The sequence below is a fragment of the Mesoplodon densirostris genome, chromosome 11 (genome assembly GCF_025265405.1).
Source record: "Mesoplodon densirostris isolate mMesDen1 chromosome 11, mMesDen1 primary haplotype, whole genome shotgun sequence".
Taxonomy (NCBI): Eukaryota; Metazoa; Chordata; class Mammalia; order Artiodactyla; family Ziphiidae; genus Mesoplodon; species Mesoplodon densirostris.
This window is the reverse complement of record NC_082671.1, coordinates 38,421,716-38,565,894: the sequence shown is the minus strand read 5'-3', so window position 1 is coordinate 38,565,894 and position 144,179 is coordinate 38,421,716. Positions and strand designations below refer to the sequence as shown.

The following is a 144,179-nucleotide window of genomic DNA, read 5'->3' as shown; positions in this document are numbered from 1 at the left end:
ATGGGTCTTGTTCTTGTATCCATTCAGTGAGCCTGTGTCTTTTGGTTGGAGCATTTAATCCATTCACTTTTAAGGTAATTATCGATATGTATGTTCCTGTTACCATTTTCTTAATTGTTATGGGTTTGTTTTTGTAGGTCCTTTTCTTCTCTTGTGTTTCCCAGTTAGAGAGGTTCCTTTAGCATTTGTTGTAGAGCTGGTTTGGTGGTGCTGAATTCTCTTAGCTTTTGCTTGTCTTAAAGTTTTTGATTTCTCTGTTGAATCTGAATGAGATCCTTGCTGCGTAGAGTAATATTGGTTGTAGCTTCTTCCCTTTCATCACTTTAAATATATCATGCCACTCCCTTCTGGCTCATAGAGTTTCTGCTGAGAAATCAGCTGTTAACCTTAAGGGAGTTCCTTGTATGTTATTTGTCATTTTTCCCTTGCTGCTTTCAATAATTTTTCTTTGTCTTTAATTTTTGCCAACTTGATTACTATGTGTCTTGGCGTGTTTCTCCTTGGGTTTATCCTGCCTGGGACTCTCTGCACTTCTGGGACTTGGACGGCTATTTCCTTTCCCATGTTAGGGAAGTTTTTGGCTATAATCTCTTCAAATATTTTCTCACGTCCTTTCTCTCTTCTCCTTCTGGAACCCCTATAATGGGAATATTGTTGCGTTTAATGTTGTCCCAGAGGTCTCTTGGGCTGTCTTCATTTCTTTTCATTCTTTTTTCTTTATTTAGTTCCGTGGCAGTGAATTCCACCATTCTGTCTTCCAGGTCACTTATCTGTTCTTCTGCCTCAGTTATTCTGCTATTGATTCCTTCTAGTGTATTCTTCATTTCAGTTATTGTATTGTTCATCTCTGTTTGTTTGTTCTTTAATTCTTCTAGGTGTTTGTTGTTTAATTCTTCTGGGTGTTTGTTAAACATTTCTTACATCTTCTCAATCTTTGCCTTCATTCTTTTTCCGAGGTCCTAGATCATCTTCACTATCATTATTCTGAATTCTTTTTCTGGAAGGTTGCCTATCTCCACTTCATTTAGTTGTTTTTCTGGGGTTTTATCTTGTTCCTTCATCTGGTACAAAGTCCTTTGCCTTTTCATTTTGTCTATCTTTCTGTGAATGTGGTTTTCCTTCAACAGGCTGCAGAATTGTAGTTCTTCTTGCTTCTGCTGTCTGCCCTCTGGTGGATGAGGCTATCTAAGAGGCTTGTGCAAGTTCCCTTATGGGAGGGACTGGTGGTGGGTAGAGCTGGGTGTTGCTCTGGTGGGCAGAGCTCAGTAAAACTTTAATCTGCTTGTCTGCTGATGGGTGGGGCTGGGTTCCCTCCCTGTTGGTTGTTTGGCCTGAGGAGACCCAGCACTGGAACCTACCCAGCTTTTTGGTGGGGCTAATGGCGGACTGTGGGAGGGCTCACACCAAGGAGCAGTTCCCAGAACTTCTGCTGCCAGTGTCCTTGTCCTCACGGTGAGACACAGCCACCCCCGCCTCTGCAGGAGACCCTCCAACACTAACAGGTAGGTCTGGTTCAGTCTCCTATGGGGTCACTGCTCCTTCCCCTGGGTCCCGATGCGCACACTACTTTGTGTGTGCCCTCCAAGAGTGGAGTCTCTGTTTCCCACAGTCCTGTCGATGTCCTGCAATCAAATCCCGCTAGCCTTCAAAGTCTGATTCTCTAGGAATTCCTCCTCCCATTGCCGGACCTCCGTGTTTGGAATCCCGATGTGGGGCTCACAACCTTCACTCCAATGGGTGGTGTAAGTGTTCTCCAGTTTGTGAGTCACCCACCCAGCAGTTATGTTATTTGATTTTATTGTGATTGCGCCCCTCCCACTATCTCATTGCAGCTTCTCCTTTGTCTTTGGATGTGGGGTATCTTTTCTGGTGAGTTCCAGTGTCTTCTTGTCAATGATTGTTCAGCAGTTAGTTGTGATTCCGGTGCTCTTGCAAGAGGGAATGAAGGCATGTCCTTCTACTCCACCATCTTGAGCCAATCTCTTGGAGTTGCTTTTGATGTTAATCATTTGACCAACAAGACAAATTCAGGATTTAGTCCAGAGTGTAGTTATCACTGAGACACCTGCTCCTCGCAGATGCCAGAAGCTTGTGGGGGCCCTCCAGGGGCTACTCTTTGTTGCGGTGTGTGGGCTTCTCATTGCAGTGGCTTCTCTTGTTGTGCAGCATGGGCTCCAAGTGCACAGGCTTCAGTAGTTGTGGCTTGTGGGATCTTCCCGGACCAGGGCTCGAACCCTGGTCCACTGCATTGGCAGGTGGATTCTTAACCACTGAGTCACCAGGGAAGCCCATACTATATGGCCTTTTGCAGAAATGTTTGACCATCCCTGCTATAATGCACAGTATGCCCATAGTCCCTGGCACATAGCAAGTTGCTTAAGGTATGTTGATGAGTATTATCATTAAAATTTATTTGTAAAGGTCTCTACTAAATAGCCTGGACAAATATTACCAAAAGTTCTTATTCTTCCCTCTGGTTTAAATGTTTCAGAGTCCATGGCTCTCATCCTTCTTCCACCTTCTAGTACAAGAAATGTAGATAAACAATTGATATGGGTAGAAAAAAATTAAGATTTTAGTCAGACCATTGCCCAAGGGTGTAATTCATAGCCTATAAATCTCATAAAAAGGTCAAGCAGATAATATGCAAAACATGCAAACACATACTTTCTGTGGCAAAGAATACTGTTGTCCCTCACTATACATTCTTCCATTCTTCCTTTAAATTACATATGTCCCATTGCCATCTATAGTTTAGCTAGGCACACAGCTGTCCAACTACAGACGCATTTTGCAGCCTCTTTTGCAGCTAGAAACACCATATGCCTAAAGTTCTCACCAATAGAAGGTAAGCAAAAGCCTTATGCGCCTTGCTTGAAAAGGAAATTTGCTTGCCCTTTACTTCTCTTCCTGATTCCCACAGGGAGTTATGAAAGCAAGCAATTTAGCCAGCTAACCATGAGGACAAAGATAGCATGATAGAAGATAGCAGAGCAACAAAAAGGAAGGAACCTAAGTCTCTGGCTGATCTTGTAGAGGAAAAGCATGGCTATTAACTCGGGACTGTTATGTAAGAATGATGTAAATTTCTATCTTCTTTGGGCCACATATCTTGGAGTATCTTACAACAGCTTTCCCTCCAATGTCATTCACTCCAAGGTCACACAATTATATACTAAAGGGAGCTACTATAGTTCCTGCCTTTGCAATGTGGATAAAAGAGTACTCTAGAAAATTCTAATAGAGAACCCCTCGTTTTTAATGTATGATGGTTCATTTGGTCTTTTTCAGACAATGACAAAAGATAAACTTATGCTAACAAAATCTTTGTGCCCCCAATAATCAGAGAGAACTCAGTATGTTAATTAATCTATTCATCACAGAAGGAAGTGAGACAAAAGAGTTTAATATATTTACAAGGGGATTGAACAGAGAAGTCAAGAGAGTTGAGTTCTGGAAGACACTCAGTAGAATAGTTAATGGGTTGTAACTACAAGGTCTCAATTTTTAAAAGGCCTTACTTCTTAGCTGCCAACGTGTTCAGGAGTGATGCCTCAGTTTCTGTTTCTCTGAACATCATTCCCAGAGTCTGTATAATTTCAATGCATGCCCTAGAAAACAAAGAGAAAAAAAATCACGGAAATGGCATGATTTCATTGTAAGTTCAGAATTCCACAAAATCAGTAATGCTCAATAGAACTGCATTCAGGTAGCCATGTAGAAAAAGTATAGGAAGGAAATTCTGTATATTAAATTGCCAACATTGGTTGAGTGCCTACTCTGTGACTGCTACATAGTAAGCACTCAAAAATATTTGTTGAATGACTGAATTAATAGGTGCATGTCAGGATTAAAAGTCATTTACATATTGATTTTTGCACTTATTTTTTGCAAAGTTTTAATGATAATCACGCTGTTTTTAAACTACATTTAATAATTTTAACTGTTTCAAGTAGTAATTTCTGGCTCAAAATTTCAAGGGTAAAAAAGGGAATACAGTAAAGGTGTCTTTTATTCATACACTCATTTTTTTCCCTTTTGGGACAGCCAGTATTACTAGCTTCTTGTGTAGTTTTTCTTTAACTGTACAATTAGAACAAAATAAATACTATTTTAAAGAAATCTATGTGAAGCAAAACTTGCTGCACTATTAATCATTAATACAGTGTATATTTTGCCCAGTGCCTTTCATTTATCTTGAACATCCTAGGGAAAAAATATCTGTGATTATCCAGTTAGTACTTACACCAGCTCATCAACACTTTGGCTTTTATTTTGATGTGCATTCTTATCCCTAGTCTCTGGCAAGTACTCATGAAGTTTGTTCACTAGGAAATAAAAAAGGTCACTGGTCTGTGAAAGCAAGCAGGAAAGAAGACGGTAATTAAGGTATCTGTTGGCAAAACTCTCAATTCTTACATAATAAAAATAATAAGAAATGATTTGTTCTTCAATTAGGGAGAAAGTGATTTACATTCTCTCTCATTAACACTAGCATAACCCAAATTGAAAATATACTTTTACTTACAACCAGGAGACCATTGTCCTGGTGAACAGAGCCAGAGCTAAAACCTAGCGGGTGATGCTGAGAGATGCCTTCTAGGCCCAGCTTCACCATTAATAGTGAAGATCATCCAGAAGTAGGTATATAACCTTAGGCCAGTCATTCAGTCACCTTGGAATAATAATATTAAATGGGGGCCACTATATTTCCTGCCTTTCCAAAGTAATTTGGCCTTTGTGAGGACATAATGAAATAATGGCTAGAAAAGCACTCATTTAAAACTGTTTACTAATTCAGAAACAAATGTACAGCACTGATATAGCCTATGAAGATGGTGCAGAATGATTTTAATACTTCTGTTAATACAGTGGAAATGTAGATTGCCATGTCTGCCAAAATAAACACTGACTTAAGAGTGTGGGAACCAGTTTTTTTCTGTTCCTATCCAGTCTCATGAGATAATTGAGCATGAAAATAAGCACAGGCCCATGAAATCAGGCAAGCTGGTACTAATGAGAACTGGATATAATTGCTTCTCTTTTCTATTCCTCTACTGTTCATTTTTTTCCCAGCACTTTTGTTTACTAGTGGCAACTTAGAGTCTTCATTTAGACAGTTATATGTGTGCTCAGAAGAGGCTGAGGATGGCAGGTGGAGAGAGGGAAGGACAAAAGGAGCAGGACGTACACCTTGGCCCTCTCAGAAGTGCTGGGATTGCAGAGTGTGGTAACTTTACACATTGACTCTGGAGCCAGGTTCTTTGAGTTCAGATACCAGCTCTGCCACTGGGTAGCTGTAGGACATTTGGCAGATTACTTATACATTCTGTGACTTTTCATGTCTAAAATGGGATTAATAGAATCACCTCATGAGGTTGATGTGAGGATTAAGTAAGATATTATTTGTAAAGCCTGAACAGTACTCAACATATTGTATGTGCTTAATAAATATCAGTTATTATTGTGATCTCCCACCACTCAGTGGTTCAGGAATTTTCACTTATAAAATATCTTCCGCCTACCAGCAACAACATGAAAGAGTCTCAAAAATATTATGTCAAAAGAAGCCAAACACAAAAGTGTACATAGTGTACAATTCAATGTAAGTGGAATTCTAGGACAGGCAAAACTAATCTATGATGACAGAAAGTACAATAGTTGCCTGAGGCCAGGGGTCAGAGGAAACTGACTGCCAGAGGGCACGAGGTAGCCCTAAGGGGTGATAGAAATGTTCTCAGTCTTGAGTGGGGTGGTGTATACAGATATATACATTTGTTAAAACTCTTTACAATGCACTCAAAAATATGTGCACTTTATAATATGTAAATTGGACGCCAATGTTTCTCCAGAGAAGATATACAAATTGCCAATAAGCATGGGAAAAAATGCTCAACATCACTAATCATTAGGGAAATGCAAATCAAAACTATTAGGTACTCCCAACATCCATTAGAATGGCTACTATCAAAAAATCAGTAAAGGGCTTCCCTGGTGGTGCAGTGGTTGAGAGTCCGCCTGCCGATGCAGAGAACGCGGGTTCGTGCCCCGGTCCAGGAAGACCCCACATGCCGTGGAGCGGCTGGGCCCGTGAGCCATGGCCACTGAGCCTGCACGTCCGGAGCCTGTGCTCCACAACGGGAGAGGCCACAACAGTGAGAGACCCGCGTACCGCAAAAAAAAAAAAAAAAAAAAAAAAATCAGTAAATAACAAGGATGTGGAAAAACTGGAGCCCTTATGCACTGTTGGTGGGAATGTAAAATGGTATCGCTGCTGTGAAAAGCAGTATGGCAGTGCCTCAAAAAATTAAAAATAGAATTACCATGATTTAGCAATTCTGCTTCCAACTATACTCCCAAAAGAATTGAAAGCAGGGTCTCAAAGAGATACTTACACACCCATGTTCATAACAGCATTATTCACAGTAGCTAAAATGTGGGAGCAACCCAAGTGCTAATCAATAGATGAATGGATAAATAAAATGTGGTATTACATACCTGGAATATTATTCAACCTTAAAATGAAGGAAATTTTGACGTATACTATAACATCAGTGAATCTGGAAGACATCATGCCAAGTGAGATGAGCCAGTCACAAAATGACAAATGCTGTATAATTCCTCTTACATGAGATATTTAGAATAGTCAGACTCATAGAAGCGCAAAGAAGAATGGTGGTTGCCAGGGGCTGGGGGGAAGGGGAAATGGGGTGTTGTTGTTTAATGAATATAGTTTCTGTTTTGTAAGATGGAAAGAGTTCTGGAGAAGGATGGTGGTGATAGATATACAACATGAGTGCCTAACACTGAACTAGACACTTAAAAATGGTTAAGATGGTAAATTTTATGTTATATGTATTTTACCATAGTTTTTAAAAACTGAAGGAAAAAAAAACTTCATGAAGAAAAAAAGAAGGGTTGGGAAATAACATGTCTAGAGAAGTCTTTCATTCATCATTGAACATGTAACTATTGATTGCCCCCATGTGGCAGTTACTATGCTAAGTAATGAGAATAACATCTTAAGCAAAACTGGCAAACTGGACATGGTGTCTGTACTCCTAAAGCTTGCAGTTTAGTCAACCTGTACAAAAGTGTTCTCGTAATTTAAATTTTTTCTTGTAATAAAATTGAAGAATAAAAATTACCTAACAGAGGAAAATTATATCCCAATGAAGTTGATTTTTAAAAGGGAAAATGATATACATTTGACCCTTGAACAATATGGGATCTGAGTATAATGCAGTTCCACACCTGTGGATTTAACTAACCGTGATCATGTAGTACTTTAGTATTTACTATTGAAAAAATCAACATATAAGTGGACCCAAGCAGTTCAAACTAATGTTGTTCAAGGATCAACTGTATATATTATGATTATATAATATATTGTTTATTATATGATTATAATAATTGTATTATTAATTATAAGAATATGCCTATAGTTATTCATTATATTAATTTTATTATAATTTTTAAATATATATGTATAATTTCCCATCCTCTTACCCAAGAACCAAAAATTAAAGCTACCTCTAATCTCCCCACCCCAGTGTGGGTTCTTAAAGGAGCTTCACATAAACTTACATTCTGCAGGGAGCCCAGCACAAAGTTGGAAAAAAACACTGCTTTAGCTTAAGGCTATGATAACCATTTAAATAAAAGAGCTCCTAAAAGAAGATTAAAATGTTGAGTTTTACTAGTCATATTTGTTAACTCTGTGTAAATGAATATGAGACTAGATTTTGGTTGCAGATTAGAGAGAGAACATAAGGCTACCAGTGCTGAGGGACACAACGTACTCCACTGAAGTAGGGAAAGACCCCAAACAGGGAGACTACCTATGTGCCTTTTATTTCCCTCTCTATTCACTTTGGCCTTTCATTTTTGAAATCTTCTAACTAAATTAGAAGATCTTCTATTGTAGTCCATCTAAGGACATTACATTAAAGTACGGCTGCAGAATTTTCAAGTAAGAAGCAGAACATGAATGCTTTACTCCTAGACTTCCAATCAGGTTAATTTTTCACAAGAGAATAAAATTTCAATTTATTATGAATTGGTGTGACCTGATATATGCAGGCATTATGTTAGGCCTTAGGGAGAATACAAAGATGAGTATGACACATGCCTGTCCTGAAGAAGCTTATAGAATACTATGGTAAATAAAAAATATATACCAAGCAAAAAGGAGAATGTCTGTGCTAATTCTTGAGGGTAGGGAGTATGTCTTAGTCATGGTTGCATTTCTAGTGCCTAATTACTACGCCTAGCACAGAACAGGCATGCGATAGATGTTTATTGAATCGTTAAAGAGAAAGTGCTATGGGAGATGCTGTAGAACTGCATTGTCCAATACAGAAGCTGCTAGCCACATGTGGCTATTTACATTTAAATTGACTAAAACTGAATAAAATTGATGTTTCACTTCCTTGGTCACTAGCCACGTTCAAGTGCTTAATAGCCACATGTGGCTAGGTGGCTACTTTATTGCACGGTGCAGATTATAAAATATCAAGGAGAGTTCTAAGGCACAGAACTGCCATAACAGATCAAAAAGAGGAAGGTACCAAAGTTCTCCACTGAGGAAAGGCAGAAGAACAGCATTTGAGATGAGCCTTGGAGAATGAATGGGTAGGATTTTAACAGGAAAAAATGGAAAGAGTATCCTAGAGAAAGCAGTGGTAGGGGAAAACGTGGAGGGGCTGGGAAGGGCAGGGTGTTCAAATCATTTCACATGGTTCAAGCTTTTACAGAAAAGAGGTGAGAGTGGTGAAGTGGTGGGTTGAGTGGGCTAGACCTGGTTTTATTCCCTTTCTCTGCATCCCTCTTTTCTTCCACAGCCGAGGCCACCTGTTTCAGGCCTGTTTTAAGATTGCAGACACTTAAGACCAACATTCTGGCATTCAGCATCAACACCCCTCTTCCGAGTCTAACCCTTAGGTGGTAGCTCGGTTCTCCTCCCTAGACATCTGCTTTAAATCAATCCCCTGATTGTGTCCAGGTTGTCTAGGTGGACCTCTTCTTTGGGCCCTGAGCTAAGTCCTTTGCCAGTCCTTTCCCAGCTACTGACTTTACTCTTGACTTTGTATCGTTGCTACTGCCCCCAACCCCACATTCCATGAAGGCCCTGTTCCCAAATCCTAAACGTGCAGATCTTGCTGGTGCCAAATGTTTATGCAGACATCTGGGTGTAATCCACCCACATACTATAATGCCCTGATATTTCTCATTTTGCACATTCTCTTTGTAGAGATCACTCTCGTCCTTGGGCACTGTGCCTTCTCCCTTAGCATCTACAGCTGGATTCGTTTTCCCAGTGGCTGCCCTCTGTAGATGTTGGCCCCTTCCTGATAACCCACCCTGCAAAATAAAGGCCATGCCTGTCCAAATTTGGAATCTGTGACAAGAGGTCAGTAGTGGAGAGCCTTAAATGCCAAAGCCAAAGTGCTTGTACTTAATAAGGAGAGCCTCAAGAAGTTTTTGAGGAAGCAAAGTCCTCACAATCAGTGTTATAGATGAGTAAACACTATGTAGGTTGGACTGGAGAGGTTTATTTGGGTGGGAGGTAATACCAATTTCTTTAGCCTCTCCATGTGGACTCTTCATAACCATATGTAAGTCATTTTGGTGCCTGTCCCTGTATTTTCCATAATTCTCTGAAGTTTTTTAGTTAAAACTTGGATGGTGTATTCCTAACAGGGTCTATCTAGCTCAAGCATTTTTGATTATACAGCACTACATCATCCTTACCTGCCTCAATGTTGGGGACACTTGATACTCTATTCTCTGTAGCTACTCTGCCCTCTAATTAGGGTGATCAACCATCCCAATTTGCTTGGGACTGGTCTACCTTTTGCACTAAAAGTCCCAAGTGCCATGAACCTCCTCAGTCCCAGGCAAACTGGGACAGTTTGTTATCCTAGTCTAGGTAAACCAGGATGGTTGGTCATCAGATGTGTCAAGCACTTAGAATCTAAGAAATGGCCAAGACTGTCCGGTATGGCTGGGGAAGCTGTGCACTTCCCAACTGTGCAATAAAATGGTGGCAACTGTGTATAAGACCACTAACCAGAATGAGTCTCATTAGCACAGCACCAGTACTCACCTGGGCTTCTCAATACCTTCACCTAAACCTCAGACTACAAGTCAGTCTTAAGAGTAAGTGTGTAACTTGCCAAGTAGGAGCTAGACTGCTTTGACTTCCCAGGAGTCACCTTTTAAAAAATAACAATCCTACATTCAAAAGTAACTTTTTTTTTTTTGCGGTACGCGGGCCTCTCACTGCTGTGGCCTCTCCCATTGCGGAGCACAGGCTCTGAACGCACAGGCTCAGCGGCCATGGCTCACGGGCCCAGCTGCTCCGCGGCATGTGGGATCCTCCCAGACCGGGGCACGAACCTGTGTCCCCTGCATCGGCAGGCGGACTCTCAACCACTGCTCCACCAGGGAAGCCCCAAAAGTAACTTTTTAATTATATTTTTATTGTAGGGGAACATACACGTAAGACTTCTTGAAATGTACTTTCTCATTTCACTGTCTATACTGAGACTTCTTGCATGCCAGGAGCTTCCCCTCGATCTCTCTTTTTTTGTGTCTGCTAACCCAACCCATGTGAGCTATTATCTTTTCCCTACTGCTCTCCCCTCTTCTGTCTCCCTGGCCCCAACACGCCATATACAATGATTCCATCACAACATTTCAGGCATCAAGATGATTGCATTAAATTTAATCAACATTTTAAAATGCAGCATCAGTATACAACATTTATTTATATTTTACTTTAAGCTTGAATATGCTGCATTTGATAAACAGGTAAAACAAGCTTTAAAGATTAAAAATAAGACAAAACAACTACTTTCCAGAAAAGCCTTTGCAGAATGAAGTTTTTCGGGGCTGCTACTTTAAGTTCTGTAATTAAACAAAGTATCTTCCTCAAAGTGTTGTCTTTTTAAGAAAAAGTTCAGATTTGTTGACTGAAGTGCTTAATTTTCTCCTCAGATCTACAGAAAGAAAAGAAAATTTTCCATGGAAAAAATGATAAACAGCAGTTGAGGAATATCAACAATTATTGCTAGGTTTGTAAAACTTCGTTACTAACTGAATTTTAATATAGTTTTGTACTTCTAGCTTTGTTACTTATCAGTAATGAAACTTGCTCCTCCCAAATTGAACTATTTATTAATCTCCAAACATACTTTTTTGCCATGCCCCTTTACTCAAGTTGTACATATCATGAATACTCTCATTGTTCCTGGAAAACTTCTGTCTCTCTTTCATAGTCCAGCACAGAGTTTGTTCACATACCATTTACCATAACCCACGAATCATATGTAATATTATTTGCTTAGTATTTTTTCGTGAAATCAACTCATTTTTTCTTAGAGAAATTTTTTATACAGAAAATTTTGTATCACTACTTCACATGGGAAAACCAGTACCATGTGCTATAAATAGCAGGTAACTGTAAAAATAGCAACAAAATTCTAAGTAGATGCTCCCTATTTTGAGCCTGAAGTCTGCTCTCCCTTTGACAAAAAGGCATATGAGCATGTGTTTGAGAGCTGCCACTACTAGCACCAGGCCAAGAGGTTCTCCCTAATGAGGTCAGACGAACTGAAAAAGGGAATCATTTTTTACCATGGACTTCAAAGTTATTTCATGCCATGTCAGAATACCACGTGAAGTCATCTTCCATTACTGCCCCGTGTGCGTTCCACACTTCAGGAAAAGCTGGCTTAGCTGAAATGAGTTAACACCTTCTTCTCAGAGCTTTCCCTAATTCCACCAATGATGGGGAACCCTCTCCCATAGCACTTTTTCCATACTTCTTACACCACACTAATCCTACTTCACTCCATTGCAGTTATTTGTGTACTTGTCCTGGCCCCTCGGCTTTACAGCAACTTGAAAACACATTATCAGGTTAGATATTGTTTCCATCTCCCACTGTGCTCAATAATAACAACCTGTACTTAATTGAGCACTGACTCTATGGCGGGGTCTGGCCTGGGTTCTCTTCATGGACTAGCTCATTCAGCGTCACTAGGAGGGCTGAGCTGGGAATCACTATCGCATTTATAGAATGTTAGGTTAAGTAGCCTGTCCAAGCTAACACAACCAGTGATTCAGAGAAGCAGGGTGCAAGGTAACAGTAACAGAACATGTGTAGGTTGATGGAAATGTCTTAGAATTTCTGACTTGAAGTAAAAATATTTTTACCACTTATTCCACAAATCTTGATACCAGCCATTTATTCCAGTAATGCTACGTGGAATCTTGGTTCTTGCCTACTCCTTCCCCCTTTATTTAAAAAAAATCTAAGATGCTCTCCTCTATGCAATCAATGAACCTCTCTTATTAACGCAAAAATTAAAACTTCATGAAAAACAGTCTCTTTTCTAGTGGAGATACTGGAGGAGATGATCGTTAAGAATTCAGTCTTAGCCATCAAAAAGACCACAAATAACAAATGTTGGCAAGGATGTGGAAAAAAAAGGAACCTCTGTACACTGTTAGTGGGACTGTAAATTGGGAGAGCCACTATGGAAAACAGTATAGAGGTTTCTCAAAAAACTAAAAATAGAACTACCATATGACCCAGCAATTCCATTCCTGGGTACTTATCTGAAAAAAATGAAAACACTAATTCGAAAAGAGACATGCACCCCAATGTTCATAGCAGCATTATTTACAATGGCCAACGTATGTAAGCAACCTAAGTACCCATCAGCAGATGAATGGATAAAGAAGGTGTGGTATATATACACAATGGAATACTACTCAGCCATAAAAAAGAATGAAATTTTGCCATTTGCAACAACATGGATGGACTTGGAGGGCATTATGCTAATTGAAATAAGTCAGATAGAAAAAGGCAAATACTGTATGATGTCACATATATGTGGAATCTAAAAAGTAAAACAAACTAGTGAATATAACAAAAAAGAAACAGACTCACAGATCTAAAAAACAAACTAGTGGTTACCAGTGAAGAGAGGGAAGGGGAGAGGGGCAAGCTGGAGGTAGGGCATTAAGAGGTACAAACTACTATATATAAAATAAATAGGGGGACTTCCCTGGTGGTGCAGTGGTTAAGAATCCACCTGCCAATGCAGAGGACATGGGTTCAAGCACTGGCCTGGGAAGATCCCACATGCCACAGAGCAACTAAGCCCATGTGCCACAACTACTGAGCCTGCGCTCTAGAGCCTGCAAGCCACAACTGCTGAGCCCAAGTGCCACAGCTACTGAAGCCTGCGTGCCTGGAGCCCGTGCTCCGCAACAAGAGAAGCCACCACAATGAGAAGCCCGCACACCGCAACGAAGAGTAGTCCCCGCTCGCCGCAACTAGAGAAAGCCCACAGCCACCACCATGAGAAGCCCACACACCGCAACGAAGAGTAGCCCCCACTCGCCGCAACTAGAGAAAGCCCGCACACAGCAAGAAAGACCCAATGCAGCCAAAAATCAATCAATAAATAAATTTATAAAACATAAAATAAAATAAATAGGGACTTCCCTTGTGGTCCAGTGGGTAAGACTCCACGCTCCCAATGCAGGGGGCCTGGGCTCGATACCTGGTCGGGGAACTAGATCCCGCATGCATGCCACAACTAAGAGTTCTCATGCCACAACTAAGAGTCTGCATGCCATGACTAAGAAGTCTGCATGCTGCAACTAAAAGATCCCACGTGCCTCAACTAAGACCCAGTGCAACCTAAATAAATAAATATTAAAAATAAAAATAAATAAGCTACAAGGATATATTGTACAGCACAGGGAATATAGCCAATTTTTATAATAACTATAAATGGAATATATCATTAAAAGTTATGAATCACTATGTTGTACACCTGAAACATATAATATTGTAAATCAGCTGTACTTGAGTTAAAATAATGAAAGAATTCAGTGATAACAGTCATGGAGGCAGAAGAACATGATTATGAGCATAGAGGCAGTGTCAGACAGGCTGATCAATATCCTAGGTCTGCCCCTGTTCCTCTAAGTAACTACCATGGGCAAGTTTCTTAGTCTTTCTGTGCCTCAATTTCCTCATGTGTAAAATAGGGATGATGATAGTACCTATCCCATTGTGCTCTTTTGATACTTTAGTTACTTCACGTGCTTAGCATACAGTAAGTGTTTAATAAATGTTATCTAAATAACAGAGGAGTAAGCTTTGAGATCTTGCTTCCCTTATACATCCATTTCTAACTACTGCCACATGTCATTTGAAAAATAACCATAGGGGAGTGGGAAGGGTAAGCTGGGACGAAGTGAGAGAGTGGCATGGACATATATACACTACCAAATGTAAAATAGATAGCTAGTGGGAAGCAGCCGCATAGCACAGGGAGATCAGCTCGGTGCTTTGTGACCACCTAGAGGCGTGGGATAGGGAGGGTGGGAGGGAGACGCAAGAGGGAAGAGATATGGGAACATATGTATATGTATAACTGATTCACTTTGTTGTACAGCAGAAACTAACATGCCATTGTAAAGCAATTATACTCCAATAAAGATGTTAAAAAAAACCCATAAAATCCCTCTATTCTCTGAGAATGCCAAAAAACAGCAGAAATGTAGTTTTCACAAAGAAATGAGCTTAGAAAAGCAAAAGCCCAGAAAAAATACAATATCAGCACAATTATTTTGAAATTGATTTTCCAGTTTTTTCCGTTAGGAGTCAGCAATTTGCTAAGATCCATGTAGAAAGGAACTGTTTTTATCTTTTGGCACCTATGATATCATAGGTGCCAAAAGATTATAATATCAAACTATATTTTTTTCAAAAAGGTCAAAACAAATTTCATAAGAAAAAGCACACTAATCTCTTCATACTAAAAATCAATTAATATATAAATTGAGGTCTCATATACCTCATAAATTCAAGTTAGATTCAGTAGCCTATATTTCTACAGAGAAGTTATGGATAATCACAGTTTCTCTGAACATTCGGAGAATATTTGCTTTTACACAGATGACAAACTTTCTTTGACTAATTTAAATAAGAAAAAGTCTAGGCCAGAAGACTCCATTATTCAACTTAGGAATAAGAGGAAATTTTACCTTAATGTTAACAGATATTCTGTATTTTCATGAGCTAGAAAACATAAATGCACCCAAATAATGTAGCAGAAGGATTACTGATTTAATGATAAGCTCTATTTTTCCTATTTTTTTCGTTTTTCCAGACATTTAATATCAGTAATACCTTACATTTGAATAATGCTTTACAGCTGGTATGGTTTTTCATACATTATCTCAGAAGCTCTGTGTATGTGTTCGCAATGGTCAGATTACAGAACTCAAAACTGTGACAAAATCCTAATTTGAAAACCCAAAGAATATTTACTTCTTTTAAACTTCTTTAAACTTTTAAAGGTGCCTTGTAGGCACAGACTATTTCCTATGTATCTTGTGCATATATTTGCATCCTTCATGGTGCATTAAATTACTACACTTTAAATATGTTGCCTTCAGAAATTAACTTTACAAGAAATATGCTTTTCCTGAGTCAAGATAGTGGCAGAACTCTCCTTGCCTTCAGGGATAAATTTCAAGCCACACAAAGTAAGAGCCTGTTTTTATTATACAATTAGCTTTAAAATCACTTTACATAATATAGTACCAAAATTAAAACTGATACTTTTTTTTTAGAATAAACATAAGAAAACATGTAGAGGGCCTCCCTGGTGGCGCAGTGGTTAAGAGTCCGCCTGCCGATGCAGGGGATACGAGTTCGTGCCCCGGTCTGGGAGGATCCCATATGCCGCGGAGCGGCTGGGCCCGTGAGCCATGGCCGCTGGGCCTGCGCGTCCGGAGCCTGTGCTCCGCAACGGGAGAGGCCACAACAGTGAGAGGCCCGCATACAGCAAAAAGAAAAAAAAAAAAAAAAAAAACATGTAGAAATTCTAAGCTATCTGTATAATCATCTTTTAAAAAGAGAAACCCGGGACTGGGCTTCCCTGGTGGTGCAGTGGTTAAGAATCCTCCTGCCGATGCAGGGGACACAGGTTCGAGCTCTGGTCTGGGAAGGTCCCACATGCTGCGGAGCAACTAAGCCTGTGCACCACAACTACTGAGCCTGCGCTCTAGAACCCACGAGCCACAACTACTAAAGCCTGTGCACCTAGAGCCTGTGCTCCGCAACAAGAGAAGCCACTGTAATGAGAAGCTCGTGCATCACAACAAAGAGTAGCCCCGGCTCACCGCATCTAGAGAAAGCCCACACGTGGCAACGAAGACCCAATGCAGCCAAAAATAAAATAAATTTTTAAAAAAGAAAGAAAAAAAAAGAAATCCCAGGACTTCCCTGGTGGTCCAGTGGTTAAGACTCCATACTCCCGGGCTTCCCTGGTGGCGCAGTGGTTGAGAGTCTGCCTGCCAATGCAGGGGACACGGGTTCGAGCCCTGGTCTGGGAGGATCCCACATAACACGGAGCAGCTGGGCCTGTGAGCCACAGCTACTGAGCCTGTGCGTCTGGAGCCTGTGCTCCACAACAAGAGAGGCCACGACAGTGAGAAGCCCGCACACCGCGATGTAGAGTGGCCCCCGCTCTCCACGACTGGAGAAGGCCCTCGCGCAGAAATGAAGACCCAACACAGCCAAATTAATTAATTAATTAATTAAAAAAAAAACAAAAAAGACTCCACACTCCCAATGCAGGGGGCCCGGGTTCCATCCCTGGTTGGGGAACTAGAGCCTGCATGCTGCAAAGAAGATCCCGAGTGCCGCAACTAAGACCCGTCGCAGCCAAATTAATTAATTAATTAATTAATTTAAAAAAAGGAAATCCCAAACATTATGTTATTTAACTCCTACATAACTCAGAACATATCTCGAAATAACTGGAACATTTCCTTGCAAAATCATCATTAGCACACCAACAAACCTATCAATAATTCTATGGTATTGTCTAATACCCAGTCCATATTCAAATGTTCTCTCTTGTCTTAATAATGTCTTTTTATATTTGGTTCATTAAAACCAAGATCTAAATAAAATAATTGTTATATTTGCTTGCTATGTTTCTTAGGTCTTTTAAAAACTTCTACTACGGAAAATTTCAAACATACGCAAAAATGGAGAAAGTCTTATAAGAAACCCTCACATACCCATCACTTAGCTTCAGTAATTTTCAACATTTTGCCATTCTTGTTTTATCTGTTCCCTTACACACACACACACACACACACACAACACACACACCTTTTAAAATTTTGAGATAAAATATACATAACCTAAAATTTACCATTTTAACCATTTTCAGGTGTACAATTCAACGGCATTAAGTGCATTCACAATGTTGTGCAATCATCACTACTATCCATTTCCAGAACTTTTTCATCTTCCCAAACAGAAACTCTGCATCCATTAAACAGTAAGTCTCCATTTCCTGTCTCTCCGTGGCTCCTGGTAACCTATATTCTGCTTTCTGTTTCTGTGAATTTGCCTATTCTAGGTGCCTCATATAAGTGGAACCATATATTTGTCCTTTTACTACTGGCTTATTTAACTTAGCATAATTTCTTCAAGCCTCATCCATGTTGTCACATGTATCAGAATTTCATTCCTTCTCAAGGCTGACACTCGCACACTTTTAAGTCAGATTCCAGTTTAACTGTTTGAACAAAGATATGTCATAGGTGGTGCTATGTGTTTCATGTTACATCAAATAATGAGGCACATTATAATTTTTAAGTGCTTCATTATAGCATCCCACTTAAGTGATTCTAAGACTGATCAGTGTTTAGTTATTTACATGATCCCTCCATTTTGAAATTCCACTTCACCTTTCTGTCTGATGGTTCCATCCACTGAGGATCTTTGCATAAATCTATTATTTCATCAGAGGTTAAAAAATGGTAACTTTCTAATTCTGTTAAACCTTCCACATTCATTAGCTGGAACTCTGTAAAATGGAATTTGCTCTCATCAACTTGGGCTACTTGGTTACCCTGAACTAATTACAGTTTATGCAGGAAAGGCAGGATAAATGCTTAATTCTTTCCATTTGTTTGCTGATTTGCAGAAAAATGAATTAGTGCCCTATTTACTTCTAATGGAGTTCAGTACATTTTTATTTCTTAACCGGGTTGGGGAGGGTAGGAGGGAGGACTTTCTGTCTATGATGCATCATTATACACTTTGGAATTTTTATATATTCATTATGTTTTAACCATCTCATTCATTATTTTTTCTGATTCTTGATTTGTTCCATCTTTGGCTATCAGGAGGCCCTTCATGTGGGCTCCTGTGTCCTTTAGTTTGAGCGCTGTTACTCTTTGCATTCTGCCACAAGCTGTTTCAGACTCATTTGTATATTTCCTACCCTAGACCTAGAATCAGTCATTCTTCCAAGGAACTTTGGTTCCCTTTAATGGGGAATGAATTGTATCTTTTAAAATTAAACTTTCCCTTAGTTCACTTACATCACCCCCAATATACGTCACTATTATAAACCTCTCAAAAGTCACTCATGACTTACTTAATATCAAAATTATTGGTACCATCAATTGACAGAGCGCTCTCTAAGTACAAAGCACTGTTTTAAGTAAGAAAAACACGATAATTAATAAGACATACTCCTTGCCTTCCAGGGGCTCACAATCTATTGGAAGTAGTAGTCACATCACAAGTAACTACTTCAATGGAAGGCCGACTGTGATAAGAACATAATAGAACTATGAAGTCTGGATAAAATCCAAACTCCTTTGCTTTGCATATAAGGTCCCAGCCTCTATCTTATTTCATTCATTCATTCATTCATTGTATAAAGGCTTATTGGCAGCCTACTATGTGCCAGTGACCAAGGAATAGTCCCTGCCCTTAAGGAGCATATTGCATAATAGGGCAGCACATAAACAAGCAATCCATAATACAGAGTGGACAGTGCTGAGGACGTTATGGAGGGGCCCTCTTAACTTAGACTTGAGAAATGATTTTTAGACAAAGGAATAGTAGAAGAGAGTAAGGTTCTAGAATAGAGGCCATCATGTTAGGGCCCAGATTAACAGGGAGCTTTTTGAGAGCTATGAGTTCATTTGGATCAGGAGCTTAGGGCAGGAGTGTGGAGGACACAATAGAAAAATAAAGAGACATCAGGAAGATTTGTAAAAAGCTGTTATAGAGTGTAGACCTTCTAAGGGCAATGGGGAGCTATGGAAAGGCTTTAAGGGAGGAGTTACACGATCACATTTGTGCTTCTGAAAGATTCCTCTGTTGTATTGAAGAATGGTCTAGAGAGGGGCAAGAGTGAAGGCAGAGGCCAGCCAGGAAAATACTGTCAGAGCCCAGAACAGATAATTGGATCTGAGCATGTGGCAGTAGAAAGAAGTGGGTGTTATCCAGATATATTCAATAAGTACAGTGAATCATGTGGTGACGACTGGATTAGGGGATGGGGATCTCGGGATCCAGGACTCTGGCTTAGGCTGTCTAGAGATAATGACATCATGCCCTGTTTAGGAAGCACAGATGGAAGATCAGGTCACAGAAGGAAGAGGCTGAGTTCTGTTTTGAATATGCTGACGTTATGGCTCCTGTGAAACATACAAGAAGTGATATCCAGTGGGTAATTGTCTTTGCAATTCAGGGCGAGAAGAGATGTAGGTATAAATGTGATGGTCAGCATCACATAGAGTTAGGAGAGGCAAAGAGGGCGAACACCCCCCGGTGCAACTCTGTCCTGTCATCACTCCTTACCTATATGGCTTTTGACTTCCAGTAGCAGGACTGAGCTCACTAACATATAGGGGATCTTGTAAAAGAGTAGCTTTCTGAAAGAGGAAACAAAGTGGGAATAGTTAGAATTTTTGTTTACTGAAAATCAATTCCCACTACTTTTAGTCAATATCATATATCCTTTAATCCCTTCTACAGTACATGATTTGTAACTCATTCCAGTATTTGCTAATACTACAGGGAATTTTTCCTTATATAGTTTTTTTAAAGTTTTAAACATAGCATTTGTTCATTATAAAATAGAATAATCTATCAAAATCAAACAGTACAGAAATGAAAAGTAAATGATAAAAGTTCCCTATCTCTCCCTACCCTTTCTGTCTCAATATTCAAAACACCTTACTATTGTTGGTTTGGTTTATATTCTTTCAGGCATATAAAAACATGTTAATTATAGCATATACATTTATAATATTTACATGTTAGATGATATATTTTTATAATATGTATTTAATACTAGCTACATCATATCACATATTAATCTGGATTCTTTTTTTTTTTTTTTTGCGGTACACGGGCCTCTCACTGTTGTGGCCTCTCCCGTTGCGGAGCACAGGCTCCGGACACGCAGGCTCAGTGGCCATGGCTCACGGGCCCAGCCGCTCCGCAGCATGTGGGATCTTCCCGGACTGGGGCACGAACCCGTGTTCCCTGCATCGGCAAGCGGACTCTCAACCACTGCGCCACCAGGGAAGCCCATTAATCTGGATTTTCTTTCACTTAATATATGGTGGACATTTTTTCATGTCTATGTATATAGATTTACTTCAGCCTTTTTAATAATGATTACCCAGTATTACATAGCCGAGATATACAATAATTTTGTTAACTATTCCCCCATTAATGGGGTTATTTTTCCTTAAATCTTTAGTGCTGCCACTTCCCACTCATACTGGGTCTTGAAACAAATTGGCATGTAGTGTTCAGCAAGTTCTCTAAATAATTTTCTATTTATGTTGAGGCTTAACAGACAGGTCAGAAGGAATTTATGAAATGTTGCTGATTTACAACTCCAAACAACTCCTGTCTTATTCCTTAATAAGAGTAGGGTGGTGGGTGGGTGTGTAGGGGGGAATTATGTACTTTTTCTTACTATTTTTGTCATTGCTCTATGTTTAAAAAAAAAAGATGCCTTTTTTTTCTCTCCAAGTGTTTGCCTTAAATCTAGAATTTTAATTTGAGGATATTCATTATTTAGCTTTCTAGCTGTTATTCCACAATGTATGAAGGGCAAAGAATTGCCATATTTTGTCTTTGTAGAATTTGAGATGCTAAGCAATGCAGATGTAATTACTTTTGGTGAAAGTTACAGATAAAATGGGTTACTGACAAGGACAACTCTTTGGAAACCTTTAAAATCAGAATGAGTGCTAATTTCTAACTGGATGGTTTAGGTTAATTTTACCTGAAAGTATACAGAGAGTTAAAATGTCTAATTCCTTTTCCCAGGAGCATCTATCCATACCTCAAGATGAAAGAAATCTCAAGGCACAAGAGAGCAATTACCCAAGATAATTCTGACAGATTTAGGAGATATTTTTGTCCATTTCCTAAAACTTATGAAGATAGCCAAGACTAACCAAAGGTAACCAACCTAATGAAAGACTTCAACAATGTCACAAAAAAGTCACAACTTTTAAAATGTTTATATTGTTAATATCTTATTCTCACTAGAATGAATGCTAACCTGATAGATTCATCATTTATATATGAAATATTTGCTTACTCAGTTTTCATCCTTCAAGGGATAGAACATTGTTTTTCTTTTGGCTGCACCGCGAGGCATGCGGTATCTTAGTTCCCGGACCAGGGATAGAACCCACACCCCCTGCAGTGCAAGCGCAGAGTCTTAACTGCTGGACCGCCAGGGAATTCCCAGAACATTGTTTTCAATGATAATATCTGACAACTCATAAAGATAACCCCCCTCCATCCACATTATTTCAGTGGTCATAGAAAAAAAAATCAGACTGTCTGGCTTCAAATCCCAGCTCTATATTAGTTGTACAACCTTGAATATATCATTTAATTTCCCTGTGCCTCAATTTCCTCATCTATGAGATGAGAATAACAGTCCTACCTCGTAGGACTGTTGTACAGATTAAATGAGTTAATATGCAGAAAGCATCAGAACAGTTCCTACCAATAATAACACTACATGTTAGTTGTTTGTTATTGCTTATAGTATCAGAAGGGCTATGAGTTGGCCTGACTTACCCCAACCATGCCTTTGCTGCAGAATTTAAAAGTGGTACTTAAAACTGGGAGTTAGTTAAACAGTTATTTTGAAATATTTAGGTAGATTTTTACAAGTCAATTAAATTGTGGTTTTTCTATTAGAACATATGAAGCCTTCTTTTAATAGATCAGGATTTTCCCTCTATTTATGATTCACTTACATTCTTAATTTGGAGAAAGCGGTTTAAAATTTTAGAGAGGAATTTTAAACATTTAACATTTAATTTAAACAATAACATTCTGAACTGTGCTATGAGAAAAAAATGAGAGTTGTCTTGCAACCTTTCACAATTTTTGGCCACTTATAAAACCCCCTCCTTCCTAGCTTCTTCTGAGTGAAAAGAGTCTTTCATACTTCTTAACATTATTATGTTGGAACATCAATAATAAAAATTATGTATCACTGAAGATAAGTAAAAAGGGTCATACTATTCTTTTAATAAATTACTTATTTTAAAACTGATCCTGATGTTATAAGAAGATCCCTAAATGCGAGTTCTGACTCTGCCCCTACACATATTATATAATGTTGAGTAAGTCACTTAGAATTTTTGTGCTTCAGTCTCCTCATTTATAAAATAAGGGACATAGACCAGGTGATCTCTATAAAATTATCTGATCTTATGACAATGAGTCTGTCAACTACAAATTGGCACTTGCCATTGGCACTTGCCATCTGCCTCTACAAGGATTAAATCATGTGCTGCTGCAGCTGCTAACTTTCAACACCCCCTGAAAGGAGTTCAGGGTGGAGAGCAGAAATGAGGCGCTCTGTGCTCTGGGAAAAACTGGCAGAACAGGTCTTCAGATAGTTAGATATTTTCAGGAGCCGATGTTATGAGCCCAGTTCTTGTATCTTCTCTTATCTAGAAAAGCACTACTAAAATCCTTCATGACGTCTGTTCCTCGTGACTAGCAGTAACCTTCACAAGACTAGCAGAAACCTTCTGCAAAAAATATGTGCTTGATTGCACGTACTCCCCTTTCACCAAAATCCCATATATACCGACCTTCCCCCCTACCTGTTCGGAGCAGTTTCTCAGAGCTATTTGAGATGCTGTCTCCCGGGCTATAGTCATCATTTTGCCCAAATAAAACTTAACTCACAAATCTCATGTTGTGCATTTTTTTTTAAGTCAAAAACTCCCACTAACCTACTTTCAATAGCACGGCTAAGAAATACAGAACCATATTGATACTGTTGAACTTTATCTGAGCTCCCTGGTCTCTGAAAGCAGAATGGTTGAGAAATCACCCCAGCTAACTGCAAAAGACCACCCTGCTCACAAATATCCCAAGATAAGACCTGTCTCCAACCGTCCTCATTGATTCCCATGAGACTCACTGCTGACTCCCTTATTACCTGCCTCTATAAAACCTCAGGTCCATCGCCTTTTCTTGAAGACATGTCTCATTAATGAGCATTTTCCCTATTGCAATAGCCTGGTAAAATCATACCGTTAATTGTCCAGTGCCTTATGTCTTGCACAATATTACTAAATTCGAAGGTTAAACTTCCAAAATGGGGAGGAAGAGCAGGGAAGCCTACCCTAAAAACCAATACTCAAGGGCTTCCCTGGTGGTGCAGTGGTTGAGAGTCTGCCTGCTGATGCAGGGGACACGGGTTCGTGCCCTGGTCCGGGAAGATCCCACATGCTGCGGAGCGGCTGGGCCCGTGAGCCATGGCCGTTGAGCCTGCGCGTCTGGAGCCTGTGCTCCGCAACGTGAGAGGCCCGCGTACTGCAAAAAGAAAAACAAACAAAAAACAATACTCAAGTCAAGGTTAATTTAGGAGGATACTTACTATAACATAATTGTTCCATGAACTTTTTAAGTGCAGAAATATTGATGAAGTTGTGGAAATAACGTACAAATGAAGTTTTGACTCCTTTTTTCTCTAGGTTTGGGTTACTCTGTAAAGGGGAGGCCAGGGAGGAATTTCCTAAGTAAAACTCATTTCCGTTCCCATTGCACTTGAAAGGGATTTCACTTAGAGAGTCTTTGTGATCTGAAAGTCTCTGGGGTTCTTTTGTGTTTGTGGTGCAAAATGGCACACCGACAGCCTTGCTAGTGGCTGATGTGGGCTGACAGCTCCTCCTGGAGGGGGTAGGTAAGGGTTGACAGGCACTTTGGCCATGAAGGGACAGCTTCTTGAGGTCTGAAGGAGGGCCAAGGGTTGAGTCCTTGGATGGTGGTGTGCTGCTTTCTTGGTGGTACCTGTCAGGTAGAATTTAGAGTTAAACATAATATTCAGAATTTAACAGTAAGGAACAAAGAGAACCCAATGGCCCCATTGCAGCAGTTTAAGAGTCTGAAAGTAAAAGTCTTCACATAAAAGAAATGCTTGTAAGAGAAAGGAGTGATTTACTCTCACCTGCTGTTGACCATTGACCTAGAGGAGGTATGGCACAATTCTTCAGTATACACTCCTGCTTTCAGAAATAAAACTCTATGCTATGTCATTTAAAGAAGCATTTTTTATATCTAAAGCATTATGCCTGTCCTTCACAGAGCCCAACATTCCCAGTGAAAGGACTTTTCATTCTAGTTTTGAAACTTGATTGTTCTTTCATCTTGCTTTTCTAACGGATCCTATAAAGAAAAAAGAACTATTCATATGGAGAGATGAAGAGATATTTTTTTTATTTTTTGGGGGGGAGAGAGTTTTTTTTAAATGGTGTTTTCTTTGATTCATATTTTGCTAACACTCTGATTTTTCCAATATCATCCCAATAGCATCAGCACTTTTTTCAGAACCAATTCTGGGTCCCATCTTTTACCTTCTCTGCTCTCTCCAGCTCACCATGACTCATTTCTTTTCTCTGCAACACAAGGAAGCAAGTGGTGGAGGCTAAGAAGTTGCAGAGTATGAGATCTAAATTCTAATCCAGGTTCTGCCACTCAGTGGTTATGTGACTTTGATTGACCTAAGCCTCAATTTCCTAATTTTAAAATAGGAGCAATAATAGAACCAATCTCATTGAGTTTGTGTGAGGATTAAGTAAGAAAATACATGCAGTGTTTTTTAACACTGGAAACACTCAGTAGGTGCTAGGTATTAATATTATCCTTTATTGCCTTGAATTGCTGGTTTATCATTTTACATTAAGATATCTTATCTTCCTTATGAGACTGGCACCTCCATGAAAGTGGAAAACCACTTTGTTTTTATTAGTTCTTAACTTTAAACAGGTATAAAATTCATTCATCATCTGTACAATGCTATGAACTGTGCTGAGTTCCAGCCCTCAGCTCCCTCTTCCACTGACCTTACATACGTGTACACGCATGCATGCACACACACACGCATACACAAATGCTCACCTCAGTTCACTTATCCAAGTTCCATCCCCCTTAAACAGCCATCCTTGCCAAACCCTCAGGCTTAAGGATGTGCACACTGGCATTGTGGTCCCAGAGCATGATCAGGAAAGAGAGTGTACGAGCACCTCCTCCTTCCTGCACTCTTCTTGCCCTGGGGAGTGGCACATGACATGGCCAGATTTTAAACACACAACTAAACAAATTAATGTATATGACCCATAATCTCTGGATGCCACTTACTGATTATCTTACTTTGCCCTATTTCTTTATAGGATTCTAGTATTATGTAACAGTGATAGTATCTAAGAATATAAGATGCTCATATAGGATTTTCAGGTCAATGAATATGTGTAGCCCAGAAATGGATGATACGTACTCCAATCCTCTTGAAAGTGATAGCTTTTCTTTATTCTTGTAGATGATATTTTCTAAAATTTTCTCTATGGAAATTAAGAGAGTTAAATAACCAGTGCACAGATTATGTTAGGTAATGTTATGAAATTATGTTAAAATGTTCATTTTAGGCACAACATATGTTTCATGTGAAAGGTCAGCAAAATGATTTCAGGTAGTTACAGAAAGGCACACTTGGGGCTTCCCTGGTGGCGCAGTGGTTGAGAGTCTGCCTGCCGATGCAGGGGACACAGGTTCGTGCCCCGGTCTGGGAAGATCCCACATGCCGCGGAGCAGCTGGGCCCGTGAGCCATGGCCGCTGAGCCTGTGCATCCGGAGCCTGTGCTCCGCAACGGGAGAGGCCACAGCAGTGAGAGGCCCGCGTACAGAAAAAAAAAAAAAAAAAAGGCGCACTTGAAGTGACTGTTATTTACTCAGTTGTATGAAAAAAATATTATTTTAAAGAGCTCAGAGTTTCTAAAAAGGATTACCTTTTAGACAGCATAAATTAAAATGTCATGGACATTATAGCTTCACCAGTGAAGCAAGCCAACTCATAAAGTTGAACTGTATTTTTCACATTTAATTCAATAATACCCACTTTTAGTAGTCTGATTAAAGAGTAGTTCATTACTAAGCAAGAGTTCTAGAACCGTGAGTTTCAACATGTGTCAACTTCATATTTACACAACTAACTTGCTAAAAGTCAAGTGTTTTTCTGATGAGCTGATTATGTATCTCTAGGGAGAGCCACCGCAAAGGAGAAAGCAATGGGAGAACTGGGAAAGAGAATGCCAGAATCAAAAGTATGCACAAATCGTTTTTCTCCTTTCTCCCTCTGCATCAAACACAGATAAACTCCTTGAGGCTGAAACTGTCAGGTTAAAAGCCAGAGTCCAAAAAGCAGCAGGCAACATTAAACAGCTTCAGAAAAATCTGTTAGATGCAAAGTCAGCTAAGAATGCCAAGTACATATATACTAGCATATTGACTCTATCAAGAAATGAAGAAAAATGGTAAATAGAATTTACTTAACTTCTTTCTCATCCTTTTTAAGAGTTTTAAAATGGAATAGAAAAAATCATTGATTTTTAAAACTCTTTAAAAGGATGAGAAAGAAGTTAAGTAAATATGAAAACGGGGAGTTTAGTTTTCGTGGAAAGCAAAACACTATCAGACCGATATTGTCAGATTAATGTGCTAAAATATAAGAAACAAGCAGAACAATAAGGAACGATGACTCTTCCATTAAAAAAAAAGATATAGACCTAGATCTCAAGATGTAGAATTTGAGCTCTCCTGAATAAAAAATTCCCCATGAAGACTCTACTAAAGCAGAATTGGTGAAATATAAGTAATTCTATGTAAAATAATTCAAAGCTAGAAAATAATTCTCAGATATTTAAGTGTAATCAAGAGGCTGGCAGAGACCAGTACCAAACTCTTCATGTGACCCAAAGTCACATAATACTCAAAATGTCCCAGACGAAATCCAAAATTACTTGACATTTGAAAAGCCAGGAAAACCTCAATACCTTATGAGGAAAAAGAAAATGAACAGATATCAATCTTGAGATGACAAAGATGTTGGAATTATCAGACAAAAGCTTTAAGGTAACCATCATAATAACCATGCTCCAATAAATGAGAGTGAACCCCTTTGAAACAAATGGAAAGAAAGTCTCAGCAGAGAAATAGCAAATATAAAAAGGAACCAAATGGAAATTTTAGGAGGAAAAAATACACTATAATAACTAAAAATTTTTAAATTCTGTGAATGGACTCAATGAGCAGACTAGAGATGACAAAGAAAAGAGTCATTGAATTTTGAAGATAGAGGAATAGAAATTATCCAATTTGAACAATCCAGAGAGAATAGAGATTGAAGAAAAAAATGAACACATTCTCAAGGGACTGTGTGACAATATGAAAAAGACCTAATATTCATGTCTTCAGAGTCCCAGAAGGAGAGGAAAAAGAGTGGTACAGAAAAAATATTTGAAGGAGTAATGGTTGAAAACTCTCCAAATTAGGCAAAAGACATGAACTTATAGATTCAAGAAACTGAGTGAATCCCAAATAAGATAAACTCAAAGAATTCCACAGCAGACATATCATAATCTAACTGCTATAAGTGATACAGGAAATTAAGAGATATTTAGAACTGAATGGCAATATACATCAAATACATGTGACTCAGCTAAAACAGATTTTAGTTTATAGCTGTTGTTGACTCTGGGTCTTATTTAAATTCTATGTAGAATGTTGTGTTTTTTTTTTAATCAGGCAATCAACTGCTGTGTGCATTCTGTTCAGGATTTTTACTTCCATTCAGAGGGAGAGGTAGGGCAAAGTGTGCTCACTCCACCTTGACCAGAATTAAAAACTTAATTAATTTTATTACTTCAAAATTAAAATTCTACTCAGTAGAAGACACCACATAGAATAAGCTAATAGGTAGTTGACAATATGGGATGAGGTATTTTTAATCTCTAAAACCAATAAGCAGATTAGTATAATGTATATTAGTAGAATGTACAAAGCAATTCTGCTCCTGATTATATGTCCCACGAAATTTTTCAAACAGGAAGAGAGTAAGGGGGAGAAAAATGAATATTGATTCTACTCCAACCCTCAATATTTTTTGTATTTTTATAAATCTGTAACTGATCAATGAATATTTGTTAATAATTATAAACTATGATCTAACTGTGTACAAGTGAATATATCTATTTAATAATTGCAGTGTCAATTTTGAGAAATATCAAGAAATAAGGACTTACTAAAAGAACAGCTAGGGCTTCCCTGGTGGCGCAGTGGTTGAGAATCCGCCTGACGATGCAGGGGACGCGGGTTCATGCCCTGGTCCGGGAAGATCCCACATGCCATGGAGCGGCTGGGCCCGTGAGCCATGGCCGCTGAGCCTGCGCGTCCAGAGCCTGTGCTCTGCAACCGGAGAGGCCACGGCAGTGAAAGGCCCGCGCACCGCAAAAAAAAAAAAAAAAAAAAAAAAGAACAGCTATTGGAGGCCTTGAATTCTTCTCTTGAGTTTCTAAACATTCTGAATTCATATACTTACACATATAGTATATTTACATAAACACAGGACTTGGTCCTCTAATAGAAGTACAGCAACCTACTGCATAAGAAATCCTTAGGAAATTAATATAGATGGTGCCTCGTGCCAAATTATTGCACAATAGCATTTTTATTTTTTACATACCGTAGTATTTATTAGTGAGAAGAGAAAAGAGGAAATTTATTCTGTTTCAAGGCTTGATCAAGGATTCTGAGGATGCTAAATAGATTATTGCTCAGTGACTGACTTTGCAAAAACGAAAGAGCTAAGCTTAATAGGGACTCACTAAGTGCCACACACAGTTTAAGCACTTTACATGTACAGTTGACCCTTGAACAATGTGGGGTTTGGGGTACTGATCCTCTGCACAGTTAAAAATCAGCATATAACACTTTACAGTTCACCCCTCTGTATCCAAGTTTCCATATCCAAGGATTTTGTAGGACTGTAGTATGTATCTATTGAAGAAAATCTGCATATAAGTGGACCCTCAAAGTCCAAACCTGTGTTGTTCAAGGGTCAACTGTACATGACTTAGCCCTTTATGTATCATCCCTGTGGGATATGTACCATTGTGAGCCCCATCCTACCCATGAGGAGTGAAGCCTGGGAAGGTTAAATAGTCCAAGGTAGAGTCCAGATTTGAAGTCAGCCAGTGTGGCTACAGAGCCTTTATATTTTTATCTACTATGCAGAGAAGAATAAAACAGCTCCCTTTTTCTACTTTCTGCCAAGAAGTGCTTCTTCTTAGAGAAAAATATAATGTTCACCTTCTTGGTTGTTTTTTTCCCTTCTATTTTGCTAATGATATACAATTAAATGCAATACATTCTCATTTCATAAGGATGCCAAGGTGGTCAGCTCTAATTCTGTTTATTAAACAGATCGGTTTCTCCAAAAGTTCATCCCACTACTTGCCATGCACTATGGTTAGAAAATCTGCTTTTAAGTTTTCATTAGCTAAATATCAGTAGAGGCTATAAATAGATGTAAACTCAGATTGAAATCCACCCTGGTGGGTATGAGCTTAGCAGATCTGGACTGAGGGCTAAGCATTTTCACTCTTTTCCTTTGGATTATTCAAGGTGAATGCAATTAAATTTACATAAATCTTACTCTATGCCAGCACTGTAAAAATGTTCTATTGATCTGTATGTTTTTTTTATACGTGCAAGCAATAGGCAGTCTTTTTCCCCCCAGCTTTAGGGGATTCTTAAGTAGGTCACAATAAACTTTTCCTTAGAGAACATTTTGGTTAGATATCTGCTTGGGTTTTCTCCTGTAAAATGCATGACTACATGGAACTATCCACTAATGAAGAGCTATACTAAAGCTAGAGAAACCAAAGTACTGAATCTCATTATCAGAGATCATCACCAGTCTGTTTTCTATCCCTCAGGTGTTAAAAGGCCTGTTGTTTACTATTACCTTGAAAAGTAATCATATTTATGTAAGTGTGATGTCCCAAGATAACTGCATCCTTCTTATGACCTGCAGCTTCTCATAACTAGGCCTAAAACTTTACACCTCAGAGGTGTCACAAAGCTCTGTACATGATAACATTCTTTTTTTTTTTTTTTTTTTTTTGCTGTACGCGGGCCTCTCACTGCTGTGGCCTCTCCCGTTGTGGAGCACAGGCTCCGGACACACAGGCCCCGCGGCCATGGCTCGCGGGCCCAGCCGCTCTGCGGCATGTGGGATCCTCCGGGATCGGGGCACGAACCCGTGTCCCCTGCATCGGCAGGCGGACTCTCAACCACTGCGCCACCAGGGAGGCCCCATGATAACATTCTTTAGCCCTCTAATTAGTGTTTATCGTAGCCTGCCTTTTGTTTACACTTTTGACTCAGATGTTTAATTATGAAGATGACAGTACTAGAAAACTATGGGATAGCAGACCTAACTCCACCACCCCCACTTTATTTGGAAATCACTCCTCCTCTCCACACATGGAGCACACAGAAGCTGCCATGTTTTTAAACCTTTTGGCTATGGTGGATATTTTTTAGCAGTCAATCGTTTATTCAAGTTAGGCATCAGAGACCTTCCCAGGATTTTTTAATTTGGTACAAGAAAGTGTGTGAGTTAGCCTTTGTGTGGTGGTGGGAGAAGTAAAAATTGAATTTAAGACAGTTGGTGACTTTGCTGTCCCACAGAAGACATGGTATTCAGTGAGAGAAAATGAAGCTGATCCACAAACATCAGAGGAGACAAAGTTCTATGGCACTCAAGTCCCAAGTTCCAGCTATGCCTAAGTCCAACTTCATTCTTAGCATTCCTACTTTCCTAAGTTGTGGTTTCTAACTTTTGCTGATTTTGCTCACCATTGTACATCTAAAATTGAAGAGCCCAGCAAATAGAATATGCCAGATTTAACAGGTAAAATAGATAGATCTACATTTGTATCTATATTTATGTCTGTATCTATACATATCTGCTGACTGAATGTTGAATAACATGAGTTGCCCTCTAATTCCAATATTGCCCTGTAATTCCAATAAATTCCCCTTTTAACCTAAGTTGGACTTCTGCCACTTTTAACAGAGTTCTGACCTCCACAATAACCTAAAATAGCTACTGCATACATTACTTAGAAATCTCTTTTATTTTTCTAAACTGGAAGAAAACAATGAGGCTATCAGAGTGGTCTAGAAAAATTGGGGCATTATAGGCCAAAGGTGAAATGAATGTTGAATCTCAGAGCATGTGGATGGCTATCCACTGGCAGTGCCTCTCCCTCAGTACTTCCAGTTACAAGGGCCACGTTAGGAACTTCACTTAGTGCCCTGAGACAAGAAGGCAGAGACCCTCCTCCCAGAAGCTAGTAATTTATGGCGCTCAGGGTAACAATGGAAGTGTATCAACCCCTTAAAACATAGCTTGCTATTACATGGATTTAGAACAAATCATGATCCTCTAAGCCTATATGATATAAGCCAGGCTTCCTAAAACAATTTTTTTTCTTTTGGTGACAAAAAAAGTTAATCAAATTTAGTTTAAAAGACCTTTGTATGTCATTGTTCAGTGAGAGAAGGTATGAGAGTAAGTACAGTGGGAAAAGGCCCCTCCCCAGTAACCCATTGCACAGCATGGTACACCACAGGTCTTGGGGGTGAATACCCTCCAAGTAGGTGTTCACTTTTTCTTTGCACATTTTGCAATGTTTTCCTGGGGGCTGTTTTCCCCATGTCATGACCTGACTTTCAGGGCCCCAATGCACCTTAATTTTCCCCATGCCTATAATCCCCTGACTCAGAGCTCTTAGAATCCTATGCTCCCTTCCTCCTTCTAATGTCTAGATACTTAAAGTGTGTAATAGAATCATACTTTGAGTTATGCAGCTTAGGAAACTCCTTTTTCAATTTATACATGTTCCATTTTTTCCTGCCTCTACCGTAGCTTCTACTGTTCCCTCCAACTGCAATATCTCTATCACCATGTGCACTATTCCTTCACCGACTGTCATCTGGCATCTTGACTTCTCCCCACAACCGAATAAAACCTTTCCCCTCATTAAATCTCTTTGACAATTTGCTCAAACTCAGCTATGACACTTAGCATGCATACTTTGCAGTATCTTTATTTACACAAATGTCATATGTCCTGATGAGAATCAGTCTCTCAAGGATAAGAACTATGCCTTACTCATCTTTGTATCTCTTACAGGGCCCAACATACCACTACACAGAACCAGAGTTCAATAAATGATTTGAATTTGATTTTAATCATTTATTTATAATGAGACATCTGTATATTCAATTGAAATGAGAAAAATTATAGTTTATAACTAACTGGATTTGAATTTAGAAGAAAATCTCACAAAATACCTTCTTCATTATTACGTACATGAGATAAACAGAACTCAGTTCAAAGACATGAGTAGAGAAAAAGCATTTTAAAAAGCCAGTTGAGGGCCTCCTTGGTGGCGCAGTGGTTAAGATCCTTCTGCCAACTCAGAGGACATGAGTTCGAGCCCTGGTCCAGGAAGATCCCACATGCTGTGGAGCAACTAGGCCCACGCGCCACAACTACTGAGCCCACGTGCCACAACTACTGAAGCCCCCATGCTCAGAGCCCGTGTTCCGCAACAAGAGAAGGCACCGCAATGAGAAGTTATGCACTGCAATGAAGAGTAGTCCCTGTTCACCGCAACTAGAGAAAGCCACGCACAGCAACAAAGAACCAAAGCAGCCAAAAATAAATAAATAAAACATTTTAAAGTCAATTGAAACGTAAAATAAGTTTTGGACAGCAAATTAAAAACACAAAACAACAATCTCACCTGAAAAGGGATTCATTCAGACTTTTAGGCTTTTTGCCTCTCCAAAAGGCAGGGCCATTATTCTCTTCTTTGACTTAAAAAAAAAGAAGTTAGTTGGTCATTAATTACATGATTTGATTGAGTTTATAAAGAAGATAGAGTTACTGTACTGAATTGATGACTCTATAAATCCCCACAAAAACTTGCAAATTCAAAATTATAAACTGGGCAACATGATGGGCAAAAAGAAATTTGGGTCTGATGTTAAAACATATGCTCAGGCAGTAAGATCCAGCGGGGAGCCGAAGAGCGAGCGCGCAGCCCGAGAGCTCGAGCCGCCTCCGCCGCCAGCGCCTCGAGATCCGCACCGGCCTCCCGGAGAGCGAGCCCCGGCCGCCGCGACCTCCAGCCGCGCTAACCGCCGACCAACAGCCACCGAGGCGCCAGAGGGAGAACGGAGGAGGCGGCATGAGCGAGGCGGGCGAGGCCACCACCACCACTACCACCCTCCCACAGGCTCCGGCGGAGGCTGCCGCCGCGGCCCCCCAGGACCCCGCTACCAAGAGCCCGGCGGGCGGCGGCGGCGCCCCCCAGGCCCCGGCCCCGGCGCCCGCCGCCCTGGTCGCGGGCAACCCCGGCGGGGACGCGGCCCCGGGCACCGCGGCCCCCGCCTCTTCGGCCGCCGCGGACAGTAAAGACGCGGAGAAGAAAGTTCTCGCCACCAAAGTCCTTGGCACTGTCAAATGGTTCAACGTCAAAAATGGATATGGATTTATAAATCGAAATGATACCAAAGAAGATGTATTCGTACATCAGACTGCCATCAAGAAGAATAACCCACGGAAATATCTGCGCAGTGTAGGAGATGGAGAAACTGTGGAGTTTGATGTGGTTGAAGGAGAGAAGGGTGCAGAAGCAGCCAACGTGACTGGCCCGGACGGCGTTCCTGTGAAAGGGAGCCGATATGCTGCAGATCGGCGCCGCTACAGACGCGGCTACTACGGCAGACGCCGTGGACCGCCCCGTAATACGGGTGAGATTGGAGAGATGAAGGATGGAGTCCCAGAGGGAGCACAACCTCAGGGACCAGTTCATCGAAATCCGACTTACCGCGCAAGGTACCCTAGGGGCCCTCCTCGCCCACGACCTGCCCCAGCGGTTGGAGAGGCTGAAGATAAAGAGAATCAACAAGCGGCCAATGGTCCAAACCAGTCACCTGCTCGCCGTGGATACCGGCGCCCCTATAACTATCGGCGTCGCCCCCGTCCTCCTAATGCTCCTGCACAAGATGGCAAAGAGACCAAGGCAGGTGAAGCACCATCTGAGAACCCTGCTCCAGCCCCCGAGCAGAGCAGTGTCGAGTAACATCCGGCTCCCCAGGCACCTTCACCATCAGCAGGTGACCTAAAGAATTAATGACCATTCAAAAAATAAAGCAAAAAGCAGACCGCAACCTTACCAACACCAAAGAAACGTCCAAGACTAATAACCAAGACGTGTACATTAGAATGCTCACTACTATTCTTTACGAAGCAAACAGCTACACAAGGAAAGTGTCAGCCAGTTTTTCCAGCAGCTGAGATCCTGGGAATGCCTGTACGGAACAAGAGAGCAAACTCGCCGGTTTCAGCAGCCACTAGGTTTATATTTTTTTCCTGGTTTTTACTGTTTTGGTAATATGAATTGAAAGAAGAAATATTAATACCACATGGGGAAACCCCCCCCAACCAAAGAAATCTAAAATATGTAGTAAATGGTTTTTTTCCCTTTTTTGTTCATTTTGGATGCTGGTGCTAAAGTTCCAAGTGTCATGAGTTAAAAAGAAATTTTATGCCCTTCTTATTTATTTTGAGGATGAGGGGAGGATAACATTTTGCTTTCTTATGTGACTCTCTTTGAAAATGTGCAGTATGAAATTCCTCAAAAATAAAATTTTTACCCTTGAAAGGAAAAAACAAAAAAAACAAAAAAAAACTTATGCTCAAATTCAGGATTTTCTTTTTTTTTTTAATAAATGACTTTATTTTGATTTTTTAAAAATAAATTTATTTATTATTTATGTTTGGCTGCATTGGGTCTTCGTTGCTGTGCGCGAGCTTTCTCTAGTTGCAGCGAGCAGGGGCTACTCCTCATTGCGGTGCGCAGGCTTCTCAATGCAGTTGAGAAGAGCAGAGCATGGGCTCTAGGTGCATGGGCTTCAGAAGTTGTGGCATGTGGGCTCAGTAGTTGTGGTTCGTGGGCTCTAGAACGCAGGCTCAGTAGTTGTGGCGCATGGGCTTAGTTGCTCTGCGGCATGTGGGATCTTCCCAGACCGGGGATCGAACCCATCCATGTCCCTTGCATTGGCAGGTGGATTCTTTTTTTTTGTTGTTGTTGTTGTTGTTGTTGTACGCGGGCCTCTCACTGCTGTGGCCTCTCCCGTTGCGGAGCACAGGCTCCGGACACACAGGCTCCGCGGCCATGGCTCGCGGGCCCAGCCGCTCCGCGGCATGTGGGATCTTCCGGGATCGGGGCACGAACCCGTGTCCCCTGCATCGGCAGGCGGACTCTCAACCACTGCGCCACCAGGGAAGCCTTGGCAGGTGGATTCTTAACCACTGCGCCACCAGGGAAGTCCAGGACTTCTTTATTAAGAAGCTGATATTACCAACGATCAGCCTGTACCTAGGTTCAAGTCATCTCTTAAACCTGATTTCATCCAGGTTCAACAACCAAACTTGAACTTTCTCTTTTTCTGTGTGAGGTCACTAAAATGTTGTAACAAAACAACTTTAGTGTCAAAGTCCCTGCCTCTCTTTCTGTTAGCTTTAAATTATTTGTAACAATGGGGTGGAGAAACTTAGGATCATCTGTGCTCCACTGAGAAATGAAGTATGGCTAGATTTCTGTTTCAACACTTTGTGGGATGTCTGGTCTCCTGGATGCCAATGACCAGAACCTGGAAGGGCTATAATGGCAATAATGACAAGAGAGCCTGAATACAGATAATAGAGTGACCTGCCCCTGTGTTCTCATGTGCATGCAGCAGTCTTCACTCCTCTTCAGTAGCTTAGATAGGAAGTCCTTCAGCTGTTCAGCACAATGTGTGTCTGATGGCATGCTCAGTGGTGCTGGTCAGCTAAGGAACACTTTTAGAAGCAACACTCCAAATAGAAGGCGCCTGATATCTCAACTGTAGGAGGTCTGATTATGTTTGTGAAATCCTATTCCTGTGAGGAAGACCAAGCTTCGGTATTGATAAAAGTTATCCACTAAACCTGACTCATCAGTGCCTTGTTGTTTTAGTTTTACCCCACATCATTGGTTTCTGAAAATGTCTAGGTTTTAGGTTTAAAATAAAAGTTATATATATACACACACACATACATATACATACACATATATAAAACTTTGATTCAGTTTATGTTTCATTAAATTATTATGTCTCATTCTTATTTGGGGATTAGTCTACTTCATTTTATGCCAATGTTTCAAAATATGCCACTAAAGCCTTTAAGGTCTTTTCCATGATTCTAGAGCTGCAGTGATCAAGTTGGTAGCCATGAGCCACCTGTGGCTATTAACATTAAAAATTAAATTAAAATTCAGTTAGTAGCACTAGTAATCTCAAGTGCTCAGTGGCCACATGGCTACTGTTTAGACATAATTAGACCAGATATAGAGCAATCCCATCATTGCAGAAAGTTCTATTGAATAGTCCTGTTCTAGAATGTACCTGAAACTAAGGGCTAATAACCCAATTCATTCCAGAGCTTTTATTGCTGATACAGTTCACCACTGTCACTCAGGTCCCATCAACACTGTTCATTTAGAGTTTACTAACCATTACCTTCATCTAAACATAAAAAGTACAATTCAGGGCTTCCCAGGTGGCGCAGTGGTTGAGAGTCCGCCTGCCAGTGCAGGGGACACGGGTTCGTGCCCCGGTCCAGGAAGATCCCACATGCTGCGGAGCGGCTGGGCCCGTGAGCCATGGCCGCTGGGCCTGTGCGTCCGGAGCCTGTGCTCCGCAACGGGAGAGGCCACAACAGTGAGGGGCCCGCGTACCGCAAAAAAATAATAATAATAAATTTTTTTTAATTAAAAAAAAAGAAACAGTCACAATGACTGATAAAGAGTTTACCACTTCTTTCTTCCTCCCACAGTGAGATCTTTGAAATGCAACAAGTGAGTCAAAATAGAGGGAAAAATAGCTCAAGATAAAAAGAAGTATGCATAACATGGTCTCATATAACTCTATCTCTCAAAATGCATGACACAGATAAACAACACAGGGATCATCCCATACAAACACAAAAGAAGCATTAAGAGAGCTGAACCTGAGCAGCAGGAGACCCGTGGGAATTTACTCTTGACTCTGCCACTAACTGGCTATGTAACTCTGGCCAGTGTGATGAGTTGTCAGTCTCCCAAGTCCCTCAATATTTGGAAGTAAGGAAATATATCCCTTTCTAAGAGGTAAATTGTATGATGGATCTGAGCATCCATTTATTCACTTATTCATTCTTCCAATTTTACAAGTAGTTATTGACTATCTGCTATGTGTCAGGGAATATAACGCACAGTGATACAGGGATGAAAAGACAAACAGGGTCCTGCTCTCATGGAGCTTACATTTACTATGGGACATAGACAATAATAAATCACTAAACATGTTAATCTTATACTGCAAATAGTGGTGTTTTGAAACAAAGAGATGTGCTAAGTGTGTTGGGGGAATGGTACTTTAGATTGGGTGAACACAGAAGGCATCCCTGTGGAGGTGATGCTGAATTCAGAAACATGACTGACAAGAAGGAATCAACCCTCTGAAGATCTGAGGAAAAGTGTTCCAGGTAGGATGGCAGGTGCAAAGGCCCTGAGGCAGGAAGAAGAGCAGAAAGAGCTCTGGGAAGAGTGGTAGGAGGTAAGTCAGAGATGGAGGGGTCAAATCATGGAAGCTCCTATAGGCAATAAGGAGTTTGCAAGTTCATGCAGACTTTGAAACAGAAGTGATATAATTTAATTTATAATTATTATTTAAAAGGATCATCCCAACTGCTAAGTGGAGAGGAATCAATTTGGAGGCAATTTCAGTAGTCTAGATAAGGGACTGGACAAGTGGTGCTAGAAAAAGGAATAAGAAAAATGGGAAAGGTCATAGTTAGATATATTTTGGAAGACAAGTGACGGGATTCAGAACACACTACCCCAAAATATGGTGCCTTGGCATACTGAATACTTTGAGCTGAAGGAATTCAAGAAAGCACAGATGCAGCAAAGTCCTTCTTACCTTCCCCAGCCCTCCTCTCCTGAATCAGGTCTTAAGGCCCTCATGGGAGAGGTGCCCTCCCTATACCCAGAGGAAAGGAACATCCTTATCTCCAAGACAGTGATGTTAAGACAAATCCAAACAAGCAGGCCTTTCTAAAATTTCCCCAGTCTATTACCCTTAGCTTTTTTGAACTTTTTTGAACTATCACATTTTTCTATGACTCTCCATTCTTCATTAAACCTAGTACTAAACACACATAGGTTTAACTGTTTCTTCTTTGAGATTTCATTTCCTTATAAAGGCTCCCATGTCATATAAAATTTTCAGACCTAGCCAGGGTCCCTAAGAGGGCTGAGAAAAACGTTCTCCTCTTCTACACAAGTCGAGATGACATACTGATGTGTAGGATGAGGAGAGTGAAAGAAAGATAGAATTAAAGATAATGGAAGATGATGTTACTTCCTAAAATAGGAAAAGCTAAGAGAGGAACACGTTTGGGGGTGGAGAGCAGGAATTCTGTTTTTGAACATATAAAACTTGACAAACCCAGTGCACAAATTTTCAAAAAGAATAAGTGAGATTTAAAAACACCTAATAGGGCCTCCCTGGTGGCGCAGTGGTTGAGAGTCCGCCTGCCGATGCAGGGGATACGGGTTCGTGCCCCGGTCTGGGAAGATCCCACATGCCGCGGAGCGGCTGGGCCCGTGAGCCATGGCCGCTGAGCCTGCGCGTCCGGAGCCTGTGCTCCGCAATGGGAGAGGCCACAACAGGGAGAGGCCCGCATACCGCAAAAAATAAATAAATAAATAAAATAAAATAAAATAAAATAAAATAAAAACACCTAATATATAGGGACTTCCCTGGTGGCCCAGTGGGTAAGACTCTGTGCTGCCAGTGCAGGGGGCCTGGGTTCAGTCCCTGGTGGGGCAACTAGATCCCGCATGTATGCCACAACTAAGAGTCCTCATGCCACAAATAAGATGTGGCGCAGCCTAAATAAATAAAACACCTAATACATAATCAATGCTCAAAAACCAGTTATTTTTTTCCCAAATTTACTAAATCTCCTAAAGAGATAATATCAATCTTACAGATTCACAAACCTTAGTTGACTTAATATATGTGAATAAAGGTTATTGATAATAATGAAACATGTATGTAGCTCTTCCCATGTGCCAAGTACTATTTTCAGTGTGTTTCATCTATTAATGAAGTTAATCCTCCCAACAGCTCTATAAGGAAGGTGCTGTTACCTCCATTTCACAGATGAAGAAATGGAGGCACAAAGTAGAGGTTGAATAACTTGACCAAATCCACACAGGTAGAAAGCAAAAGCTGAATAAAAATGTATTACTAAATGCCCCGACGTATATTGCAGATAATAAACTGAGAAACAAAGAGACAGATTGTGTTGAATATTTAACAAATATTTATTGGCCATCTCACCTGTATCAGGCAATGTTCTAGGAACCAGATAGAGCAATGAACAAAACAGACCAAAAGACCTGCTCTCATGGGCTCAGTCAAGGAAAAGTGATTTGGAGAAAGAACAACTTGGGCTTAGCCTGGAAACTGTGTAGGATCTGAACACGGAAAGGGGAAAGCAGGAATCCGTTAGCAAACTACAGTGGCCCCCTTCGGCACAGCCTGTGACCTGTTTCTGTCTGAGCCAAGAATATTTTTTACATTTTTAAAAGGAGAAAGAGGAGGAAGGTTATAGATATGACGTTCTGAACATCCTTGAAGGAGGAGGAAGCAAACACTGCAAGCAAACAGGCCCGGCTATGAAGGTGCATTTGCTGCCTGTTCAAGAAGCCACATGGACCCCAGGATGGCTGGAGAGGAGATATTCACTGAGGAAAGTGGTGAAAGGACAAGGACAAAGAAAGGCAAAAAGTAGAAACAAGGGCTGCTGAAGTTGACAGGCTTTTTTTTCTTTGTAGGTGATGAGATGGCCTTGAAGGAGAGTGAATCCATAGGGAATCACTGTTCAGGAGAGTTGGTTCTCACACTTGAAAAATGTGTCTAATCTTAGAAGGGCTTAAAGAATAGTATTGTGATGCACACAAGGGCAGAACTCTAGAGCTTTCAAAAGCAACTTCGAAAGAAAACATCTGCCTTTCACAAAAGCTCTGCCCAGACAACCTTGGAAACCCTTTCTTTTAGGATATGAACCATATCAAACACCTACTGAGTGGTGATCATTTTGTTATGTATAGAAATATCAAACCCTATGTTGTACGCCGGAAACTAACATAGTGTTAAGAGTCAATTATATATCAACTTCTAAAATAATTAAATTTTAAATATAAGTGATTAAAAAACTTACACAGAATTATTTAAATAAAACTGACATTAATTTGTTTTGAAAAAACAAAAACAAATCACCTACTGAGACCTCCAAGTGCACGTGGAGCTTGTCTTTGCTAGAACAGAAATCTCACTTCTATACTCTGGGTCTAACGTTTTGTTGCTGTTCTTTCAATTTTTTTTCCTTAGGGGAGAGAACAGAATTTTATCTGTATATTTGCAAATTTTATCCTAAGTGTAACTGGAATATGAGACATGAACTATGTGGAGAAATCTGGCCAAATGTGGAACAAGAAGGGTAGGGGCCCAGAGGCATAAAGGACTGGTTTGCTTAGGGGCTTTATTGACAGGACAGTCAAAACAAAGGCCAAGTGGGAACCTGAGCCAACTGAAAGTTAAATAACAAGAGACAAACTTGCACAGTAAAATGAGAAGACCTTTGAGAACGGAAAAGTATGTCTAAAGAGGTAGGCTTAGAAAGAGGACAGCACCCTAGTAGAAAAGGAGATTAAACAGTTTATCTTTCAAGAAAGGAGGAACCAGTTCTAAAAAACAAAGCTGCCTGGCACTGAGATAATATAATCCAATGCAATAGATAGCAGGACAACTATATATGACATAACATAGAAATCAGCAAAGTTCTCTATGTGGTACCAAGGACAGATATAGTGTTATTAATTGGTTATCAACTGACACTAGATAAAGCAATATGGGGACACCCATTTTTCACACACCCTATGGAGCTTAGTACAAGCCACTGAAATGTAATAATAACTGTAATAAAAACCCAGAAAAAGAGATTAAGGCATTTGTGCTTGGCGTGATTATACTTATTTCTCACTGAAACAATACATTTTTAAAACAATTACCCATTTTAAAACAACACAAGAGAAAACACTTCCGTATTGAATTCCTATTGCTCTTGTAACACATTACCATAAACTTGGTGGTATTAAACAACGCAAACTTATTTTCTTACAGTTCTGGGGTCAGAAGTCTGAAATGGGTCTCACTGGTCTAAAACCAAGGTATCAGCAAGACTGCATTCTTTCTGGAGGCTCTAGGGAAAAACCTGTTTCTGTGCCTTTTCCAGCTTTTAGAGGCTGCGCACATTCCTTGGTTCATGGCCCCCTTCCAACTTCAAAACCAGTAGTCTTTCTTATGCTGCATCACTCTGCTGCTGACTCTTCTTCTGCCTCCCTTTTCCACCCTTAAGGATTTTGTGATTACATTCGCCTTATGCAGATAATCCAAGATAATCTCCCTATTTTAAGGTCAGCTGATTAGCTAGCAACCTTAATTTTATCTGCAACTTTAATTCCCCTTTGCCATGTAACGTAAAATATGGACAGGTTCTGGAGATATGTTTTGGGAGCCATTATTCTGCCTACCACAACTTTAACCAAAGTTAAACTATATTGTGTAAAATGGACATTCAATCTATCAACAATGCTGAAATCTTAGATTTGTTCAGCACCTTTATAGACATTACACATTCTTCTGTATGCCTGAAAGGTAAACTCTGTACATCGAGTACAGAGTTTACCTTGTAAACTAAATAAATTGGTATGCCTTTTTGTAATATTCTTGGCTTGGGAGGCCTAGGGAGCTTTACTGTACTTTGCAGATTCTGACAGCTTAAAAAGAAATATATATAGCAACTACTGAAATATGTATACTGTCTCTTTTTGGGGAGAGTAACAGTATCCTAAAATCACTATTTTCTGTTACAAGAATACATGTTTACACTGCAGACACCAGAAAAAGTTGAGTGTTTAATGTTTTCTAAAACATTTGGTCAGAAATTTAATTTTTAAAAAATTTTAGTTCAAGAGAATGCAAACAGTAGCAGTGAGGAAAAGGCAGTTTTACTTCCAGCTTTGGCTCAAATAAAGCAAAGAAATTAGCATAGTGATATCAGCCCACGGCGGTATTTTAAGTAGAAAAAGAAAGCATTTACTTTTTTCATTTATTTATTTTTTTAAAATTTATTTATCATTTTTTTAATTTTTGGCTGCATTGGGTCTTCATTGCTGCGTGCATGCTTTCTCTAGTTGAGGTGAGCGGGAGCTACTCTTGGTTGCGGTGCGCGGGCTTCTCATTGCAGTGGCTTGTTGCGGAGCATGGGCTCTAGGCGCACGAGTTTCAGTAGTTGTGGCATGCGGGCTCAGTAGTTGTGGCTCGCAGGTTCTAGAGCACAGGCTCAGTAGTTGTGGTGCACGGGCTTAGCTGCTCCGCGGCATGTGGGATCTTCCCAGACCAGGGCTCAAACCCATGTCCCCTGCATTAGTAGGCGGATTCTTAACCACTGTGCCACCAGGGAAGCCCTACTTTTTTCATTTAACTTTATTATTTTCTTACAGACATGTTCCAAACAAGCTATGACTCTCTTGGCAAAACAGCTCTATCAAGAGTCTCGCCAACCTCTCCCTTGAGGGACACAGAGACTAGGACAAAGGAAAGAAAAACAAGGCTAGACACCTGTCCCCAATGGAAAAAGGAAGAACACACCTGAAGAGCAGCTCAGACAAAGGGAGCCAAGGGGGAAAAACAGTAATTGGAGAGAGACTGCTTCAAGCTGTTGCTGGTTTATAAGGTAAATCTATTCCTGGACGAAAGGAATACAGTAGCAGCACACTAAAAACTGGGACAGATTGTATCTCCTTCAAGGCTCCGCTCTTATGACACTCCTTCCAGGAAGTTTTCCCAGCATGGCCTGAGCCCAGTTTGGATGAATGACCCGCCTGAGATTGCCAGGCGTCCCATGCGCATCTCATTAATTCATGCATGCATTCATTCATTCATTTATTCACTCAACTCATATTGAGCACCTAACACGCTCTAAGCCCTAAAAATAAAAAAATAAACAAGGCATAATAGCATTTATCACATGGCATTTATTTGTCCTGGTGTTGACTTTCTGTCTCTCCCACAGCAGCTTCTGGGAAGGCGCCCTATTTCATTTTTGCATCCTCAGTGTCTAGACAGTGCTTGGCAAGGCTAGGTGCTTCATGAACTTAGGAATGACCTCAAAGCGTACTTCTGATAGGGGGCTATGTTCTCCAAATCTGTATTTGAGGGGACAGGGGATGACCGGTACACAGGATGAGAACGGTAAAAGCATCTTTATTCGGAGTGCATACAGCAATCCAGTTTTCCTATGTGGCTGCTAGTAGGGGAGTGTAAGTTAAAGAGAGTCCTGGAGTCCAGGGCGGGGTGAGGAAGGTCCTCCTTCCCGCGTGCAGGAGGGATTGGGGGCCCCAAGAAGGGGCGTTCTCGCGAACCCGCCCGCGCGCCTCACCAGGTCAATGGCCGCGATGTTCCGGAGCGCCACGACTCTCCGGATGGACTGGAGCGGGTTCTCGGTCAGGTAGATGAGCTGGTCACTGAGCAGCACGTACTTTAAGGTGTGTTTCCCCGTGTCGGACACCACGATGCACAGCTCGTAGGCGCGGATGGCGTCGTAGACCTCGGGCCGGCAGATGCCTCCGCAGGAACGCGTCCAGGCGGCTGTTCTTGCGCGCGGGGAAACACGCCCGCGCGGGGCTGGCCATGCGGGGCGCCCGCGGCAGGGCCGAGGGCTGAGGGTGGCGGACGCCTCCGCGCAGCCCCGCGTCCGCGCCGCCCGCGGTAGAACCCAAGCGCACCACAAAGCCGCCGCCACTCCCGGGCGCTGGGGGCCGGGCCCCGGGCCCCGGGATTCGGAGCCCAACTCCTGGGTCCGGCTCCTTGGAGCATCACCCCCCCTCCCGGCCCCGCCCCCGCCCCCGCTCCCCCCCAATCCTGGTCTCAACCCCAGACAACAGGTTCCTTGCTGGCAAGCATCCTGGGCCCTCCTCTTACCCCGGCCCCCTACCCTCGCCTACTCCAGCTGTTGCAGACCAAGCCATTTCTTACGAACTGTGTGGAAGCCTCGGTTTTATTCAGATTTTCTATTAGAAACTTGAATGACATGGAATTTACCGATTTATTTTTAAATAGAACAATCCTAGAGCCCTATTAAGATCAATTACACAGGTTTAGCATTTGATTATAACACTGCCTGGCATAGCTTTCTAATTTTTATGAGTAGAAACGTAGCTTTTCTTAATCCAACTACATAAAATCTCTCTGACAGAAGAAAATCTTATAAATTGTTTTGAGCACACCCAAGCCTACCTAATGGATATGCTTCTGTTCCCAGTGCCCAGGACAACGCCCTGTAGGCAGTCGGAGCTCAATCTGTGTAGGATGAATGAATGAGTGAAGCCTGCATCTTGAAAAAACTGAAGCTTAGAGGTTGAGAAATGCTGATCATGCAGCCTTGAGACTGCAGGGTAGTAAAAGTACTGCTTAGTTTTTACAGACCATGAATAACTTACTATAAATTAGGTTAGAGAGATGAGAAGGACACAGCAACAGAAACTTGCTTCCAATAACTCTAGGTGAGAACTTTCATTTTAATTTCAAATCCTAGAAAAGTCATTCTCTCTCCCTGCCCACTCATCCAGAGACCTGGTAATGCAAACCATATATTTATATTTTGTTTGATTTGCTCCAGCTACCTGCAACCCAGAATCGAATTATATATTCTTTATTGCATTTTATATTCTCCTTTTCCTCATATTTTACTATGGCATACTGTATGTTGTAAGCAATTTCAAATCCTTTGTGGAGAGTATAAATAAATTAAAATGCATAAAAGTATTGTAAACTAAATCGCTGCAAAAGGGAAATGAGGAGAAATGTTTGGATGTGACTAAAGAAGTCTGAGGAACTCAATAGCAGCCAAGAAATAGAAACGATATTTCTTTTTTTGGCGAGAATGTATTTGGTGAATAAGGAGAGAAGAGCCACCTGCTGACAAAATTGTAAGTGACCTAGCATTTAAAGTTTCCTTAGAAACTGATCATACATCTGACTCTTCATAACTTCATACCTGGAGCCCCAGATGCATGGCTATTTCCTCTGAAATAAAGACTATTCGCTATGTAACCCATTCTAGAATTTGTTGCCTCAAACCAACAGAAGGCAAAGGCCCTTCAGCTTTGCCAAATAGCCACACCTCACAAGAGAGGTTGAGAAGTAAATGGCTACTGCAGAGGTGGAATGTGAGGAAAGTGGGGAAAGGCATCAGTCCAGACTATTTCGTGTCTCTCGGGCTCCCTGTTCCATACCCACTTCCTGGGACTAAGAAACAGAATTACTGGATCAGGATCGGAAAAGACAGCATATCTGCTCTGTCAGGAATCCCATCATAAATGAGCTTTTGGTGATAAGGGTACTAGGCTTAACAAATGTTGCACATGAAGAAGGGAATTTAACAAAGGGTCTGGTGGTTAAGGTGACCTCAGTTAAATGTTTAACTTTGTGGCACACAGAGAAGGCAGTATCTTGGTTTCCAGGCACTTGTTCTATACTGTTGCCAGTGTAACAGCAAAGTTCGGATCACAGGAAAGGGGTTTAATATAGGAGAAAGATCCCTGGATTTGGAGTCAGGAGAACTGGATTAGAGCACTAATCCTTTTGCTCAGTATCTGAGATTTTTGGAAAGTCACTTCACCTTTTTGAGCCTCATTTGACCATTCGTAAAATGAAACTAGTACTGATTTATGCCCTGCTAACCAAAGAGCTGATGTGAGGAGTAAAGGCAATGACTTATGAGTTCTAAAAGCACTACAGACATGAAAAGTATCCATATTCCCTTATCTTTTGGTAAGCTTTATGAGGATAGTTAACATAAATACACCCTACATAAGCATTTACTCCTTATCTTCTAAGTCCATCCAAACTCAGGAAGCATTTGGTACAGATCCTGTGCAATCAAGCACTTAAGAGATGTTTCTTGATAAAACTATCAAAAGGAATGGAACATTACTTACCTGGAACTAATCCCCAAAGGCACCCTCCTTAACCAGAAGAACAGAATAGCCTTAGGTCCAAGGATGAAAGGACAGTAGTGTTGAGCATAGGTATGCAGAGCCAGATGACCTGGTTCAAGTTCCAGGTCTCACTCAGTAGTTTAAAAAATTACCTTGTACAACTTTATTTATTTATTTGGCCACACTGCACGGCATGCAGGATCCTAGTTCCCAAACCAGGGATCAAACCTGGGCCCTTGGCAGGGAGAGTATGGAGTCTTAACCACTGGACTGCCAGGGAGTTCCTGGATAACTTACCTTAATTGCTCAGTGCCCCAGTTTCCTGATCTGTGAAATGGGATAATAGTACCAACCCCATAGAGTTATTATGAGGATTAGCAATGTTTCTAAGTACTTAGAACAGGTACCTAGAACAGAGCAAACAATGTGTAAGTGTTTTAAAAATAAATTGAACAAGTATGTGATTTCCTGGTACATATATGGTCATTTAGTTCCCCATATACAAAGTAGTAATATTAAACTCTTCCTTGTTGGGTGCTAGCCTAACTTTTTTTTTTTTTTTTGCGGTATGCGGGCCTCTCACTGTTGTGGCCTCTCCCGTTGCGGAGCACAGGCTCCGGATGCGCAGGCTCAGCGGCCGCGGCTCACGGGCCCAGCCGCTCCGCGGCGTATGGGATCCTCCCAGACCAGGGCACGAACCCGTATCCCCTGCATCGGCAGGCGGACTCTCAACCACTGCGCCACCCCGGAGGCCCTAGCCTAACTTTTTAAACTTTAGATTAAGGCTCAAGACAAAATCTAATCTACATGCACAAATATACAAACAAAAGAATGGCATTTTTACCTTTTTTTTTTTAGTTGCATTTTTGGTGGAGAAATGAGCACTGGGCCATAGTTCATAAGAATCCTGTAAGGATTTCAAACTAGAAGTACCCTTCAGTGGGTCTAGGGATCCCAAGTGTTCCCATCTCCTAGCGTGAAACTAAAGACAGTATGTATAGAGAGATACTTGAAGCCTGTAGTAGGTAAATAGAACCTGCACTTTTAAAGGTGTCTGAATTAGGAATCCCTTGGTATTTCTACTTAGTATTAATGGATACTGACCATTTAAATATCTACAACATTAGCAGTCAACTGACATATAGAGAAGAGGTATCATTATGATAAAGTCTAAGGAAACATGCAAATGCTTTGGATTAAAACAACTTTTTCTTTTACTAAATAATGCCCCAGTGTGCTCTGTTCTGCCTCAGGCTTCCTGCTTCACACCCACTTACTCTAAAAGAAACCAATGATTGGACTAGAACCCAATAAAGAGAGCTCACCTGACCTATTTTCCAACTTCTCTCTTGGCCAGGAAGCCCATCATGAATGAACTTTTGGTGACAATGACACTAGCCTTAATAAGCTTTGAGACAAATAAGAGAATCTGACACAGAACTCAGTGGTTATCAGCTCATATTATATTATTTGGGTTCAATTCAATACATTTCACAGGTATTTACAGAGAAATTATTACCCACATTCAGAATCAGGATAAAACTTATTTTCAGTCTTCAAGAATTGACTAATAGGGCCTCCCTGGTGGCGCAAGTGGTTGAGAGTCCGCCTGCTGATGCAGGGGATACGGGTTCGTGCCCCGGTCTGGGAGGATCCCATATGCCGTGGAGCGGCTGGGCCCGTGAGCCATGGCCGCTGAGCCTGCGCGTCCGGAGCCTGCGCTCCGCGACGGGGGAGGCCACAACAGTGAGAGGCCCGCATACCGAAAAAAAAAAAAAAAAAAAAAAAAAAAAAAAAAAAAAAAAGAATTGACTAATAGGTAAGACAACCACACAAATTTAATACAAAACAAAAACATATTAAAATATATTAATGACATGAGAGGTATGAAAAAAAAAGCACAACATCAAAGAAATGATCAAACAAGCCTGGTTGTGGAAATGTGGAAACACTTCATGAGGGAGGTAGCATTCAATAAATTTTCAAAGAGTGAATGAAACTGTTTCTTTGTTTCCTTTTATTATAGTCAGTTTTTTTTTTTTTGTGGTACGCGGGCCTCTCACTGTTGTGGCCTCTCCCGTTGTGGAGCACAGGCTCTGGACGCGGAGACCCAGCGGCCATGGCTCACGGGCCCAGCCGCTCCGCAGCATGTGGGATCTTCCTGGGCCGGGGCACGAACCCGTGTCCCCTGCATCGACAGGCGGACTCTCAACCACTGCGCCACCAGGGAAGCCCTATAGTCAGTTTTTTAAAGTTTTTTTTTTAATGAATGGACTACATGTTCACTGGGGAGCATTTTTTTTTTAAATCCAAAAAGGTACAAGGAAGATAACAAAAATCACCTGCAGTCTCACAACCTAAAGATAACTTTCAAGTAATGGATAAGTTTCCTTCAGTAAGTCCATAAGAGAAGCTTTGAAAGCCTAGTGTAAAGTAGAGGAAATAAGGAAAGGAACAGAAAAGATAGATGTGACAGCACTATGCTGAAACTGAACTGGATCACTGAACATGAAAGCAACAAACTGACCCTAAGAGCACAGAGTTACGTTGACGAGTTGAATGCATTGGCAGAAATAGCCATATCAGGAGGGAGATGTATTTTGTGGGTAAGATCACGACTTTGGTTCTGGACATGTTAAGAGTTGACATGCTGGTGAGATGTGTAGGTGTCTTGTAACACAAGTTAGGAGTACAGAAGCTTAGAACCAGAAGTAGAGAATGGGAGATCATCTTCATAGAAATGAGTGTTGAAGCCATGGAAATAATTACTGAGAGCAAGTGCAGAAAACAGAAAGCCAGATGGCTAAGAAGGCAGCCTTTGGGAAGACATGGTAAAGAGAACAAAAGTAGGAGTGCAGTGAAGACAGAGTAGTCATCAAAAAAAATAAAAGGATTTTGAGGATAACACAGGGTCAGAGTCAAGAGAGGAGAGAATTTCAAGGAGGAAGGAAATAGTCAACAGAAAAGTTGAAATAAATTAATAAAAATGGTCACAGGGTTGGATCATTTGTAAGAGTTTTAGTAGAGTGATTTGGGAACAGAAAACAGATTACAATAAGTGAGAGACTGGAAGATTAAGTGTAGGCAACATATGGTGTCCTGAAGACAGGAAATCTAGAATCAAGAATCTAGGGTTCTGGGGCCTCCCTGGTGGCGCAAGTGGTTGAGAGTCCGCCTGCCGATGCAGGGGATACGGGTTCGTGCCCCGGTCTGGGAGGATCCCATATGCCGCGGAGCGGCTGGGGCTGGGCCCGTGAGCCATGGCCGCTGAGCCTGCGCGTCCGGAGCCTGCGCGTCCGGAGCCTGTGCTCCGCAACGGGGGAGGCCACAACAGTGAGAGGCCCGCATACCGCAAAAAAAAAAAAGAATCTAGGGTTCTAGCCCACGATTTACTAGCTATGTGGCTTAGGATAAGCTACTTAAAATAGCTCCACCTATTTTCTTTTTTAATTTATTTATTTATTTATTTATTTTTGGCTGCATTGGGTCTTTGTTGCTGCGTGTGGGCTTCCTCTAGTTGCAGCGAGTGGGGGCTACTCTGTTGTGGTGCGCGGGCTTCTCATTGCAGTGGCTTCTCTTGTTGCAGAGCACGGGCTCTAGGTGCACAGGCTTCAGTAGTTGTGGCGCATGGGCTTAGTTGTTTCGCAGCATGTGGGATCTTCCGAGACCAGGGCTCAAACCCATGTCCCCTGCATTGGCAGGCGGATTCTTAACCACTGTGCCACGAAGGAAGCTCCTGTTTCCTTTTCTGTAAATTAAAAATGATGATGATCATGATGATCATGATCATGATCATGATATCTGCTCCATCCCTACAAGGTTAAGAGGAACAAATTAGAAAAGTTGTACGGAGACATATTGTAAACCATAATGAAATATAAAAATGTTATCTATCCTAATTCTTTCAAGTACTCTGGCAATTGAAAAAAATGGGAAATATGGGACAGGAACAATGTTTTATTGTTATAAGAGAGGTGCCTCACCATATTTATAGGAAGAAAAACTGACTTAGTACAATAGTTCTACAGTGTCATCACCGTTTAGTGGAACTTCATTTGAGAGACAGGGGTTAGAAGCACAGACTCTAGGGTCAGACTCTGTGCGTTTGAATCCCAGTTCTGCTACTTAACTTTTATGCACTGCCGTTTCCTCATCTATAAAATGGGCGTAACGATAGTACCTTGTTGTGAGGATTAACATCTGAACATTCAGGACTGTTTCTAACACATAATAAATGCTCCAAAATGTTGCCAATTAGTACATAAAAGCATTGCCGTGTGCAAACACACATGCTTTAAGTTAAAATAATCACAGCTCTTTGTCAACATTTTGATAACTGGCATTTTATATTAGTCTGAGATGGGAAACTGTCCATCCCTTTATGGATGGGGGAACCAGAATATGGAATGGTCAAATTTTTTTTTTTTTTTTTTTTTTTTTTTTTTTTGCTGTACGCGGGCCTCTCACTGTTGTGGCCTCTCCCGTTGCGAAGCACAGGCTCCGGACACACAGGCTCCGCGGCCATGGCTCGCGGGCCCAGCCGCTCCGCGGCATGTGGGATCCTCCGGGATCGGGGCACGAACCCGTGTCCCCTGCATCGGCAGGCGGACTCTCAACCACTGCGCCACCAGGGAAGCCCTGGAATGGTCAAATTTAATATCCCTCTCAGATCCTCTTCAGGTAGATTCCAAGTAGTTTCCTTATTTGTTACGAAATAACATGAATTTACAAAATTCAGAGATTTTTACAATCCTAGGTATTTGAACTACCATAAAGGGCCAGTGTTATGAGATAAACTGTAGATAAGCTATAGATACTAGATAAGCTGTAGATAAACTTCCCCACATGAAGTATCCACAAAATGAATTTACAAATAAAAAAGGCAAATATAGATGGTAACAATACAATAGACTGTATTTTGAGATTCTTTAGGATGATACAGTGGGATACACTGAACATATTACAGACTTTGGAGCCACTTAGACCACGATTAGCATTAGGCCTCCATATTGTTCACTTATTGAGTTGTAACTACAGGCTGGCATGGTACTAGACGCTGGGGATACACTGTAATAGGACAGGAATCCTAGCCTGACATTTTAAACGAGTAAATTACAAGCGTGATGCAAAAGTGATTCGAGATACTTTATATGTGATATGCCTGGTGCAGTGTCTCGCACATGGCCGGTCACTAAATAAATGTAGCTGTTAAATGGTTACATTAATTTTATTCTACTTTTCCTCCCATTCCCCTCTCCCAAGTTTTGTTTTTCACTGTAGTTCCAGTGAGGGCAACCTAGTCTGTATTCAGTACATACTTAACAATCAACAATAAAACCTAAATAACGAGCACTTACTGTATGCCAAACACATGTATTAATTTAATCCTGCCAACAACACTTTGAGGTCAATACGATTATCATCCACCGTTTCACTGATGAGTAAACTTAAGTACAGATAGATTATGTAACGCGCCTGAAACTGAGGTTAACAACTAGTGAGCGGGGTGGCAGGTGACGGAAGTGGGGCGAGCTGGATCCAAATCTACGCAGCTTGTGCCTACACTTCCTACTCAGTATTAATAAACTAATCGGTGAATGAATAAACGAAGTAACAGCATCATAGAAGGAACCTACGAGTAGGACTTCCTAAGAAAGCGCTCCTTCTTTTCACGAATGACAAAAATACTGGTACGTTTAAAGTGAAAATAAAAAATTTTCAGCGCTCCTCGGGAAGATCCTCACACGGGGGAACACGTGGGACCACAAAAGAATAATTAAACAACTGACTCACACGTGGTTTCGACCACGTCGTGAGGCTCTCCGGGGCTCCATACTCTAACCTGCCAACTACCTACCTAAGCCTTTATGGAACGTGCTAAGCAAATCCAACCCTGGATCTCTGTGCCGGCGCAGAAACAGCGAGGGACTCTACAGCCGGGAGAGATTCCTACGAACCCCCCATCCCAGCATGCACCAGAGACCTCGGCGACCACGCCTCCTGGCGAGCACCCGGCGAGCGCGTGCGCCCCATCGCCCGGAAGTGTCGCCTGCACATTTCATGCTGGGAGTTGTAGGCTCTCGGTCCGGGTTCGCGGGCCGTAGTCCGCACTCTCCATGAGGCTGCTGGCTTTGGTCCGCGCGGCGCCGACGCGGGGAGCGCGCTTCGCGCTGACTCAGCGGCGACGGTGGCGGCAGCGTTAGCTGGCCCTCGCGCTCTTTCCTTTCCTGGGGCGCCGACCCCGCCCGCCAGCCTGCTAGCTTGCCTGCCCGGCGCCACGCAATAGAAGGCGCCAGGGGACGCGGAGCGGCGAGAGGCGCGCGGCCCCGGCCAGCTCTGTCTCCGGGGTTAGCGCTGCGGCCGTGGCGGAGGACGACGGTGACAAGGGCGAGGGCCGCTCTCCCCGCTCCCTGCTTGCGGCGCCGCTCCGCTCTGCTGACCGGCCCTCGGGAGTGCAGGCGGGGAGGCGGGATGGAGTGATAGGGAAGGTGACTTGGGGCTCGGGGCGGGACTCGGACCCGACTCGGTCCACGCGAGGCTGCGGGGAAGTTGGCCGGGAGGACTGGCCCGGGGATCCCCCATGTCGGGGAGTGGTGCGGGTCGGGCCCTCCATGGCGATGCTCCCAGAGGCTGGGCGGACTGGGTGGGGGTGGGTACAAGCTGCGGCCGCCGAGGCTGAGCGCGTCCCCAGTGCGTGGCCGCTCGTTGCCGGGTGTTTCATCACCCGAGTTGCCACGAGGCTCCCTTTAGGGGAGGGATCCGGGGGAAGGAAGGGGGTAAGGCCGGCCGAGGAGGGCCCCCATTGCCTGTGGCCCCCGATATAGTAAAAGTGGCTGAGCCCGTTTGTAATACTTGTAGCGTGTCCCACCAGTTTCAACTGCAGAGACCTCAAACTTGATTCCTACCCCCCCGACCCCCGTCCCAGGACAAAAAAGAAAAAAGTATTATTTCTGTGTAGTAATTTGCCAGCACGGCACGCCATTTTTGCTTTTCCCTTCCTCACAATTCTGCAGGAGTAGAGAAGCGTGATGTTTCCCTGTAACCCGAAAAATGGAGTACCTTTTGAAAGTGCTAATTGTAACAACTAGCACTGTTTGAGAGTGCTAGTTGTTACTGAGGGAAGTTACGTTTTATTAAAGCGACTTGTCATAGTGGTGTTAAAAGGCTGGAAAGATTCAGTCCTGGTCTTTGAACAGTCTTCAGTAGGTATAGAGGAATTTTTCCAGATTGTTTTGATTCTTGATTTAATGGCTATACATGGGAGAGTTAGGGCTTGATATTTCAAGTATGTTGCTCGCCTTCCCCCGGAACATTTGCTAGATGCGTAATTGAAATGTTTATCACATTGTAACAAATGTTTAAGCCTGCACCGCTATGCGGTGTTAGAACATTATGCACAACCTTTTACTGGTAAAATTGTCACCTTTTTGCACAGGTTGTAACTTTTCAGTTTTTTGCATACATGTGAGTAATTTACCATTGCATGTTGATTATTATCCAAGTGCCTTCTCCGTGGGGGATTCTTTCTGTGCTGACAACTGTAACAAGTTTTGTTTCCTTAAGTTGTTTTGTTTGCGATGTTTTTTCTTAGGACCACTTGCTGTTTCCATTGATAAAATCAAAGTGACCAAGCTTATGCAATTTTCAACTGTAACAAGCTTTGTTTCCTTAAGTTGTTTTGTTTGCGATGTTTTTTCTTAGGACCACTTGCTGTTTCCCTTGGTAGAATCAGAGTGACCAAGTTTACGCAATTTTCCCTAAAGCCAGGCCAAATTCAAGGAATCTTTTATAGGACTTAATCTGGGATTCATAGAAATTCAGATTGTCTTTTCTTTCTGTGTGTGCATTTTTCAGGGGAATTGTCATCAGATTTTCAACAGTACCTTTTTTGGTTTTCCATCTGCTCAAAATGCCAGTTTACTAGTATAAGAAACCCAGGGCTTCCCTGGTGGCGCAGTGGTTGGGAGTCCTCCTGACGATGCAGGGGACACGGGTTCGTGCCTCGGTCCGGGAAGATCCCACATGCCGCGGAGCGGCTGGGCCCATGAGCCATGGCCGCTGAGCCTGCGCTTCCGGAGCCTGTGCTTCCCAACGGGAGAGGCCACAACAGTGAGAGGCCCGCGTACCGCAAAAAAAAAAAAAAAAAAAAAAAATCTAGATTACTCCAAGTAGTTCACATTCCCCCGTGTGCCTAGCTCTGAATGATAGATAAGCTATTGAGGACCCACTAGGTGCCAGGCATGCTTTACATACCTTATCTCATTGAAGTCTTTGCAACTTTATGAGTCAGATGCTCTTTTTCCCATTTCATAGAAAGGGCTCTCTCTCTCAGGTTTGGTAGTTGTGTATGTGGCCCTAGTTTGAAAATGACAAGATCAGAGTACCAATACAGGTCTTTCCAAATCCAAAATGTATGTTATATTATGTCCTAGGGACACAGTGACAAATACTCAGACAGTCCCTCCTTCCCTTTAAGGTTAATGAGAGAAAAGTAGTAAGCAGACAGTGACAGTGTATATCAGCATTTAGGTGGGGCATCTAATCCAGTTTGGGAGAGTTGAACAATAGGGGTCAAAGAAGCGTTTTTGAAAGAGGTGACCTCTAGGCTGAATTCTGAAGAACAAGCAGAGGTTAACTAAGTAACAAGGAAAGAGCAATGTGTCCAAAGAAGATGAAAGGCAGAATACCACTGGCCTTGCTGGGTTAGGGTGCAGAATGGTGAGGAGTCGTTGAAAAGTGTTTGGATCTTAATCCTGAGGGCAGTGGGGAGTTACACTGCCTCTCTGTAGTCTGTAAGTATGATGGTAACCGTAAGAGAAGGGGTCAAGCTTTCTTCTCCAAGGCTCTCAGCACATATCCTGATTTATCATTTGATTCAGGCAGAGCCGGGGAGACAGAAAAGCATGTTGTAGTAGGAGTCTTCTAACCTGGATCTGATCCTGGTCTTACCATTCCCGAAAGGCTATGACCCCTTCCACACCACATCCCCCATTTAGGTTCTTGACCCCTTTAGGCTCTGATCTTCTCTTTGGTTAGATCAGTTATGGTCTAATTGGTTATGATAATTTTTTTTTTAAAAAGCCTCACAACCTTTTAACAGGAGTAGTAAGACCTGGTCTCCCTACCTCAGGTAGAGTTTGTTCTTTGTTTCTGCAGATAAATATACACTTTATCAGAAACCAAGTTGCCTTTAGGGCTGGTCATGTTCTTACTTGAGAATGTTAGACCCTATACTGTGAAAAAATGCAGTATTTTCCAGAGACTAAAAAAAGTTCTTAAATAAGAAAAATCAGTCTTGTCAATTTTTATAGCTACTGTTAGAAAACAGTTTTTGAAATACATTTCTGGAATTGGGCTGGCAAGAGCAGAGATCTGTAAAAGGCAGAGCTAGCCCATTTTTCAAAAGCTAAATGACTTGTTTTTCACTCTTTAGCTCCTTTTTCATTTGACTTCTTCTGAAGTACTTGGTAGACTCTCCAGAAAGGCACTCTGAGATCCGTATTTAGTCAGCCATTCTAATTTTTTTAAAAGGATTGTGATATTGATAAATGGCAGTAAGCAAGTATTATAATTAGTATAATAAGATGACCTGGATTTGTCTTTTTTTTAACTTAATATAGCTGCACAATTGCACTTTAATGGAGATGGTAATAACATAAATTAGATACTTCCATTTCAAGAAAAAGAATTACTTTCTGTACTTTATTGATGATCTTGAAGAAAAACATTTGAGAACCTTAATAGCATACCTTAGATGTTTAGAAATTACACCTTAGCGGAGTATTTAGCAGACCCAATCTTCTGAGACTTAGGCTCCTTTAGTTGTAATTTGGATAGGTTCAAAAGAAGTTCTTTTAACTCTTAAACTTCTTTGCATAATGTTACCGCTTGTTATGATATTCTGGATAAGCATCTATTTTGTTTATCAAGTATTGTTTTCTTTCAACTTTGTGTGTGTGTGTGTGTGTGCAGATGTTTGTGGATTCTTCTGTGGGATCAGAGGGCACGCCTATTGTAATCAGAAAACTCCAAGTATAGCAGCAGGGATGGATGAACAGGCTCTTTTAGGGCTAAATCCAAATGCTGATTCAGACTTCAGGCAAAGGGTAAGTTAAGTCGGCTTAATCATTTTTTAAAGCATGTTACGGAAAGATTTGCATTAGAGGACTTGAATCAAAAATATACATCTGATAAAGGTTTAATTTGGGTGGAAATGAATAGAAAAACAAATTTGAGGTATTTGACTATATTCTGAATACAGAAACAGTGAGTGATTGTGATTTATTTTCTCTTTAGTTGGCTTAAAAGTATTAAAATCTCATGTAATTCAAGGCAGGTCTTTATGTCACATCACTATTTCTAACTATTTAAAAGTTGTAATGCAAAGGATTGTTCAAGGAGCTTTCCATAGTAGCCGGTGTACATATTTTCCCATTGCTTGGTTTGGTCTAAAAAAGTTGCTTAACCCTCATGTTAGTGATAGTTAACATCCTTGTTATTTAGACATGTAAGTAAGCAGTTATGATATGCTATCAGGTTATGTAAAATGATCACATGACAAAGAATCCATTATGAGGTGCCGGGATATTTGGGTAAGTATAAACAATTAAACATAATTTAGCCTACACCTGTAATCATGACTATGGCTGAATGACAGAAGAATCTAAAGAACAAGCCTATAATTAAATTTTTTAAAGGTGCGTGGGTGGTTTGAAGTATAAGGTAAGTGGATGGAGAGACATTTTCTTCTTTCTACTTCTCATAGCAAAGAATATTTTTTATAAATGAGCTAAACGAGGTTAACAATTTCACAAAAAATAGCAATTTAACAATTTTACAAAAAATAGCAATTTTTCTGCTTTTAAGCAGAGATTTTTTTAAGTAGTAAAAAATTTCCAGGGGTTTCCAGCATAGTATCATGTGCATGTCTCTGCTGTTAAAAGAAGTAACCAGCCCTCCAGATGGAGGTAAATAACAAGAATTGAGATTTAAATAGCTAATTACAAGATACCTATCAAACTGGTTAGGACATGAAAAGTCATTAAATGTCCATGTCTTCTGTGTATGGACAAATATTTCTTTTCATGGGAGTGTAAGCTACCTGCCTTCAAACCCTTAGTCACATAGTCGAAGCATCACAGACCTGTACCTTTGGTCTGGCTTGGTACTACATAGTTATTATAACTAAAATCTTTGACTATTTGTTTAGTTATTAAATAAACTTCTGTTATTTTTTATGTTCCTTTTTTGAAATCCTTTGTTTTATAATTAAATTACACCATCCAACAGGTTTTTTTTTTTAATGTGCCATGATTTTCTTTTTCAGAAAAGTAAAACTAGTACACTGGCAATGGTTTTAATATAGAAGTTAGGTTTTTAATCAATAAAAATGGGTTCTATCAGTCACAGGCATATGTTAGGCCTCCTGGTGCAGGCTTAATTTGATATCCCATTAAGCCAACCTGCATAACAATTAGGATGAAAAACAAGGAATCTTCAAGTGAGTTCTGATAGTCCTGATAATTGGAATTCAGGAGTAGTGGGAACTTAATTCAGTTTCGTAGTAAGATAAATGACTACCAACCCTGGTTCCCAATTGTCTGTCTGTAGTTCTCTGTTTTCTACATGGGCAGTAAGTAGCTGAACTGACTCTGTTGCCACTTAGAGACAGTGGAGCATTAGAAAGAAGTTCCGAGAGAACTGGGTGATAAAAGCTTTGACTTGTTCGTCATCGCCACAGCTTTTTTTTTTTTGATGCTAGTATCACTTGGATTCAGAGTGCAAAGACTAGCTAAAACTGAGATTTTTCACGTTATTATCACTTAAAAAAAATAGAATATCTGTCTTTGGTTTAAAACTTGCTATTACTTAAAGAAAATGGTATGTCAGTGACAATTCTAGCAGCTGAATCACACCTCCCCCACCTCTTTTGGTAAGTGAAATATTAGGTGGTAATGCAGTATACGATTGACTTCAGCATTGTCCCCTGCCCTGGCCCCTGAGGTATTCCTAAAGGAAACTCTAGGTTTCATGGAATAGATATTGTTAGACACCTGAACTAGATTATTTTGCAGCTGCTTGGGTTCCTGTAGTCTTAATTTCTAAAAATAGCTGTTACTTACACTTAAGATAGTATTTGGTGATCTTCTTCATCTGCTCACGTTTATTTATCTGGTCCTCTGTCAGTGGGAGCAGCCACTGAGACCACGTCTGAAAACGCATTCCCTCATTCATACAGTTACATAACACAGGAAACTATCACCTAAATACAGTGGATTTTTTGCTGCTTATTTTTTTTTAACCTCTAACCGAAAGGAAAAAATAATTTTATATCTTGACAGTATATGTGTGTGTGTGTGTGTTTGTATGTATGTATATATATAAACATAGACACACATACACATGAATATATGACATATACACACATGACTAAAACAAGTTGCACAAAATAATAGTTATTCTTGCTAGGTGCAGTGCACTCTGATATTCTATATTCTGTTTCATTTTAAAAATTGCTGATCAAGACCAATAAAATTGTCTTCATCATGGATGGGGCACAAACCACATTTAAAAAAAATATACTGGCTAATTGAAATTAGGTTCCTCTAAGACTTAATATTGTTTCTAACTAATTTCAGGGTTTGTATCAGTATGTAATTGCTTTAAAATCATTTAGCAGTGTTTCTAGAGATTATTGTTATTTTCCCGACTGAGATATTTTTTACAAGTTGGTGAGATTACTGTTTGTTCATTGTCATATATGAAACCTGCATCTGTCATGATTCCAGTTGCAACATACTAATGGAAAAGTGGCAGAAGTCACTCCCATTTTCCCGACAGTGGTAGAGAGCATATGGACTTGGTGCTGCATCCATTCTAGAGTGTACTTGCTCTTATGACAGGCCCCAGAATTCGTGAATACAGGGATGAGAAACACATTTCCTAAAACTTTGACCATTTCAATTATTTGGTACTTCTGCAAACTTCATATCAAGCACTTGAACTCTGACTTTAATCTCACTTTTTAGGAAACTTACATGATATAGCTGAAGATTTTAAATAACTCTCCTTTTCTGTTAAACAGTAGATCAAATGGCATACAGAGTATGTTTCTTCTTTTATAATCACCTCTTTAATAGCATGTTTGCTATTAAATAGGAAAAATTTTGTTTATATACCATTTTATAATTGCATATACCACAGTAGTATAGCACTTGACACAGCACTTGAGTGTTTTCTCTTTGATCTTCCTAATAATTCATAGATATCTGCAGGGCATTTTTGTGTTGTCTCCTTTCCTGTAAGGAAACAGGTTGGAGTATCCAACTGATGGAATTTGTTTTTTACTTAACCTTTTTCCTAGGAATGATCACTAAGTTGCACATACTCAGAAGCCTGAATTCAATGTTTAGCTATTTTCTATTTAGTCACTTTTTTGTTGTTAGTTTGCTACTCCCAGAAAACTTTATTGAGTATTGGCAGAGAATTGAGATTGACTATTCCAAATGCATTTTCTGCTTTGCAATCTTACAGGCCCTGGCCTATTTTGAGCAGTTAAAGATTTCCCCAGATGCCTGGCAGGTGTGTGCAGAAGCTCTGGCCCAGAGGACGTACAGGTGATTAAAACAAAATTTGCATGATTTGTAGGAGAATTTAAATTTTTGTGAACTTGACAGGATTGTTACATTTACCTGTTTGGAAAATGTTTTCCTAAAAACATTTTATGACTTATATTTTGGAAAACTATTCAGTGTAGAAATGAGAAAAATAGTAAACTAATAATTTGGCCATTCCAGAATTGACTTCTCGTTAAAATATCCTTTGCCTTATTCTGAGTACCTGGCAGTAGATCCCAAGTGGCATAGAGTTTCTATACAGTAGAAACTTCCTTATCTTCTTATGATGGGGAGGGATAGTTGGTTTTCTAAAAAGTTGGTAAAGGAGATAATCAAAAATTATATGTATCTTAATTTTTAATTTTAATTTAAAGTATATAAACAGTTACTAATCTTTTGATATTGGACCAAGGACTTTTATTTGCGTATATGCCACTAACATTCACTTCATCATTCTCAACGTTGATCACACCCATAATTGATCCTCTGTAATTTCCACTTTGGGTCCCTGTAGTGGATTGAGGAACAGTAAGTACAGATTTCTAAAATTTTTATTTATTTGTTCCTATCTCTCCAAGTTATCTGTCTCACATCACATAGGTCCAAGGTTTTCCCCCTGCAGTGTGACTTCCTATGAACTCTTTCTAAAGCATTCAACTTAATTTTTATGAAAATATAAACCGTCATCATACTCATTTCATTAGTTTATTTAATAATTAAGTTACTTACATACAAAAGAAGTACAATGCACATAGTGAGGCTTGGGGAAACACAGCTGACTAGTTGTAAATAAACAACTCTACTAGTGGGAGTAGAAGTTTATAGGGGTCAGTGATGACTCTTAGCTAGAGTTCTTGGCATGCTGTGGGTGTCAGTCACTACATTTTATAGCCGAAAGGAAGTGCTCCAGTTTAGTGAAAGTTGGTTTTGAGAATATCTATATGTCTTAGAGTAAGTAAGGGCTGGCTTTTAATTAAAGGCTCCCTATAGTTTATATTTTGAGTGGAAGATCTATGTCATATAATTAGTTAAAGCTTCAGTGCCATCCATGATAAGATTAGAAACCCTAGGGTCTTAGAAGAGATGCAAATTAAATGTAACTTTTTAAAAAAACTTTTAAAAATTAAGTTTCATTTTCTTAAGTGTGAAATTATTAATTTTTTTGGTTAATTGATGTAGTCTAACTGAAGATAACATCTCCGTTCTTGTATTGACTAGTTAGCTTTGTATATGAAAAATTGTTCCATGACTAAGCCTGGCCCAGACCAACTGTCTTAAGATGAACAGATGGTTGTTCACTAACGGGACTTGGTCAGAGTTTGTAGCTGGGTGGGTGTTGATTTTTAATCCCCTTTTATAAGGGCAATATATTGGTAACTTGGTTTTCTGTATGAATTTTTGGGGCTGGACTGCCAGTCCAGGTGACTCTGCTTGCTTTGGATTTGACTGCAGTAGAACTTTTAAGTATGACTTTGATGACCATTTCTGGTTTGACTCAGTCTCTGGCTGTTCTACCGTTTGTAATTTTACATCTAGCCTTTCTATTGTAAAACGTAGGAGTTGTTCTGGGAATCCTAACATCTAGAATTTAGGGGGAATGCCTTCTGTTTGCAAAAGCACTGTATGTACTTAAAGTGCATCTTAAATTTTTTTGGTTATTGCGTTTGCCAGATTTCCATTGAATATTGTATAACATAAAAAGTTCTCTTAGCTTTTTAAACAAATGGATGTGAATGTAAAACTTGAGATCAATAAGCCAAAGGTCTAGTTTGAGAAACTTTTCAACTGTAGTTTATTCATTACTATTTTACCTTTGATTTGTTTTCCCTAATTCATGTTCTGCTTATCTAATTTTTCTTTTTTTTTTCTTTTTCAGTGATGATCACATTAAATTTTTCTGCTTTCAAGTACTAGAACATCAAGTTAAATACAAGTAAGGCTTTTCTCCCTGAGATTTGTGGGGAGAGGCCGTTTTTTTTTGTTTTTGTTTTAACTTTTTAATTAATTAATTTCTTTTTGACTACGTTGGGTCTCTGTTGCTGCAGTCAGGCTTCCTCTAGTTGCAGCGAGCAGGGGCTACTCTTCGTTGTGGTGCCCGGGATTTTCATTGCAGTGGCTTCTCTTGTTGCAGAGCACAGGCTCTAGGCGCACGGGCTTCAGTAGTTGTGTACAGGCTTAGTTGCTCTGTGACTTGTGGGATCTTCCTGGACCAGGGATTGAACCCGTGACCCCTGCATTGGCAGGCGGATTCTTAACCACTGCACCACCAGGGCAGTCCCAAGAGGCCGTTTTTAAATTAGTTTTTCCCTCTTTGGGGACACCATAACATAGGTTGTAAATTGATGGTATATGTCATATCCAGCTCATAGATGTATTTTGATTTATCCCAAAAAGTGTTTTAAAAATACTGAGTTCAGGGCTTCCCTGGTGGCGCAGTGGTTGGGAGTCCGCCTGCCGATGCAGGGGACACGGGTTCGTGCCCCGATCCCGGAGGGTCCCGCGTGCCGCGGAGCGGCTGGGCCCGCGAGCCATGGCCGCGGAGCCTGTGTGTCCGGAGCCTGTGCTCCGCGGCGGGAGAGGCCACAGCAGTGAGAGGCCCGCGTACAGTAAAAAAAAAAAAAAAAAAAAAAAAAAATACTGAGTTCATTGGTTACGTATAAAAATCCAGTCATTTCACAGGAAAAAAAATAGATTTCCAGGGCTTCCCTGGTGGCGCAGTGGTTGAGAGTCCGCCTGCCGATGCAGGGGACACGGGTTCGTGCCCCGATCCCGGAAGATCCCACATGCCGCGGAGCGGCTGGGCCTGCGAGCCATGGCCGCGGAGCCTGTGTGTCCGGAGCCTGTGCTCCGCAACGGGAGAGGCCACAGCAGTGAGAGGCCCGCGTACAGCAAAAAAAAAAAAAAAAAAATAGATTTCCAGCTTTTCTGGAAAAAATGAGAAGATCTAGCAATACTGAGCCTGTTTCTCTGAGCGATGACTCTCTGTTAGAGTTGAGTGGCAGTGTGGGCACTTGCATGTAGAACCTCTGCCTAATTTAAGTAAAAACAGTGAATTGCTGCTCTGGGGATCCTTAGTTTGCCTACTGATTGATTCTGTAAACCACAGACCTGAGACCATGGATGTATTTTTGTCTGAAAAATTGTGTAGCTGCCATTTTGTTTTAACATGAACTGAACCACAAAACAATGATCAGTATTGATACCCCACCTGCTTCTCCCACCCCTGTCTTTAAAGCAGTGATGAGAGGTATTACCAATTTGTTTTAGGGAATTTTAGATAGTCGAGTGCTGTACAAATTTTCTCATTCAAATTTATAAGAGGCCGTTACTTTTTTAAAACCACAGACACTAAACATTATCATTGTTATTTTTCTTCCCTATTTTGAACAGATATTCAGAACTAACTACTGTTCAACAACAGCTGATTAGGGAGACACTCATATCTTGGCTTCAAGCTCAGGTAAAATAGTAGTTTTTACATTTAGTACCTCAAATTGCCAGATATTTACATTTTTATTTTTGCAAGAGTTTGCAACTTCACCTCAAAAATGTCACTCATTTATCCTCCATTTCATCATGTAGCTCTTTTAGAAAGTGCTGTTTTTGAAGATCACGGGTAGATGGAAACTTAGCAATAACTTAAAATTATTTTGATAATTGAAGCTGTCATTCTGCCCATGACACATGGTGGAAACTTCGGTTTTAAAATGTAATATTTTTTTAACTACTTGACAAAAGTGGCTTTTCTGTTCACACTTAAGGTGAGCCCTCCTGGACAGCCTCTTAACAAAGAGCCCTTTTCAAAGGAGCCAATAGAGTTCTTTATTCACTACATTCTTTTTCATTAATTTTAGCTAATCTTAATGTATTAAAGCAGTTGTGTAGCTCGGATGTTTATTTTCCTTAAAGAGCAAGCAGCTAAAAGAAAAATCATTGAATTTTTTTTCTTCCTAGAAAAAATTATGGGACCTACTAATGCTCTGCCCATGAAACTTTTCTCTGAAAGTGTGAGAGTGAGGTGTAACCATTAGCACCTTTGTTCATTTGATTGTTCTCCATCTGGCTAGTCACCTCAGAACTTTGGTAATTCTCAAGCATATTTGTTGCACAGCTGTTCTAGAGCCTAGTGAAGTTTGGTGGGGTTTTGCCTATTAACGATAAATAGGAAAACAACGTTTGAGTCTTTTCCATTTACATTTAACATTATGAACTATTTCTCTGTTTGTCAGATGCTGAATCCCCAACCAGAGAAGACCTTTATACGAAATAAAGCAGCCCAAGTCTTCGCCTTGCTTTTTGTTACAGAATATCTCACTAAATGGCCCAAGTTTTTTTTTGACATTCTCTCAGTAGTGGACCTAAATCCAAGGGGAGTAGATCTGTATCTCCGAATTCTCATGGCTATTGATTCAGAGTTGGTGGATCGTGATGTGGTGCATACATCAGAGGCAAGTAACTTCCTATTAATTTTAAGTTTTTAATGTAGTTATTGTAGGAGATGGTGGGCATATAATAAAAGGATCAAGAAGGTTTTGTTATTGTTTTTTTTTTGAGATAAAACTTTATTAAGAATACTTACAAGTTTTTTCAACATTTTGAATTTTGTTTTACAAAGGAATTTAAACTTGGGTTTTTTTTCCAGGTGAAGGGTGAAATTAGAGTATTCAGATTTTTTTTTTAACCAGGCAAGAACTTTCTCTAGAGAAATACACAAATTGATTTTTTCCTATGAATCTACTGTAGTCAAATGTGGCCTATATTTACTACTGCTTTAGAGTCACCGAGTGAGGAAAAAGCATTGCTTATGAATCAGTGCTGGGTTCTTCTGTATTCTCAGTTAGTCACATAGCCTGTCACCTTAGTCTTTCTCTATTTCTGTATTATCCGATATAACTTTTTCCTTTTTCTTAAAGAACACAATGGAAATAGCTTAATTCAAATGTGTATGATAATTTGAGGTCATTGTATGTCAAATATGTTTGTAACATTTAAGTAATTGCTATTCTCGTAAGTAATTTTAAGTATTTGTATAATATTGAGAAATAACTTTTATCACATGATTAAGATTCCTAAGCAATGTTTATTTATAGTTTGTGTTTAATAAGAAATTATGTCTGGGCCTCCCTGGTGGCGCAAGTGGTTAAGAGTCCGCCTGCCGATGCAGGGGATACGGGTTCGTGCCCCGGTCTGGGAGGATCCCATATGCTGCGGAGCGGCTGGGCCCGTGAGCCATGGCCGCTGGGCCTGCGCATCCGGAGCCTGTGCTCCGCAACGGGAGAGGCCACAACAGTGAGAGGCCCACATACCGCAAAAAGAAAAAAAAAAAAAAAAAAGAAATTATGTCTGAGGAAATGAGTAGAATGGAAGGAGGAATTAGAAAGAATCACAGGTTATTATTTTAGAGCAGATAAATAGGAAATAGCGGCAGGGAATGTGTTAACAAGTCTGGAAGTTTAGTGGTGAGGAAATTACTGTGTACAACTATTATTCAGATGTTAAACATTATTTTGGGAGGTAATCTACTTTAATTGTGTATATGGTACTTTGTTTTGTCTTTTAGGAGGCTCGTAGGAATACTCTCATAAAAGATACCATGAGGGAACAGTGCATTCCAAACTTGGTGGAATCATGGTACCAAATCCTACAAAACTATCAGTATACTAATTCAGAAGTAACATGTCAGTGCCTTGAAGTAGTTGGGGCTTATGTCTCTTGGATAGACTTATCCCTTATAGCCAATGATAGGTAAGTTAACCTATATTTTAAAAATATAAACCTGCAAAATACAGTATGTAAAACTCATGAATTTGAAAATATTATAACAATTTTATTTCACCATTGCCAGGTTTATAAATATGCTGCTAGGTCATATGTCAATAGAAGTTCTACGGGAAGAAGCATGTGATTGTTTATTTGAAATTGTAAATAAAGGAATGGATCCTGTTGATAAAATGAAACTAGTAGAATCTTTGTGTCAAGTATTACAGTCTGCTGGGTTTTTCAGCATTGACCAGGTCAGTAAATTTATGTATAAGGTTTTGAAAATGTTAGAACAAATTAGGATAGGCAGTAATTTAAATATGCTTTCCTTTTCTTTTTCTTTTTGTTTTGTTTTTAAATGCTGGAAACTTCCTTGACATTATAATATGAAACATTGTATCTAGAAAGCCATAATGTTATCTGTAACATTTGCCTTGAACAATAGATTATACCAGACTTAAACTTGAAGATCTGGGATGGTACTTAGAATTGTGCGTTTCTAACAAACTCTCAGGTGATACTGTGATACAGCTGGTTCATGGACCACACTTTAAGAAGCATGGCAATGCATTTTGACCTAAATTAGACTCAATTATAAATGTTATATTTTCATCACATTCAACTTTGAGCTGTTAAAGTTTAGCCTCAGCAGAATTAGGGCTGAGGGTGGTAAATTAGTAATTTAGAAACTGAATTTGAAGGTTTTTATTTTTAATTTTACCTGTGATATTGGTAAAGAATTACTGAGAAGTCTTTGTATTGTTGATATGTCAGGAGTACAACACCTCTGGTATTTTCCTAGCTGACAAATAGTATTATTTTCTTACACTGCTAATAATTGTCTTATTTAGTCCCTGGTAAAAGATTTAAAATGGTGATGGTAGAAATCTCTTTCTATAGGAAACATCATAAGGATAATTAATGAAAATAACCTAATTTTAAGTTCTAGAATTAGTGCTGATGTGACCATAGGCCAGTTATTATAATAGCAGTTTTATCTCTTTGTAGTGCAGTTGAGGTTCAAATTAAATAGTATCAGAAAGGACTGTTGTAAATTCATATACATAACATAATATGGCATCATTAACTTTATTAGAGCATATTTACTAAATTCAGCAGTTTAGAGAGGTTTTGAAACCACAGATCTCTTTTTTTTTAAGCTTTTATAAGTTGGCAATATCTACATGACTATAATCATTTTAAAAAGTTGCTTTGAAGAGTTAGTACTAGTGGATAATAATAGTAGAAGAATTCAAATTCTTAAGATTTCCCAGTCAAAATGGTAGAATTGTTAGTGTCTAATGTTAGTTTAAGAATGACTCCTGGGACTTCCCTGGTGGCACAGTGGTTAAGAATCCGCCTGCCAATGCAAGGGACATGGGTTTGAGCTGTGGTCCGGGAAGATCCCACATGCTGCGCAGCAGCTAAGCCCGTGCGCCACAACTACTGAGCCTGTGCTCTAGAACCCATGAGCCATAACTACTGAGCCCGCATGCCACAACTGCTGAAGCCCGCGTGCCTAGAACACTTCAATGAGAAGCCCACGCACCGCAACGAAGAGTAGACCTGGCTCGCTGTAACTAGAGAAAGCTGGCGTGCAGCAACGAAGACCCAATGCAGCCAAAAATAAAAAATAAATAAATAAAATAAAAATAAAAATGACTCCTATGATTGGCACTTGACCCATACCTAAGTTTAGAGTTTTTCCTCTTAGGTGGTTGGTTTTAAATTGAAGTCTGTATTGATCATTTGTAGGAAGAAGATGTTGACTTCCTGGCCAGATTTTCTAAACTGGTAAACGGAATGGGACAGTCATTGATAGTTAGCTGGACTAAATTAATTAAGAATGGGGATATCAAGAATGCTCAAGAGGCACTACAAGCTATTGAAACAAAAGTGGCCCTGATGTTGCAGCTCCTAGTTCATGAGGATGATGACATCTCTTCTAACATTATTGGATTTTGTTACGATTATCTTCATATTTTGAAACAGGTAAGTCCTTATTTTAATCTTTTTGTCCAGTAGATAATATAGAAGAGCAATAGAGAATTGGAAAATACAGGAAAAATGAAAACAAGAAAATACTCATAATTCTACACTCTAGTGACATTTACTGTTAATTATTAATGTATTTTCATCTTTTTTTTTTTCTTTAAACTTCTTAGCCAGAAAACAGAAATGGCCAGGTTCTAAAATTCACTAGACTAAAAAGCTTCAGAATTAGTTATAGGTTTAGGTTGTTTTTTTATTTTGAATCTGTGTTTATTTCTTTTTCTTTTTTTTAAATCTTGGCTGCTTTGCATGGCTTCCGGGATCTCAGTTCCCCGACCAGAGGTTGAACCTGGGCCCCGGCAGTGAAAGTGCCAAATCGTAATCACTAGACTACCAGGGAATTCCATGAATCTGTTTATTTTTATTTATTTATTTATTTTGGCTGTGCAGCATGTAGGGTCTCAGTTCCCTGACCAGGGATTGAATCCATGCCCCCTGCATTGGGAGCGCAGAGTCTTAACCACTGGACCTCCAGGGAAGCCCCCTCTGTTTATTTCTAAATGCAGTAGAAATTTTGTTAAACGTGGTTCATTTTTTTTTTTTATTTATTTTTGGCTGCATTGGGTCTTCGTTGCTGCATGCGGGCTTTCTCTAGTTGTGGCGAGCAGGGGCTACTCTTCGTTGAGGTGTGCAGGCTTCTTATTGCGGTGGCTTCTCTTGTTGTGGAGCCCGGGCTCTAGGCATGCAGGCTTCAGTAGTTGCAGCATGCGGGCTCAGTAGTTGTGGCTTACGGGCTCTAGAGCACAGGCTCAGTAGTTGTGGTGCCCGGGCTTAGTTGCTGCACAGCATGTGGGATCTTCCCGGACCAGGGTTCACACCCGTGTCCCCTTCATTGGCAGGCAGATTCTTAACCACTGCACCACCAGGGAAGTCCCCGTGGTTCGTTATTTTAATTACATATGCATTATTTCTTATAAACAATTTTTTTTTACAATTAAAAGTTTCCCCCTAGAGAGTTGCTTCCAATAATAGACCTTAAAATGTAGAAGGTATGAATCTCCCATATTATATTGATAGCATATAGCCCTTTAAAGAATTAGTGATTTCTCATTATGACATTAGGTGAGAGCCATTCCTATTTTATTGATATTTACATTGAATTAGTTCAATTGAGTCAAGCTTAAAATAGTTTTTTTCCAAACTTGAGTTTAGCTTCTGTTATAAACCTAATATGTTTCTGCATGCATACTTTAAGAAATTTTAGGCAATGTGGAAAGGTATGAAGAAAGTTAAAATTGGTATCATTATTGATAGTCCCACTGTGTATCTCATAATGGATTTCTAGGCTTTTTTGGCCTTGTTTAAAAACAAAGTAAGATCATACTTTGCTGTTCTATAATCTGCTTCTTTGCTGAATACATTTATAAGTATCTTTTAAAATCAAATTCATCTACATGTCTTTGCCTACATGTCAAGTTACTTACTAGAAGTGAAATTGATAGATCTTAGGTTAGGTACATTTCAAATATAGAAATGTACTGTCAAACTGCCCTCCAGAAAAGCTGTGTGCATGTTTGAAAAGATCTTAACTGATCAGAAAAATATTCTGATAAGCAAGTATAACTTTAGGAAAGCTAATAAATGATTGCTTTCTTTCAACAGCTTACTGTGCTCTCTGATCAGCAAAAAGCTAATGTAGAGGTAATTGACTTCTTTTTGTTTCTTTTAAACCAATAATAGAATCTACATCTGCAGTGTGCCTTGAAATATAGCTTAATTTCAAATTATATGAAATTAAAGGAGACTGACAAAAGGTATTTTATTCTTAATTTTAGGCAATCATGTTGGCCGTTATGAAAAAATTAACCTATGATGAAGAATATAACTTTGAAAATGAGGTAAGAATTTTGCATTGAGGAGAAATCAGTTTTAATTTTGTTTACTTACATCAAATTAATATTCCAAGTTTTGATTATCTTAAAAAATTAGTCTTGGGGTTTTGTTTTTGTTTTTGTTTTTTGACTGTGTTGGGTCTTCGTTGCTGCTCACAGGCTTTCTCTCTAGTTGTGGCGAGCAGGGGCTAATCTTCTTTGCGGTGCATGGGCTTCTCATTGTGGTGGCTTCTCTTGTTGCAGAGCACGGGTTCTAGGCGTGCAGGCTTCAGTAGTTGCAGCACACAGGCTCAGTAGTTGTGGCTCATGAGCTCTAGAGCGCAGGCTCAGTAGCTGTGGCGCACGGGCTCAGTTGCTCCGCGGCATGTGGGATCTTCCCGGACCAGGGCTCAAACCCGTGTCCCCTGCATTGGCAGGTGGATTCTTAACCACTGCGCCACCAGGGAAGTCCCTAGTCTTGTTTATATTGACCTCTATTTAGGGGAAATCAATGGAAACTTTCATAATCCTTCATTTTTTTGTATTTTGTCCCTCTTTAAAATGACCCTTTTAAAAACACTTTGTAGCATTGAACTTCATAAATATTGACAGTATTATTGGTGATCATATTTCACTTTATATTTAGTAAGAGTGATCAGTTGAGGCCCAGTTGATGGACCTCAGATCATAATTGTCTGTGGGAGAGTAGGAATGAGGTACTTAACTGTCTCTGGACTTGTTCTGGTTAAAGTCTTGTCCAGGGTTGTCAGTGAGTCAGCTTTTCATCAATCACAAGGGTCATCAGTGCTTTCTAGCAACTCAGTGATGGCGTGTACTGTCTAGTTGTGTGCTAACGTGTTCTATTACCCACTTCAGGCATTCAAAAACTTCTAACTGTAAAAGAATAATGGTGATGATCACCAACACACCATGCACTTATGAAGTGCTAGGCTCATTACATATAATATCGTCAATCATGTGATATTATTGCAGTTCTTAAAGTGGACAGTGAGATACAAGGAGTATATAAGGTGCCAGGGTTCTCACAGAGCCCTACATGAACCCATCCTGGCTTAGACTCTTGTTTTTGTTTTTTCCCCAAAGCCTTGCGTTATCTGTCCTTTGCTTAATTGTCCCTCAATAACTCTCTCCTGTTAGACTTTTGTTTTTAATGTCCTCCCTATTGCTATTTCTGGCTATAGGCTTTCATGGTCTAGGGCTGTGTTCAGATAAAATTATTTGTGAGCAGGAGGGGAAAGGCTACTGAGCATAGTATATTTTCCTACATAAATAAATATTGATGAAAAAATAGAAGTGTATTAAATTTGTAAATACAAAAACTAGTGAGAACTCACCATTTTATGTGTTTTAAGATCTTTTAAGTTTTTTAATGGAATTTTTAAAATATCATAGGGTGAAGATGAAGCCATGTTTGTAGAATACAGAAAACAACTGAAGTTACTGTTGGACAGGCTTGCTCAAGTTTCACCCGAGTTACTGCTGGCTTCTGTTCGCAGAGTTTTTAGTTCTACCCTGCAGTAAGTTTGTTACACTGTTTCTAACAAGTCACCTCTTTCCTTTTCTCCCTGATGATGGTCTACCATAAGTGATTCACATGACTTATTAATTTATGTTACTTATGAAGATCTTATGTGTATCTCTGAAACAATGCACTTGCGTCTGATTTATCTTGATTCTTGGAGGGAAATACTGCTCTTTGGAATGTCAATAAAATGGATTTCATTAGTTTTATATACTTTTGTGATATGAATTATGTTGCCTGGCAAAATTAACAATTGCTGTGACTGTTTAATAATTAAAGAGGCTTTGGTTGGTGTCTTTTTATCCCGTGCATCACTAGTTGTATAGAAAGTTTATATTCAGATTTCACTGACATATTATATACCTTGGTAGGAATTGGCAGACTACAAGGTTTATGGAAGTTGAAGTGGCAATAAGATTGCTGTATATGTTGGCAGAAGCTCTTCCAGTATCTCATGGTGCTCACTTCTCAGGTGATGTTTCAAAAGCTAGTGCTTTGCAGGATATGATGCGAACTGTAAGTATACTAAAGATAATTTATTTTGAACATAATTTTCTGTTTTCATATAAGCTAATGTGAGTTCCTTAATTGTTAGAGCTTAATATATGTTAATACTGGGACATTTTGATGTTGCAGTAAATAAGGATAGATTTCTTAACTTTTTCCCGCTCCAGTTGGTAACATCAGGAGTCAGTTCCTACCAGCACACATCTGTGACATTGGAGTTCTTCGAAACTGTTGTTAGATATGAAAAGTTTTTCACAGTTGAACCTCAACACATTCCATGTGTACTAGTAAGTATACACTTTACTCTCAACTTTTATTTTCTGTGTGTTTCAGCTAATGAGCAGATAGTATTCTATCTTTCTTTTATTACTTTTTCCAGAGCCAGAACCTCTCAAAAACTCTTCAACACACTGAAACTAACCCCTCCTCCATTCCTTTAAAATGGAGTTTGTCTAGTCAGTTATTTAAAACAAATACTCAAGGGCCTGTTTGTGTGTAGCGTAGGCTTACTTTTTATATGTACCTAGTTCTTCCCTTCTAGAGCTAAAAAGTAGAATTTGGTGTGAACAAAAATGTGTCATGACAATAGCAATAGAAGCCTTAAATAAGTACAGAAATAGTAAAAGTGTCTCTGTTTCTTTAGATGGCTTTCTTAGATCACAGGGGTCTGCGGCACTCTAGTGCAAAAGTACGGAGCAGAACTGCTTACCTGTTTTCTAGATTTGTCAAATCTCTGAAGTAAGTACAAAATTTCATCTATAATGTTTAATTCTTGTTTTTAAGATTGTTAAGTAAGATGTAAATTATTTTCTAAGAGTCTGTGGTAGATTTGGTCTTTTCGTCCTAAGGCTTTTGTAAAATTTTGGTGTTCCTTTTTGTATCATGATGTTACGATTTCTTTTCCTTCTCTTTAGCCAGGTACTTTGTTCATTGTTAAACAGTGATTTGTTTGAATATTTTTGTATGTAACACCTGTCATCACTAATGACATTAGTTACATAACAGTTTTACTGCTGTAGATAACTCTATGGCTTCTTTGAAATTCTAAAGATGATATTCCTTGGAAATACATTTTGAACTTAATCTGTTTTATATTGTATTGTTCTTTACTAGTACCAGTTTTTGGTATGAAAACTACTTATTCTTAGGCTTATAAAATTGTAGTTTAAAAAAATCATAGATACTCTGAATGATCACATGTGTGACTACCTTAGCACTGAACTTTTTTTTTTAGTTTTGCCTTAAAGAGGGATTTGGCATTTCCACACTTTGCCAAGCACTGTTATTTATGTAATTGTGGTTTTCCTTTTTGCCTTTATTCAGTAAACAAATGAATCCTTTCATTGAGGATATTCTGAATAGAATACAAGATTTATTAGAACTTTCTCCACCTGTAAGTATCTATCCTTCTGAGTGATAAGTTTTCCCCAATATTGAGGCTACATATCCCTTTAGCCTTTAGTGTTAATGCCTTTGGGCGTTTTTTTTTTGTTTTTGTTTTTGTTTTTTAAAGTGTGGATGGAGGATGTGCAAGGGTTAGTTTTGTTTACCAAAACTCTGTTGAGATACAGTAAACAAAACATAGTAATAGAAATAGAAAGGAATCAAACTTTGACTGATAGATTTAGCAGTGTGAGATATGGTCTGCTCTCTGTACTGTTAAATGCAAGTGAAGTGTTTTTTTTTGGAGAAGGAAAATTCGGTTTCTAAATTATTCTCTGTTTAGTACTATGATCACATTAGCCATTCTCAATGACTGCTACTGGTAGACTGAAGTTTTTCTGTGAAACTTCTGGCTTGGGGTAAAAAAAATTTTAATGCTGGTTGATCTGTATATTTCGGTGTTTATTTCACTAGACAGATTTATGTTGAGATACTTTGTAAGCACATTTTGACTGATACATGTTTTTGTGTAAAGCAAAATACTGACCTTGACATTTTTTTTCATTTTAATGAAAGTTATTACTTGAGCTGCCACTTGAAAAGTGTTAAACATAAAATAATATTTTGGGTTTTTAAAAAATAAATATCAGTATTCAGGGTACAAAGGTATATAGTTTCATTGCATGAAAGGTTACTAGTGCATTATATGGTTAACTTATCTTTGCCTACACATTAAAGAAACATATATATTAAAATACTTCATGGGACTTCCCCTGGTGGTCCAGTACTTAAGACTCCACACTCCCAGTGCAGGGGGCCCAGGTTCAATCCCTGGTTGGGGAACTAGATCCTGCATGCATGCTGCAACTAAGAGTCCACATGCTGCATCTAAGAGCCCGCAAGCTGCAACTACAAGTCCGCATGCCACAGCTAAAAGATCCCGCGTGCCACAACTAAGACCCAGTGCAGCCTAAATAAATAAATTTATATAAAAAATAAATAGGGACATTCACTTTTAAAAGATGAGGTCTTTTTTTTAAATAATAAGCCTGCCACATAATTTATCTGTTTTAAGACTAGGCTTTTAAATAATTTCTTAACAGGGAGCTTTATTGTTAGAGCTAGAGGGGCCTCTGATATTTTCCCCCTCCTCCTGGCCTCTCAGACTGCATAAATGTGAAAAATAACAAACTCATTAATAAAAATGGATCAATATATAGATGTTTGCTTATGCTTGAATGAGATCTTTTTTTTTCACTTGCAGTCTTATTTTCAGATGTTCTAAAGTAACAACTGTTGTGTATGTGTGTGTTTATTGTATGGTGTTTACTGATTTAACTCTTAAACACTCTAAAGTATTAACTTGTGTGGCTTTTGTCCTAACATTCAAAGCACGTTGTATACCTGATTGTTAGCCTCCTAATAATAAATAGGTTTTACAAAAGAAAACAAGTTAGAAAACTAACAGTTACATTATATGACCATTTATGAAGTCTTGTTAGGGGTAGAATTAGACCCATGATCTTTTGACCTCTAATTCCATTTGTTTTCCATTATGTGATCCTGGGAAAAATTTTATTTTATAAGTACTCAGTCTTCTTTTTAATAATGAGTTGATGTGATAGATTAAATCTCCTGTCCCTCTTGTACTTATTCTCATTTAAATGAGAGGAACTGAACAAAGAAAAACTTCAATAAGACTAAATTTCATTTTAGGAGAATGGTTACCAGTCTTTGTTGAGCAGCGATGATCAATTATTTATTTATGAGACAGCTGGAGTGCTGATCGTTAATAGTGAGTACTCAGCAGAACGGAAGCAGGCATTAATGAGGAATCTGTTGACTCCACTCATGGAGAAGTTTAAAATTCTGTTAGAAAAATTGATGCTGGCACAGGACGAAGAAAGGCAGGCATCTCTTGCAGACTGTCTCAACCACGCTGTTGGATTTGCCAGGTGAGTGATTGCATTTAAATTTGTGAAGTGATTTTTTTCAACATACACAGAATCATTTGCTTGGATTTTTCTAATTGGGCATGCATATCTATGTTTGTAAAACTAGATTGTCCAGAGAATTGTTTGTTTCTTTTCTAATTCATTGAATTAGATTTAACTGAAGAAGGAATTAGGTCATGTCACATTATGCATTTCTGACTTGACAGTTATCTAAATCCTTAACTCCTCTGATTTCTTTGTTATAAATTGACTACGTATTTAAGGAGATTAGTCTAAGTGTTTATGTACCAATGACATCAGGGGATCAGTTTTGGAACCTTAAAGAGAAGGTGCTGAGGCTTCTTTTTAGTTGTTACATTGTATCCTGAAGACCACCCAAGCTGCCCTTTGTTTCTCTCTGTTTATTGGCAAATAATAACAGCATGAAAGTTATAGTGATTGCTCATTAGAAGCTACATAGAGAAATTGCTCTGCAGAAGACTTTAGTGCAAAAGCTTATGTTAAAGATGTATAAATAACTTGATCCTAAGATTGTTTTAAATATAAATTGGTAGTTTACAGATTGTGTAGTATAGCCTATTCATAATAAATAGATTTTTTTTCTCTTTTCTGCATACGTTATCAGCAGAATTTTAGTAAAACATTTAGGTGGACTCACATTTGAGAGATTGTATTAATTACATTTCATTCATTCATTTAATTTTAACTTGAGCTCTTTCTGGAATGGTAACTGGAAGCAATAGTTTACAAATAACCATATCAGCTAAAGATAGACGTAGCTGTGACATGGAAAATAAAGAAATGGCTTCTTTGTTTTGTCAGTTTTGTAATTTGTTGTGTGTTGTTTTTGACTACTCCATAAAACATTTGAAGAATAAACTTAAAACTAGTTACCTGATAATTGTTTATATAGTCGAACCAGCAAAGCTTTCAGCAACAAGCAGACCGTGAAACAGTGTGGCTGTTCCGAAGTTTATCTGGACTGTTTACAGACGTTCTTGCCAGCCCTCAGTTGTCCCTTACAAAAGGATATTCTCAGAAGTGGGGTTCGCACGTTCCTTCATCGCATGATTATTTGCCTGGAGGAAGAGGTCCTTCCGTTCATTCCATCTGCTTCAGAACACATGCTCAAAGATTGTGAAGCAAAAGACCTCCAGGAATTCATTCCTCTTATCAACCAGATTACAGCCAAATTTAAGGTACCACAAACCTTCAGAGCTCAGAGAATTTCCTGACTTTAAGATCTCCTGACTTCAAGATTAGATGTATTTATCTTTAGGTATATTTTAGCATTTGACCCTTGCTTTTTTTTTTTTTTTTTTTTTTTTTAAGTATGAGTTTCTTGGGGGCATGGATCATAGGTATTTTTATCATCCCCAGTGTCTGCAACACTGCCTGACACATAGGAAATGCTTAAAAGATGTTTTAATAAGAATAGACCTTTTCTGTTCTATGCAGCAGAAGAAAACTATTAGTCTGGTGTTTTAGAAAAGCAAATAAAACAGCATTGAATAATAAATGCCTAAAGAATAAATTTTAAGCCCTGTAATTTGGGTGCCCAAGTAGTTTAAAAATAATTCAGTGTCAGTTTTATGTACAAGGAAATGTAACATAAGCGTAAGTTGGCTAATAAAAATTACTAACACTTACATAGTGTTCTGTGTTCAAAATCTGTTCAGAGCATTTTCTTATACATTCATTTGATCTTTGTAACAACCCTAGAAGTTAAGTATTGTTGTTTTAAGGATGAAGAGACTGAGACACAGAAGTTAAGCAATTTGCTCAAGGGCATGTAAAGCCTGAGAGCTCAATCATATAAATTCATATATAATTTAGCAGTAGAATTCATTTATTGAAAATTTAAATTTGAAAATATTCCATGGCAATATTTGATTGTGAAATATGTCTGACTCCATGTTATTTGAACCTGAATCTTGAACTGTAGGAAATGGGTTGAACTTAACGATCTTGAGGCTTTCAATACTGTTATGCTCTATAGATTTTTGTCTTAACATTGATATTTGCTAACTGAATTATGTAAATACGTGTCCTAACTAGATAGAAAAAGGCTTTATGTAAAACATGTTTTTTCTAAGTTTCGTGTTACTGATTTTCTTATTTCTGAAATAGTAATCATTGTTTCATCTCTTCAGATACAGGTATCCCCATTTTTACAACAAATGTTTATGCCTCTTCTTCATGCAATTTTTGAAGTTTTGCTCCGACCAGCAGAAGAAAACGACCAGTCTGCTGCTTTAGAGAAGCAGATGTTGCGCAGGAGTTACTTTGCTTTCCTGCAAACAGTCACAGGCAGTGGAATGAGCGAAGTCATAGCAAATCAAGGTGAGGATGCATGCAGTGCCTAAGTCGTCTAAGTACTTGTCACAGTTGTATATCTATATGAGCGAGAGCTAGTTGGAGTAAACACTAAACTTTTGAAGTCATTATATGTTGGCCCCAAAGATGACAGTTTATTACCATCAGGGTGGGAATCATTTTCACATAGAGGACCTTAAAATTAACTTGTATTCAGTTCCCATTTTCCTAAAGCAGTATTCCTTTTTTTTTTTTTTTTTCAAGTTGATTTACAATGTTTTCTGTTAGTTTCAGGTATACAGCAAAGTGATTCAGTTATACACGTATATACATATCCTTTTTCAGATTCTTTTCCGTTATAGGTTATTACAGCATATTGAATACAGTTCCCTGTGTTATAAGTAAATCCTTGTTGTTTATCTGTTTTATATATAGTAGTGTGTATGTGTTAACCTCATACTCCTAATTTATCCCTCCCTACCTTCCCCTTTGTAACCATAAGTTTGTTTTCTATGTCTGTGAGTCTGTTTCTGTTTTATAAATAAGTTCATTTGTGTCATGTTTTAGATTCCACGTATAAGTGATATCATACAATATTTGTCTTTCTCTGTCTGACTTACTTCACTTAGTATGATAATTTCTAGGTCCATCCATGTTGCTGCAAATTGAAATATTTCATTCTTTTTTATGGCTGAGTAATATTTCATTGTATATATACCCCACGTCTTCTTTATCCATTCATTTGCTGATGGACATTTAGGTTGCTTCCATGTTTCGGCTGTTGTAAATAGTGCTGCTGTGAACATTGGTGTGCATGTATCTTTTCTAATTAGAGTTTTCATGTTTTCCGGGTATATACCCAGGAGTTGGATTGCTGGATCATATGGTAACTCCACTTTTAGTTTTTTTAAGGAACCGCCAGTTTTTTAAGGAACCGCCAGTTTTTTAAGGAACTGTTCTCCATAGCGGGTGCACCAATTTACATTGCCACCAACAGTGTAGGAGGGTTCCCTTTTCTCTACACCCTCTCCAGCATTTATTATTTGGATACTTTTTGATGAGGGCTATTCTGACCAGTGTGAGGTGATAGCTCATCATAGTTTTTTTTTTTTTTTTTTTTTTTGCGGTATGCGGGCCTCTCACTGTTGTGGCCTCTCCCGTTGCGGAGCACAGGCTCCGGACGCACAGGCTCCGGACGCACAGGCTCAGCGGCCATGGCTCACGGGCCCAGCCGCTCCGCGGCATATGGGATCCTCCCAGACCGGGGCACGAACCCGTATCCCCTGCATCAGCAGGCGGACTCTCAACCACTTGCGCCACCAGGGAGGCCCTCATCATAGTTTTGATTTGCATTTCTCTAATAATTAGCAATGTTGAGCATCTTTTAATGTGCATGTTGGCCATCTGTTTGTCTTTGGAGAAATGTCTATTTAGGTTTTCTGCCCGTTTTTTGACAGGGTTGGCTTTTTTGTTGTTGTTATTGAGTAGTATGAGCTATTTGTATATTTTGGAAATTAAGCCCTTGTTGGTTTCATCACTTGCAAATATTTTCTTCCAGTCCATAGGTTGTCTTTTCGTTTCATTTATGGTTTCCTTTGCAGTGCAAAAGCTTATAAGTTTGACTAGGTCCCATTTGTTTATTTTTGATTTTATTTCTTTTGCCTTGGGAGACTGATCTAAGAAAATATTGCTATGATTTACTTACTTGTTTGTTCATTTATTAAAATAAAGCGCTTTTTTTTTTTTTTTTTTTGGCTGCTTCGTTGCTGCGCACAGGCTTTCTCTAGTTGTGGTGAGTGGGGGCTACTCTTCGTTGCAGTACACGGGCTTCTCATTGCAGTGGCTTCTCTTGCAGAGCACGGGCTCTAGGCTCACGGGCTTCAGTAGTTGCAGCATGCGTGCCCTAGAGTGCATGGGCTCAGTAGTTGCAGCACACAGGCTCTAGGGCACACAGGCTTCAGTAGTTGTGGCCCACGGGCTCAGTAGTTGTGGCTCACAGGCTCTGGAGCACAGGCTCAGTAGTTGTGGTGTGCAGGCTTAGTTGCTCTGCGGTATGTGGGATCTTCCTGGACTAGGGATTGAACCCATATCCCCTGTATTGGCAGGCAGTTTCTTAGCCACTGTGCCACCAGGCAAGTCCCCCAGCTCTTGGTTTTATTGACTTTTTCTGTTTTTTTTTAATCTCTCTGATCTTTATTTCCTTCCTTCTGTTGACTTCAGATTTTGCATGTTCTTTTTCTAATTCTTTTAACTGGTAGGTTAAGTTGTTTTTTGAGGAAGGCCTGAATCTCTATAAACATCCCTGCTATGACTGCTTTTGCTGCATTCTATAGATTTTCGTATGGTTGTGTTTTCATTAGCATTTGTTTTGGTATTTTTTGATTTCCTCCTTCTTTTTTAGTAGCATGTTGTTTAGTCTGCATGTAGTCGGGGTATTTTTTGTTTTTCTTCTGTGGTTGATTTCTAGTTTCATGCCGTTGTGGTCAGAAAAGATGCTTGAAATAATTTCTATCCTCAAATTTGTTGAGGCTTGTTTTGTGTTCTAGTATGTGGTCTATCTAGAGAATGATCCATGTATGCCTAAAGCTGTATTAATTGGTTCCTTCATAGTATAAATAGTGTGGTAGCTACTTGCCAGAATTGACCTGACAATTAAATCTTACTGGCCACTTTGCTGTTTTGAAATTTAAAATAAAAGAGACTATATAGATCAACATAGAATATTTTGCTATATGGAAATCCAGAGGGCAAGATAATAAGGGAATAGTAATTTTTCAATGTTTTATGCTTAAAATTTAGGAGCCAAGTTAATAAAAACTGAGGACCTTAGCAACTCTGTAATTGTTTTTGTCATGTTACTGTATATGAAGTGAGAGCTTCAGGTTGCCTTTCTAGTTCTTTATGAGATTGAACTCAGTTTTTTTTTTCTTTTCAGGTGCAGAGAATGTAGAACGAGTGTTGGTAACTGTTATTCAAGGAGCAGTCGAATATCCAGATCCAATTGCCCAGAAAACGTGTTTTATCATCCTTTCCAAGTTGGTAGAACTCTGGGGTAAGATGATTTAGAAGAAAAAAAAAAACTTCATTCCCCAACCTGTTTCCTAAGACAAGAGAGATGAAATGGGATCCTGGCCCTAACATAGACAGGAGCTGGGAGTTGATTTTCACCAGTGATAAATTAAATGACTTTCTTTTTATACAAGATGAAAATCTGAATTCTCTTGACAGGAGGTAAAGACGGACCAGTGGGATTTGCTGATTTTGTTTATAAGCACATTGTCCCCGCATGTTTCTTAGCACCTTTAAAACAAACCTTTGACCTGGCAGATGCACAAACAGTATTGGTAAGCACCTAGGAGTCTCTGTTTACTTTGTGTAAATCTCATGTGTTCTAACTCACAATTTCTTTTTTAATGCCAGGTTGATTATATTAGATTTCAGTGCCTTTTTAAAACAAAAAAAATTTCAAATAAGAATTCATTTTTTAAAAATTGATACCTTTTGGACCTTGTGATTCTTAACTAAATCTTGATGTTAAAGTTGAATGTATAAAATCCAACTCCTCCAACTTTAACAGCCAAGACTTTTTCTAGGACCATGAAAGGGTACATGATGCAAACATTTTTTAAAGCTTTGATTGAATTATTAGTTTCCTGCCTCTACTTTCGTTCTAAAACTTGGCTTAATGGTTTTTTCCCTAATTATTAAGAGTAACTTTCTCTTCCTCATTTGATAGTTTCCCCAAATCTCATCTTCAGAATGCTTAATGTCAAGCAGTTGCCCTTTACTCACTTACCCAGGACCTAGTAAAAGCTAGATTTCTTAATTATCATCTACTGCATTAAGACAGCATTTTTGTATTTTTCTATTTTTAAAATTTTCTATTTAACCCATTTGTTCCATCTCCCTGCCTGTTACCTTTCCTTTCTCTATCCCTTCTTTTTTTTTTTTTTTTGTAAATTTATTTTATTTTTTTAATTTAATTTTGGCTGCATTGGGTCTTTGTTGCTGCACACAGGCTTTCTCTAGTTGAGGCGAGCGGGGGCTACTCTTTGTTGCATTGCGTGGGCTTCTCATTGTGGTGGCTTCTCTTGTTGCAGAGCACAGGCTCTAGGCGTACAGGCTTCAGTAGTTGTGGCACACTGGCTCTGTAGTTGCAGCTTGCGGGCTCTAGAGTGCAGGCTCAGTAGTTGTGGCACACGGGCTTTGTTGCTCCGTGGCATGTGGGATCTTCCTGGACCAGGGATTGAACCCATGTCCCCTTTATTGGCAGGTGGATACTTAACCACTGAGCCACCCGGGAAATCATTCCATCCCTTCTTTGGAGGTACATGTTAATGAGCAGTGGCCAAGGAAATAAAAAGAAAAGTTGGAACAGTAACCAAGAATTGACCATATTAAAATTCTTAATCTTGTTTCTCACAGGCTTTATCTGAGTGTGCAGTGACGCTGAAAACAATTCATCTCAAACGGGTAAGCTTTGTACTCCCTGCCCCTTCGTTTTCAGCTCACATGCTTATTGTTATAGGATTTTTTTTGCTTTATTTATTTATTTATTTATTTATTTTGGTGGGCTTCTTATCGCGGTGGCTTCTCTTGTGGAGCACAGGCTGTAGGCACATGGGCTTCAGTAGTTGTGGCGCACGGGCTTTGTTGTTCTGTAGCATGTGGGATCTTCCTGGACCCGGCCTCAAACCTGTGTCCCCTGCATTGGCAGGCGGATTCTTAACCACTGCGCCACCAGGGAAGTCCCTTATTTGTTGTAGTTTTGAGTATGTCTTGTTCTTGAAAGCTATATCTTTTATAAAAGTTAACTTCAGTTCTGACTTTTTTGGATGTGAGGGGCGGGTCGAATGAAAATAGTAGTGTCCTTTATTGTCTTTCATGTTTGGGGTAACAGGAAGGTTAAAATGTATGTTTGTTTGGTTTAACAAGAGTGAGAAAAATTTTAACCAGAATTTCACGATCTAGATTTCACTACCTCGTGGTTCTTCACAGATTTGTCCAACTTCTTAGTATTACAGATTGGTTAGAACACTTTACTGCTTCAGAATGTTGTAGTGTCCTTGTCAGTTTAACCATTTGTATAAATTATAAGTGATTCTGAGCTGAATCTATCTATCTGGTGTGTTGTTTGCTTTATACAGTATTTTAAATAATAATGAGTTGATTGCCAATATTTGAAAATCAGGTAGCTTTTTTTTTTTTTTTTAACAAAAATTTCTGTCTCCAAGTTCACAAAGCTAGGATGCCAACACAGGACTAGCATTCCCCCATAGTTGCAGTCATCTAATGAGTCTTCCCTCAGTTGCCTAAAATAAAAGCATGACGTCTTGTTCAGAGTCTCTGTATAGCCCCCTCTTCGTTTGAACTTGAATTTTTGATTCCAAAAGAGATTTGAAGGGTTTTCAATCAGGCATCTTCTCTATGTGCTAGGGTGAGGGGTATGTGTTTTGGGGCTGCAGGAGACCTATATAAAGATGAATAAAAAGTGCCCCAATATTTGTGGAGCTTAGAATCAGGGGAGACCAGTACCTAAAAACTCAATTGGATGGGTTAAGTAAGTACTTTAACAGAGGTATATTAAACTAATACATTTGTATTAAATGTAACATGGTGGGACTAAAGATGAATGAGCAGCTTTGCCTATGAGGGCAGTCTAAGACAGCCATTGAAAAGAGGGGATATTTTTCTGTTTTTCTGATAGACCTTGAAACAAATGTGCATTCATCGGGCTGACCAGGAGGAGCCGGCACTCTGGGCAAAGTTATGCGGTGGGTGTATGAGGACAGATCAGATGTCACATGGTAGACTTGGTAGAAAATACTGTTATCCCGTTTAGCTAAAGCATGGAGGTAGAATAGCTAAAAACCAAAACGGATCTTAGGTGTGTGTTACATGTGAAAAGTTGGTAAGTCAGTAGTCAGTGGGGTTGAACTTGGGAGAGCCAAGTGGAAAAAATGTTCACAGCGCACTTTGAAATACGGGTCTAGAGCAGTTAGAACTAAATACTGATTTTGGAGTCCTCAGGTTGTAGTTTGCTAAGATGAAGTAGTAGGAATGAATGAGACTTTCTAAGACCAGGATGGAAAGAACTTTGGCTAAAGCAAGAGTCAAGAGAAAGCTAGAAGTAGAACCAAAGGAATGAAAGTTAAGGGAAGAGAGTCATGAAAGAGACTAGTTGACATTGTTGGATGCTAGAGAGTCAAGAAGGATGAGGAATAACAAACAGTAAGAATGATATTTATAATTCAGAAGTCTTTATCTTGTTCTTAGAGCTGTTATTTAGACACACAGAGAATTGAATCAAATGGAACATATTAGAAAAGGTTTTGCTTCATTGTTCTGTTTTCTCATTTATCTACCTGACTGACTTCCTCTTGAGGTCTAACTTTACTTTTCCTCATTAAAAAAAAAAACAAAAGTATACTCCATTTTTAAGTGGTAACAGTGGGGTTATATGCAATGATGAGCAGTGAATGGGCAGTAAGTATAGGGAGAGTAGACTAAAGAAAAAGGTGAGGGGGAGAGTAGACTAAAGAAAAAGGTGAGGGGGAGAGTAGAAGGGGTGTGAGAAACTTTCATAAACAGTGCAGTGTTACCTCCTCTCAAAGCTTCCTTTGAAGGGTCATTAAATTGTGACCTAGATTGATTGGATTAGACGGCCAGGAGTCAAGGTCGATGAGGAAACAGAGAGAAATCCTTTGATTCAGGAGCAGTACTATTAACAGGAAATCCACATATTAATGCAGGGGGAAGTACATTGAGGAGAGTTGGATTGATTTCATTTTGATAACTGTTACTTTCCGTCTAGACTGGAGTCATTAACATATTAAAGCCTTTAAGTCAGGCTCAAGTTTGAAAGTGAAATTAGCTGGGTTTTTTGTTTTTCTTTTTTTTTAAGTATTGGATTTATTGCATTTGGTCAAGGCCACCATCTCAGAAACAAATTGCTATAGGAAAACCGTTTTCAAATTGTATCCTAAGTTCCTTTGTAGCTGTTGAGAAGGTGTAGGGCTTAGGGGTTAGTTTGTGGAATTCTCCCTTCCCTCTACCAAGTTTACCCTTAAAAACCCAGAAAACTATTAGAGTTTTAGCATCTAGCAGTACCAGCAGTTGGCAATGAAGAGCAATGGTTTTAGAAGTCAGGTGACCTGCTTTTTACTTAGTGCAGACTTAATTAACAGCAAATTAGCCAATTCACCCTATCTTTCTGGGTATTGGTTTCCTCACCTCTCTACTAAATTCCTGTTTCCTAGTTTATTGAACTGGAAGGGGGAGGGATTGTACTTTTATTGCTATTATCTCCCAACATAGCATTTTGTTCTTTCTTGCTTGTATTTTAGTTTCTAAAGATGTTCATTATCCTGGCACTACCCACAGGCTTCCCCTTGTGCACCCGTAGACACCCTATAGTCCACCCAATGGTAGATTGAACCAGAAGCCCCTCTCTTTGCTTTCTCCTTTCAGTGCGTGGAACCAGGCTTTGGCGTTGTGACTTCCGCATTTAGAAGAGTATTTGTTTAATCTTTAGCACTGCATAACACTTAGTAATGTGAACATGTCCCCAGTGCTAAGTGCTATTCTAACAGCTTTATGTTTCTTAACTCATCCAAGCCTCACAATAACTCCATTTTTCAGGTGGGGAAACTGAGGCTCAGAGAGGTTAAATAACTTTCACAGTTACTAGAAATTTGCCAGAGCCAGGATTCAGACCAAAGCAATCTGGCTTCCGAGTCTGTGTTCTTAATCACAATACCATTTTGTGTTTAAAGTATACATATGGGGGCTTCCCTGGTGGCGCAGTGGTTGAGAATCTGCCTGCCAATGCAGGGGACACGGGTTCGAGCCCTGGTCTGGGAAGATCCCACATGCCGTGGAGCAACTGGGCCCGTGAGCCCCAGCTACTGAGCCTGCGCGTCTGGAGCCTGTGCTCCGCAACAAGAGAGGCCGAGATAGTGAGAGGCCTGCGCACTGCGATGAAGAGTGGCCCCTGCTCGCCGCAACTAGAGAAAGCCCTCGCACAGAAACGAAGACCCAACACAGCCAAAAATAAATAAATAAATATTTTTTTAAAAGTATACATATGTTGTTCCAATTTAATTTTCAGGGCCCAGAATGTGTTCAGTATCTTCAACAAGAATACCTGCCTTCCTTGCAAGTAGCTCCAGAGATAATTCAGGTAAGATCTGTCCTAGTGGATTTTCCTCTTAATTAAAGAAATAGAGCTATGTAATTCAATCTAAATTTTGATTCAAGGAAGCCAAACTACATTCTCCTTGATTTACTATGTATAGGATAGCAAAAGTCCAAATGTCAGGGTGCCTATGAAATTGAATGAGAAAAAACTTTTTATTTTCACTACCTTTAACAGAAATTTAATTTCCTACCATTGTGTAGGGGACAAATCACAGTAGTGTTTGCATTGCCTGTGATGTTGTCACCCACAGAAATCACAGATATTTTTATATCGCATTAGTTGTTCCACAGATCTCAAAATATTACTTACATTCATCTTTTTGAAATTATGAGTTATTAGAATATACCACTAGACCTTGTTATCTAAATCAATGTCTTATTCTTCTACCACATGTCACAATACATTTGATAACCATAATTCATTGTAATTAGCTTCCTTTGGAACCCCATGTGTCACAAGTGTGTTTTTTAAAACATTCTGCAAGAAGTCCAGCAGGGGGCTTCCCTGGTGGCGCAGTGGTTGAGAGTCCGCCTGCCGATGCAGGGGACACGGGTTCGTGCCCCGGTCCGGGAAGATCCCACATGCCGCGGAGCGGCTGGGCCCGTGAGCCATGGCCGCTGAGCCTGCGCGTCCGGAGCCTGTGCTCCACAACGGGGGAGGCCACAATAGTGAGAGGCTCGCGTACCGCAAAAAAAAAAAAAAGAAGTCCAGCAGGCTCCCCTAGACTGCCAGAGGGGGCTGTGGCGCACAAACCTCTGCTCTGAAAGTTTGTGCCAGGTAGTTCGTTTTACACAGGTCAAGCTCACCAGTGCTTAATTTGCGAATCTGAAACCGTATTTTGAGGTTAAGTGCCTGGAAAGCTATCTTACATTTTTGCACTCTTTCAGAGTGATTTTTATGATGGCATTCGATTGTTTTCTGGATGCATAGTTATCCAGACCTGTTGTCCAATAGCACATAATTCTAACGAGGTAGAAACAGATCTCACATAAGAGTAATCATAAAACTCATTTTTAGTGAATTTATGATCTCTTATTTTATGACATATATTTAACTTGATATTAATTTTCTCAGTTATCATTTGTTACACAAGTAAATTAGTATTTTATGAAAATAATACATTAATTACTCATATGATCTTAGTGCACCTCAAAAATAGAAATGTACCATTCAATTTTGAATAATATCAATAGTTTCCCAGATTGCTAAATGAAGCAAAATTAGTTTTTCTTTTCTTTCTTTTTTTATTTTTATTGGAGTTTAGTTGACTACAGTGTTGTGTTAGTTTCAGATGTACAGCAAAGTGAATCAGTTATACATATACGTATATCCACTCTTTTTTAGATTCTTTTCCCATATAGGCTATTATAAAGTATTGAGTAGAGTTGCCTGTGCTATACAGTAGGTTCTTATGAGTTATCTATTTTATATATAGTAGTGTGTATACGTCAGTCCCAATCTCCCAATTTATCCCTCCCACACGCACACACACATTTCCCCTTTGGTAACCATAAGTTTGTTTTTGGAGTCTGTTTCTGTTTTGTAAATAAGTTCATTTGTACCCTCTTTTTAGACTCCACATATAAGCAATATCATATGATATTTGTCTTTCTGTGTATTATATTTCTATCTAATAATTTGCTTATAAAAGATAATGATTCCCAGTTTTCCCTTTTTCATATGCCTTCTGACAGCACTTTTTGCACAATCCTTTTTTTTTTTTTTTAATTTGGCTATGCCAGGTCTTAGTTGTGGCACGCAGAATCTTTTAGCTGTCACCTGTGGGATCTTTGGTTGTGGCATGCAAACTCTTAGTTGCAGCATGTGGAATCTAGTTCCCTGACCAGGGATCGAACCCAGGCCCCCTGCATTGGGAGCAGGGAGTCTTGACCACTGGACCACCAGGGAAGTCCCTGCACAATTCTATTGAAGAGAATTTTCTCTTTTTCTTTCAGTCTGGCTCCGCTCAGTTACCCTCTTACTAGATGAAAACAGTCATAGCCATGTGGTTTTTGTCCCACCCACCCTTCTGAGGCAAGAGTCAGTCTTGCCCAGGAGGCCATGTTCTCAAAAGTGAAAGCAGCCTGTCTGACAAGTATTACATTTGAAAATGTCATATAAACTTTTTGGTGAGGAACTGTTCAGGTTAATTAATTGATAAATTATAATATGAATCCTAGAGATTTGAAGCAGCCTAAATGCTCATTGATGGGTGAATGGATAAGTAAAATGCGGTATATACATACAATGGAATATGATTTGGCCTTAAAAAAAAAAAAAGGAAATTCTGTCATATGCTACAACATGGATGAACCTTGAGGATGTTATGCGAAATGAAATAAGCCAGTCACAAAAAGAGATGCTGCATGATTCCACGTACTATGAAGTATCTAAAGTGGTCAAACTCTTAGAAACAGAAAGCAGAATGGTGGTGGCTAGGGGATGGGGGCTGGAAAAAGGAAAAGGGGGAGTTGTTCACTGGGTATAGAATTTCAGTTTTGCAAGATGAAAAAATTCTAGAGATCTGTTGCATGACAGTTGCCTATAGTTAACACTGGTACTATACACATAAAAATGGTTAAGATGGTCGATTTTATTTTTTTCATCATAATTTAAAAAGAACACTGTGGTTTTGAATTATGATGAATTTAATACAAATAGACTCATTCTTTTCTCTCTCCTCCCCTCCTGGCCCCCTAGGAGTTTTGCCAAGCGCTTCAGCAGCCTGATGCTAAAGTTTTTAAAAACTACTTAAAGGTAGGTATTTGGAAAAACTTATATATCTTCATACAATTAGGTGATGTTTCAGAGCCAAGAGAGAATACATATTACAGGATACTGTGTCATACTGTAGTTTGACCAACAGTTACATATTTGGGGATCTCTTTGCTCTAAAACCTGCTTCTAAGAATCCATGGTTAATAGATGTTACACTTCAGAGTTTTCTGTGAAGCCCCTTTCAACTGAGCTCCTACAAAAGATTATAGAAAGTTAGATAAGCAAACTGAATGTGTATGTGCCTGAGCATGTTGGTATGAAAATGTAAGTTTCCTTTAAGTTTTGTGATATAATTAAATAGGAACTAGAGGACTGGGAGAACAAGTAATGTTTATGAACAGCTGCCCATATTGAGTTGAAAGGAAGGAGCTAAAAATAAAGAAACAAGTATGAATTACTTGGTTATATCCTATTCTTGAAACTTTTTGAATTGCAAAATGGACAAATAGTAGAATCCTCAGATTTGGCCATTAAGGCTCTTTTTACATTCATAAAATCACCAAATTAAAACAAACCAACCAATCAACCTCCAAGTTGGCAAGAAGTACCAAATATGTATTTGGTATTCATGTTTACAGTTAAATCCATGAAACGGGTATCTTGCTTTCACCCAGGTAGTCAGTCATTCAGTTCTCCATGACTGCTTTTTTTTTTTTTTTCTTTTTTTTTTTTTTTGCGGTATGCGGGCCTCTCACTGTTGTGGCCTCTCCCGTTGCGGAGCACAGGCTCCGGATGCGCAGGCCCAGCGGCCATGGCTCACGGGCCCAGCCGCTCCGCGGCATATGGGATCCTCCCAGACCGGGGCACGAACCCGTATCCCCTGCATCGGTAGGCGGACTCTTAACCACTGCGCCACCAGGGAGGCCCTCCATGACTGCTTTTTATGTAACACATACTATGCTAACTGCTGCAAATACCAATATGAGTGACTTTCCTTGCCCTCAAGGAGCTCATGGCCTGGAAATAAAGTTACAGTGTGACAGGATGAGGAACTATTCTTTTTTTTTTTTTTTTTTTTTAATTTATTTATTAATTTATTTATGGCTGTGTTGGGTCTTCGTTTCTGTGCGAGGGCCTTCACCAGTTGTGGCAAGCGGGGGGCCACTCTTCATTGCGGTGCACGGGCCTCTCACTATCGCGGCCTCTCTTGTTGCGGAGCACAGGCTCCAGACGCGCAGGCTCAGTAATTGTGGCTCACGGGCCCAGTTGCTCCGTGGCATGTGGGATCTTCCCAGACCAGGGCTTGAACCTGCGTCCCCTGCATTGGCAGGCAGACTCTCAACCACTGCGCCCCCAGGGAAGCCCGAGGAACTATTCTTTATTTTTATTTATTATCTTCATTCAGCAAATTTGAGGGTAAAGCACTGTGTTAAATTTCTTAGTGGTAGGTAACTTAATGGCTCCCTCCTTCTTTTGCCCAAGGCATTCAAGTCAAGGGGCTTTGCTGATAAATAAATGTGCTATCCTTTGACTTTGGTGCTAACATCTTCCCTTGCAAGTTTTTCCCCTAGTAGTAGTTTGTCAGCTTAAACTGACAAAGGAGTTTGTGAGAAGATAGAGTTACTGTCTGTCATTGAGAACCTTCCCCTCTCCCATTTCCCCATAAAAGCAAAGTGCCTGTGGAGGTAACCTCTGTTAAGTAACAGATCAATCACACTGGATTAAAGGACTAAAAAAATTGTAACTTTCTATTAGAGGTATCTGTTATAGCAGATCTGGGTACCTTGTAGCAGGCTTGTGCCCCAAACATATTCATCCGAGCAGCATTTATAAAGTCTTCCTCCCCAGCCCAGCTTCTCTTCCGTGACAGCGTTATTCTTCTAGTTGGGAAAAATGAAGTTCCTTCTTTGGTGCCTACCCTGTTCCTATCTGACTGATCCTTAGATCTTGCTGCTTGTTTCCTCCTTGCTCTCTAACGTCCTTTCTGTCTCTACTGCTGCCGCTCTGCTGTAGGCTTCTTAACTCACTCTGATTTCCCTTCCATAGTTCTATCCAAGCTGATCTGTTTGAAAACATTGAACAGTCCTCTGAAATTCCTTCCTCTTCCTCATAATCTTCATAACTTATTGACTAAAAAGTACATATTTCTTAGTTTGGCATTTAGGTGTTTTTTTTCAGATTCTGGTCTCAGACTACCTTTCCCGTTTCTCTTGCAGGAACAGTCTTTACTATTCTTGCTGTTCTTCAAGAATTCTGCCTTATTAGCATGCTTCTCCTTTATGAATTCTACCCATTCTTCTAGGCTTATCTCAACCATGGCCTCTTTGTAGGGCTATTTTTTGCTCATATATTGATGATTCTTTTCTCTCCACTTAGTCAATAGACAGTTAATAATCGTTAAGTGAATGTCTGATCTACTAGGTGTTAGGGATATAATGACGAATGTGGTCCTTAACCATAATGAGCTTACTGCCTACCATTTATTCTTTCGAGTACTCACTTAACATGTACCCAACTATGGAAGGTAGTAATACTGAGCCAGTGCCTAGCACAACCTCTAGCCTACTCGTTCATAGTCTCAAATGTTGAATTGGAAGTATTTTTTCATAATCAAATAAATAAATAGTTAAGAGATAACAACTGCTGTCTTTAGCTTTGACTTGTTTCTTCCGCAAAATTTAATTTCCTAGCATTAACTTTGACAGTAGTGACAATCAGCAAAAAGGTGTCAAGAGCATCTTTTCCTCTGACTGCTTGAATCTCACAGCATTGGAAGTGATACCATATTTTCACTAGTAAATGGCAACATAAGTTATCTCTAGACCTTATCAAGTTGTCCAGAAGAGAAAGTTCTTGACTTGTATTATGTGTGGATTTATGGAGTATATGAAATGTTTTACATAATCTATTGTATTTTACAAAAGAGTGACTAGCACCCAGTAACCTGGAGCCATTCTTCAGGTAAAGGTGATAATCTTCTGACATCGGTACTAATTGTACTAATACTTTATTTACAGGTGTTTTTCCAGAGAGCAAAGCCCTAAGGACTGGATCTCCCTGTGCCTACTTCATGATCAGGAATTCCAGTTAATAATTTATAAAGAAACAATTTTTGTGTGCCATTCACACTGGTCTTTTTAACACTGCTTTGAGCTTATTGCAGTATATGCATTGGGATTTTTCTGTAAAATGGGTGTAATTTTCCCTAAATTACTGGTATGTGACAACTAGAGAAGTTGCTTGCATGCCAATTCAAATCGTTCTATATAAAAATGCTGTTATAAGATACAGCAGAGTTATCCTAGTACCTTTTTTTTTAACTTGAAAATTTAAGTCCTTTATAAAGACCATAGCAGGAAAGCAGTGTACTGTTTTTTTTAATTGCTGAATATAAAATATTTGAAAATTTTAATTTTCTTTTATGTGTGCAGACTCATAAAGTATGGGGGAAATACAACAAATCAAAACTAATTTTTTGTAGATAGCCATTGCATTTCTTTAAACTGTTTCAATGTCAATGTGTATTCTACAAAAGAGAATGGTTTCATAAATTAACTGATTGAAGAGTAGGTGCTGGTGTTATACATTTTTTATAAAAAAAAAGGAAATAAATTTTACGTAGTGAAATCTACTGAGTCTTTTTTGGAATTATTATAAATACTGGAGTCTTATTTTCTCATCTCTCCCTGATTACCCATTTAAAGGATTGCACATATAAGTGTATGGATGATTTATTTACTTATGCTCCTAAAAGATTACATGTGACTTAGTTCTATTAAATAATTTAGAATCCTTTTTTAAATGAACTAGAAAAAGCCTGTGTCAGTATGTTGATACAATTAAAAATCTAATATTTTCTGTCTTACTAGATTTACTTAGGGCACAATATACTTATGTGTTTATGATGCTTGTAAGTAGTAGCTGCCCGTTTAGTTCCCCTGCCTTCCCCCCCTTTTTTTTTTTTTTTTTTTTGCGGTACATGGGCCTCTCACTGTTGTGGCCTCTCCTGTTGCGGAGCACAGGCTCCGGGCGTGCAGGCTCAGTGGCCATGGCCACGGGCCCAGCCACTCCACAGCATGTGGGATCTTCCAGGACCGGGGCACGAACCCGTGTCCCCTGCATCGGCAGGCAGACTCTCAACCACTGCGCCACCAGGGAAGCCCTTTCCCCCATTTTTATTCATGACTATGGAAGAAACCAAGAAGACAAATAGTATCAGTAGTAGTATTGGAAAATTAAGAAACGATGGACAAAACTGAGCAGCACACTTACTATAGTCATCATTTAAGTTTAAATTTTAAAAGCCCAAGTAAGGTTTTAGGGTGGTTGAGGTTTTTTTTTAAACCTTTGGCCCATGTGGTCCCTAGAGGTTTCATGGATGGGCTTCAGTGGTCTTCTAAATTCCCTAAAATTGTATTCTAAATTTTGCACATAAATCTTATCCTGGTGTTAATTCCAGAAGAGATTATAAATACTTTCCTTACATCATAGAATAAAGGTACTAAACTAAGTTGACAGTTAACTGTAAAAATAGATCAGTGGAATGTATATTATACAGTCAGCCCTCTGTAGGTGCAGGTTCCACATCCATAGTTTCAACCAACCTTAGGTCAAAAATACTTGGGAAAAAGAACTTCCAGAAAGCTCCAAAAAGCAAATCTTGACTTTGTTGCACTTGGGAACCATTTACATAGCATTTACGTTGTGTTAGGTATTATAAGTATTCTAGAGATAATTTAAAGTATATGGGAGGATGTGCATGGATTACATGCAAATACTATGCTATTTTATATAAGAAACGAGCATCCAAAGATTTTGGTATCTTTGGAGGTCCTGGAACCAGTCCTCTGTGGATACTGAGGGATGACTGTACTTAAATAAAAATGGTTTTAAAAATAGATGAGTGAGAGCTAATTGTTTCTTTTACAGTGGGAGAGATCATTGCATCTATTGCAGTGATCCTTGAACTAATTGTCCAAAGTATACTGAATTGCATAGCATAGTAGTTAAGAGCTTAGACAGGCTCAGGATCCAGATTAAGTAGGTTCAAATAGCAGTGCTGCCAGTAATTGGTTTCAGAATCTTGAGCAGGTTAAATAACTTCTCCCTGCCCCAGTTTCTCCATCTGTAAAACGGGGGAAATAATGATAACTACCTCATAACTAAGAATTCAGTAAGTTAAACATGAAAAGAGCTTACTACAGTATCTGCAAATGAAGGCTTGATAATAGCTATTGTTATACTGTTTATTCCGTATATGTAAAGGCAACACCTCCTTTTCCCCTGGTTCTTTAAAGCCCTTCAGAAGATTAACAAGTTTTCAGAGCTAAGAGAAATCAAAATGTGGGAATTAAGAGTCTGTAACAGAAATTAAAACTTCATGTTATCTAATCATGTGTAATAAGTCCCACCTTCCTTCCCTGAAGTTGCCTAGAGCACTTTACTTAGGGAGTACCATAGCAATTAGGAAACTGTTCCACCATGAATTACCTTTTCTGTATTGTTCTTAGTCTCCAAAAGCAAACACCAAAATAATTGTCTCAACGGTGAATCTCATCAGTTAACAGCCTCATTGAGGCAGTAAGACTGAGGGATTTGTATGACTTAACTATGGAAATACAGGAGTTTTATGAGGCCTGGTATAGTTCTGTGCCTAACAGTTTATTTATATCTTAAATACTAATATTAATTGGTTCACAAACGGCTTGATCTTTAAGAAAATGTATTTCAGTGTTCCTCACTCATGTGGTAAATATGTGAATCAAGGCCTTCAGCTAATCACATTTTCTCCCATTCACCTTTTTTTTTTTTTTTTTTTTGCGGTACACGGGCCTCTTACTGTGGGGGCCTCTCCCGTTGCGGAGCACAGGCTCCGGACGCGCAGGCTCAGCGGCCGTGGCTCACCGGCCCAGCCCCCCCGCGGCATGTGGGATCCTCGCGGACCGGGGCACGAACCCGCGTCCCCTGTATTGGCAGGCGGACTCTCAACCACTGCGCCACCAGGAAAGCCCTTCCCATTTACCTTTGAGATGTGAGTTATAAGGAACTTGGACAGGTTCTCTTCTTGGCATTAGATAGGGGACAACTAAAATTGGTGGGAATGTAAGCAGTGAATAGATTGTTGTTACAGTAGAATGATTCCATCACTTAAACATTGTTTAAAGGTTTAATAAAGTAAATTCCTTTGTAACAAGCATTACAGTGGGCTTTCCTTATCTCCACTGTATATATGATATGTGATTAAACAGGCTTACAGAGGTTTTTTTAAAAATGGCTTAAAGTCAGTATTTGGCAGGGAGAGCTGGGACTGCAACCCTAGGTCTATTCCATTAAAAAGCCTCTGCTCTTAACCACTCTGCCATAGGTTCCTATTTCACTGCCGGCTCCTACAGTTCTCATCTGGGAAGAACTCCCTCCTTCCGCCTCCCTCCCTCAGAAATTTAGCCCTTATCTGCAGAGGTCTCTTCGGCCTCTCTGCCTCACGTTACGCTGAGAAAGGCTGCAGTTCTGTCAGTGGGCAAAAAGGATCACTCGGGAACAGCTGCTTGAGATCCTAGCGGCACGAATACTGCAGGGGATCTGATTTTAGTCCCTAGATGATCCAGTATTGCCATTTTCCAAAATACCGTCTAAAAAGAGGGAATTAGGGCCTCCCTGGTGGCGCAGTGGTTGAGAGTCCGCCTGCCGATGCAGGGGATACGGGTTCGTGCCCCGGTCTGGGAGGATCCCATATGCCGCGGAGCGGCTGGGCCCGTGAGCCATGGCCGCTGGGCCTGCGCGTCCGGAGCCTGTGCTCCGCAACGGGAGAGGCCACAACAGTGAGAGGCCCGCATACCGCAAAAAGAAAAATAATAATAATAATAAAAAAATAAAAAAATAAAAATAAAAATAAAAAAATAAAAAGAGGGAATTAAATGAGTTTATTTACATTAAGAATCTCACGTCGGAATTACTCGCAGCCGATAATCTGGCTCCCCTGCAGCCAATGTGGTCTTTAAGATACATACGAATCTATCCCTGCAGAGTATGATATCCTCCAGCGACGTCCCCTCATGTGTCCAGCATTCTGCACACCCGTGATTATTTGCATGTTTGTAATCACCCGTCCACTGTCTGTCCCACTATCACCTCACTCCGCCTTTGGCTGTCGGGGACGGGGCGGGATTCGCAGTTGGAATCTGAATCATTGCGCTCACTGCGCAGGGCTCTCCAGCTTCACCCTCAGAGTAAGGGAGGACAGGCGGACGGTGTGGACGGGGTCCAGACGCCCCACAGCCTCTCGGCCCGGCGCCACAGAGGCCTCAGAGAGCCGGGCGGGGGAGGAGCGTTGGCAGCAGACGCCGAGGCCCAGATCGGTGCGCCGGAAGTGCGCACGCGCACGCCGGTCACGTGATCCCCGCCCTGTGCTCGGGAAGCCGGAAGTGCCCTGAGGCACAAGGAGGCCGCGGGAGCCTGCTGGCGGTGGCGCGGTGGAGACCGGACGAGGTAAGCGGGACGGGCGTGTGCGGAGAGGCCGAAGGCGCGCGGGGCATGGGCTGCCGAGCCGGGCACGGCCCGCACGGAGCGTTCCCGCCCTCAGTGGGAAACTGGGATGCTGAGTCAGGGCGGGGGCGGGGGCGGGGCGGGGCGGGCGACCGGAGGAGCACAGCGGGACCCCAGGCCGAGCCCTCCCCGACTCTGGCTGGGCTGACACTGCCTCCTGGCTGTCCGGGGCGTGCAAAGCCGGCCGGAATGGTCGCGCGGGCCCGTCCTCTGCGTCTGGACTCCTCGTCCTACGGCCGGCCGTCTGACCCGGACCTTCCCGGGTCTGGTGGCGCTGAGCAACCGAGAAAGAGGATGTGTCTGTTACCGGGGTTGGGCCCTGGCCGCCCGGACAGGCGGATGCCCCTTTCCCTTGGAGTTAGGCTGGCCGCTTTCTACCTCTCTTTCCGAGCGTGGACGCTATTGGCAGTGTTTAAATCGTTTGATTTTTTTCAGACGATTAAAAAGAGACGTGTTTTAGTGAAGCGGGGGTTGACTCGCCGGAAGCCAGAAGCCGAAGACGTTTTTAATGTACACATCTATAATGCAAATGCCCAAACCTTTCCTTTGGGACGTGGCTTATGAGTGTAATTTCCAATCCGTTTCCCAGGTATTTTTAGTAGGTGGCCTCAAAACAAGTTCTACCCAGTAATTGAAAAATGCATAACCAAAGACCGACTTTTTTCCCTGAAGAATGCTGAATATATCTGTTTAATAAATGATTCACTTAGTGGTAGAGTTTGGCAACCCTGGAACTTTGTCCATATGCAGCGTCACCAAGCCTGTTTTCATCTATGGACAGATGGTAACTTTCATTTTGGACAGCATAAGGAAGTAGACTTAAGGCAGGATTACCAGTCTCATACTTGTTGAGTGCCTGCCTATATTGTGTCCAAATTTTGGAACGATTTATATAGCAAGTACCTTCTGGGTGTGCTGAGTCATGTTTTAGTATGCGGTTATTGTGGGGTTATTGGAAGATAATTTCAAAAGACATTTCCCAGATCATTGTGACACCATAGTTTAATTTCTGCATATAGAGAGCAGATATCTTAGCTGATAAATGTGTTTTATATTACCCACTAGGTATAGATAGATGCTTAATGATATTATTTGCCAATTATAGTTATCTCAAGCAACAGTTACATTAATGAGCAAAGCTTTTCATATTGAGAAGTATTTGAAAATATTATTGAAAAGATATTTGAGAAGTTTATTATTATCTCAGTAGCTGACAAATGTGTATTTCATATTTTGAAAGAGGAATCGTATTTTTATTGCTTATTTCCAATAAGTTGCTGTATGTAAAACTCCCTTATCTGAATTAGATGGGTGGTAAAATTATATACATCTCTCTGAGTATATCAAAGATTGGTGAAATTTGGACCCCTGGCCATTCTTTGTGTACTTAACCCTACTTGGAATATTGGCAGTCATTAATTCATCACTGAATACCTAGTCCATTCTAACTTACTATGAAGGGAGAGCAAGATCTGTTTTGATTCAACCTGGCATTGCATCAGGTTTAAGGTGGCATGGTGGGACAAGTGTTTATGCTGTTTAGCATACCTCATTTTTATTCCAACATGGAGCTCAAATATTTACAATATACTTTTACAGCTTTTCAATATTGAAGGACAAGGCTAGGGGTGGTGTTTTTTTTTTTTTTTAATAGACTTTATTTTTTAGAGCAGTTTCAAGTTCACAGCAAAATTGAGCAGAAGGTGCGGAGGTTTTCCATATACCTCCTGCCCCCGTACATGCTTAGCCTCCCCTTGCTTATGTTTTAAGACTTGCTAATACACACTGGGTATGTGTCTATTTATATACTTGGAGGTTGAAGAAACTATCCTTAAGTGAATTTCAAAATTTATTGCTGAAAAGTCACCTTTGCTTCCTGATTGTCAGGCTTTGTGTAGGTGAAATTTTAAGTTATACAAGTGTTATGCAGTGTGGCAACAGTTGTTTTCATTAGTGTTGCCCTGCCCTGGAAGGAAACAAAGTAATTTTTTTCTATATTTCTGTTGTATTTTACCTTATTACTTTATTTCAAAACACGTTAAAATATGATTTATCATTGATTCATCTTTCAAAACATTTTAAGGAGGTAAATGGCCAATATCACTCTCATTGACAGAGACAAAATTAGAAGGGAAGTTGATGTTTTTTCAGCCCTGGGAATAAGTGAATTAAATTGAATATATAAGATGTTATTCGTTAATGTTTTTTCAGAGCCCATGCAGCATTTTAGTCTTTACTGTTGCTGGAAAGTTAGATTTTTGGGGACTGTTGATGCACTTTGATTTAGTAATAAATAATAGGTGATCTTTCTTGAGAGTAAAAATAGCTAACATTTGTTTCTTCAATGTATTATTCCCTGAAAACAAACATGCCGTTTTTTTTTCTTTCAGTATCACAAGAGGATCACGTGACCACGCCGAGATGCAGAGTACTTCGAATCACCTGTGGCTTTTATCTGATGTTTTAGGCCAAGGAGCTACTGCAAACGTCTTTCGTGGAAGACATAAGGTTGGTACAGAGAATCCTGTGAAAGCACCACATATGTAGTTTTCTGAGACGCACACTTGTACTAAAGTGAGACTTGGTGCTTTTGATTAATTTGTCTAGAGAGAGTATGTGTTTTTGTGGTTGCTTAAGGTATAGCTTGTGTCAGAGGCAGTAGTATCTACCCAGTGGTGGCAGAGGTCAGGTGTTGGGAATGGAGAAAAACAGAAGGTTGTTTGAAAAAAGGAACTTGGGAAGATTAGTGTTGTGCCGTTTGGTTTTTTCCTCGACCTAATGCTCCTACGGTAGTGAGTGATCTCACTGACCGAGTTCAGCGCGGCAGTGATTTGGGGTAGGAGGTAATAGAGGGAGGCATGGTGAGGAGCAGGTGGGTATTTTTGAGGGAAACCCACAGGTGATTCTGCTGTGCTGTGCTAAGGCTTCATATGCCCCCAGAGTAAAACATTCTACAAAGTAGATTGGAGTAAAGGGAGGTTATCATCAAGGAGCCCAGGTTTAAAAGACTGTATATCCCGGTAATCAGAACTTGTTACAGTGCAAGTGAGAATAGAATAAAAGGGCTAATCCCAGAGGCATTTCAAGAACCAAAAGGACTTTGTGTCAGATTCTATATTGGAGGATGAAGTGAAAGGTAATTAAAGTCATTTAAAATGAAGAGATTTAAGATCATTTAAGTTTCTATTCTGGGAAGGAAGCTGGAAAAATAATGGAATAAAAACATCCTTTTATCATGCAAATAATCATTCACTAGTTTTTCAGCACTGTGAATTCATCACAGGAGCTCTAAACATCTTAGGAAGAGGAGTTTCCTTTATATTTTTCTGTAGCCTTGAGACCACCAGTCAGTTCTGTCTGTGGCAATGAGGTGAACATTCATAGGTGCGTGCCGTTTCCTCTGTGGCTCTTAGAGAGTGAATCGGAAGTGTCGTACAGTTTTTAGCTTTTTTTCACCTCCACTTCTAGAATTGTCCGCAGGTTCCAGTGCTTGGTCAGATTCATAGTGATCAGCCTTGGATATTCCTGTCCTAGAAATTGTTTTTGTTTTGTGCACTGTGCCAAGAAGAGAAAACAGGTGGCGTGGCACCTCTGGGTTTAGCAGTGAGACGCACCTGACCGTCTGTGTTCCTGTGACCCTGGTTAACTTCACAGACTTTAGTAATCACTTGGTATGTGTCAGACACTATGGTGGACCTAGTGATTTGAGCTACAGATAATGTGCTGTACCTGCCCACGAAGAGTGTTGGGTTTAGTAGCAAGGTGGTATTGGAAGGAACGTAAATTAGAAACTGATGGAGGGACAGGTAGTCAGTAGTGATAGGAATTGAGGGAGGCATAAAGTGCCTGGCACTAGTAAATATCTCACATTTTCTGATCCTCTTTTCCTTACGTAGATATCCAGTGTCCTTCTTGTAAGTGCCTACACTTAGCAGGCACTCTGTAAATGCTTGTTGACTGAAAGAATAAATGAATGAATGAGGACAGAGTAGACTACTGTCCTGAAGTTCTTCTTCAAAGGAAGTAAAACTGTTCTTTATCCACTATAGTTTGAAAGCTTCAAATAAGGATTTGAGAGGCATAAGAACTGACTTAAAATATTGCTAACACCCAGTTTAGTATTCAGTCCCTAGCAGTCTTCCCTGGGATGTGTTTTGAGAAACCATGTTTGTTCTCAGTGACATCAATTTCAAGGGTTTAGGACTATACCCCCAAAATCCTGCTTACCCTTAATAACTGTTTGTTCAATCATCTTTAACTGTATTAGCTAAACCCTTTTATGTTACTGCTCAGAGTGACCCGGTCCCTAAGTTTACTGTTTGTTATTCAAAGTATATTACTTACTTAATCCGTCTCTTTTTCGTTAAGTTGCCTTGAGCTACTACTGTGTGTGGATGCGTGTATATGTGTGTGATAACTGAGGTGAAGTTAAAGGGAAGAGAGCTGTAGGAAGGACGTGTTGACCTGCACGTGGTATATATATATGTACACGTGCATCTCTAAATATTATTCATCATGCTTTGACTTAGAGACAGTGACCGATAGGTGACTGTGCAGTTGAATAGAGGGAAAATGGGACATTCCCACACATATCCCAGTGATCTCACAGATATAATGTAGACTACAAAAGGTGGGAAAATACTGGCCTGGGTCATAGTGGGTACATTGCAACATTGTGTTCTTTTCTCTGCTTGCTCCTCTGTTAGGATTCTCCTCATTTCAGACTAAGTTTGAGACAGGTGTCCTCAAGAAAAATCTCTCTGTTGCGTGGTATAGATTTGGCAGTGTCCTTACCCTGGCTGATCAAATGGGAAAACAGTGTAGTTGAGCTCTAGTTAAGTTGTTCCATTTTCATACTGTCTGAAAACAGTCAATGAGTCTTCTGTTCTGGAAAGAATGTATGGGTATTTGGTGTGGGGGGAGTGGGGGAGAGAGGGGGGAGTGATCACATAACACAGGTAGTGGTCTCCAAAGAGGGATCTTGAAGAGTGAGACTGTGATGCAGCTAAATGGTTTTAAGAAGAAGATTATGAAATTCTGAGCTGAGGGGAAGAGGGTGATGGCTGTAGGTGGTGAATCTGTGTGAGAAGCTGTAGAGAGGGCTTCAAAGCAGGAAGAGCACAGAGGTCCTAAAAGACAGAGACCATGAAACATCTTTAGGCAGGGCATGCTTGAACCCCGAGCTCATAGGAGAAACTAATGGTCTCTCCACTAACTCCAGGCAAGTTCAACCTTGGATTGTAGGAAAAGTGAGGTTAAATTCAGAGAATGTGGCCTGAGTCGTTGGAAAGAGGTGGGAGGGTCTGGGAGAGAGCCTCAAAGAAAGGTTAATTAAATGAAGACTATGACAGTGTAATGTTTACCTGAAATTTAGCATGTATTTTGTACCTCTAGGATTCCCTCCCAACTATGGCTGCACCGTAATTCTGTGTTTAATCTACTTCAGTATGCCATGAGAGAGTGAGAGGTGGGGTGCTGCCGGAGCTTTGGTAGAGGAAAGGAAGTGTCTTTGACCCTTTAGAAATGATCTGCGAAGCAACAATCTGCCCTAGTCCTCGAGGTGAAGTTGCAGAAGGTTACCCGAGGCAGCAGTGTTGCAGTCCAGTGAGGATGGTCTGCTTTAACCTTAGTCTCAAATCCCGGCCCCGCCACACATGCATACACATTCTATCCAGCTAGGGAATCTTTTTTTTTTTTTTTTTTTTCCGGTACGCGGGCCTCTCACTGTTGTGGCCTCTCCCATTGCGGAGCACAGGCTCCGGACGCGCAGGCCCAGCGGCCATGGCTCACGGGCCCAGCCGCTCCGCGGCATGTGGGATCTTCCCGGACCGGGGCACGAACCCGTGTCCCCTGCATCGGCAGGCGGACTCTCAACCACTGCGCCACCAGGGAAGCCCCCAGCTAGGGAATCTTAAAGTTAGTTGCCTTACTTTGAGATTCTTACTAAAAATTGCATATGTGGAATATAATTTTTAATCTTTCATTTCCTACTTTGATTAGTTTAAAATTATTAGGCCCTGGAGAAACCCTTGTGAGTTTCACTTTCTATTTCTTATTCAAAATACATGTTCACATTTGGTACTGTTAGAGCTCTTCTGATATGTAAATGACTATCTTTGCCACGTGTATCATAAGGAAGCTTTATGATATGAAATATATAAATAAAGGAAGCTTTATTTATATATATATAAATATATATAGAGAGAGGAAGCTTTATTTATAATATGAAAAAAAATAGCCTTTTCTACATTCCAAAGCATTCAATTTGAAAGAAATACTGAACAGTTGATTGATTTATTTCAGCTTAAAATAAAAAGGTCAGGAGTCCTAGTACAAATTACCTAATGCTTAAAAATATTCAGGGTGTTCTATAAAAAAGATAAATTGCCATATCTAGTTCTAATGGTACCTTTTGTATCTCCTTTATAATATTATAAATAAATAAAACCTTTCTCTCTTTTTCTTAGAAAACTGGTGACTTATTTGCTATCAAAGTATTTAATAACATAAGCTTTCTTCGTCCAGTGGATGTTCAAATGAGAGAATTTGAAGTGTTAAAAAAACTCAATCACAAAAATATTGTCAAATTATTTGCTATTGAAGAGGAGGTAAGTAGTCAAGCTTTAATTAACGGTGTCATGTTTATTGTAGTTATTACGATTCGGGAGAAATAATCTAATATAAAAATTGTTTTATAAACAGTGGGCTTTTTAATGGTGAAAATTAGGTCTCATACCAGCAAATATTCTCAAAGATTCTTGAATAGCTATAACAATGGAAATGAAGTCTCATGGAATCAGAAAAAGTAGTATAAGAAATAAAAGAATATAGAATATGGTTACCGGTATTATTACTAAAAACAAAAGCTAAAGTTAAATTGACATAATTATATAAGGATCAAGGAGAGGGCTTCCCTGGTGGCGCAGTGGTTGGGAGTCCGCCTGCCGATGCAGGAGACACAGGTTCGTGCCCCGGTCCGGGAAGATCCCACATGCCGCGGAGTGGCTGGGCCTGTGAGCCATGGCCGCTGAGCCTGTGCGTCCGGAGCCTGTGCTCTGCAACGGGAGGGGCCACAGCAGTGAGAGGCCCGCGTACCGAAGATAAAAAATAAAAAAATAAAAAATAAATTTAAAAAAATTTTTTTTAAAAATCAAGGAGAAAGTCAAACAATACAAAGAAGGCTTTATAAAGAATAAAAATCATTGGAATCCAGAGAGTGATATATGAAGTCCAGTTGTAAAAGACAGAATTGATTTTAGTGGGAAACAGTGAAAATACAAATGTCATTAGAAAAATATAAATCCTGCTAGTGTGGGTAATCAATAAAATCACACCTTTTGAAAAACAGTTTGGCATTTTATACTCCTCATACCAGTGATTTCATTTTTAGTGGTTACTTCTTAGGAAGTAATCAGAAATGTAAATTATAATTTTATGCACAAAAATGTTCATTGCTGCCCTGTTTATAGTAAAGAATGGTTAAATAAGTTAGAATGTTTGGCTAGTCACCCAGAGTTAGCTACACTCGAGGTTAAGAGCATAGCCCTCTAGACTGCCAGGTCTGTTCAAGACTTCTGATACGAGCTGCAGAGGAGTTTGGCAAACCATGCAGGTAGATAGAGAAGTCCCCACCAGACTGCTCATTGAGACACGAGCTGCGGTTCAGGAGTCACCAGGGCTATCTTCCCTTAAGACCAACTGGCTACCCATTAGGGGCTTCCCATGACTGCCCTCAGATTTGATAATTTGCTAGAATGTTGAATGACTCACAGAACTCAGGAAAGCACTGTACAGTTGATCCTTGAACAGCACAGGTTTGAGCTTGCCTGGGTCCACTTATAAAAATGTGCATTTTTTCTACTAAATATGTACTACAGTACTACACAATCCGAGGTTGATTGAATCTGTAGATACGGAACCACAAGTACAGTAAAGTTATGTGTAGATTTTCGACTGTGCAGAGCGTCAGCGCCCCAACCCCTCCTTTGTTCAAGGGTCAACTGTACTTACGTTATAATTTATATTTTAGTATAGCAAAAGGATATAAATCAGAACTAGCCAAAGGAAGAGATCCATAGGGCCATAGGGCAGAATATAGGAGGGTTCCAAACATGAATCTTCCTTGTCCTCAGGGATACATTATCCTCTTGGCATTGATGTATGACAATACACACAGAGTATTGCCAACCCTGGAAGCTCACCTGAGCCTTTGGTGTGCATTGTTTTTACTGGGGCTCAATCACATACTGCCTGCATGACTGACCTGTAGTCAGCCCTTCCCATAGGTTCTGTTAATACTTTTAGCCTCCATTTCCTCTGGAAGTTGGAACGGATGTGCATGTCCAAAATCCCCATCATAAATCACATTGTTAGACTGTCACATGGCCAAAACCCACAGAGAAAGACACTTCTAGCAGATAGGACATTCTAGAAGCCTAGCAAATCACCTCCCAGTAGCCAAGGGCAAAGACCAGACCTCTCTGGCTAAAATTAATTCTTTACTACACAGTAGTTAAGCAGTAATAAAAAGAGAGATTTAACAAATTTCAATCACCTGGGAGCATGCTTGTGTATAGTGTTCTGTGAGAAAATCAGTATTAAAAATATATATGCAGTGTGATCTTGATATATACAGTATGGTATACAAAGTGTTAACCTGTCTGTAATACGATTTGATACATAGAAAAAAGACTGAAAGGACACTCACCAAAATATTAACATAATTATCTCTGGGTGATGGGATTATGGGTATTTCTCAAATTTTCAATTCATCAGCATTCAATTATTTCGTTATTTCAAAACAACAGTTTTTTAAAAAATTATTTCTTTTATACTACTCAGTCGTAGAGAAATTTAAACTATTTTATGGATATATATTGAGGATATGTAGAAAGAATTATAAAAGGAAAGAAGAATTAAAAGTTGGAGATGAATACTGGATTTAAGTCTCATTCATATTTCTGAGTTTCTGAAATGAGCATGTATCTTATAATCAATGTGTATTTGTAATTTGGTAATACTTCTTTTTCTCTATAAAGCTGTTATTGATGATGTATCTTATAGTCAGTGGTACATTAAAATTAAGGTTTAAAACAGATCAGCAGCTCAGATTCATATGAGCAGACTAGAAATTTGCTGCAAGAGGATGACTCAGCTATTCTGCCACCTATTTGTTTTTAAGGCTAGAACTCGGGGAACTCCCTGGCAGTCCAGTGGTTAGGGCTCCACACTTCCACTGTAGGCGGCACGGGTTCGATCTCTGGTCGGGGAACTAAGATCCCGCAGGCTGCAAGGCGTGGCCAAAAAAAAGTCTAGAACTCCATTCTTTGAAGTAAAAGTGCTTGTCACAGGAAGAATTTCAAGTTTAAGAGATTTGTTAGAAGAACTAATATCGTAAATAAACGTTATGTATTAGAAATTAAACATAATTTTGAAAGAATCATAACATTGTAGCAGTTATTTTCTAATTAGACTTGCTGTGGTTTGTCTTCAAAGACAAATCCAATTTTTTTTTTTAATTTATTTATTTTTGGCTGTGTTGGGTCTTCATTGCTGTGTGCGGGCTTTCTCTAGTTGCAGCGATCGGGGCTACCCTTTGTTGTGGTGTGCAGGCTTCTCATTGCGGTGGCTTCTCTTGTTGCAGAGCGCAGGCTCTAGGAGCACGGGCTTCGGTAGTTGTGGCATGTGGCCTCAGTAGTTGTGGCTTGTGGGCTGTAGAGCACAGGCTCAGTAGTTGTGGTGCACAGGCTCAGTTGCTCTGTGGCATGTGGGATCTTCCCGGACCAGGGCTCGAACCCGTGTCCCCTGCATTGGCAGGCAGATTCTTAACCACTGCACCACCAGGGAAGCCCGACAAATCCAATTTTAATACAAATTTAGAAGATGTTAATTCTCATCTGTACAGTCAAGAAATATTTAACAAACCCCAGGTAAAAAGCAATTCAAAGTGCCTTCATTATTGTAGTAAGTCCAACTTTTAAATGAAATCAGGTAAATATTGGCATATAATAAAAATTTATTTTTTATACTGAGTCCCAATCAGTGATTTTTTTTTTTCAGGTAACAACGAGACATAAAGTACTTATTATGGAATTTTGTCCATGTGGAAGTTTATACACTGTTTTAGAAGAACCATGTAATGCCTATGGACTACCAGAGTCTGAATTTTTAATTGTTTTGCGAGATGTGGGTATGTTTGTTTATTTATATGATTATATATGTGTGTATATATAACTTAATGACATAAGAATTTTTAAAAATAAATTTCTTACATTCAAAGCCAAAGACCTTTATGGAGTGCTTTCTTAGATATGACACCAAAAGCGCAAGTACAAAAAGAAAAAAATATAGATAAGTTTCATCAACATTAAAAACTTTTGTGTTTCAAAGGACAACATCAAGTAAAAAGACAACCCATAAAATGAGAGAAAATATTTGCAAACCGTACGTCTGATGAGGAATTTTTATCCCAACAACTCAACAGTAAAAAGACAACCCAATTTAAAAATGGGCAAAGGATTTGATAGACATTTCTCCAAACAAGATAAACAGATGGCCAGCAAGTGTATAAAAAGGTCATTAGTCATTAGAGAAATACCAGTCAAAACAATTAAGAGCTGCCACTACACACCCACTAGGATGGCTAAAATCAAGAAGACAAAACAGAACCAAGTGTTGGCGAGGCTGTGGAGAAATTGAACCCCTCATATACCATTGGTGGTGGTGTAAAAATGTGCAGCCTCTTTGGACAACAGTCTGACAGTTCCTCAAAAGGTTAAACAGAATTACCATATGACTTAGCAATTCTGCTAGTAGGTATTTATCTAAAAGAATTTAAAATCCACACAAAAACTTTTACACCAGTATTTATAATAACAAAAAAAATGGAAGTAGCCCAGTATCCATCAACTGATAAATAGGTAAACAAAATGTGGTATATCCATACAATGGAATATTATTTGTTCATTACAAGAGTGAAGTAGTGATACATGCTATAATACAGATATAACTTGAAAAATGCTTAGTGAAAAATGCCAGACACAAAAGGCCACAATATCTGTATGATTCCATTTACGTGAAATGTCTGGAATAGGCAGATCCATAGAGACAGAAAGCAGAGTAATGGTGGTCAGGGCCTCGAGGGGAAGCTGGAGTCAAGGAGTGACTGCTAATAGACGTGGTGTCCTTTTTGGCGTAATGGAATTGTTCTGAAATGGGTGGTGGTGGTTGTACACTCTGTGACTCTTAACTACTTTAAAAAATGAGTTTTATGATACGTAAATTTTATCTCAACAAAGCTGTTATTAAAAAATATATATGGCAACCAAAGGGAATAATACCTTCTTGGAAAGAAATGAATCAATATTTGAAGAATAGGAAAAGCCCAGTGATAAAGTATGAGGTTAGTGGGAATTCTTGAACTTGACACTGGAAGCAGTAGAGACTACTTAGGTGAGGGTAAAATGAAAAAGAAGCAATATATGCTACAGCCTAGTAAATCAAATAGAAGTTCTAGACTGATGCCTTCCTAAGTATACTGGTAGTCCTGAGCTTTCATAATTGAATGTTGATACCCCTAAACTTATTTTTATATGTCATGCTTGGACATGCATCTATCAGCTGTCAAACAAATGTTTCAGACTATCACTCTGTGACATTGCATGTCAGTTAGCCCAAACAGCTTAATTTCAGCAATTTTGCCACCTTTGCCCTTAAAAAAAAGAAAAAAAAGAAAACGGCATTTTTAGAAGAGCACTAAGCATATGAGAAATATATTTTTGTAGAAACAAGTCTGACACTTTGCCTCCTTCTATTACTTTTTTTTTTACTATATTATGTATTGAGTCCAGTTTACTCTTGTGGAATTTTTTTCCCAAGGTAAAAATGTAAAATTGTGGTGAAAGATTATCTTTCTTGGGAATCTTCATTCTTAAGTTTAGGCAGATGGCCCACAGGTATATAACCTAAAGTAATTCTGGAGGTCATAGGCTTAAGACTGTTGTGTTCCATTTTCTTGATAGTGTTTAAGAGAGATTGGACTCTTCCTTAGACCATATTGGTCCTTATCATTCTAAAACTCCTCATTACTCAAACATGAAATACAAAATATAAGTATAATCTGTTACTTCTTTGATTAAAATGACTTTGGACCAACTTACGTAAAAACATACACCGAGTGAAAATGAATTAATGTTAATTAGTGAGTCTGATGCACACATACATATGCATAGATACCTACATTATGATTTCCTGTGTTTTATATTTATTGTTGAAGTGGGTGGAATGAATCATCTCCGAGAAAATGGCATAGTTCACCGTGATATTAAGCCAGGAAATATCATGCGTGTAATAGGGGAAGACGGACAGTCTGTGTACAAACTCACAGATTTTGGTGCAGCTAGAGAATTAGAAGATGATGAGCAGTTTGTTTCTCTGTATGGCACAGAAGAATATTTGGTAAGTCACGTATCACTAATAATTTTATTTAAAGAAGTTGGATATATTGTAAATATGGGTAATTGGTCAGCCAGTTCACTATGAAATGTCAACTTTTATGGCAAAAATTAAATTTTCTATTCTAATGAATATGGTTTGTAATGAGGTATTAAATATCGGTTTCTCAGGGGGTTATTTTATGTTAAAAATTCTGACAAGTTTTATAATAATCTTAAATAATTTTACTAATGTTATTCATCTATATTAAAAGAAAGAACTGTCTGTACGCTCCAGAAACATCTAACTAGTAAAGGCTTCCTTATTTGGATCAGAGCAGTTAATACGTTACAAGCTTGTTATAGTACTCTTCCCTGTAGAGGAAACTTCATTATAATTCTGAAGCAGAAGATTCTCTTCAGGGAGGTTGGTTATTGAAAGATGAAAAGAATAGTTGTTAGAAACACACACATAAAATTAAATGCCTCTAAAAGATCTAATTTGAAATGCTAGAAAACTAGAAAAGCTCTGTGGTTGAAACAGATTATGTAGGTGTGTGTGTGAAGTTAGTAAACATTTGAAATGCTTAAGAAAAGACATTGAAAAATAAGTATATTTAACATGTAATCAGGCAGTTTATAATATACAGCTATCACTAATTGCTCATGGCTCTGGGTTTTGTTTTAAAAGTCTTAGAGGACTTCCCTGGTGGCACAGTGGTTGAGAGTCCGCCTGCTGATGTAGGGGACACAGGTTCGTGCCCCGGTCTGGGAAGATCCCACATGCCACGGAGTGGCTGGGCCCGTGAGCCGTGGCCGCTGAGCCTGCGCGTCCGGAGCCTGTGCTCCGCGACGGGAGAGGCCACAACAGTGAGAGGCCCATGTACTGCAAAAAAAAAAAAAAAAAAGTCTTAGAATCTGTGACTTTTTTCCAACTGGATTCTGCCATTGTAATCTTATAACATGAATAAAGTCTGCCTGGCCCCATAGCTTTATTCAGATTATACTAAGTCTGGCATGAATTAAGATGTCTTGTTCTATCAATATATATCCACAAATCTATTATATTTTGATAGTCTTTATTAAGAATACCTAAAAATGGATTACATTCATCCAACAGATATTTAGGTACCAGGCACTGTTCTAGGAACTGGGACTTCTGTGGTGAACCAAATGTACATGATTTCTGCTCTTATGGAACCCACAATCTAGTGAGGACAATAGAGAAGTAAATAAGGTAAATTCAGATAATTAAAGTGTTGGAAAGACAATAAGGTAATAAAATAGTGACTAGCAGGAGAAAGATAGCTGGGGGAAGCCTCCTTTCAGTCCTAAGTGAACTGACATTTAAATGATAAAAAGAAGCAAGCCATGCAGAGATTTGGGGGAAAAGCATTACAAGCAACTGCAAAGGCCTAGAAACAAGAATGACCTTGGATGTTTGAGAAACGGAAAGGATGACAGAATAGCTGAAGTTTAGTGAGTGAAGAGGCAGGTGGTAGGAGTTGGAATTGGAGAAGTAAGCAGAAGGCAGCCAGAGCATACAGGCTAGTGGTTTCTACCATGTATGATCTCCCCCTTTTTATAATAAATGTTTTACAATGTTCTTTTCAGTATCTTAAAATGAAATTCTTAGATAATATAATCACCTGCATACCTAATTAAAAGAATAACATAGTATCTTAATAATAATATAAAGGAAAATATAATAAAATCATAGTTAATATGTAAAAGTTTAGCAACACCTTCACTAGCAGAAAACTTAAGTAATCAGACGCTTTCACCTGTATGTAATATCACCTCCAGTGCACGTGCAGTGATAACTTGTATATTGTATTGGTGAGTCACATATCACAGGTGTTGTGTTGTCACTGACATGATTTTCCAAAGCAGTGAATAATTCTCAATAAAGTTTCTAACTAAACAAAGTAGATTTACATGTACTGCATTCCTGTAGCTACAAAAATACTTTGTTTACTTTATGTACAAAAATACATTGTTTATATATAAAACAAACAGATCATTATAAACCTCCTTCCTGCACAAATATCCGGCAAGATATTCAAAAGTCATGCAGGGTGTCAGAAGCTTATTTTTCAGAACTGTTTCATATTTGACAGGATGTCTCTCATCTCTGGTCTCTGCCCACTAAATACCAGTAGCCCTTCCCAGTTACTGTGATAACCAAAAAAACCAAACAGCAGTACAGTACCAGCGTTCATGAGGTTGATCCCTATTACCAACTGTCAGTCTCTCACATATTCTCCTAGGACCACAGGTTAGCTTTTGCCTCTAACAGACTTTTAAAATGGAAAGAACAAAACATTTAAACATTATTTAAATTATTAAATAAATTTACTCCAAGTCCATGCTGTTCTCTTGGCTAAAATTTTACTCTGATCTATTTTTCCTATTTCAGATTATGCCCAGCCCTGTTTTCTAATACAGTACACCACAGTTATAAAATGAGACACATAATGGCCTGAAGCTCAGCAATCTAGAAATATTTATGTATTTAAATGAAAACTTTTCTCATTTTGGAATTCCCAGACCAGATGTTGAATCTTCTCCTTTTTGTGTGTTAAAGACCAAAGGAGGGCTTCCCTGGTGGCGCAGTGGTTGAGAGTCCGCCTGCCGATGCAGGGGACACGGGTTCGTGCCCCGATCCCGGAAGATCCCACATGCCGCGGAGCGGCTGGGCCCGCGAGCCATGGCCGCGGAGCCTGTGTGTCCGGAGCCTGTGCTCCGCAACGGGAGAGGCCACAGCAGTGAGAGGCCCGCGTACAGCAAAAAAAAAGGCCAAAGGAAACACCAGCAATTTTTCTTCTGTCATTTTTAATATGATGGCTATCTTAATAATATCTGAGAACTTGCAGTAGGTTTGTCCTTATGCTCCTATCTCAGATGCAGACGCCCAGGCCCAGTAATACTGATCCCTACACAAGTACAAGTAGCACATTTGAGAGAGAGCCACTGGGCACAGATACGTCAGACCAGCATGTGTCAGGCCATGATCAGTCCGTCACTGCCCAGGGAAGGCCTTCCAGCTGTACCAATTAGGCAGTGTATTATTGCACTGTTTGAGGAGGTCCCCCTTTGTCTCCTTCTAGAATCGCTGTATCTCCTCTTCCCAGGTTGGCGGCCTCATGTTCCAGAAGATATCAGGCATGTCCAGGTACTCTTGGCCTCTTCACAGCACCTTGATACACTAAGTACTGGCTGCTGGGTCAGAGGTCTGGCCAGTGCTTCTTTGGACAGTAGTTGCTTCAGGTGCTCTGCCACAGAACCAGCAAGACCACTCAGCCCCCGTGTGTCTGGTAGGCATGTTGGGACACTCACTTAAGCTCCTCATGCTTATCGCCTCTTCTGATTTCTCATTAAAATGTATTTCCCAAAAGAGTCCCACCCATCCCCCCCCAAAAATAATAATCCAGAGCTTGTGACCCTTTGAGAGTCAGATTCATAAACTGCATCATTTAGAAACACCTTCCCAGCAGTGTTATCTGCATGGGTTCCCAGTCCCTTGAGTCACTGCCAAATACCACAATGTCATAAGGCATTGTTTTCATTTGGCATCATTTGGGAGATGACTCTACTTTGGTCGAGAGTACACTCTTGTAGCTTTATCTTGGAAAAATCTTCAAGTTCCAGCGTATAACTAACATAAAGACAAATGTCACGAGGCTAAGCATGTATGACCTCTGGTTGTCCTCTGCCGAGCTTAATGTCCATCACAGTCTCTGTCTGGATCTGTAAGCTCCTAAGCCATGCCCTATAAGTTCCACCTGTTCTCCACAACTGTATCATAGTGTCTTCTGTGCTTACATGTGTTTAACATCAGACCAGCTACTTGTCTCAGTTGCTGTATCCCCCAGTGTACCTAGTCAGGCTAGTCCTCTGAATGAATTCTAGAAAATTAAATTTTCATCTCAGAGCCCATATAACTTGCTCAGCTGGATTGCATGTGAGAGATGAGGGAGAGGAGTCAAGGCTGCCTGATATGTTTTGGGTATGAGCGACTGGGTAGATGATGGTACCATTTACTTAAAGGATAAAGATTAGAAGGAAACAAGTTTGAGTCGGAAGACCAAGGATCTATTTTGGATACCTTAAATTTAAGCTACCTTTTAGACATTCAAGAAAACAGTAGGATATATGAATCCAGAGCCCAGGACAAGAGATAGTTTGGGGAGTTAAAGGATATAGGTAATGTTTAATGCCATAGGCTTGAGTGGGAGATGAGGAAATAAGGCAGTTGTAAGTGTGGACAGCTATTTTGAGTTTTGCTATGGAGGGAAGCAGAGATTTGGGTGATAGCTATAAGGGATATAGGGTCTATTTAGGGTTGTTTTTTTTAATGGGAGATATTAAAGCATGTGTGTAAGCTGAAAGGAATGATACATTCGAAGGGAAATCGATGCATAAAATAAAAGTGGTAGTTACAGGAATTGATTTCTGGAATTGGTGAGATGATATGATGGGCCCCACAACACAGATGGAAAAGTTAGCCTTGATAGGAGCAGTTCCATTATAACTGGAAAGTAGGCTTAGCTCTGGACACAGATTCAGGTAGGTTGGTATTTGGTAACAGACAAAAGGGAGAGTTGATCTCTGATTTCTTCCATTTCCTCATTGAATTATGAAATGAGGTCATGAAAATTGAGGGTCGAAGGAGATGGTGTTGGAGGTTTGAGGAGAACGGGCAAGATGTGAAATAGTCTCTTCAGATTGGGAAAGTGAAATAATTAGGAAAATATAATAGAATTTCCAGGCATTACTGAATACCTATTTTTGTGTAATGTATTATCATAGAACACAAGTTAGTAGCTTTTTCTTTTCTTTTTAAAGCATCCTGATATGTATGAGAGAGCAGTGCTGAGAAAAGATCATCAGAAGAAATATGGAGCGACTGTTGATCTTTGGAGCATTGGGGTAACATTTTACCATGCAGCTACTGGATCACTGCCATTTAGACCGTTTGAAGGGCCACGTAGGAATAAGGAAGTGATGTAAGTGGTTTCTCCATCTAAAATTAGAAATAATTTTTTAAATGTATCTCTATCTTATTTTGTTTCATCATGTTAGAGGGGTACGCTACTGAAAATTGATCTAGCCATCATTTCTGATATTTTAAGCTATTTTGTTTTTGTTTTTTTTTAAATAAGAATGCAGCCTTATCAAAGTGTATAGGCATACTATTTCATACCATGTTTAACTATCTTACGTACAAAGCATAAATGGCATCCAGTCTTTGATCCATATTAAAAATATACTGCTTTCTGGAGTTTATTTCAACGCACTGTATATTTAGTTTTCTGTGTCCTTATCAGGCTTTTTCCTCCATGTAACCAAAAAAAAAAAAAAAATAGAACTTCTGTGGAGTACTAGAACCATTACTGGATCAAAAAGAAATAACGGTTCTTACCCTGAACTGACCTGATTTCTTTAACCATTTCAAAAATAACGTTTAATGTAATATTACATTTTTTTCGTGTTGCAGTTTCAGTCCAAAGCCTGATGGCATTTTACTAGTACATTATACATTTATGTACTGACATAATTATTAGGAAATAATTACTGTGTACAAAGTCACTACTGTAAACCAAATAATGCAAGAAAAGAGGGATGGATTTTTAGATGTGAAATCTATTATAAAATTCATCCATACATTGGCCACACTTCTTTTTATTTTAAAAGAAATTAGTGAATGACCTTGCCTCATGAGAAACTGCCAACCTATGTACACATAAAACTATGAGGTTATGATTGTTTGGTTTAGTGAAGTAACTCACTTGACAGCCTAACATGTTCAACCATTCTTTTAGATCTTAACATTTCTCTCAGAACTTTATATGTTCGACCCTGCCCTTTATAAGCAAACATGATAAAGCAATAATCACAACTGTAAAAATACAATCTTTTATCTAATCTCAGAAAATTAGGAGGAGCATATTTTCTCTTTTGTTTGTTTGCGGAAGTAAACCAGTTCAGCTGGTAACGATGACTTTTGCTAAAACCTGGGTATCTAAATGTTTTCCAGCAAGGAGAGTGTACAAATTCATGGGAAGAAGTTATCCATTACTGTACTGATGATTTTGGTATAGCATCATCTTGAGACTGCTTTACAGCAGTGTCCTTTTTATAAAATCTCTTCATTAATGAAGGCTAAGAGTCAGTTTCTGTTTTTCCTCATTAAACATAAAGTGTATCCAACAGTTAATCATGTTTTTATTGTCATAGGTGTTTTAAAGCAGTATCAGCATGTCTTGCTGCCCTAAAAATGGATTAAATAAAAGTGTGATGCTCCCTAATAAAGGAAACATGACTTATAAGCAACTAGGAATACCTGATGATTTTATCTGACCACCATGTGGGCAGATAATACCATTAGAAGAATTTTTTTCTTTATTTGCACAGAAACTCAACTGTTTATGAATACTGATGCTAATGAATGTTCAGAAGCGCTTAAAGAAGTAATAAATGACTGTTTTACTTTACTATTGAGTGATGTATTCATCCCACATTATAGCCGTGTTGATCCCTCAGCATCTCATTTACATGTTAATAAATGTATTTGTATATGGATCTTAACAAAATTAGTTAAGTTTTTTCAAGAATTTATAAACGTTACCTTAATTAAGAATTCTGCCATTCATTCTATTCACTTCTCTTTTCTTGCATTAATCTCACATATCTCTGCTTATTTCTCCACAATCAGATGGTTCTCACGTGAATGCAACTTATTTTTCACATTAATTTCCTTCTTCTCTGAAAAATCTCTTAAGGCAGAAATCCTGGCTGCCTCTACTGAAGAAGCAGCAAGCGGTCCAAATCAGTTATACTGGATTTTTCTACTGTTTTAAAGAATATATTAATTTGCTCAGAGCACATTTATGTAGACATTAAACAAACCCAAAAAATTATGCCAGAAACAATATTTATAAACTTATGTAAGATTCTGCTGTGTTATGATTTACATTTTCATCTGGAAGGCATGAACCTCGTTTTCCTCTCCTACTTTAAGGTTTTGTTTTGGAAAGTGCTGACACCTGAAAGGCTGCCTTGCCTCCATCATTATTAGTATTCTTTAGCTTCCCCATCCATCTCTTTCTTTAAGTCATCTTTATTTTTGTCACCTTCCTCGAGAAGCAGATTAAGTTTGACTTTTAATTTTGGTACACACATCTATTTCCTATATGTGTATATATGTTTTCAATATGCAAAATTTTTCTGTTACTCTGCTATGTGTAGTTTTATCTTTTTTTTTTTTTTTAAGAAAGCTATTGTTCATTCTCCAGTAATTTCATGGTCCAGTTGACTGTGCCTTTGGATAATATGGGTAAGAGGGATTAGATACTTTTTTTTATGGTCTAGAGACATTCTGTAACATAACTTTTTTTGTGTTTGCTCAATTTTTTCAGATGGAAAAATTAATATTTTTGTTGTGAACATCAAGATGCTGTTTTATGGCACTCTGAGAGCCCAAATGAAAATTAATTATGGCATAAGTAAAATAATCGTACAGCCACTATTCTACTTCAGTCAGTCAGATTCAAAGTATTTTGATTGTTTTATGGATCCTGTGAACATCAATCACAAAGTTTCGTCTAGTAGATAATTGTAGGTGCAACTGAGGAAATATTTTTGCAAAGCCCATTGATAGGCTATGCAGTAACAAACTACTTATTTTAATCTGTTTTTATTCCCCCCAAGGTATAAAATAATTACTGGAAAGCCTTCTGGTGCAATATCTGGGGTACAGAAAGCAGAAAATGGACCAATTGACTGGAGTGGAGACATGCCTGTTTCTTGTAGTCTTTCTCGGTAAGTATAGTGTACCCAGTTCTCTTTTGCACTTTGGTGTTTGGAATCTTTGTTGACTAAAGTCACAAATACTTAAGTGTAGTTTAGTTTTGTTTTGTTTAATGTTTCAGTAGATGTTATTAAACCATATGCCTTGATTCGTGATTTTCATCTTGGCAATATAAAGATTGATTTGGGTCTATGTAAATAATTTTGCCAGATCTCTTTTAGGACATAGAGTGTACATACTTTTTTTTTTTTTTTTTTTTCTTTTGTGGTATTCGGGCCTCTCACTGTTGTGGCCTCTCCCGTTGCGGAGCGCAGGCTCAGCGGCCATGGCTCACGGGCCTAGCCGCTCCGCGGCATGTGGGATCCTCCCGGACTGGGGCACGAACCCGTGTCCCCTGCATCATCAGGCGGACTGTCAACCACTGCGCCACCAGGGAAGCCTGTACATACATTTTTGAGATTGCTAATCACTGGTCTTGGAATTGTGTGCTATGTGGGGATACTGCTAAGGACCTTGGTATCTCTTGTGCTGACCTTCATAATGACATAGCACAAATAGTGGCACAGATAGGAATAACCAGAGTTCTAAAAAACACTCAAGAAGTTTAATATTACCCTCATTTTCAAAAAGTAACCATATTGTTCAAAAGGTGAGAAATAACAGTTTTTGGGACTTCCCTAGTGGCGCAGTGGTTAAGAATCCACCTGCCAATGCAGGGGACACGGGTTTGAGCCCTGGTCTGGGAAGATCCACATGCTGCGGAACTACTAAGCCCATGCGCCACAACTACTGAAACCCGTGCACCTAGAGCCAGCCCATGCTCCACAACAAGAGAAGCCACCGCAATGAGAAGCCCATGCACTGCAACGAAGAGTAGCCCCCGCTAGCCGCAGTTAGAGAAAGCCCGCACACAGCAACAAAGACCCAACGCAGCCATAAATTAATTAATTGATTAATTAATTAAATTTAAAAAAAAGAAAGAAATTAACAGTTTTCTACTACTTTTTCCAGCATTTCAGATGTTCATATAGGTCTTACTTATGGCAGCCAGAACTCAAATTATATATGAATCCTGTTATCACAAAGAGAGATTTACGGTAAAAGAAATTAAAAGTAGAGAGTAAATTTGTTTTTTCTGTTGCTATATCTTTTTTTTTTGAAGTATATTTGATTTACAAAGTTGTGTTAATTTGAGAGTAAATTATTAGATTTTACTCTAGAAATAAAGCCAAGACACTCATCAATATTTAGAATTTGTAATTACTGAATTAACTTCTATTTTTCCTGAGTGTAGGAATTGTATAATCCACAAGTGAACACACATAGGTTATGATTTACTGGCTTAATGCCTTTTGTAATCTGTGGATGCTCTTTGTATTACTTTCAACATATATGTAAATAAATATATTTATTCAAAATATTTATTTAAACTATATATATATCAGAAGCTAATAAAATATGTCCTATCATTTTATATATTTCTGTGAAAACTCATTTAAACCAGTAGTTCCAGTGCTGAAATCATTTTTGAAAACCACTACCCTGACAGTTTCATTTTTGTGAGTTACTTAAAGAAAAGTCTCCAGGGCTTCCCTGGTGGCGCTGTGGTTAAGAATCTGCCTGGGGCTTCCCTGGTGGCGCAGTGGTTGAGAGTCTGCCTTCCGATGCAAGGGACATGGGTTTGTGCCCCAGTCCGGGAAGATCCCACATGCCGCGGAGCGGCTGGGACCATGAGCCCTGGCCGCTGAGCCGGTGCGTCCGGAGCCTGTGCTCCGCAACAGGAGAGGCCACAACAGTGAGAGGCCTGCGTACCACAAAAAAAAAAAAAAAAGGATCTGCCTGACAATGTAGGGGACACGGGTTCGAGCCCTGGTCCTGGAAGATCCCACATGCCATGGAACAACTAAGCCCATGCGCCTCAACTACTGAGCCTGTGCTCTAAAGCCCACGAGTCACAACTACTGAAGCCCAAATGCCTAGACCCTGTGCTCCACAACAAGCAAAGCCACTGCAATGAGAAGCCCACACAGCTGCAACAAAGAGTACCCCCGCTTGCCATGACTAGAGAAAGCCTGCGCGCAGCAAAGAAGACCGAATGCAGCCAAAAATAAATAAATTAATTAAATTTAAAAAAAAAAAAGAGGGGCTTCCCCGGTGGCGCAGTGGTTGAGAGTCCGCCTGCCGATGCAGGGGACACGGGTTCGTGCCCCTGTCCGGGAGGATCCCACATGCCACGGAGCAGCTGGGCCCGTGAGCCATGGCCGCTGAGCCCGCATGTCCGGAGCCTGTGCTCCGCAGCGGGAGAGGCCACAACAGTGAGAGGCCCACGTACCACAAAAAAAAAAAAAAAAAGAAAAGTCTCCAAAATAAAATTGTGTCATGCAGGTAGAATTACCAAGAGAAGGTCACTTTATTGGAGAGCAGAAATTTAATATTATAATAGTGATCTGTGTTAAATTTTGATTTGGAAAATACTCATTTTGGAGATCTCAGGCAAAACTGATAACATTTAAAGGGGTCAGGAAATGAGCACCTGCTGTTTAATAACTGTATTGCTGACACTCAGACTCAATAATTTGACAATCTGAACTATATATTGCATATTTCAGGAGGGTAACAGGCCTTATTTATCTAATTATTCTTTAGCACACCAAGTTATAAATTTTTTGATAAAAATTGCTCAGGTATCAGAAAGTATATTATATGATTTTTTTTAATAGTAAGGACTTTAAGTACTACCAATCAGCAATAAAAACAACTACCAAAAATCTAACAACCACAGAAAAAAGATAACCATTCTCTTTCTTATATGTATTAATTAGTCAAGACTGGGTAGCCAATGAGAAAAACCTAACTCAGTTCGTTTAAGTGAAACAAGATTTAAGTGAAAAATAGATTGACATTATAATTCAAAGTTCGCACGTGTATGTAACTCAGAGCCCAGTGGAATCCTCAGATTCAGACTGTCATCAGGACTTGGTCTCTTCAAATCATTCAGTTCTGCTTTTCTCTGATTTCTATTTACTTTCAGCCAGGCTCTTTCCTGGCAGCCACAAGATGGCTGCTGGCATTCCCAGATTCACATTCTCACAGCTTTGGAAGCTCAGTGGAAAGACAGACTTTCTTTCCCGATAGTTTAGCAAAGATTTCTGGGTTGATTCTTATTTAACAACTTACATGCTACCACCTGGCCACTTCTGACTAATCATAATCGCCAAACCTGGCTGTCATGCCCATCTATGCACAGGGAGTAGAGTTAGAGAGCAGAGAGGTGTGGATTCTCTTACAAAATGAGCGAGAATAGATACTTGTTAGGCGAAAATTTTAATGTCCACCGCATACCTTAAAAACTATCAATAGGGCTTCCCTGGTGGCGCAGTGGTTGAGAGTCCGCCTGCCGATGCAGGGGACACGGGCTCGTGCCCCGGTCTGGGAAGATCCCACACGCTGCGGAGCGGCTGAGCCCGTGAGCCATGGCTGCTGAACCTGCGCGTCTGGAGCCTGTGCTCCGCAACGCGAGAGGCCACAACAGTGAGAGGCCCGCATACCACAAAAAAAAAAAAACAACTGTTAACAGGCAAGGAATTATTCCAGTGTCTGTCGTGTAGTCAAGAATATATTTTGGGGCCTCCCTGGTGGCGCAGTGGTTGAGAGTCCGCCTGCCGATGCAGGGGACACGGGTTCGTGCCCCGATCCCGGAGGATCCCGCATGCCGCGGAGCGGCTGGGCCCGCGAGCCATGGCCGCGGGGCCTGTGTGTCCGGAGCCTGTGCTCCGCGACGGGGGAGGCCACAGCAGTGAGAGGCCCGCGTACAGCAAAAAAAAAAAAAAAAAAAAAAAAAAAAAAGAATATATTTTGAAGACTACTTGAAATTCCATAATTGAGTCTATTTAAGCATATTTTAAAATTCATTGAAAGCATGAGAAAGAATAAAGGTCCTTCCATTCTTTTTTTTTTAATGTTTAAGTTTATTAGTCAAAGATTATTCCTAGTTGAATTGGCATTCATTGATTGCTAAATGATTATAGTAATTTTCCTTCCTAAAGAAGTGTACTACAAAAGGCATATGAATTCAACATAAAAAATTACGTATTGGAGTGATGTATTAAAAGGACATTAATGACCCTGAAATTAAACCATTATCTTATCCTCATGACCACAGGGTTCCAGTCAACTTATCTCAGCTGGATAACATGTATATACAATGTTAGAATATGTTTGGAAAAGTGAGGAAACTTGGGAAGGAGAAAATCAAAGAAAATAATCTGTAAAAGCTAACATAAAAATACCATAACCCCTGGTTCATTGACAGGCAATATTAAATCGAGGTTACCTGGCTTTCTGAAAAGTTGGCAGATTTTTTACAATTTTAAATCTAATCTAATAATAGTTCCTTTGATTTGTTGGTAAATATTATGATTTTGTACCTAGACAAAATATAACACACTCACTCTTCATGTAACTTTTTTCAATACTATTTTAGGGGTCTTCAAGTTCTACTTACCCCTGTTCTTGCAAACATCCTTGAGGCAGATCAGGAAAAGTGTTGGGGTTTTGACCAGTTTTTTGCAGAGACAAGTGATATACTTCACCGGATGATAATTCATGTTTTTTCGCTACAACAAATGACAGCTCATAAAATTTATATTCATAGCTATAATACGTAAGTACCTCTTTATATTTTTTCCTGTACTGTAATGTCTTGTTATATAATAATTACGTATCTTCATAAATCAGGAGAGGAAGTAGAAAAGATGCCCCAGCTTCACCAGAGGTACCCACTTTCTGCTTAGAAAACGTTTGAGTGCTGAATAAATTCCTTTTCACTTATCTTTGGAGTAAAAGGATTAGTTTTCTAATTTTCTAAAATTTACAGGTAAATGAGCTTGTTCTTACATTGCAAGTTTTACAGGACTATTTTCCTTTCTGTGCTTTCTCTCAAATTACATAATCACATAACTACAAATAGCATTTACTAATAAATGGGCCAGGTTTTATTAAGAATATTGTCCTGTCACTTAAGAAATATTAAAGTGTAAGTCTTAAAGATAGTTAGTGTAGTTATTATTTGCATATGTGGCATAAAGCCCTTATTGAGTACTAGGGAAATAACCATTTGTTTTATCTTAAAAAAGCACATTACACCCATGTGATAAAAATCTACCCATGTGATTGTAGCAGGGTAACTGAGGACATGGGAAAAGACGTGACCCAAGAGTCAGCTCACCTAACAAGCTGGGTGCGGGAGAATGTTTCAGGACTGCAAGCAGTACTGATTGCTCTGGGCACTGATCCACGCATGTCCTTGGTATAATTGGGAACATAAGAAAATAAGGAGGTACATTGCTTAGATGTTCAAGGACGACACAGCCTGTGCTAAAAAGAACCTTTTTGTATTAGATAAAACTTAAATAAATACGCCATAGTGGACTGAGGGCTTTGCTGTTTTGCCTGAGCGAGCAACAGCCCTCTACCACTGTGCTTTAACGCATACATCTCGTGTGTTGGACTCATTTTCATCCCTGACTGAACAACTGCAACAGTGATAAAACTACATAACTAAATCACTCACATCCTTACATGTGGAACTAGGGAAATCTGAATAAGATAGGTGGATTATACCAGTGTCAAGATCCTGACTGTAATATTGTACTAATGCAAGATGTTACCATTGGGGGAAACTGAGTAAAAGGTATATAGTGTCTCTCCATATAATGTCTTTCAACTGCACATGAATCTACAAAGATCTCAAAAAAAATGTTTTTTAAAATGAAAGAGAAAAAAACATTACACCCTTTCTATATGCCTTAATTGCTGTTTGACAAGACTCAGCAGTTTTGATGCCTCATAAAACTCAAAAAGAGACTTTCACTGATAATTTATTAAGGAATAAAATCAATTAGATGGAATAATATTTTAGACATTTTGGTCTAATCTATATCTAACAATATTATAAACATTAAATGTAATGTAAATAAATGAATAAAATAATATTCATATAACGTTAGGTTAAAATATATTATTCATCTTTATTTTGGTGCTTAATAGCCTGAATAGATATGTACCATAGTTAGGTGTTGGCCACTATTTCATCTTAAGAGTGTGCATGAACATAAAAAAGTCCACCCAAGCCTGAGCCAAAAATCACAGCAGAGGCTTTTTGAAAGTGGCTTTTTTTTTGTTTGGAATCACAACATTGCTGCTGGAACATTTATTTGATTTCATGAATCTGTTTAGGGAGGATCTACCTTTTTCCCCAAAACATCATTTTGAAAATGCCTGATTTTATTAATTCATTTAACAAACATTACATAGTCATGTTTGTTCTCAAGTACTGTTCTCAGTTCTTTATATATTTAAATCATTTAGTCCTCAAAACAATTCTGTGAGGTGGAGACTGTTATTCCCATTTTATAGATGAAGAACCTCAGCACAGAGGAGTTAAGTAACTGAAGGTAATACAACAAGTAAGTGGTAAGTGGAAGAACTGGAATTTGAATCCAGCTGTTCTGATTCCAGAGTCTGTGCCCTTAAACTCTCTGCTATATTGGCTCCCTATTATTAAATATTAAAACTCCTGTGTATTGCACATATCCAATATAGGTATCAAACATAAAAATATTTTAGAATTGATTGCTGTATAGGCAGATTATGTGGAATTTTCAATTTAATAGACTTTATAGTATCTGCATCAACAAAGCAGCATTTCTGTGGACTGGTCATGATCTAAAGTATCACTGAGAAATAGATGTGTGGCCCTCATTAAAAAAATTTTTTTACCTCTTTTTTTATCCCAATTATGTTGTCCTTTTGGATTTTTCTCACACAGTGCTACTGTATTTCATGAACTGGTGTATAAACAAACCAAAATTATTTCTTCAAATCAAGAACTTATATATGAAGGACGACGTTTAGTTCTAGAACCTGGAAGACTGGCACAACATTTCCCTAAAACTGCTGAGGAAAATCCCATCTTTGTAGTAAGCCGGGAACCTCTGAGTACAATAGGATTGATATATGAAAAAAGTAAGTTGGGATTTTTCGTATTGTTCTTAGTAGCCATTAAAAAAAAAGGACCCTGAGAATTCCCTGGTGGTTACAGTGGGTAGGATTCTACACTCTCACTGCTGAGGGCCCAGGTTCAATCCCTGGTCAGGGAACTAAGATCCCACAAGCCATGAGGCACGGCCAAAAGAAAAAAAAAACACTATAAAAATGATTGTCATCTTCATAAAGTCGACTGATGATGACATTAATGTAGAACTTTTATAAATACTAAAATTTTGTAAGTTAATTAGTAAAATTTAAAACCCCGTGTGCAACAAAATTTAACGTTATTTTGTTTATAAAATGGTAAAATAGTTTGTCATATATGTTTTCCTGTAGCTCTCTGCTTTTAGTATTTTATTAACACTCAAAATAACCTTTTGTATCATAAATCTCAGTAAATATTTATTGTTTCCAGGGTGAATAGGACGCTTTTCCAGGCTTTGAAGTTTAAGAAAAATTAGATCTGCATTTTGGAATCTTTTAGATTATTAATTCTAGTGGTGAAAAAAAATTACCTGGATTTTTATATTTCTGTTTAGATCTTGGGATTTGATTTAGATTTAAAGAAAAGCATTGAGCTTGTTATGTTGGAATATATTTAAGAAAAAGAAATGAAACTCCTTAGAAATAGTGCAGGAAATTTGTTAAGGAATGAGCATTTTATTCAAGTGGTTTTCTTTTTTTTTTTTTTCTTAATTTATTTTTGGCTGCGTCGGGTCTTAGTTGCAGCACGCGGACTCTCTAGTTGAGGTTCGCGAGCTCAGTAGTTGTGGTGCGTGGGCTTAGTTGCCCTGCAGCATGTGGAATCCTAGTTCCCTGACCAGGGATCGAACCCACGTCCCCTGCACTGGAAGGCAGATTCTTTACCACTGGATCACCAGGGAAGTTCCTCAAGTGGTTTTCTTTAACCAGGAAAAGAACATTAAAGAGTTTTACCACTAACATTTAATTTAGAGGTGATTTAGAGGTTAATGTTTAATTTGGAGGTTGATGTATTAAGGATGAAATAATTCATAATTTTTTATTTCTGATTTTAATTATTCCATATTTCAGTTTCCCTCCCTAAAGTACATCCACGTTATGACTTAGATGGGGATGCCAGCATGGCTAAGGTTAGTATTTAATTAAATGACTGAATTAAAATTATCTTATCAATAGTGGAAGCAATAAAAAGTGTATCTTTATATACACCTATATAATTTAGGAAATTATTCATTTAGATTGTTACCCATGACAAATTTTTGTGTTCTTTCTTCTTTGTATCCTTTCTTGAACTCATAGGAAAATTTTCTCCATTGAGACAGTGCATGTTTACCATTATTATGTTAAGGATAAAATATTTATTGCAGTTATATCTGTCCTTAGCTTTTAGAAATTAGTAGCTTACTGTGTTTTTAATGATAAAAACACAAAAGCTTGAAAATTTTTATGTGAAAGTTTTTCTTACCCTGTACCACAGTTAACACCAAATATTGACACTTTGTATTTCTTCATTAGGCAGTAACAGGAGTTGTGTGTTATGCCTGTAGAATTGCCAGTACCTTGCTGCTTTATCAGGAATTAATGCGAAAGGGGATACGATGGTTGATGTAAGTAATGGATTGAAATTGGAAAATTGATTTTCGCATAGGGCTCATTAAATAACTGGTAATCATCCCATCATTGATGCTTTACCTCTTCAGACTAGGTAGGGTCACGTGCATGATTTTTATTATAATACATTTGTTTCACAGTTTACAAAACGTTTAGCAGCTATTTTTTTTTCATTTGATTCCTACAAAAACCTTACGAGGCAGGACAAATAGTATCTGAATTTTAAAATTAAGAAAAAAAATTAGAAAAATATAGGATTTCCCTTGTGGTCCAGTGGTTAGCACTCGACGCTTTCACTGCCGTGGCCCCGTGACCCTAAGAAACCTTTTGTGGATGAATATATGATATGTCATCTTTCCATCTGATAGAAGTGGAGAATGAATAGTCTCTTAAGAATTGTGCCTCTAGTTCTATACAACATCATTTGAAGTGTTTCAGTTTTATACACATAATAATGGACTCAACAGTGCCCTTAGGCTTTAATTCTTGTGACAGTTTACGTTTACCCACCTCACACCTGTCCTTCTGTTCTCGAAAAAACAGATATGAAGCATTTCCTCATTCTTGTTCTGCTGCTGCTGCTTCTAAGAAGAAAAAAGTATAAGGCTCTTTTTTTTTTCCTGTCACCTTTATGTTAAATCCTTAAATTTATGCTTATAATTTTTTTAATGTGTTCACATATCCAGTTTGTAAGCCTGTGCTTTTCTCTTTCCATTAAGAAGCCTTTTTGTTTTTACTAAATGGTTTTTGGAAAAACCTAAGTGTTGACTCCATTTATTTTCATAGCATTGTTGCTAACAGCTCTTGTTTTATCTTGCTGCTGCTATCTACTCCAGTCGCTGCTCCATAAAGCTTTTGTTTCTTTTACTTATTAGCTTTTAGTTCAATAAGTCATGAGAAAATAGTTTTTCACGTAGACCACTGTTGGCAAACTTTTTTAGTTAGTAAATATTTTAGACTTTGTGGGCTGCAAATTCTGTTTTCATTTTGTTTTTACAACCTTTAAAAATGTACATACCTTTCTTAGCAGAAACAGGCATCAGGCCTTAGTTTGTTGGCCCTTGATATTCAGGTCTTCAATTGTATACTGTGTCATCCTGCTTAAGTATAAGTCAGACGATAGTCTGACTATGAGACTATCTGACGATAGTCTACTATGAGCATTAAAAATTAATTCTGGTGGTAAAATGTAATGCTATTCAGCTTATTTGTGTGATTATAGATTAGTTTTATTCCTTAATATAATTTTAATGCCTTAGATTTCTAAACTGTTAATCTGATAAGTGGTAATGGTTTGTGCCCTGGATAGGTATAAAGCGTCACAGAGATGCTTTCAGTAGTAAAAAGTGAATTGGCTTTCATAGTGTATCAAGACTATTAAGTTTGTCTGAACAGAAAGTAGTACAGCAGTGTAATTAGTGAAAGACAAGAGAAAACAAATAATTCTTTAGATAAACTAATGGGAATATTATTATTTTTTAGAGAATTAGTTAAAGATGATTATAATGAAACTGTTCACAAAAAGACAGAAGTTGTGATCACATTAGATTTCTGCATCAGAAACATTGAAAAGACTGTGAAAGTGTAAGTAGACTACTTCCTTACTAATAGTGGGTAAAATGTCAACGATTTTCCATTTCTGTTTAGTTTGTTTAGTTATCCTTGGCATGATATAGCATGCTCTGCAAGTCTTTCTATTAAGGGACAACCTTAGATTAAGTCATTTCCTCATAAGGGCAAAAATACTCAGTCATTTCAGTAAGAAATGAGTACCATCTCTTTGGTGGGCATTTTCTCCTTCCCTTTGAAAAGGAAAAGGAATCTGAAATAGAAACATCTCATTTTTTTTACCTTGCAAAGCAGACGACTCTGCATAGGAAAATATAAAACCTGTGATCAAAGGAAGTAGGAAGAGGTATTCTAGAACCCTATTTGGGTAGTATTTTTAGAATTTGGAGATTACTTTTAGTTTACTCTTCTTTATTAATCTTACCCCTGAGAATGCCTTTTGAAACAGAATGATATTTTAAACTGCCTTGTTCCTAGGCTATACTATTTGTACTGCACAGGAAGTATAATAAGTGAAACTAGTATATATTCTTGACCTCCATTATTTCCGAAATCTAGTATTTCGACTATTATCCTGACATAAGACTGAAATAAAGTTGTCTTTTACAGTTTATCTCTTAATCTGCAAATTTATGAGCAGAAGTATATAAAATTCCTTCTTTATGGACATCAAGTTTTCTTGGGATCTGTTGCTTATAGGCTTTGCATTCAATATTCTATTCTTAAATAGCTATGATAATAAAAACTCAAATATAATTTATAAAACATCCTTTAAAATCTATGCTTATTTAAAATTTTATGCTCATTTAATTTTTCTATACTTGTTTCTCATACAGATATGAAAAGTTAATGAAGATCAACCTAGAAGCAGCAGAGTTAGGTGAAATTTCAGACATACACACCAAACTGTTGAGAGTGAGTATTTACAAAATTTTGACAATCATGAGCTCATAATCTGTTCCTTTGCTGGCAAGATTATATCTGAACTTTCCTAGAACTTTCCTAGAAACATGATGTACCTAAAGATCTCCAGAGAAAGAACAGCCTTTTCCCAACTTAAGGAACACTACTTTTTAAATAGACATGATATTGCAGCCATTTGATTTATTAATAGTTTTACTTATTACCCCCTTAATGTTGGTCCTTCAGGTTGCTTGCTACTTCTCACACTTCTATGTAATGCTGTAAAAAATAACTTTGTCCATAAAATATTTTCCATATTTTAGAAGTATAAGGTAACACATTCTTAACATTAATGTTAAAGAAGACATAAAGCATGAAAAGCAAGATATGTATTTGACTATATAAGAATTTAAGGGGCTTCCTTGGTGACACAGTGGTTAAGAATCCATCTGCCAATGCAGGGGACACGGGTTTGAGCCCTGGTCCAAGGAGATCCCACATGCTGTGGAACAGCTAAGCCCGTGCACACAACTACTGACCCTGTGCTCTAGAGCCCGCCAGCCACAACTGCTGAGCCTGCGTGCCACAGCTACTGAAGCCCACGTGCCTAGAGCCCGTGCTCCACCACAATAAGAAGTCCACATACTGCAACGAAGATTAGCCCCTGCTCGCCGCAACTAGAGAAAGCCCACACGCAGCAACAAAGATCCAATGCAGCCAAAAATAAATAAATAAAATAAATTTTTAAAAAATATTAAAAAAAGAAAGAAGTTAAGATCTCTATATGTTTTGGTTTGGTTTTTTCTTTTTTTTTTTTCCCTTTTTGGCCACACCACGCGGCTTGTAGGATCTGAGTTCCCCAGCCAGGGATTAAACCTGTGCCCTCGGCAGTGAAAGTGCAGAGTCCTAACCACTGGACCGCCAGGGAATTCCCAAGATCTCTTATGTTTAAAAAAAATAATGTTAAAAAACAAATAGAGGGGCTTCCCTGGTGGCGCAGTGGTTGAGAGTCCGCCTGCCAATGCAGGGGACACGGGTTTGTGCCCTGGTCCAGGAAGATCCCACATGCCACGGAGTGGCTGGGCGCGTGAGCCATGGCCGCTGAGCCTGCACGTCCGGAGCCTGTGCTCCGCGACAGGAGAGGCCACAACAGTGAGAGGCCCGCGTAAAGAAAAGAAAAAAAAAAAAACAGATTGAGAAAGTGAGATAAAGGGTTTTTTTATATATATGAAAATAGCTCATACAAATGCATAAGGAAAACATGAAATCTGCAGTAAATAGAGAACATTTAGAAATGATTTAAAAATGAATAGATCTAAGTGAGACTCCTGGAAAAAAAAAGTTCAACCACAAGAGTAATAGAAAATTGCGTATTACAACAGTAAAATACCATTTTGTCTTTCAAATTAGCAAGGCTTTAAGAATTATATATAATGCCAATGCTAACATGAGCAGAATGCAAAGGGCACACTTGTTTGTTGCTAGTAGCAGCATAAACCACCACTTAAAACTTAATTTGAGGGCTTCCATGGTGGCGCAGTGGTTGAGAGTCCACCTGCCGATGCAGGGGACATGGGTTCGTGCCCCGGTCCGGGGGGATCCCACATGCCGTGGAGCGGCTGGGCCCGTGAGCCATGGCTGCTGAGCCTGCGCGTCCGGAGCCTGTGCTCCGCAACGGGAGAGGCCGCGACAGTGAGAGGCCCGCATATAGCAAAAAAAAAAAAAAAAAAAAAAAACTTAATTTGAGGGCTTCCCTGGTGGTGCAGTGGTTGAGAGTCCGCCTGCCGATGCAGGGGACACAGGTTTGTGCCCCGGTCTGGGAAGATCCCGCATGCCACAGAACGGCTAGGCCCGTGAGCCATGGCCGCTGAGCCTGCGCGTCCAGAGCCTGTGCTCCGCAATGAGAGAGGCCACAACAGTGAGAGGCCCTCATACCGTAAAAAAACAAAAAAAACCACTTAATTTGAAAAACAATAGTATGTATCAGGACGATTAAAATATTCAAACATATTCATCCTTTAAGTCCAATCTTTATCCTTTCTTTAAAACTTTTACAGATGCTCTCAGTTCTGTGGTAGATAAGTGATAAATTTACTAAGCTTAAAATGAACAGGATCTTAAATGAGGTTTCATTTTTTGTTTTTAAGAGGTGGTACTTTTTAGCTCTAATCAAAGAGCACAGTTTTTCATATCTACATTTGTACTTGGGACTATGATAATCTCCTCTGGTTTTCTTGAGATAGAGTACTAACATATTTTGTAGATAAGGAAACAAGCTTAATTGAATGATTAAAAGTATTTATGTTTTTTTAAAAAGAATATTAGATGTAAGCAATGTTTTATAAAATATATTTTATATAAGATTTTTTTAAATTAATTTATTTTTGGCTGCGTTGGGTCTTCATTGCTGTGTGTGGGCTTTCTTTAGTTGCAGCAAGTGGGGGCCACTCTTCACTGCAGTGCACGGGCTTCTCATTGCAGTGGCTTCTCTTGTTGCAGGTCCCAGGCTCTAGGTGCATGGGCGTCAATAGTTGTGGCATGTGGGCTCAGTAGTTATGGCTTGTGGGCTCTAGAGCGCAGGCTTGAGTAGTTGTGGTGCACGGGCTTAGTTGCTCCACAGCATGTGGGATCTTCCCAGACCAGGGCATGAACCCATGTCCCCTGCATTGGCAGGCAGATTCTTTTTTTTTTTTTTTTTTTTTTTTTTTTTTTGCGGTACGCGGGCCTCTCACTGTTGTGGCCTCTTCCGTTGTGGAGCACAGGCTCTGGACGCGCAGGCTCAGCGGCCATGGCTCACGGGCCCAGCCGCTCCGCGGCATGTGGGATCTTCCCGGACCGGGGCATGAACCCGTGTCCCCTGCATCGGCAGGCGGACTCTCAACCACTGCGCCACCAGGGAAGCCCTGGCAGGCAGATTCTTAACCACTGTGCCACCAGGGAAGCCCTATAAAATATATTAATACTCATGTTTTATTATCATATAGTACTCTTGGTGGAATATAACCTACGAAACTGTCCTTGCATTTCAAGATAAAAATAATTATTCTGACTTTGAACTGAAGTAATCTACAAAAGAAATGTTATTCAAACTTTAGGCTCCATTGGCATTTTGATGATTATTTCTGATTTTTGGTAATCTGGATCTGAAACCATTGGTTTTATTTAGCTTTCCAGTTCTCAGGGAACAATAGAAACCAGTCTTCAGGATATTGAAAGCAAATTATCTCCAGGTGGATTGCTGGCAGATACATGGACCCATCAAGAAGGCACTCATCCAAAAGATAGACAGTAGGTTATAACTGCATTGGCAGTTTCTGTTCTTATTATTAAATGTCCTTTTTCACATTGACTCAATTAATTTATTTGGATTTTTCTTTCTTAAATAGTGTAGAAAAGCTACAAGTCCTGTTAAATTGCATCACAGAGATTTACTATCAGTTCAAAAAAGACAAAGCAGAACGTAGTAAGTAAAATTTTCCATTTGTTAATCTGAGTCAGCCCTACTAGTTGTAATTCAGTTGAATTAATTTAGTATTTGTGTAAGGGTGACTACATAAGTTATTTATTTCAGAGATTTGGTTCTGTCAGGGAAGAGGTTGAATGTATTAAAAATTATCCTTAAAACCAACCTTTTGAGTATTTCAAATCAGGGATCAGAACTCTGAAACCTCTAGAGGCCACGCACATAATGGAAAGGAATGAGATTGGCCCGTGGAAACTGAGGGGGACTAGAGAGGAGGACCCCCACTCCCATGTGAAGGGGAGAGCCACTACTCAGGTTCACCTGATTGTTTTTCCAGTGTTCCTAGGCCTCAAGAGAAGCTAGAAATAGACTTTATTAGAAATACCCTGATTTTTAAATGTTGTCAGTTAATTTTTTTTTTAACATTAGTACTGTACAGACCAAATAAAAGCATTTGTGGGCAGTATCTACCCATGGGTCAGAAGTTTGTGACATCTGCTTTAAACTCTTAGCCTTTATGAAGTAATAATCTCAAAAAAAAATTGCATGTGATTTTATGATTCTACATTTACAAGAGTAATACATATTCTTATTTTTAGGACTAGCTTATAATGAAGAACAAATCCACAAATTTGATAAGTAAGTGTCCAGATTATGTTTAATAATTATTTTTGGTTATGTTTCTTCTTAAAGTTGGAATTAATCATAATAAAAATGCATTTTAATCTTGGCTTTATAGAATTGTTACTGTATGTGCACATATTTGAGGCCCACTCATCTGGCCCCTGGTTGAGAGGTTACTGAGACGGGAGAATAAGGGGGCAGTCTTCTTCTGCCTCCTGTGCTCTGATTGCAGAAGGACAGATAATGGAGAACATAGGCAAGGGCAGACTTAACCACCTCCTTAACCTTAACCTCATTCGATAAATAGTTTTTGACCATTCTCCACTATCACCCTTCTTTTTCTCCTCTTGCTGCTGTAATGTCTGTCTTAGAAACCTTAGGCTTTCTACCGTAAATATTCTAAACCCACAACAGTCATTACAGGAAATAAATTTCGTATATTTGAAAATTCTTTAATATTGGAAATAGAAACAGTGACATTGGTTTAAGCCTCTGATTATTTCTAAATTACAGGCAAAAACTGTATTATCATGCAACAAAAGCTATGACTCACTTTACAGATGAATGTGTTAAAAAGTACGAGGCTTTTTTGGATAAGTCAGAAGAATGGATGAGGTAAGTAAACTTTCTGGGGGGTGATTAGTGGTTGTTTGCACAATATATAATTTAATGTATATTATATATTTTAAGTAAAAATAATATTAGACTGCTTATTAATTGGTTCTTTTTGGTTTTCAGAAAGATGCTTCATCTTAGGAAACAGTTATTATCCCTAACTAATCAGTGTTTTGATATTGAAGAAGAAGTATCAAAGTATCAAGACTATACTAATGAGGTATAGCTCAAAATTATCTAGAAAAAAAAGGCTTTTTCCTACTAGGAAAAATTAAAATAAAATTCTTCTAAGTTTATATCTGATAATGATTGAGAAGAGAGAAATAGGGTATAATATGCCTATATTCAGCTCTGCTTGCCCACTTGTGGTATGTATTTTGAGCCAAGTTTTAAGATGTTTTACAGTGAAAAACATCTGATAGACCATTTTTTTAAATCATCTATAAGCAAAGTTTTTCTTAAAGAGTTTTAAGTATTATATCATTGATGGTTTTGAAATTAAAACTTAAAGCTTTAAAGGACTTATTAAAACCTGTAACATTTTATATAAGATCTGTAGTAAGTATTCTGTCCTGTGATTGATATGTTTTTTTTGTTTGTTTTTGATGTTTTAGTTACAAGAAACTTTACCACAGAAAATGTTTGCAGCCTCCAGTGGAATCAAACATACCATGACTGCAATTTACCCATGTTCTAACACATTAGTAGAAATGACTCTTGGGTAAGAAATTTATTATTTGGTAACTGTAGTGTTTCCATTTGTTTTTATTTCATTTTGTGATCTTGCTCTTTTATTTTGAAATGTTTTATATTTGTTATGAATACATTTGCTAATATTATTTAATGACAGATCAATCTAGAGAACTAAACATACTATAAATATAACTGTAAAACACTTGAATACTTTTTTTGAGCACAGGTACTTTTATCTTTATTTTGAATATAGTATGAAGAAATTAAAGGAAGAAATGGAAGGGGTAGTTAAAGAACTTGCTGAAAATAATCATATTTTAGAAAGGTGAGTAATACAAAGATCATTCTGCCCTGTGATTATATACGCAATTGAGTACATAAACATACATCTATACTTGTATCTGTCTGTCTTCCTGTAACAATAGGTTAAGCAGTGGGAAAGGAATATTAAGTCAGAACCCTTAGGTTTTGTGAATTTCATGGTGCCTTTTAATGTGTTTGGGGTTGTTTTGATAAAGACCAGTCAGGGGCCTCCCTGGTGGCGCAAGTGGTTGAGAGTCCGCCTGCCGATGCAGGGGATACGGGTTCGTGCCCCGGTCTGGGAGGATCCCATATGCCGCGGAGCGGCTGGGCCCGTGGGCCATGGCCGCTGAGCCTGCGCGTCCGGAGCCTGCGCGTCCGGAGCCTGTGCTCCGCAACGGGGGAGGCCACAACAGTGAGAGGCCCGCATACCGCAAAAAAAAAAAAAAAAAAAAAAAAAAGACCAGTCAACTGTGATTGATTCCATTTTATAGAAGCACTGGTTAATAGAATTCGTTGAATCGGTCTGTGAAAACGAAAATCTTTTGCACATTTTTCAAAACATTTTCTCATTAGAATTATCATTTTCAATTCTGGATTCAGAATTGCTTAGGAGATGCCAGCACTCTGATCAGTGCTGTGTAACTCACAGAGCCCTCTGAACCCCTCCTTGCACGTGAGCGCCATCTGTTCATGGAGTTCTTTGAGGAGCTGAGTGTCTGCTTATCTCCAGAATCCTAATAGATGAAGGAGAAAGAGAGTTGGAAAATGTACAGAGCCAATAAAGCCACTTTGGTGGCTGTTTCCTTGTCTGGGTTCTTCAGAGAAGTTAAGTCCTATTTGGCTCATGAATAGAAGCCTTCTCTTTCCAGCCCTTAGGTGCTTCTCCACAGGTCCTCTCACCCGCAAGATATTAACGCAAGGATTTCACATTTATATGGTGTTTTGTACACTTGAAGGGCACTTTCACGCTGCATGGCCTCACTAAGCATGCATTCCAGCCTTGCATTCCAGGGCACAGCAGATAGTCTTTGTCCATGTTCCACAGGTGTTGACGTTCATACCTGAAAAGATGAACTGGAGCTGGAACCCAGCCTCCTATCTCCCCACTAGCCCTGTTCTCTCAAATAAAAGACCAAACATGTTCATAAGGCTTGGAAAGGTTAAATGTCAGGAAATCACATATTTGAGCTACATGCAGAAAGTTATCAGGAGCTTCTATAGTATTATCGATTTTTTAAAATGAATTTAATGAATTGGTAAAAAAAATGTTTAAACAATATATAATTGTAAAAATTGAAATAAAAGACCCCACCTCCCCTTTCTCACCTCCCCACTCCCACAGAAGTGATCACTATTAATAGTTTGTTGTGCATGTGTGTTTTATAAGAATTGAATCATTCTGTTCATACTGGTTTAGTCTTACTTTTTTCACTTAAGACTGTATATCAAGGGTACTTTTTCATATCCATACATATAGCTCTATTTTTCTCATTTTCAGCAGCTGCCTGATATCCTAGTGTATGGATCTACCATATCTATTTGGTGCATCCCTATTTGTTGGGCATTTAAGTTGTTTCTGATTTCTCACAATTACAAAGCATGCTTCAGTGAACATACTTGTATATATACCTTCATGTGCTTGTGTAAGAATTTTTGAAAGGTTGACTTCTTGATGTTTCTAGATGTGGAGTTGTTGGGTCAAAGGGTATGCACATTTGAAATTTTTTATATATATATAAATTTATTTATTTATGGCTGCATTGGGTCTTTGTTGCTGTGCATGGGCTTTCTCTAGTTTCAGTGGGTAGGGGCTACTCTTCATTGCGGTGCGCAGGCTTCTCATTGCGGTGGCTTCTTTCTTGGAGCACGGGCTCTAGGCACGTGGGCTTCAGTAGTTGTGGCATGCAGGCTCAGTAGTCGTGGCGCACGGACTTAGTTGCTCTGCAGCCTGTGGGATCTTCCAAGACCAGGGCTCAAACCCGTGTTCCCTGCATTGGCAGGCGGATTCTTAACCACTGCGCCACCAGGGAAGACCCTGCACATTTGAATTTTGATAGGCGTTGTTAGTTCTCTAAAAGGCTTGTTACAGTCCCATTGTCAACACTGAATGTTATCAGTTTTTTAGATGTTTGCCAATTTGTTTAATAGAAACCAACATCTTGTTTTAATTTGCATATCTTTGGTTAATAGTGATGTCAAACATCTTTTTATAGGTTTATTTTTTTTTTCTGTGAATTGCCTATTAGGTTTTAAAGTATTTTTCCTATTGGTTTCCTGTTGGTTTATAGCATCTACATAGTAATTATCTAACTCTTTATAACTTTTTATAAATTTATGCAGTTTATAGTTTCTTCACAACTTTAGCTAAATCCTAAATTTATTCTGAAAGGATTAGCAAGTAGAAAAGACTATTAAAATATGTTTTAACAAAATTTTATATTGAATCACATGTTTTGTGGAATAAAATCCCTACTTCCCAAAGCATGTCCAATAAGTCATGTTTTATTTTCAGGCTTGACAATACATGGGTAATCAGACATGGCAGAATCATAACTTAAATGTTAAATGACCACTTAAGGATTTGTGCCAGAACTAGTAATAGAAGCCAGGTCTTGTGCACTGTCTCCATATGGATATCTATCACTTAAGATTTTTTTGTATCTAAAATCACTTAAGGGCTTCCCTGGTGGCGCAGTTGTTGAGAGTCCGCCTGCCGATGCAGGGGACACGGGTTCGTGCCCTGGTCCGGGAAGATCCCACATGCCGCGGAGCGGCTAGGCCCGTGAGCCATGGCCGCTGAGCTTGCGCGTCTGGAGCCTGTGCTCCGCAACGGGAGAGGCCACAGCAGTGAGAGGCCCGAGTACCGCAAAAAAAAAATAATAATAATAAAATAAAATCACTTAACGTCATCCTTCCCAACTCAGTCTCCCCTGTAATTTACTCATCTTCTTCCCCTTTCTCCTCCTACCATGAACATAAATTATTTTATTTTATTTTTTTAATGAATTTATTTATTTTATTTATTTATTCTTGGCTGCATTGGGTCTTCATTGCTGCATGGGCTTTCTCTAGTTGCGGCGAGTGGGGGCTACTCTTCGTTGCGGTGCGCGGGCTTCTCATTGCCGTGGCTTCTCTTGTTGCAGAGCACAGGCTCTAGGCATGCGGACTCTGTAGTTGCGGCTCGTGGGCTTTAGAGCGCAGGCTCAGTAGTTGTGGCACATGAGCTTAGTTGCTCTGCGGCGTGTGGGATCTTCCCAGACCAGGATCAAACCCCTGCGTTGGCAGGCAGATTCTTAACCACTGTGCCACCAGGGAGGTCCCCATAAATTATTTTAGACACTCACTCTTCTTTACTTCCTTTCATCAAGTTTGGTAATCTTCCTTCAAATGTTTCTGTGTTCCCCCTCATCAACCTCATTTAGATCTCCTTTCCCCCTACCTTGTGAGCCATGATAATAATCTACTACCTGTTTCCCTAACCAGTTCTTCCCATCTGTCAATGGGTTTTACAGCCAAAGTAATATTCCCAAGTACTGATCTAATCATACCACTCCCTTGGTTCAAAAAGTTCTAAATTCCTGTTACCTAAAAAGTCAAGTCTAAATTCATACTTGAATTAAAAGAATATAATAGTCTGTCCCCAGCCTAATCACCCAACTTTATTTTCCACTGTTCCTCCAAGTAACATTCTGTTTTAGCAAGATTCCATTCCTTACTGTCCCTGACTCTCAACTCCACATCTTTGCTTATAAATCCCACCCCACCAAAAGAAATTATCCAGCTCTTTCTAACACTTTCTAGATTACATTACTCCCCCATTTTCTCTTTAAGAAGTCTTCCCAAACCACTGAGTTGTATTTTTTCACATATTTATGATAGTGGCACTGTGTTTCTGTAAGAAATAGAGCAAATTATAGTTGGTTAACTCTTTAAAAATAATAGTTTATTCCTCTGAAAAGTATTTTATATTCTTCTTTAAAATGTTGGAGGCCAAATAAATGAATCTTTTGAGATTGCCTTTTTTCTTTTGTGTTTTAGGTTTGGCTCTTTAACCATGGATGGTGGCCTTCGCAATGTTGACTGTCTATAGCTTTATAAGAAGTTTGAGGCAAGTTTCAGTTTGCACAAGAAAATAATGTTGGGGCATTAAATGAATGCCTCTGTAGGTGGTCTCTTGTTTCTACATTTCACTATTTGATGTGGTCATGTAAATATGTACGATACTGTAAATACATAAAAAATATATAAATTTTTGGCTGCTAAGATGTAATTTTACTTTTTAACATTTATAATTATGTGAGGACATTTGACCTCAGTGAGCACTGAGAAGAAAGCCATGACCGATAATGTTGAGATACTGACTGATCCTCGACTCTTCTGAGTAAGGCCAGCTAAGTCATATATCTCTGACTGCCTACTGGAAACATTTTTAAGTGGAACCAAAATTGGCATCCTTACAAATCAGTAAAGGCTGATTGTTAACACGTTTATAAGTGATGGAATGGAGAGGTAGCTTTTGTGAATGGGGAGCAGAACCCAACCACTGTTTTACTAGGATCACAATTTTTTTGAGAAGGATAAAGTGGCATTATCCCAGTTATCCTTGTATCTGTTTAATTTCAGGTAAATTATTGAGCAAAATTTTTAAAGTGATTTAATCATTAAAAACTGTTCATTTTTATTTTGGCCATAAATGTATAATTGTCATAAAAATTTTAGGACCATTTCATCTGTTTTAAGCTGTATATTTCGTCTTTACTTTAATTCTGCTTACTACTTCATGAAGAAGTATCAATAAATTTCTCAGTTGTAATGTAAAGAGTTTGTATTTTTCTGTGTACAACAGTTTGAGAAACAAAAGTTATTTTTTGAAAAATAGTATGGGTGGTAATGGTAAATTATCCTCAGAAATTACACGACGGGCAATTTTGTGACTCTTCTAAACCCACTGATTCCAAGTTTAGTAGAAGTTCTTTCATAAATTCATAAATGTATGCTATACAAATTCAAAAGGAGCCTTCTCTTTGAAAAATATACACAGAGTTCTAGACTAAAGGATTGTGCTCAGTGAGAAATTATTTTGCCCAAGAAGGATTTGGTTTTAGTTTTGGTTTCTCACTTCTTAGATGACTGAAGTATGATCATGTACAACCTGTATATCATAAAGAGATCATGTCCTAAGTAGTAAATAAATTTGGCTGTCATGAACATTGGAAAACTGAAAACGGATTAGGATGTTATTTGAAATCTCAAATTGATGCATCATTGTAGTAGGGAATTTTAAGTGTCACATGTATACATTATAAAAATACATGCATGGGTCAATGATGTTACTTTTATAAATACAGTTATCCCCTGTCAAAAACTGTTTAGTCTGAGAGGGTATGGGGCAAGAGGGTATTTAATCCCTTTTCATTTTAATTTTCTATTTGACCATCTAACATCAGTGTCTAATTGTGTAGTTTAAATGTTTATATCACTGAACACTAGTTAAAATTTTACTTAACTTATGTGATCAGTTAATATATTTGCAGATTTCGTTTTTATTTAAGCACCTCTAGAAAAGAACACCAGTAAACAAACCCTTGCTGTGGGGATTGTATATGTGTAAGTTATACTGGTAAGAACAATTCTGTTCCACACTAGTATTAATTAAGACTAACTGTTCTATTCCCCATTACAGCAACATGTAAATCAAGCACTCTTGCTTTCAATATTTTACCCTCAAGAATGCATCCTCATTCAAAACACCTTATGTCAGTACATACATGATGACATTGGTCTGCTAACCAAATTTTCAGTTACTATGTCAGTGAAATTAGCTTTAAAATAAGTTGCATCTCTAGCTTTACTAGCTTTTTTTTTCAATATTGAGATATATTTCCAAAAGACAGGGATTAAAAATATTATATGTAGCAAGTAGAAGAGTTAATGGATTTAACTCTTTTTTTGATACTGTCTCTTCTTTTTTAGTTGATATAAAGTTGATGTAAAATATTATATAAGTTACAGGTGTACAGTATAGTGATTCACAATTTTTAAAGGTTATACTCCATTTACAGTTGTTATAAAATATTGTATATTCCTTGTGTTATACAATATATCCTTGTAGCTTATTTTATGCATAGTAGTTTATACCTCTTAATCCCCCACCCCTATCTTGCCCCTCCCTGCTTCCCTTTCCCCACTGGTAACCACTAGTTTGTTCTATCTGTGAGTCTGTTTCTTTTTTACTGTATTTACTAATTTGTTGTATTTTTTAGATTCCACATAAAAGTGATATCATACTGTATTTGTCTTTCTCTATCTGACGTCTTTCAGTTAGCATGATACCCTCTAAGTCCATCTACATTGTTGCAAATGGTCAAATTTCGTGTTTTTTTATGGCTGAGTACTATTCCATTATATATATATATACCATATCTTCTTTATCCATTCATCTTTCAGTTGACACTTAGGTTGCTTCTGTATCTTGGCAATTGTAAATAATGCTGCTTTGAGCATTGGGGTACATGTATCTTTTCAAATTAGTGTTTTTGTTTTTTTCGGATATATACCCAGGAATGGGTTGCAGGGTCATATGGTAGTTCTACTTTTAGTTCTGTTTTTAGTTTTCCAAAGTGGCTGCAGCAATTTACACTCCCACCAACAGTGTACAAGGGTTCCCTTTTCTCTGCATCCTCACCAACATTTGTTATTTGTGTTCTTTTTGATGGTAGCCATTCTGACAGGTGTGAGGTAGGATTTAACTCAATGTAAAAAAGAGATTATAGGTCTAACAGCAGAAGGAATAATCAAAAATGAAATAAGTGAACGTAAATTATGTGAAAAAAAGGGATATCTTCGAGTAAATAAAAAAGGAATTAGAGGTTAGGGAAGAAATGTGGAAAATAATCCCATCACATCTTCTAAATGTCCCATTTTGATTATTTTGGAAATTAACAAAGACTGTGTAAGTGGCTTATAGACCTCGTTACACTGTGTCGAAGCAGAGTGTCTCTTCTTAGATGTAAAGATCTTTTCCTCAGGGACTTCTCTGGTGGCGCAGTGCATAAGACTCTACGCTCCCAATGCAGGGGGCCTGGGTTCGATCCCTGGTCAGGGAACTAGATCCCAAATGCATGCCACAACTAAGGAGCCGGCAAGCCGCAACTAAGGACCCCTGGAGCCACAACTAAGGAGCCGGTGAGCCACAACTAAGGAGGCCACGTGCCACAACTAATACTTGGTGCAACCAAATACATAAACAAAAACAAAACAAAACAAGAAAGTCTCTATTAAAAAGAAAAAGATCTTTTCCTCAGAATATCTCTTTAAAAATATAATACCTGCATCAGTAAGTTATCCAAAAAAAAAAAAAAAAAAGTTATCCAGACGTGTTTTAGTTTGTTTTTCTGTTATTTTTTTAAGCGATGAAGTTTGCTTTTTGTGGTATTCTGTGCTAAAAGTAAGAGGTTTGTTGTTTGGAATTAAGAAAGGGACTATCAGTAGGAATAAGCAATCTTGGCAATCTTGACTGAAATGTCTAAACTTTATTGTCCCTTCAGAATCATAGCCACAACCAGAGCTTTTATCTCTGACTTCAGTCCACTCAGAAGGGCATTTTTTGCATTGTGCTTTGTCTTTGAGGAAGTGCTGCAGAAAATTTATAGTTACTCAAACTTTCAAAACTGAGAAATGCTGGGACAGACACTGTTGAAAGGAAAACATAAAGAAGTCTTAACGCTATTGTTTTGGGCAGGATCCACCAGCCCACATCCTATTTTTAGGAAGATGAAAGTATCAGAAAGTCTTACACTATTGTTTTAGTTGAACTTTCTCCCCACTTGTCACTTATAAGCAGACTCCTAGGCATATTTCTAAGAACTCATGAAAATGGAACAGAAATCAAAAACATCTGACCTGGAAATGGAAACTGGTAATATGATAATATCCTTTTATGTGTGTGTATAAATCAGCTCCAGAAATTTAGTGTGTCATATAAAAAAGCACTGTCCAACTATCACATCAGGCTCTTATAAGGACTAGTCTCTGAGTAAGTTTATTTCTTTTGACATAAACAGAATGCACAAAGACCAGTTGTTAGATGTAGTTCCAGGGGTGATTATGGGAACCCCAGTCCCACTGGCAGAGCAGGCAGCCAAATGCTGGTGTCTGCTGAAATCACACACTAAAGTTAAAGAAGGGTCTGGAGAAATGTTCAAAGGGTCAAAAACCAAAACAGTATCCTGGAAAAAATCTTTTATACGCTTCTTGACTTGTAAGAATCAGTCAAATTCTTTTTTTCTGGGATAGATTCCTGACAAGGTTTAAAATACATATCATTTTTCCAGTAAAAGATGTACAAAACAAATGGGATCAAGGCTATGGCTTTAGGAGGTAGCGTGTTAATCACCAGCAAGTCCTACGAATTGCCATTGACAATTCTATTGGATGCTGAGTTAGTGGATACTGGTTACTTTGCTCCTGTGTGAAAGTAATTGTATTTCTGTAGAGGAGGTGGGGCAGGGGTGAGGTCTGTACTTAAAAATTATCAAGTGTTGCCTTAGGTTAGAGTTTCTGAAGCTTAAAACTCTTTCTTTAGAAAGAACGTCTATTAATACAGTTTCTAGTTATGAGGGCTAAGGACACCAAAGGAATGACGGGGGAGGGGGATTTAGGGCTAACAGGTGGTCCCCAGACATATTGGCTGAAAGAGAGTTCACAGCTAAAGTGTCATATGTGGTATTACTGTGTTTTCCCCATCCGTGCTCTCTGTGGAGTGTTGTTCTGGAACACTTAACAGTTCTAGCTATGGCCATAAGAAGTGACTTTAACAAGACATTCAGAAGAATAGCCCGGCTCTTTTACTGGTTCCCCAAGTCACTGACCTGCTCGAAGAATCGGAAATCCAAGTTGCTCTGGAGCCAAGGTGGAGGTAAGTTATCTGAGGCTAATGCTTCGTTTGAAATACATTTTTTTGTTACTAAAATGGAGCCTCCCTCAAGTTGGGGGGGGTGAATAAAGCTCTTAAAGCCTTTAAAACATGTTATTTAACATGGTTATCTGAGAGAAAATTAAGAGAAAATAAAGCAATTTGAAGGTGAGATATTAAAAGCCATGAACATTTTATAATCCAATTTATGCTTTTTAGGAATTTGGGTTCAAAGAAGTTTTCTAGAGAGAGATGGAGAATGTTTAGCTTTAAAAAGCAAATTTAAAAATAGCTCTGGGCCTCCCTGGTGGCGCAAGTGGTTGAGAGTCCGCCTGCCGATGCAGGGGATACGGGTTCGTGCCCCGGTCTGGGAGGATCCCATATGCCGCGGAGCGGCTGGGCCCGTGAGCCATGGCCGCTGGGCCTGCGCGTCCGGAGCCTGCGCGTCCGGAGCCTGTGCTCCGCAACGGGGGAGGCCACAACAGTGAGAGGCCCGCATACCGCAAAAAAATAAATAAATTAAAAATAATAATAATAAAAATAGCTCTTATTTTCAATGAATCTCAGTTTGCTTGTGGAATTAAAATACCTTAGAATAAACAAGAAAAGAATAAACTAATCAAGTGCATTCTCCTTTTCCTAGAAAACTAATAAAAATGTTAATGGACCTCATATTTCTTTGGGTCAGTCTCTACGGCATATCTTAGTCAAGTATTAATGTAAGATTTTAAAGCACCTTAAATATGCTGCTGTGTAAAGCTCTGCATTTCTGTCCAGTCCTGCCTGGCTGGAATGTGAGAGGTCAGGGGAGAGGAGGTTGAGGGAAGAAGGTACCTGATGCACCTTCTGCAGAGCCCAGCTCTCACCTTCCTACTCTGCACTTGGGAGGAGGGCTGGACATGCCACCTTGGACCAAGGTAAGCACCTTCTCTGCCCTCACAAGTTTCATCTTGCAACTGACTTAAAATTATAGTTATGGCTTTTTGATACCCATGTAGCTCTGCATCTTATGTAAGTGCTTAACATTTACCCCTTGTCTGATAGATAATCAAACATAATCTGATGATTTGATAGATGACTCAGCACCAGAGCCTCCTTTAATTAACACACAAATGACTGTGATCTGTGTTCACCAAGGAAGGTATCTGATTAAAAACTACAAAATGTAGGGCCTAGTACATTTCAATCATCTCTTTTTCCTTAAACTGATATTTTCTTTCTTTTTTTTTTTTTTTTTTTTTTTGCGGTACGCGGGCCTCTCACTGTTGTGGCCTCTCCCGTTGCGGAGCACAGGCTCCGGACGCGCTGGCTCAGCGGCCATGGCTCACGGGCCCAGCAGCTCCACGGCATGTGGGATCTTCCCGGACCGGGGCACGAACCCGTATCCCCTGCATCGGCAGGCGGACTCTCAACCACTGCGCCACCAGGGAAGCCTTCATTTCTTTTTCACTATCAAAATACGTATTATCTAACTTAATAGTTTAAAACTCCCTCAGGGGTTGTGTGTGTGTGTGTGTGTGATCCCTCATATATGTAATAGCATAATTGGGGATGTTAGAGCTTCAAGGGAACTTAGAAAAATCATCTTCTCTGATCCCTTCATTTTAAAGATGAGTAAACTGCCCCCAAAAGGTTAAATATCTTAACTTCCAACACTATTACATGGGAAGAACTAGAACTTTATCCTGAATCATCTGATTATTTGTCCAGTGCTATTGTTACCACTCCACAGTGCTGCGGTTTGTAAACATCAGAGGATGTGAATATATAAACCCTTACTGAACTCAGTAGTTCCCCCCACCACCGCCATATCCTCAGTTTCGCTTTCTGTGGTTTCACTTACCCTCAGTCAACCTCAGTCAAAAAATATTAAATGGAAATCCCAGAAACCAACAATCCATAAGTTTTAAATTGTGCACCATTCTGAGTAGCATGATGAAACCTCGCAGTGTCCCTCTCCTTCCACCTGGGATGTGAATCGTTCCTTTGTCAGGTGTATCCCACCTGTTAGTCACTCAGTAGTCATCTGCGTTATCAGATCAACTATCACAGTATCAGTGTTTGTGTTCAAGTCACTCTTATTTTACTTAATAACAGCCCCAAAGTGCAAGAATAGTGATGCTAACAATTCGAATATGCCAAAGAGAAGTTGTAAAGTGCTTCCTTTAAGTGAAAAGTGAAAGTTCTCAATAAGAAAAAAATATCATATGCTGAGGTTGCTAAGATCTACAGTAAGAACAAATCTTCTATCCAGGAAAAAGAAATTCATGCTAGTTTTGCTGTTACACCTCAAACTGCGAAAGTTACAGCCACAGTGTATAAGTGCTTAGTT

The 144,179-nt window shown here is 39.3% G+C and overlaps 4 protein-coding genes across 7 annotated transcripts in view; 3 read left to right on the top strand and 1 right to left on the bottom strand.

Annotated features, from left to right (window-relative positions):
• Positions 1–44,166, bottom strand: part of C11H12orf56 (chromosome 11 C12orf56 homolog) — a 63,692-nt gene extending 19,526 nt beyond the window's left edge. The window contains 11 exon segments of the mRNA XM_060114168.1: positions 3,522–3,611; positions 4,247–4,353; positions 10,859–11,003; positions 19,715–19,788; positions 23,796–23,885; positions 23,887–24,208; positions 33,070–33,142; positions 33,468–34,216; positions 34,350–34,452; positions 43,901–44,087; positions 44,089–44,166. Coding sequence (XP_059970151.1) covers positions 3,522–3,611; positions 4,247–4,353; positions 10,859–11,003; positions 19,715–19,788; positions 23,796–23,885; positions 23,887–24,208; positions 33,070–33,142; positions 33,468–34,216; positions 34,350–34,452; positions 43,901–44,087; positions 44,089–44,166 — 2,018 coding nt within the window.
• On the top strand, positions 33,350–35,003 carry LOC132498691 (Y-box-binding protein 3-like). The gene has a single exon (XM_060112675.1). The coding sequence runs from the start codon at positions 33,517–33,519 to the stop codon at positions 34,411–34,413; it is 897 nt and encodes a 298-aa protein (XP_059968658.1). The 5' UTR covers positions 33,350–33,516; the 3' UTR covers positions 34,414–35,003.
• Positions 44,167–52,581: 8,415 nt separating the features above from the next.
• On the top strand, positions 52,582–91,961 carry XPOT (exportin for tRNA). 3 transcript variants are annotated; one of them, XM_060112687.1, is made up of 25 exons: positions 52,582–52,851; positions 56,446–56,579; positions 60,007–60,089; positions 61,966–62,022; positions 63,480–63,549; positions 64,319–64,537; positions 65,650–65,834; positions 65,935–66,103; positions 67,605–67,841; positions 69,504–69,542; positions 69,677–69,739; positions 71,126–71,250; positions 71,627–71,771; positions 71,930–72,049; positions 72,406–72,500; positions 73,086–73,155; positions 74,862–75,100; positions 76,014–76,299; positions 77,254–77,443; positions 80,352–80,468; positions 80,645–80,760; positions 81,842–81,889; positions 85,527–85,598; positions 88,317–88,373; positions 91,352–91,961. In XM_060112687.1, exons 2-25 carry the CDS (start codon positions 56,520–56,522, stop codon positions 91,376–91,378), a joined length of 2,889 nt encoding a protein of 962 aa, XP_059968670.1. In that variant the 5' UTR covers positions 52,582–52,851; positions 56,446–56,519; the 3' UTR covers positions 91,379–91,961. The 3 variants fall into 3 exon arrangements, with proteins under 3 accessions (XP_059968670.1, XP_059968669.1, XP_059968671.1); XM_060112686.1 differs by having other exon boundaries at positions 52,582–52,961; XM_060112688.1 differs by lacking the exons at positions 52,582–52,851; positions 56,446–56,579; positions 63,480–63,549 and having other exon boundaries at positions 60,057–60,089.
• Positions 91,962–95,720: 3,759 nt separating this feature from the next.
• Positions 95,721–137,667, top strand: TBK1 (TANK binding kinase 1). 2 transcript variants are annotated; one of them, XM_060113310.1, is made up of 21 exons: positions 95,721–95,819; positions 98,267–98,384; positions 102,344–102,484; positions 105,936–106,065; positions 108,151–108,332; positions 113,156–113,316; positions 116,021–116,131; positions 120,604–120,783; positions 122,950–123,146; positions 124,224–124,282; positions 124,668–124,759; positions 126,246–126,347; positions 127,169–127,247; positions 130,402–130,523; positions 130,622–130,698; positions 131,298–131,337; positions 131,836–131,937; positions 132,061–132,157; positions 132,552–132,658; positions 132,884–132,955; positions 136,972–137,667. In XM_060113310.1, the coding sequence occupies exons 2-21, from the start codon at positions 98,298–98,300 to the stop codon at positions 137,021–137,023; spliced, it is 2,190 nt and encodes a 729-aa protein (XP_059969293.1). In that variant the 5' UTR covers positions 95,721–95,819; positions 98,267–98,297; the 3' UTR covers positions 137,024–137,667. The 2 variants fall into 2 exon arrangements, with proteins under 2 accessions (XP_059969293.1, XP_059969294.1); XM_060113311.1 differs by lacking the exon at positions 102,344–102,484.
• The last annotated feature ends 6,512 nt before the right edge of the window (positions 137,668–144,179 follow it).

Coding starts and splice junctions, on each gene's coding strand:
- LOC132498691 (XM_060112675.1), top strand. CDS start 33,517: ATGAGCGAGGCGGGCGAGGCCACCACCACCACTACCACCCTCCCACAG.
- XPOT (XM_060112687.1), top strand. CDS start 56,520: ATGGATGAACAGGCTCTTTTAGGGCTAAATCCAAATGCTGATTCAGAC. Junction 69,740..71,125: donor AATATAACTTTGAAAATGAG/GTAAGAATTTTG, acceptor AAAATATCATAG/GGTGAAGATGAAGCCATGTT. Junction 73,156..74,861: donor TATTAGAACTTTCTCCACCT/GTAAGTATCTAT, acceptor ATTTCATTTTAG/GAGAATGGTTACCAGTCTTT.
- TBK1 (XM_060113310.1), top strand. CDS start 98,298: ATGCAGAGTACTTCGAATCACCTGTGGCTTTTATCTGATGTTTTAGGC. Junction 124,283..124,667: donor GGGATGCCAGCATGGCTAAG/GTTAGTATTTAA, acceptor TTTCTTCATTAG/GCAGTAACAGGAGTTGTGTG. Junction 127,248..130,401: donor TACACACCAAACTGTTGAGA/GTGAGTATTTAC, acceptor GGTTTTATTTAG/CTTTCCAGTTCTCAGGGAAC.